Here is a 144,179-nt window from a genome sequence, read left to right as displayed (position 1 = left end):
GGGCTACATTGCTGGTAGGGCACTTAGCCACAACCCAAGACCAGCAGTTCTCACACCAGGGATCTGCAGAGGAATCAGCTTGGGAGCTCTCTTCAGAGACGAAATGGCTGCGCCACCTCCTGGAGATTCTGCGTCAGTGCCTCAGTAGATTTGGAGTGGAGGTATTGGGGCTTGGCTTGTGTGTTTTGAAATAAGCTCCTCAGACTATACTAATAAGCAAACCAAACTTGCTTATGAACCAACACTCTGAGTCTGGCTTAACCTCCTAGGTAACAGGGAAATCGAGGAGAGTAAAAAGTGTCTGCCTGAGGTCACACAGCAGGTCAAAGCACCAGGGCTGGGACAGGAGCCTGGGTCTCTCTATGCCAACCTAGGCTTCCTACTGCTATCTGACTCTGTCTCCTCACCCTCCAGCCCACATCTCACCAAGCCCTGGGTTCTGGCACATCCAACCAAGGCTAGGGCTCAGTGCACCTGATGGGCTGATTCTTCTCATGAGTCATGGGAGTTTCTTCACTAGCCATTAGGACGAGAAGCTCAAGTTTGCTTTTGTCTTTTCTCTGCCTGCTCCCCACCATCCTGGGCTCTGGGCTTCTGAGCACCAGTTCTGACCCCTGGTGGCAAGGACAAGCAATGGTTGGAGAGATCAGTTTTCTCATAAGTTCCTAGAACTCACTAGTGGTGAACCCCTAGGTTTCCAGATGGGGATAAATCTGGGCCCCATTCAGAAAGTCAGACAGTCAGAAATTTTTTAGAGAATAAGCCACTATGGACTTATCTAAGATGAATAAGACACAATCTTGCCCTCAAAGAGCTTGCAATGTAGTCTCAGAAACAGAACACACATTTGTATTATAAAGGGAGGAGCCAGAGGCTGAGAGGCAGCAGATGTACCTAATTGTCTGGCAGGTCAGGACATTTTAGCATCAAATGTGAGTGCCTTGTCACAGTATTGGGATGGAATGGGTTCCTTGGGCCAAGCTGAGGTCCACAAAGAAGGAAACCAAGATGCAGTATTTTGGACCCTGGTGAGGAGACTGACAACTTCCTCACAGAGAAAAGTCCTCAGGAGGAGAGGGACTTGATCTGGCAAGATAAAGAATATCTCATTTAGTCCCTCTCCCTGGCATTTAGAGTATAGCAATCAAAGGATACAGGGGTGAGGGCAAGACTAGCAGGCCTTAGATATACCACATGACCTCCTGTGCCCGTGTCTGTGTGCAGATGTATCTCCATTGGGAAAAGGATGGGGAAGAAGTGGGAGGAGACATGTGAAGTCTCAGGAGCTCCAAGACTTCAGAGACTGCTCACTAATCTCTCATGTTCAATTGTTTTCTCTGCTCAGCAACTCTCCCTCTTCTGATAAATGCTCCATCCTCCATCTATACAATACTAAAAGCCTAAGCAACCTTTACAGCAGAACCACCAGAGTGACCGGAAACTATGATGTGCACTGACCACCAGGGGGCAAACGCTCAATGCAGGAGCTGCCCCCTGGTGGTCAGTGCACTCCCACAGGGGGAGTGCCGCTCAGCCAGAAGCAGGCTCAAGGCTGCCGAGCGCAGTGGTGGTGGCAGGAGCATCTCCCACCTCCATGGCAGCGCTAAGAAGCAGCGAGCTCAGTGGTAAGGAGCAGCAAGCTGAGCAGTAAGGAGCAGCAAGCAGGCGGGCAGTAAGGAGCAAGGGGACCCGGACTGCGAGAGGGATGTCTGCCTGCCGGCTTAGGTCCGCTCTTCGGCAGTTGGACATCCCCCGCCCGGACTGTGAGAGGGTGCAGGCTGGGCTGAGGAACACCGCCCCGCTCCCCCCCCCCCCCCCCCCCCGCTCCATGCATGAATTTCATGTACCAGGCCTCTAGTTTTTAAATAAAATCTGTCATATTCTTAGATACCAAATAATACCACTGCTTTCAAAAACATACTTCCTGACCATAGCTTATAGACTCATAGATGGGTCCAAGGATGGTTGGTTGACCTAAGCCTGGGCCATCAAATTGACTTTTCTAAAGGGATTCAGTCACTGTCTGGTTATACAAGGCACAAAGGTCATGCTATTATGTAAAGAGGGCCAGTCTGCAGTAGGAGTTACTGAAGATGACATGCAAAAAGAAGCTGATTAGTGAGATCCAGCTGGATTCAAGTCCTGGCAGTGTTCAAGGCCTTGGTTCCAGTTGTTCCTGAGGCCCAGCTGTATCCCTGTGTCTCCTGAGGTTTCGTTGTTCAACTCTACACATTACACTTTTTGCCTAAGCTACTTTTAATTAAATTGGGGTTTGGGCTCAATTTCTAACAAAGAGTACTGAAAAGTCTCTACCCTTGGTTTTTTATTCTTACATCATTTATAGCCAGCACTGTCAAAGAGCCCTGAGGGAGAAACCAAGACAACTCACTTTTTAGTCATTTTCTTATTTGACACATCTGCTCCAATTGATTTCTCTTTTTTGAAACACTTTTCTTACGTTGAAGACTCCTCATTCTCCTTATTCTCCCCTTCTGCCTCTAGTTCATCCCTTCCCCTTCTGCTACAGAATGACATCTTTCTCTGATTATTCCCTCACAACTACTTTTCTCTAAAGCTCTACTCTAGTCAAACTCTATACTCCCCAAATGAAATCACTCATTTTCAAGATTTTAGTCACCATTTATGTGTTGATGACTCCCAACTTTTGTTTTCATGCTTCAGAGCCATGTATCCAGTTGCCAATTCAACACCTCTGCCTGAATGTTTACAGACACCTCAAATGCAACACATCCAACATTGAACTCATTTTTTCTTTTTCCTGTACTCCTCACCTTAATGACTAGCACCACACACACACACACACACACACACTCACAGTAACCTAAGCCAGAAACCTAGGAATCCTCCAAGTTTTCTCTTTAGCTCTCATTCTAATATTCAACCACCATGTTTCAACAGTTCTACCTGCTGCTCTCTCTTGGTTTGTCAGTTTTCCCCCTTTACTTGATATTAATGGTAATGGAGTTGTTTGTTATAAATTAGAAATAGTCCAAAATGCCCCTTCTTACTCACAAAATTGTAACAAACAGTTGGTAATTGGCTATGTGAGTTATTATCATGACTGGTCTAGTAAGCATACTACACACACCTAACTCTTGAATCTTCTCAGCCTCTCTCTCTATCCTTTCCATCTTCTGCCTGGGTAAGGCCTTGGTTTCCACCCAGGGGAGGTATTCAAAATTCTCTGTGGAAGTTTGTCATGCCACCATGAGAGAAGAGGGACATCGTCAAAAGCTAGGGCTCTTGACTCCACTACTGCTTCAATCAGAGCAGTGTTAATTGATTCCTTGATTTGTATACTGGGATCCAGGAAAATGTCATTAGAATAAAGGGTTCCTTTTGCCCAAAGAAAGAGAGAGGGAGAAAGAAAAAAAGGTATGAAGGGAGGAAAAAGAAAGAAAAATGAAAACCATTGAATTAAATATTGCAACAGCTTCCTAACTGGTCTCTCTACCTCCAGTTTCTATCCTTCCAATCTGCTTAGCAATGTTGCTATGAATTTTGCTTTATGCATTAATGTTTTTTAAAACAGTTTAAAACATAAATACTATATGCATATGGTTTAGTAGTAAACAGCCCAAACAATAAAGTCTCTGACAGTGCTCTTCCAGCTTCTGCACTAGTGATATTTTGGATTAAATTATTTGCTATGGGAGTTGTCACATGCATTGTAGGATGTTTAGCAACATCCCTGGCCTCTGTCCATTAGTTGTCAGTACTGCTCTGCCAGTTGTGACAACTACAAAACATCTGGATACATTGGGAAATATCCTCTGGAGAGTAAAACCTCCCTCTTTTGAGAACAATTGCTGAAGAGTAAAAAGTGCATGCCCTCTTCACCTCCATCAATCCCACTCCCCTTCTCAGAGATCATTAATATCAGTTTACAACTATCATTCCAGACCTTTTCAGTGTATTCACATACATATGTGTGTGTGTGTGTGTGTGTATATATATATATATATGTATGTATAGCATGGGTGGGGAATATCTGACCCACGAATCATATAAGGCCCAATAAATCATTTGGTCTGGCCCTGCCAAGACATTAGGGGTGTTGATTACATTTTTGACCAAATATAACAGGCTAGTTTTTAAGCTGATAATTTTGTATTGTCCTCGAATGATGTTATAAATATCCAAATGGCCCTTGGCAGAAGAAAGGTTCCCCACCCTTGGTATATAGCAATGTGATTTTTCCAAAATGCATATTTGATTATATCACTCCTCTGATTCAATTTCTTCCAAATAGTCTATAGGATAAAATGCAAAATTCTTAGTCAGGCATATAAGGCTTTCTTAAGTTCTTTTCCTGCTATCCCTTTTTTAGGCTCTTTATGCTGCCAGCCCTTTCTTGCAGTTGAGCCTCTCACTATAGAAGCTGAAAATGCCATATATTCACATTCCCAGCCTCCCTTGCCTTTAGGGCATGGGCAGGGGACTGGAAGGGATGTCTGATGGGGAGCTTCAGGGAAAGAATTTCCTGCCTATCAAAAGAACACATGTGTAATAAAGTGGTCCTCTTGTCCTTCACTGGATGTGGTTGTGTATATACCTTTGACACAATAACTATTTTGCAATCCAGAAGAGAGATTGTTGACAAACTAAGGATAATAGAGCAGTAGGATAAGTAAGCCTCTGGGTCCTTGATGACAACATTGAACCACTGAAGCAGCCTTGAAATCACCTTGCTCTGGGCCTCTTATCATGTGAGATAATAAACTAATCAACATTCATGTGTTCATGATACTTTTACTTGAATATCCAGTTACTTGCAAGTTACATGAACACACTAGTACATTTTTTGTGCCTGCTGGTTTCTCTGTTTGGAATGCATTCTCCACCATATCTGCATGACAAGTACTCATACACTGAGTTCCATCTTATGTGTCATCTTCTTCCCTATGAAGCCTTTCTAACCATCAACCTATACCCAGAAATGACAAACATCCCTACTTCATGAATCTATTTTATCTTGTTCATATTTTATTATAATTGCAATTTACCTATGTGTCTAGTTTCCCATTAGACTGTGATCCACCTTGAGGGATGAGGCTACATATGATTCATTTTTGAATGAATGTGCTCATCACAAGGCTTGACAGACCGAGAGCAAAGACTTAGTAAATGTTTATTGAGTGAATGGGTGGTTAGGTTAGATGGTTAGTGAATGAATGAGGTAGCTGAGGTAGGAGATGGTAAATAGTCCATTTTGTTGAATGTCCTGCTTTAGCCCATGTTGGTTTAGACCTTCAAAACCCAGAAAGGGGGAGTGTTCTATGGATAGTAGAGGTCTTCAATCCATTTCTACTGAAGATTGCCACCACTGCTCTGGCCAGAGTATACCCCTGTACCCTTTTCCTGACTACCAGGATCTGACTTAGAATAGTAGTAGAGAAACCAAACATATAGCCATTAGTCTTGTACCAAGGGAAGCAATCATCTCAGGGAAAAGTATCCTTATGAGGTTATCTAGCAACTTGTTCCTCAAAGTGCCAAGAGCTTATTAGAATGTAAAATCTCAGCCCTCACACCAGACCTTTGAATCAGAATCTGCATTTTAACAAGATCCCCAGGTGATTCCTATGCACACTTAAGTTTGAGGAACAGTCCATCTCTCCATGGAAAAACATGGCATTTGCTCAAGAACAAACAAATGGGGCTGCTATTTACCAAGACCTCTATGGAAAACCATTCCATAACTTATCTTCAGCAACCTTATATGTGTTTTCAAATTGTCTGTTCAAGGTGTTCTTCACCTATGGCCATGTTTGTTATGCTCCAACCTAGCTCTGTTAGGAACCACCTGATAATAGCAGAACCCAAAGGAGCACACAGGCCCAGAAATTGCTCTTTACCTGTATCTGAACAAGCTGTCTTAAAAAGAAACAAGGATTGGCTGAGGCCTAGAAAGGAATGCCTTTCAGTGTTTTGTGTTTGTTTTTTTTTTTCTGAGAGTACTGCCCTTCTAGAAACTCTGGATAATGACAATAATAAACACCAAGGAGTGATACTCAAAATATTTCACAATTGCTGTGGCACAAGCTCTGACCAATCAGAATGGACCTCATACCTGTGTGAACCCACTGATTATCATCAGACTTGACCATACATGATATTCGTAGAACAATGAACACTGTCCTAAGTCCTTTCACATATCTTCTTTCAGTTGATATTTACAACATCCCACAAGGAGATATCCATGTTTTAACAGTAAGTAAAGTAAGGCTCAAAAAGGTTATGTGACTTGCTTTAAATCACCTGGGAAGTGGTGGAGCTGGAATCTGAATCCATCTGTCTGCATTTCAATTCTGCATTTTTCCCACCATGCCATAATTCTTCCTCCCTTCTTTGCCTGGATACATACACACCCCATTATTCTTGGGTACTCCCTCAGCTTCAAGAGTAGGGTATCCAGTGTGGTGCCTAATGTGGGGATCTGGAGGAGGTGGCAGGTGGGCTAGGGGTTTTGCCTCATCTCAGATAACAAATGGAAGAACTGGAAGAGACCTTCAAGGTAATATAGTCCAAAGTTGTAACAAGGAGATTATACTCCTGAGAGGAGAAAGACAGTCTTGGCTGGCATGGTCTGCAGAACCAGAGAGGACTTTAAGAATTAACACCATCTAGGGCTAACCTAGGACTTTAGGTTAGCCCTAGATGGTGTTTCTCAGTGGTTAGAGTGTTGACCGGCACACTGAAGAGTCACAGGTTTGATTCCCAGTCAAGGGCACATATGTGAGTTGCAGGTTCAATCCCCGGCAATGAATTGATGTCTCTCTCACTTTCTTTCTCTCTCTCTCTCTCTCTCTCTCTCTCTCTCTCTCTCTCTCTCTCCCTTTCTGCCTCCCTGCCCCCCGCTCTCCCTTACACTCTCTCTAAAAAGCAATGGAAAAAATATCCTCAGGTGAGAGTTTTTTTTTTTAATGGAATCATTTAGTTTAACATCTTCCCCTGTCACTTTCATTTTTCTCCCATTTAATAAATAAGAAAATGATGGACCAGAGAGTACTGACTGAATAGCAAATAGAATTAATGGCAGAGCAAGGGCTCAAATCCGGGATTCCTTACGTATTCGAGACATGGCTTATTCTATAATCCCATTCTGGTCTTTTAGACGTTCCTCTCATATAACAAAACAGGCGACTCCATCTGTACTGTAAGAAGCAACTTTAAAAGTATTTTCTCCTTGCTCAGCATTAATTAAAAGGGAAGGTTGCTGGAGAGTTCTTCATAGGAGAAAAAGAAAGAGAAACATACTTCACAGAGCCTTTCACTTTCTAATGTTTTGGAATTTTTTACCCATTTGAGCCTGTCTCATTTTTATTCCTCATCTGGAATTTTTCAAAAGGGCACTTCACATTGCAGTCAATTATTTGACATTTAATGTCACCTTGTGTAACAATCAGACCATTCCATTTTGCTTACCCATGGAAGAATGCTGGCTTTTGGACAGTTTGCAGCTTTCGTTCATGATTTGTTTCCCATTCCACCTTTTATATCCTGCTTTCATCCTCGAAGTATAAGAAGCAGAACCAGGGATGATAAAGGGAAAGAGAGGAAAGGAAAAGGGTTACAGATCCAAAGCCCCATCCTCCAGCCAACTCCACAGACCCAAGCCCACAGCTTAAGAATTCTCATATGAAGGCAGTGGCAGGGGCTCACAGGCAACTCCAGAAAAATGTAGGGTATGAATCTCCCTCGGGCTCTGGAGCCTGGAATCAAGTTCAGGTGACCTTGAAGTAATGTCTGAGTGTTCTGCCATTCACATTCACCTCTCTGAGCATCAGTTTCCTCATGTACAAAATAACAGCAAAGACTTCTGATTAAGATGGTGGTGTAGGTAAATGCAGTACTCGCCTCCTCCCACAACCACATCAAAATTAAAACTAAACTACAGAACAACCATCATTTAGAACCACCTAAAATTGAGCTGAATGGAAGTCCTACAACTATGAAACTAAAGAAGAAGCCACATCAAGACTGGTAGTAGGGGTGGAGGCACAGAAGGGCTTGTCCCACGCCCATGTATGGCAAATAAAAATCAGGAGGTATATCTCAGCTGTTTAGGTTCTCTCTGAGGAGTGAGGGTTCACAGCCCCACACCAGGTCCCAAGCTCAGGGTTCCAGTCACAGGAGGAGAAGTCCCCATAACTTTTGGCTGTAAAATCCAGCATGGATTGTGGCTGAGGGAGACTAAAGCTACAGGAGTCCCAGGCAGTTCCTCTTAAAGGGCCTGTGCACAGTCTTAGTCAGACTCACTCCCTCTGAGCTCCAGCACTGGGCCAGCAGCTTGAATGACACCAGAGACATATGAGGGGAACTGAAGTGTCTAGCATCAGGGAAAGAGCTGGAGGGGCAGCTTTCTCCCATACTGAAGTGCTGGCAGAGGCCATTGTTTCTTTGATGAGCCCTTCTCTCAAAGAACCAGCAAATGGGTGCCATATTTGCGACTCAATCAGTCTGGCTCATACTGTTTTCCCCACCATGGTGATTCCCTGAGGCCCTATCCCACCCAACTTTCAGGCCCACGCAAGCTGTTTCCAGTGGCTTTACCATAGGAATGGCCTGTGTGGACTTAGACTTCAGATTTTCCTAAAATCTCTCAAACAAGCAGCATCTGGCCTCAGCAAGTCCCATACCTCTCACTAAGTGGCCCCAGGCCAAGCACTAGCATCAGCTGGCCTTGGTGAACAGCTTAGCCTCCCCTGGCCACCTCCAGGTCCAGCACAAGAAGCATCCATCTGCAGATCACTTTATAGCTTATGCCTTGTGGCGTTAGGCAGAACAGAGGCAGTGGCTGACTTTGGTCTGTACCTCCTGGGAGGCCCCAGAGCCAGTGCACCCAGTGGACAGCTTCAGACCATGTCAAAGTATGGCAACCCAAACACCACCACAAGCAACACACTCTAGGGGTGGACTCAGTGGGTACCAGAGCCCTGTGGAAGTAAGTCTTACTCTGTGTGGTGGGCCCCTGAACAGATGATCCTCCAAGGTGGTCACAGCCAGTCCTTGCAACTGATCAGCCAGAGCAAATCCTTCTCATTGGCGTGCCAATACCAATCAACAGACACAATTACAACAGAATGGTGTACAGCCCACACAGGTGTGGGGGCACACCTAAGTACCCAGCTTGGGTGATTCGGGAAGCTGTATCACTGGACCATACAGGACACCTACAATACCAGGCCATGCTACCAAGCCTAGGAGATGTAGCAGCTGTACCTAATACATAGAAACAAACACAGGGAGGCAGCCAAAATGAGGAGACAAAGAAACCTGGTCCAAATGAAAAAAAAAAACAAAAAACAGAAGAAATCTCCAGGAAAAGAATGAAACAAGATGGAGACAAGCAATCTACAAGATGCAGGGTTCAAAGCACTGGTTATAAGGATGCTCAAGGAACTTGGTGAGGACCTTCACAACATAAAAAGAACCAGTCAGAAATGAAGGTGAAGCTGAGAATCAAATAATTGATTTCTAATATATGGAAGCAAAAAACACCCAGTCAGAAGAGCAAAAAGAAAAAATAATTTTTTTTAAAAAAAAAAGAAAGGATAGGATAGGTATTAAAAATGCCGGCAGAGGAGAAACCAAGATGGCGGCATAGGTAAACACCTGAAATTGCTGCCTCACACAACCACTTCAAAACTACAACTAAAAGACAAAACAAATATCATCCAAAAGCACAGAACGGCTGGCAGAGTGGAAATTCTACAACTAGAAGGAAAGAGAAAAGCACACTGAGACTCAGAGGAGGTGCGGAAGTAAAGCGCAGAGGTACAGAGGTGCACGGAAAGGGTTGGCAAATGAGAACACGTTTGTCTTTTTCAATCAGGAGGGAGACACAAGCTCACAACTGCTCTGAACTCCAATTCCAGGCGAGACTCTGGGGACCCAGACTCATATGGGGAGAAACTGGACTGTTTGATTTTGGGCAGAATTCAAGGGCGGCTTTCTCACAGAAATGCTTGCAGTGATTACTGAGGGACACTGAGACCTAGGGCCACTTAGGGCAGGGCTGAGGATCAGCCATAGTTGTTTGCTTCGCCCTGTTAATTCCCTGAGACCCTGCCCCACCCAAGCTGTGTACAGAGGCTTTTGAATATGAATGGCCTGGCCCTTTGCAATCTAAAATTACCTAACAAACTGCAGCTGGGTCAGAGAGACCCAGAACATCCAAAAGAAGGGCCAAGGCCCCACAGCAGCTTGCATTGCTTCACAGCTGGGCCTCATCTGGGCACCTCCAAACCCCAAACAAAGAAGAGGAATCTGCAGATCTCTCTGTAGCTCCTGCTGGGTGGCCTCAGGCAGAGGCTAAATTAGCACCTCCTTAGAGATCCAAGAGCCAGTGTACCCAGTGGTCAGAGATGGACCATCCAGATTACAACTCCTCAGATCCATAAGGGACACACTCAGGGGCAGACTCAGTGAGCACCAAAGCCCCACTGAAGCAAGTCTTGCCCATAAAGGTGTCTCCAGCACAGAAGTTCTCCCATCATAGACACAGCTGATTCTCATAGCCAATTGGCCTGGAGGCCAATTCCTCCCAGTGATACCAACAACAATCAAGGCTTAACTACAACAAGACTAAGGGGTGCACCAAGAGTGTCCACCTCAGGTAACAGGGGAGGCTGAGCCACTGGGCCCTATAGGACACCTAGCACACAAAGCCACTCTATCAACACAGGGAAGCAGCCAAAATGTGGAGACAAAGAAACATGTCACAAATGACAGAAATGGAGGAAAGCAAACTACTGGATATAGAGTTCAAAACCACGGTTATAAGGTTTTTCAAGAATTTTCTAGAAACTGCAGATAAATTTAGTGAGACCCTTGAGGATATGAAAAAGGACCAACTAGAAATTAAGCATACACTGACTGAAATAAAGAATAATATACAGAGATCCAACAGCAGACTAGAGGATCGCAAGAATCAAGTCAAAGATCTGAAATACAAAGAAGCAAAAAACACCCAACCAGAAAAGAAAAAAGAAAAAAGAATCCAAAAAATATAAAGATAGTGTAAGGAGCCTCTGGGACTATTCAAGCTTACCAACATCTGAATTATTGGGGTGCCAGAAGAAGAGAGAGAGCAAGATACTGAAAACCTATTTGAAGAAATAATGATAGAAAACTTCCCCTACCTGGTGAAAGAAATAGACTTACAAGTACAGAAAGAGCAGAGAACACCAAACAAAAGGAACCCAAAGAGGACCACACCAAGACACATCATAATTAAAATGGCAAGGGGAAAAGACAAAGAGAGAATCTTGAAAGCAGCAAGAGAAAAACAGTTAGTTACCTACTAGGGAGTACCCATATGATTGTCAACTAATTTCTCAACAGAAACTATGCAGGCCAGAAGGGAGTGGCAAGAAATATTCAAAGTGATGAATAGCAAGAACCTACAGCCAAGATTACTTTACCCAGCAAAGCTATCATTCAGAATTGAAGGTCAGATAAAGAGCTTCACAGATAAGAAAAAGCTAAAGGAGTTCATCACTACCAAACCAGTATTATATGAAATGCTGAAAGGTATTCTTTAAGAAGAGGAAGAAGAAGAAAAAGGTAAAGATAAAGATTATGAACAACAAATACATATCTGTCAACAAGTGAACCTAAAAATCAAGTGAATTAAAAATCTGAGGAACAGAATAAACTGGTGAATATATTAGAATCAGGGGCATAGAAAGGGAGTGGACTGACAATTCTGGGGGGGGGAGGGGTGTGGGTGGTGCGGGAAGAGACTGGACAAAAATCGTACACCTATGGATGAGGACAGTGGGGAGGGAGTAAGGGCAGAGGGTGGGGTGGGAACCAGGTGGAGGGGCGCTATGGGGGGAAAAAAGAGGAACAACTGTAATAATATGAACAATAAAGATTTATTTTTTAAAAATGCCGGCAGAGTAAGTGGATGTTACATAGATATGCTCCCAGGACCAAACTGGAATTACAATTAAAATACACACACACAAAAAAATCATGAATAATCAACTGAAGACTAGCTGGAGAGAACCCTGATAACCAAGGACAGAAAGTGGAGACTGCATAGAGACTGGTAGGAAGGGCAGAGGCACAAAAGAGCTGGTCAGGCTCCCACAAAGAGCAGGTTGAGTTCTGGAGAGATATCTAAGCTGTGGGGAGTTGCCACTGAGAACTCTGGGGTCTAATCACCAAGCTCAGCCCCCCCCCCCCACCAGCAGAGAGCACTAGAACTGAGAAAGGTGCCCACATATTATCTGGCTGTGAAAAGCAGCAGGATTGCTGTCTGACAGGGGAAGATGGCTGGAAATGCAGGCACCCCCTTAATGGGCCAATACACAAAATTCCATATGCAGCAACTCACCTTGTGCTCTGGCAGAGGGAGGGCAGAGTGGACTGGAGCTTGTGAGAAAAAGCCAGGGTTGGGGGCTCTAGGGTTAGAGCTAAGAAGGCAGACACTCCAGTTTCCTGTGCTGAGTCATTCCCTCACACTGCAGAGGTCATCTTTCTCAGGGAGACATTTGCTATCCAGCCAGTTTTTCCTGGGGGAATACAGTTGATCCACCCTATTGGAAAACACCTTGCCCCATGGTGTGGAGTTGCTCAGGCCCAGTAAGAGATTGAGAATAACATTTAGCCTCCAGGCAGAAGCAATTCATCCACCCTGTTGAAAAAATATCTTGCCGCTCCCATGGACGATTGCCTGAGGGCTACTCAAGACTGAATCCAATCAGTCTGCAGGCAGAGTTGGTCTCTGGAGGCTTTGAGTCATTGCCTGATCTAATTAGTCAGAAATAGCATTTGACACTGTCCTGAACTAGAGATTGAGAGGTGTAGCAAATCTACTTTATACATAATCACAAACCCAAACAGGCAGCCAAAATGAGGAGACAAAAAACACCCCCCTAATGAAAGAACAAGAGAATTCTCCAGACGAAGAGATAAATGAAATGGAGATAAGAAATTTATCTGATGTAGAATTCAGAATAATGATGGTAAAGATGCTCAACAGCATGAGAAAAGACATAGTAACTATGAAAACAGAAATAAAGAGTGACAAAGCACAAATAAAGAACACTTTGGAAGGAATACACAACAGATTAGGGGAAGGTGAGGATCAGATCAGTGAATTAAAAGACAGGGTAGAAAAAAAATCACTCAACCAGAAAGAAAAAAACAATAACAATTAAATAACAGGAGGACAGCTTAAGGGAGCTGTGGGACAACATGGAATGTAACAATATTCACATAGTAGGTGTGCCAGAAGAGGCAGAAAGGGAGAAAGTGATAGAGAATGTGATTGAAGAAATAATGGCAGGAAACTTCCCTAGCCTGGGGGAAAAAAGTCACACATGTTCAGGAGGCATGGAGAGTCCCAAACAAGAAGAACCCAAACAGACCCCACACCCAGAAACATCATAATTAAAATGCCAAAAATTAGCCTTAGGACAGAAGATGGTGGCATAGGTAAATGCCTGTATTTGCCACCTCCCACAATCACATCAAAATTACAACTAAAATATAGAACAACCATCATTCAGAACCGCTGGAAAGCTTGCAGAATGGAAGTCCTACACCTAGAGATGTAAATAAGAAAGCACACTGAGACTGGTATGAGGTGTGGAGGTGCGAAAAAGGCTGGTCTAACATCCACGTGTGCCACTTTTTTAATTGGGAGAGATATTGTCTTTGCGTAGGATACCCAGAGGATCAAGGGGCCCCAGCCCCACACCAGATCCCCATCCCAGGGTCCCAGAGTTAAGAAGTGAAGTCCCTACAGACAGTAAGAACTACAGGCTGTAAAAATCAGTGCAGTTTGGGACTCAGTGACAGAGGCTGCTGGAGACCTATATTTTCCTCTTAAAAGCTGAGCACCACAAACTGAACTTACAAGGTCCCACTTCCCCTGAGCTCCAGCACCAGGATGAGGCTCTGGGGGACAGAGACATGAAAGAGGAGGACTGAATTGTCTGGCATCAGGGCAGGAACAAGGGGGTGGCTTTCTCCCAGACAGAGGTGCTTGCAGGGATCATTGTTCCTATGCTGGGAACTCCCCGGTGCAGGGCTGACTGGCAGCTATTTCTGTTTGCTCTGCCCAGGTAATTTCTTAAGACCCCACCTCATCCACTTTGGAACCCCACCCAAGCTGTGTGCAGCAGCTTTTGCATACAAATGGCCTATTCTTGCTCAGAGTAAAATTTCTCCAACAAGCTGCAGCTGGGTCAGGGAGCCCAAACCTATCAATAAAAGGCCCAAGACCTGGCACCAGCACCAGCCTGCCTTGCTTCATAGCTGGGCCTCATTTGAGCACTTGCAAACCCAATAAAAAGAGGGGAATTCTGCAGATATCTCTGTAGCTCCTGCTGGATGGCCCCAGGCAGTGGCTGACTTTGCACCTTCCTGGAGACCTGAGAGCCAGTGTACCCAGTAGTCAGTGTCAGACCATACCAGATTACAACTCTACATATCCATAAGCAACACACTTAAGCGGCAGACTCAGTGAGCAGAAAAACCCCACTGAAGGAAGTCCTGCTCCATAGGGGTGTCTCCTGCACAGCAGTTCTCCCACTTTAGTTGCAGCTGGTCCTCACAGCCAATTGGCCTGGAGGTCAATTCCACCCAGTGACACCAACAGCAATCAAGAATCAACCACAACAAGACTGTGCTCACAGTCCACAAAAGGGTGCACCTAGAGCTCCCAGCTCAGGTGACTAGGGAAACTGGACCATTGGGCCCTATAGAACACCTACTACACAGGGCCATTCTATCAACTCAAGGAAACATAGCATCTATACCCAATACATAAAACAAACACAGGGAAGCAGCCAAAATTCAGAGACAAAGAAACATGTCACAAATGAAGAAATGGAAGAAAGCAAACTACTGGATATAGAGTTCAAAACCATGGTTATAAGGTTACACAAGAATCTTCTAGAAACCTGCAAATAATGAAAAAAGGACCAATAATAAATTAAGCATACAATGGTTGAAATAAAGAATAATATACAGGAATTCAACAGTAGAGTACAGGATTCTGAGAATCAAATCAATGATTTGAAATATGACGAAGCAAAAAACACCTAACCAGAAGAGCAAAAAGTAAAAAGAATCCAAAATATAAAGATAGTGTAAGGAACTTCTGGGACAACTTCAAGCATACTAACATTTGCATTATGGGAGTGGCAGAAGAAGAGAGAGAGCAACATATTGAAAACCTATTTGAAGAAATAATGACAGAAAACTTCTCCTACCTGGTAAAAACACACCAGACTTACAAGTCCAGAAAGCACAAAGAGTCCCAAACAAGAGGAACCCAAAGAGGACCACACCAAGACACATCATAATTAAAATGCCAAGGGCTAGAGAAAGATGGCAACCGGCAAAAAGGTAAGGAGGGAGAGGGTGTGTGAGAGTGAGGGAGCGATAGAGGAGTGTGTGAATGTGTGTGGGATGTGTGTGTGTATGATCTAGGGACAGTTAGATCCAGCAGGTCTTCCAAGGGGCTGCCAAACCGGGCAGTCTTAGATGGCAAAACCCCACTGCCACCGCGGACTCTCCGGGGCAGCCAGCACAGGCACAGAGACCTGAAAAACAGAACTGCTTAATACTAGGATCCTAGCCTCTCCACCACCCAATCTGGTCTCAGGTGTAAACTGGGACCCTACAGCCACTAGGGACAAAGACCTGCGACCTCAGCTGCAGTAAAAACAGACACCAAGAATCCAGACATCCTGGCCACAGATTTCTGTGAGTCACAGAGCCCATCCCCCTCCCCGCAATCACTGCAGTGCCATAGGAAATGCTGGACCCACCCTGTGCAAGCAGGCCTCCTGCCCACACAGGGAGGCTCCAGCTCCACTGCCTGAATTTGAGCCTGTGTGTGCGGACACTGGGAATCTCTTTACCCCAGAGTGCAACTGCGTGACCAGACACCACACCCTCACAGGGTGGCTACGGCTCCACTGCCTGAATTTGAGCCTGGGTGCGTGGACACTGGGAATCTGTTTACAGCAGAGTGCATTCTCGCAACCAGACCCCACACCCACACAGGGCAGCAGTGCCACCTGACATTGATTCTGGGAAAGCGCACATGAAAGTCTGTTTTCCGCAGCGCAGGAGTGTACCTCCTGCCGACACAGGGCGGCTGTGCAACCCAGTTCCCCAAGCAGACCAGGGACCCCGATTGTCTGCGTAAAAGGCAGCACTAAGCACCAGTGACTTGACTCTATTTCTCATCACGTGAGCCTGGGATCCCTGACTCCCAGTGCATGTACACTAAGAACCAGTGACTCCAATTCTCGGTGAATATGTACACAGGGACACTGATTCTCAGCGCGAGGCTGCATCAAGCAACAGAGACTCTGATACTCGATTATCGGTGCCGGCAAAGGGGGATTCTGACTCCTGGCATGCTCTAGGGCAGCGATGACGAACCTATGACACGCGTGTCAGCACTGACACGCGTCGCCATTTCTGATGACATGCGGCCGCTGAGGCGGCCGCATGCCGAGGATGAAACATTTGCTGCTCCTGAGGATGAAATATTTGCGAAATAATGTTTTTTCCTCAAAGTGACACACTACCCGAGTTATGCTCAGTTTTTTGGCGAAGTTTGACACACCAAGCTCAAAAGGTTGCCCATCACTGCTCTCGGAGATTCTGATTTTTGGCACACGCCAGTGGGGTCCCTTTTTCAGTGAGGCACAGGTGGGGTTCCTGATACTAGGTGCATTCACAAGGCTGCACTGAGCACTAGTGACTCTGATCCTAGGCAAGCATGGCTCCCACCAACCCACGGTAGCCACACGTCTTGGTGTCAGAGCTCTTCAGTGACACTCGAGTGGTGCAAAGCTCCCACTGCACATGGCCCAGGCCCCCGCAACTTGGCGTTTGAACCTTCTGGTGATAGTTAGAATGGGGAGACAATGAAACAATCCCCAGAGGAAAGAAAAAGAGGAAGCGCCAAGAAAGGAAATAAGAGAAATAGAAGGATGCAACATGACAGAAAAATAATTCAGAGTAATGGTTGTACAGTTCATACACTGGAAGGACAAGAAAATCAACCACCTATGCAAGAATCAGGAAGAAATCAAGTGATATAGCTGCAATCAAAAACACTATGGAATGTTTCAACAGTAGACTAGAAGGAGCAGAGGACCAAATTAGTGAGTTAGAATATAAGGTAGAGAAACAAGCCCAAACTGAACAGCAACTGGAGAAAAAATTAAAAAGCAGGAGGAGAGCTTAAGGGAGCTTTGGGACAACACAAAACAAAGTAACATATGTATAATAGGGCTGCCAGAAGGACAAGAAGAGCAGCAAGGATTAGGAAACCTATATGAAGAAATAATGACAGAAAACTTCCCTGATGTGGGGAAGAAAAAAGTTACACAAGTATAGATGAATCCCAAAAGACCCACACCAAGACACATAATAATTACAATGGCAAATGTTAATGACAAAGAGTGAATCTTAAAGGCTGCAAGAGAGAGACAGGGAGTTACCTACAAAAGATCCCCCATCAGATTAGCAAAAGATTTAGAAACACATCAAGCTAGAAGGGAATAGAAGGAAGTATACAAAGTGATGCAAAGCAAAGAACTGAGTCCAAGAATACTCTATCCAGCAAGACTATCAATCAAAATTAAAGGGGAAATCAGGAGCTTCGCAGACAAAAAAAAAAAAAAAAAGGCTAAGGGAGTTTACCACTACCAAGCAAGCAATGCAAGAAATGCTAAAGGGAATGCTGTAAAAAGAAGAAATAGAAAGGGAGGAAGGAACACAGGCATAAAGTACACAAATGGCTACAAACAAGTACCTACCAATAGTAACATTAAACATAAATGGATTAAATGTTCCAATCAAAAGACATCGAGTGACTGAATGGATAAGAAAAATTGATCCATATATATGCTGCCTACAGGAGACCCACCTCAGAACAAGGGACTCACACAGACTGAAAGTGAAGGGATGGAAAAATGTCTACCAGGCAAATGGAAATGAAAAAAAATGGGGTAGCAATACTTACTCTGACAAAATAAACCTCAAAGTGAAGACCATAACAAGAGACAAGAAAGGTCACTTCATAATTCTAAAAGGATCAATACAACAAGAGGATATAACTCTTGTAAACATATATGCACCCAATGCAGGGGCACCCAAATACATTAAAAAAAAAAAAAACTTCTGGACGATATCAGGGGAGAGATTGACAGCAACACAATCATACGAGGAGACTTTAATACCCCATTAACATCACTGGATAAATCCTCTAGACAAAAAATTAGCAAAGAAACAGCAATCCTAAACGACTCACTAGATCAGATGGACTTAAATGACATCTTTAGAACATTCCACCACAAAACTACAGAATATACATTCTTCTCCAATGCACATGGGAAATTATCAAAGATAGACCACATATTGGGACACAGGCAAAGTCTCTCCAAATTCAAGAGGATTGCAATCATATCAAGCATCTTCTCAGATCACAATGGCATAAAATTAGAAATCAACTACAGAAAAAACAATAACAAAAATTCAAACACTTGGTGGCTGAATAACATACTATTAAGCAATGAGTGGGTTACCAAAGAGATCAAAGAAGAAATAAAAAACATCCTGGAAACAAACGACGATGAAAACACAACAATCCAAAATCTTTGGGACACAGTGAAAGCAATCTTGAGAGGGAAGTTCATAGCTCTACAGGCCTACCTCAAAAAAACAAGAAACAATGGTAATAAACCATCTAACTTTGCAACTTGAAGAATTAGAAAGAGCAACAACAACAACAACAACAACAACAAAAAACAGTCCAGTGTGAGCAGAAGAAAGGAAATAATAAAGATCAGAGAGGTACATAGAGACCAAAAAAACAATACATAAGATCAATGGTAACAAGAGCTGGTTATTTGAAAGGATAAAAAAGATTGATGAACCTCTAGTCAGGCTCACCAAAAAGCAAAGAGAGAGAACCAAAATAAACAAAATCAAAGATGAAAGAGGGGAAATAACAACAGACCCCAGAGAAATATGAAGAATCCTAAAAAAAAAAAAATACTATGAGCAACTCTACTCCAACAAACTGGTCAACCTAGAAGAAATGGACATATTCCTAGAAATATATGACCTTCAAAACTCAACTAGGAGGAATCAAAAAAATCTGAATAGACTGATAACTATGGAGGAAATTGAAGCAGTTATAAAAACCTTCCAACATACAAAAGCCCTGGACCAGATGGCTTCACAGGGGAGTTTTATCAAACATTCAAAGAAGAAATAAAACCGATCTTCCTCAGACTCTTCTACAAAATTCAAGAGGAAGGAGCACTTCTAAACTCTTTCTACGAAGCCAGCATTACCCTAATCCCTAAACCAGAAAAAGACAATACAAACAAAGAAAATTACAGACCAATATCCCTCATGAACACAGATGCCAAAATTATAGCAAATCGAATCCAGCATTACATTAGAAAGATTGTACACAATAACCAAGTGGGATTTCTTCCGGGGATGCAAGGGTGGTACAATACCCGCAAATCAATAAATGTTATACAACACATAAACAAACTCAGAGATAAAAATCACATAATCATATCCATTGATGCAGAAAAAGCATTTGGCAAAATCCAACACCCTTTATTGGTAAAAACTCTCAGCAAGGTGGGAATAGAAGCATCATACCTCAACATAATAAAAGCCATATATGACAAACCCACAGCTAACATCATACTCAATGGGCAAAAACTAAAACCATTTTCTCTAAGAACTGGAACAAGACAGGGATGTCCACTCTCACCACTACTGTTTGACATAGTACCGGAAGTATTAGCCATTGCGATAAGAAAAGAAGAAGAAATAAAAGGCATTCAAATTGAAAAAGAAGTAAAACTGTCCTTTGCAGATGACATGATATTGTACATAGAAAACCCCAAAGACTCCATAAAAAAACTACTAGACTTAATAAATGAATTTGGCAATGTAGCAGGATACAAAATTAGCACCCAGAAGTCTATGGCTTTTCTATACACCAATAATAAACTCCCCAAAAAAAATTTTTTTAAAGCAATCCCATTTACCATTGCAACAAAAAAAATTAAGATACCTAGGAATAAACTTAACCAAGGAGATAACGGACCTGTACTCAGAAAATTTCAGGATGCTAAAAGAAGAGATAGAGGAAGACATGAACAAATGAAAGAATATACCATGTTCATGGATTGGTAGAATCAACATCATTAAAATGTCCATACTACCCAAAGCAATCTACAGATTCAATGCAATCGCCATTAAAATACCAATGGCATACTTCAAAGACCTAGAACAAATCCTCCAAAAATTCATCTGGAATAATAAAAAAAAAAAAAGACCCCGAATAGCTGCAGCAATCTTGAGAAAGAAGAACAATGTTGGAGGGATCACAATACCAGATATCAAGCTATACTACAAAGCCACTGTTCTCAGAACTGCCTGGTACTGGTACAAGAATAGACATATAGACCAGTGGAACAGAACAGAGATCCCAGAAATTGACATAAGGCAGTATGCTTAATTAATATTTGACAAAGGAGGCAAGAGCATACAATGGAGTCAAAACAGTCTCTTCAATAAATGGCGTTGGGAAAACTGGACAGATACTTGCCAAAAAAAAATAAACTAGACCACCAACTTACACCATACACAAAAATAAACTCAAAATGGATAAAGGACTTAAATGTAAGATGGGAAACCATAAAAATCTTGGAAGAAGCCATAGGCAGAATATAGCAGACATTTGTCATAGAAATATCTTTACCAATACAGCTCCTAGGGCAATGGAAACTAAATAGAAAATAAACAAATGGGACTGCATCAAAATAAAAAGCTTCTGCACAGTGAAAGAAACCATCAACAGAACAACAAGAAAGCCCACTGCATGGGAGAACATATTTGCAAATGTTATCTCCAATACGTGTTTAATCTCCAACATTTTCAGGGAACTCATACAACTTAACAAAAGGAAGATAAACAATCCAATCAAAAAATGGGCAAAGGACCTGAATAGACACTTTTCGAAAGAGGACATTCAGAAAGCCAAGAGACATATGAAAACATGCTCAAAGTCACTAATCACCCGAGAGATGCAAGTCAAAATGAACATGCGGTACCATCTCACACCTGTCAGAATGGCTATTATCAACAAATCAACGAACGACTTGTGCTGGAGAGGATGCAGAGAAAAAGGAACCCTCCTTCACTGCTGGTGGGAATGCAGACTGATGCACCCACTGTGGAAAACAGTTTGATGTTTCTGCAAAATTTAAAAATGGAACTGCCGAGACCAAAAAAAAAAAAAAAATGGCGGCAGAATAGACAGACGTGTCCCGAGCCTTCTCCTGGAGCAGAAAGAAAGAACAGCCGAGGGTTGCATGGGGAGTGTTGGTTGGCGAGTTAAGGGACAGCTATACTCGAGGGGAAGGTGGGGGACTGCTGGATGGGGTTCCTCTGACCGGGCGGTCCCCGCTGTTGCTGATTTCCCTCCCAGAGCGACCCGCTCGGACACAGAGACACTGCCATCTTAAAGGAGAAAGTGGATCTTATTGGAAGCCTGAAAATCTACAACTGCGGCAACACCAAACAGCTGCGAACCCCAGAACACTGGTCCCCAATAGGCACAAACACGCAGATTCAGAGGAGCTCTACACTCCACCACTGAAAGGTCAGATTTCACCTGGAATAAGGTGAGGTCTTTGGTCCCAGCAGGTCAGAGAAACGCGCGGACTGCGGGAGCTGGAGGACCAGGGGAAGTCTGCCCCTAGAAAATTCCGTGGCTGTTGGGGCTGGCGTGATCCGTGAACGTGGAAGGGGATCCTCAGAGCTGCTAACAGAGGGGATCTCTAAAAAGCAAACCATTTTGATCTGATGCAAAAAGGACAGCCTAAAAATTTTAAAAGTGTGCCGGCTGCTTAGACCCAAAGGAGAAAGGGGGACTGCACAGACTTATGTGCAGCCCCGTTGTTTGCACACTTGGGCTCTTTCCTCTTCAAATCCCTGCTTCTGATTACTAAGCCAAATACATAGGATCAACCAGTTGGGGACATCCTGGGAGACTGTAGGGGAAAGTTGTTTTTCTGTAACCTGGGGATCAGAGCGGGGAGTGACTGTCGGAGAGCCAGCTCTGGGACAGCCATAAACCAGTATTGAGTGCCACAGGGAAAGCAGGATCTAAGTGTAGGCTAGAGAGGACTTATAGATCAGGAAGTCAACCCAGAAACACTGCCACCCAGGGGCTGAATCACAAATTGACTCTTGTGTAATCACAAATAAAGGAATTAAGACACTGCCTGCTTAAAAATCAGGACTGGCTTACAACACGGAGGAGCAGTGGAACACAGGGAACTGCAATACTGCCCTGACTGGGAAACAGGCATGCCAAACAGAACAATAGAGGAAGTGAATGACCTTCACTACTGCACATTTTATTTTTTTATTTTTTATTTTATTTTTATTTTTTTCATCTTTTATTTAAGAAACTAATTTTTTTCTTTTTTCCTCACTTGATTTTACCTTTTAAATTATTACATTTTTTATTTTCAATCAGTATTATTACTACTACTATTTTACCTTTTTTTTTTAAAAAAAGTGTCATCCTATTTTCTCTTTATTTTACTTTGGGATTAGTGTCCCACATTCTATTTTCATCTTTCCTTTAGCATCGTTTTACTCTATCCTAACTCTACTTTTATGCCATTACTCTCTTCCTAAATTTTCCCCTTTTGGTGTCCTGTTTCTCTTACACTTTTTCTGCTTTAGATTTTCCCTCTGTTGTTTTGATGTTGTTTGCTTGAATGTTGATTATATTGATTTTTTTATGCTTTTTTTGTGAGATTGTTTTGCTTATTCTTTTCTTTTGTTTTTTTTGTTGTTTGTTTGCTTGCTTTGTTTTTGTATGTTTTTTGCTTCAGTTTTCCCTCGCCTCACTTGATATTAGATGTTGTTTGTAGTTTGTATTAATCTCCAGGTACTTGTTCCTGGCATTTGCTGGGATTAGTGGCTGCACTATTGGAGTTTTCTCCCCATATATATAGTTTGTTCCCCTTTTCTTTTTTATTCTCTTTCTTTTCTCTCTTACTTTTTTTTCCCCTTTTACCACTTGTTTTTGGCACTCCTTTTTTCCCCCTCTTCTTCTTTCTTTCCTATCCCCTAATTTACCTTTCTCTGGTGGTCACCTTTATTTGGGCTTATTAATATTGTGAATCCATCTCTGTTCAGTGCCTTGTGTGTTGTACCTGGTTGTGTTGTATTTTGTGCCTTTAAATCAACACAGGAGAGAGAGAACTACATAACCAGACATCCGGAGAAGAAAGGCCATGGGGAGACAAAGAAAGACCCCGCATATGAAAGAAAAGCAGGTATAACCAGAAAAGGAAGTAAACGAAATGGAGGCAAGCAACCTGTCAGAGAAAGAATTCAGAGAAATGGTGATAAGGTGGCTGAAAAGAATGGAAGACAAATTCGACAATATGAGTAATAACCAAGAGGAAATAAAGAAGAACCAAGAAGAAATGAAAAATGACATCACTGCTGTAAAGAACTCAATAGGAAGAATCAAGAGTAGACTAGAAGAAGCAGAGGACCGCATCAGTGAGCTAGAAGACAAGGTGGAAAAAAAATACCCAAGTAGAGAAGCTTCTAGAAAAAAAAATTTAAAGGAAGGAGGAGAGTCTAAGGGAAACTTGGGACAAAAAGAAACAAAATAATATCTGCATAATAGGGGTTCCAGAAGGAGAGGAAACTGAGCAAGGAATAGAAAACCTGTTTTAAGAAATAATGAGAGCCAAAACTGCTATGGCTCAGTGGATAGAGCATCGGTCTGCAGACTGAAAGGTCCCAGGTTCGATTCCGGTCAAGGGCATGTACATTGGTTGTGGGCACATCCCCTATAGGGTGTGCGCAGGAGGCAGCTGGTCAATGTTTCTCTCTCATTGATGTTTCGAGCTCTCTGTCCCTTTCTCTCCCTTCCTCTTTGTAAAAAGTCAATAAAATAAAAAAAAAGAAATAATGACAGAAAGCTTCCCTGATATAGGGAAGAAAAACCCCACACAAATCCAAGAAGCTCACAGAGTTCCAAGCAAAATGAACCCCAAAAGACTGACGCCAAGGCACATTATAATTAAATTGGCAAACAACAACGACGAAGTAAGAATCTAAAAGCGGACAGAGAGAGACAGAAAGTTACATACAAAGGACCCCCCCATCAGACTAGCAACTGATTTCACAACAGAGACTCATCAGGCCAGAAGAGAATGGAATGAAATATACAAAGTCATGCAAAGGAAGGGACAGAATCCAAGAATACTTTACCCAACAAGGCTATTGATCAACATTGAAGGTGAAATCAGGAGCTTCACAGACAAAAAAGGACTAAGGGAATTTATTACCACCAAACCAGCAATGAAAGAAATACTAAAGGGTCTGCTGTAAAAAAAAAAAAAGAAATAGGAAGTGAAGAAGGAACACAGGGGTAAAGAATAAAAATGGTGATAAATAAGTACTTATCAATAATAACTTTAAATGTAAATAGATTAAATGCCCCAATCAAAAGACATAGGGTAACGGATTGGATAAGAAAACACGACCCATATATCTGCTGTCTACAAGAAACCCACCTCACAAAAAAAGACGCACACAGACTGAGGGGGAAGGGATGGAAAAAGGTTGTCCAGGCGAAGGGAAATGAAAAAAAGAGCTAGGGTAGCAATACTTATATCTGACAAATTAGATCTCAAAGTGAAGGACATAACAAGAGATAAGGAAGGCCACTTCATAATACTAAAGGGAGCAATCAAACAAGAAGAAATAATTCTGGTAAACATAATACACACCCAATGCAGGAACACCCAAATACATTTAAAAAAAAAACTCCTAGAGGACATCAAGGGAGAGATTGACAGCAATACAATCATAGTAGGAGACTTTAATATCCCCCTATCACCACTGGACAAATCCTCTAAACAAAAAATCGGCAAAGAAACATCAATCCTAAATGACTCACTAGAACAGATGGAATTAATTGACATCTTCAGAACATTTCACCCCAAAGCCACAGAATATACATTATTCTCAAGTGTACATGGGTCATTTTCAAAGATAGACCATATGTTGGGTCACAGGCAAAGTCTCTTCAAATTCAAGAAGATAGAAATCATATCAAGCATCTTCTCAGATCACAGTGGCATAAAACTGGAAATCAACTACAATAAAAGCAATCCAAAAAAAAAATAAAACACATGGAGACTAAACAGCATGCTATTAAACAATGACTGGGTACCAGAGAGATCAAGGAAGAAATAGAAAACATAATGGCAACAAATGACAATGAAAACACAATAATCCAAAATCTATGGGAAACAGCGAAAGCAGTCTTGAGAGGGAAGTTCATAGCTCTACAAGCCTACTGCAAAAAACAAGAAACAATGGTAATAAATTACCTAACCCTACTACTCAAAGAGTTAGAAAGAGAGCAACAAGAAAAGCCCAGTGTAAGCAGAAGGAAGGAATTAATAAAGATCAGAGCGGAGATAAACGACATAGAGACCAAAGAAACAATACAAATGATCAACAAAACCAAGATCTGGTTCTTTGAAAAGATAAACAAGATTGATGAACCTCTAGCCAGGCTCACCAAGAAGCAAAGAGAGAGGACTAAAATAAACAAAATCAGAAATGAAAAAGGAGAAATAACAACAGACCCCACAGAAATAAAAAGGATTGTTAAAAGATACTATGAACAACTCTATTCCAACAAACAGGACAACCTGGAGGAAATGGACATATTCCTAGGGAAATATAACCTTCCAAAACTCAATCAGGAAGAATCTAAAATCTCAATAGGCCAATAACTATGGAAGAAATTGAAGCAGTCATCAAAAAGCTTCCAGCGAACAAAAGCGCGGGTCCAGACAACTTCACAGGGGAGTTTTACCAAACATTCAAGGAAGAACTAAAACCTATCCTCCTCAGATTATTCCAAATAATTCAAGAGGAAGGAACACTTCCAAGCTCCTTCTATGAAGCCAGCATCACCCTAATACCAAACCAGATAAAGACAACACAATGAAAGAGAATTACAGGCCAATATCCCACATGATCATAGATGCCAAAATCCTCAACAAAATTCTAGCAAATTGGATCCAGCAGTACATCAGAAAGATCATGCACCATGACCAAGTAGGATTTATCCCAGGGATGCAAAGATGGTACAATATCCACAAATCAATAAACGTGATACATCACATAAAAAAATTGAGAGATAAAAATCACATAGTCATATCAATTGATGCAGAAAAAGCATTTGACAAAATCGAACACTCTTTCTTGATAAAAACTCTCAACAAGGTGGGAATAGAAGGATCATACCGCAACATAAAAGCTATATATGATAAACTCACAGCAAACATCATACTCAATGGGCAAATCTAAAACCATTTCCCCTAAGAACAGGAACAAGACAGGGATGCCCACTCTCACCACTCCTGTTCTACACAATACTGGAAGTATTAGCCATTGCAATTAGACAAGAAGAAGAAATAAAAGGCATCCAAATTGGAAAAGAAGAAGTAAAGCTGTCCTTATTTGCAGATGACATGATTTTGTACATAAAAAACCCAAATGACTCCATAAAAAAACTAATAGATTTAATAAATGAATTCAGCAATGTAGCAGGATACAAAATTAATGGCAATAAATCTATGGCATTTCTATACAACAATAGTGAACTTACAGAAGGAGAGACTAAAAAAGCAATCCCATTTACCATCACACAAAAAAAGTTAAGATACCTAGGATTAAACTTAAATAAGGAGGTAAAAGACCTATATGCAGAAAACTACAGGACACTGAAAAAAGAGATAGAGGAAGATGTAGATGTAAACAGATGGAAGAACATACCATGTTCATGGATTGGTAGAATCAACATGACTAAAATGTCCATACTACCCAAAACAATCTATAGATTCAATGCACTCTCCATTAAAATACCAATGGCATATTTCACAGACCTAGAAACAACTCTCCATAAATTCATCTGGAATAAAAAAAGACCCCGAATAGCCACAGCAATCCTGAGAAAGAAGAATAAGATAGGTGGGATCTCAATACCAGATTTCTAACTGTATTACAAAGCCACTGTTCTCAAAACAGCCTGGTACTGACACAAGAACAGATATATAGACCAATGGAATAGAATAGAGAATCCAGATATCGATCCAAACCAATATGCTCAATTAATATTTGACAAAGGAGGCATGAACATACAATGGAGTCAAGACAGTCTCTTTAACAAATGGTGTTGGAAAAATTGGACCGATACATGCCAAAAAAATGAAACTAGACCACCAACTTACACCATACACAAAAATAAACTCAAAATAGATACCGGACTTAAACATAAGATGGGAAACCATAAAAATACTAGAGGAATCCACAGGCAGCAAAATCTCAGACATATGCCAAAAGAACTTCATCACTGATACTGCTCCTAGGGCCGTGGTCAGCAAACTGTGGCTCACGAGCCACATGTGGCTCTTTGGCCCCTTGAGTGTGGCTCTTCCACAAAATACCACAGCCTGGGCAAGTCTATTTTGAAGAAATGGCATTAGAAGAAGTTTAAGTTTAAAAAATTTGGCTCTGGAGGGAGAAAATGGCGGCAGAGTAGGCAGATGTGTTCCCAGCCTGGTCCTGGAGCAGAAAGAGAGAATAGCTGAGGGTTGCACTGGGAGGGTTTGTTAGCAAGCTGAGGGACAGCTGAATGCCAGGAGAAGGTCAGGGACTGCTGGACGGGGTTCCCCTGACAGGACAGCCCCCACGGTGTCTGGGTCCCCTCCTGGAGCTAAGGGCACAGACAGCGAAATCTCGCCATCTTGAAAGGGAAGGTGGACTTTGTCCGAGGCCTGAAAATCAACAACTGCAGCGACCACCCAACAACTGTTTGCCCCAGAGCACAGATCCCAGGAGGTGCGAATGCTTGGACTCAAAGGCACTCTTCACTCCACCAGGGAAAGGTCAGATTTCTCCAGGGATAGGGTGAGTTTCTAGTCCCTGCAGGAGAGAGAAACGCCTGCGTGCGCACTCGTTGGGAGCTGGATGACCAGGGAGGTCTGAGCCGGGAGAGGCTGATGGGACTGGTGTGATCCGTGATGGTGAAAGGGGGCCTCAGAGCTGCTAACAGGGGGGAATCTCTAAAGAGCAACCAGTTTTGATCTGACATGGAGGAATAGACAGGGAGGTTCAGGGGTGTGCAGTTGGCTTGAACTTGCCCACCAGCCTCTGCAAACCGTGAGAGCCATAGAGGAAAAATGGCTAGGGAGGCCCTAGAGTCTTGGAAGTCAACCCAGAAACACTGCCACCCAGAGGCTTAATCACAAATTGACTCTGGTCTAATAAAAAATAAAGGAACACCAGAAATTAAGACACCCCTGCTTAAAAATCAAGACTGAATTACAACACTGAGGAGCAGGGAACTGCAACACTGTCCGGACTGGGAAAGAGGCGTGCCAAACAGAACAACAGAGGAAGTGAATGACCTTAACTACTGCACATTTTTTTAAAATAAATTTTTAATTTTTTTATTTTCATTTTTTGCATCATTTACTTAAGAAACTATTTTTTTCTTTTTTCCTCACTTGATTTTACCTTTTTAATTATTACATTTTTATTTGCAATCAACATTATTACTACTACTATTTTATCCTTTTTATTATATTTATTTTTGGGTCTCTTTTATTATTTTTTTTAAAGTGTCATTTTATTTTCTCTTTATTTTACTTTGGGATTAGTGTTCTACAGTCTATTTTCAACTTTCCTTCACCATCGTTTTAGTCTATCTCAACTCTACCTTTATGCCATCATTCTGCCTAACCTTTCCCCTTTTGGTGTCCTGTTTATCTTAACCCTTTCCTGCTCTAGATTTTCTCTATTCTTCCTGTTTACCCCCAGCTAAAATTTCACCCTACCTATATATCTAATCTCCAATCCCCTGCTCCAAGTCCATACACACCTCTCCACTGTATTAACTAAAAAAAAAATGTTTTTCTCTCTGTCCTTTAGTTGTTGTTTGCTTGAATGTTGATTATATCGAATTTTTATGCTTTTTTGTGAGATTGTTTTGCTTATTCTTTTTTTTTTCTTTGCTGTGTTTTTGTTTGTTTTTTTACTTCTGTTATCCCTTACCTCGCTTGATATTAGTTGGTATTGTAGGTTGTATTAATCACCAGGTACCTGTTGCTGGCATTTGCTGTGATCAGGAGTTGTTCTATTGGAGTTTTCTCCACATATATATATAATTTGTTCCTCTTTTCTCTCTTAGTCTCATTCTAGTCTCTCTTATTCTTTTTTCTCATTTCCCCAATTTCATTTTCGACACTACTTTTTTTTCTTACTTTCTTTTTACTCTTCTTTCTCTCCTATCCCCTAATCTACCTTTCTCTGGTGGTCACTTTTATTGGAGATTATTAATATCGTGAATACATCACTGTTCAGTGCCTTGTGTGTTGTACCTGGTGGTGTTGTATTTTGTGCCTTTAAATCAACGCAGGAGAGAGAGAGCTACAAACCAGACATCTGGAGAAGAGAGAACATAGGGAGACAAAGAAACAGCCCGCATAAGAAAGAAGAGCAGACATCACCAGAAAAGGAAGTAAATGAATTAGAGACCAGCAACCTATCAGAGAAAGAATTCAGAGAAATAGTTATAATGTGGCTGAAAAGAATGGAAGATAAATTTGACAATATGAGTAAGAACCAAGAGGAAATGAAGAAGAACCAAGAAGAAATGAAAAATGACATCGCTGCTGTAAAGAACTCAATAGAAAACATCAAGAGTAGACTAGAATAAGCAGAGGACCACATCAGTGAGCTAGAAGACAAGATGGAAAAAAAAATACCCAAGTAGAGCAGCTTCTAGAAAAGAAAATGAAAAAGCAGGAGGAGAGCCTAAGGCAGTGATGGCGAACCTCTGACACGCGTGTCCGTGCCATTTCTGATGACGTGCGGCCGCTGAGGTGGCTGCATGCTGATGATGAAACATTTATGTTATTTAAACTATAAATATCGTGAAATAATGTTTTTTCCTCAAAGTGACACACTACCCGAGTTATACTCAGTTTTTTGGCGAAGTTTGACACACCAAGCTCAAAAGGTTGCCCATCACTGGCCTAAGGGAAGTTTGGGACAACACAAAACAACATCCGCATAATAGGGGTTTCAGAAGGAAAGGAAACTGAGCAAGGAACAGAAAACCTGTTTGAAGAAATAATGACAGAAAACTTTCCTGATATAGGGATAAAAAACTCACACAAATCCAAGAAGCTCACAGAGTTCCAAGCAAAATGAACCCCAAAAAACCAACGCCAAGGCACATTATAATTAAGTTGGCAAACACCAATGACAAAGTAAGAATCTTAAAAGCGGCCAGAGAGAGACAGAAAGTTACATACAAAGGAACCCCCATCAGACTAGCAATGGATTTCTCAACAGAAACTCGTCAGGCCAGAAGGAAATGGAATGAAATATACAAAGTCATGCAAGGGAAGGGTCTCAATTTAAGAATACTGTACCCAGCAAGGCTATCAATCAAAATTGAAGGTGAAATCAGAAGCTTCACAGATAAAAAATGGCTAAGGGAATTTATCACCACAAAACCAGCAATGTAAGAAATGCTAAAGTTTTCTGTCATTATTTCTTCAAGCTCCTTCTATGAAGCCAGCATCACCCTAATACCAAAACCAGATAAAGACAACACAATGAAAGAGAATTACAGGCCAATATCCCTCATGAACATAGATGCCAAAATCCTCAACAAAATTCTAGCAAATCGGATCCAGCAGTACATCAGAAAGATCATGCACCATGACCAAGTAGGATTTATCCCAGGGATGCAAGGATGGTACAATATCCACAAATCAATAAACGTGATACATTACATAAACAAATAGAGAGATAAAAACGACATAGTCATATCAATTGATGCAGAAAAAGCATTTGACAAAATCGAACACTCTTTCTTGATAAAAACTCTCAACAAGGTGGGAATAGAAGGATCATACCTCAACATAATAAAAGCTATATATAAGCCCACAGCTAAAATCATACTCAATGGGCAAATCTAAAACCATTTCCCCTAAGAACAGGATGCCCACTCTCACCACTCCTGTTCTACACAATACTGGAAGTATTAGCCATTGAAATTAGACAAGAAGAAGAAATAAAAGGCATCCAAATTGGAAAAGAAGAAGTAAAGCTGTCCTTATACTTAGATGACATGATATTGTATATAAAAATCCCGAAGACTCCATCAAAAAACTATTAGACTTAATAAATGAATTAGGCAATGTATCAGGATAAAAATTAACCCCAAGAAATCTATGCCACTTCTATACACCAATAGTGAAATTACAGAAAAAGCGATTAAAAAAGCAATCCCATTTTCCATCTCAAAAAAAAAAATAAGATACCTAGGAATAATCTTAACTAAGGAGGTAAAAGACCTATACACGGAAAACTACAGGACACTGAAAAAAGAGATAGAGGAAGACATAAATAGACGGAAGAACATACCATGTTCATGGATTGGTAGAATCAACATGACTAAAATGTCCATACTACCCAAAACAATCTATAGATTTAATGCACTCCCCATTAAAATATCAAGGGCATATTTCACAGACCTAGAAAAAACTCTCCAAAAATTCATCTGGAATAAAAAAAGACTCCGAATAGCCACAGCAATCCTGAAAAAGAAGAACAAAGTAGGTGGTATCTCAATACCAGATTTCAAGCTGTATTACAAAGCCACTGTTCTAAAAACAGGCTGGTACTGGCAAAAGAATAGGCATATAGACCAATGGAATAGCATAGAGAATCCAGATTTCAACCCAAACTACTATGCTCAATTAATATTTCACAAAGGAGGCATGAACATACAACAGAATCAAGACAGTCTCTTCAATAAATGGTGTTGGGAAAATTGGACAGATACATGCAAAAAAAAACAAAACTAGATCACCAGGAGAAATGAAGATGGCGTCATAGGTAAACACCTAAACTGCTGCCTTGCACAACAATTTAAAAACTACAACAAAAAAGACAAAACGGACATCATCCAGAACCACAGGAAGGCTGGCTGAGTGGAAATTCTACAACTAGAAGGAAAGCGAAAAGCACACTGAGACTCAGAGGACCTGCAGGAGGCAGAGGTACTGAGATGAGTACGTGGTGAGGACTCGCAACTGAGTGCGCGGCTGGCTTTCTCAAGCGGGAGGGAGACAAAAGGCTGCCGACTGCGCTGAATTCCAGTTCTGAGCGAGACTCTGGGGCCCCAGACTCATTCGGGGAGAAACTGGACTGTCTGGCAGCAGGCAGAACTTGAGGGTGGCTTTCTCTCAGAGGTGCTTGCAGCAATTACCATGGGACACTGCAACACAGGGGCCTATTAGGGCAGGGCTGATGGAAAACCAATGCTGTCTGCTCTGCCCTGAGACTCCGCCCCATCCAAGCTGAGAACAGACGCTTTTGAAAGTCTTGTCTCATAAGGGTGTCTCCAGCACAGAAGTTCTCCCAGAGTAGACACAACTGATCCTCACAGCCAATTGGCCTGGAGGTCAATTCCTCCCAGTGATACCAACAACAATCAAGGCTTAACTACAACAAGACTGTGCACACAGCCCACAAACGGGTGCACCAAAAGTGTCCACCTCAGGTAACTGGGGAGTCTGAGCCACTGGGTCCTAAAGGACACCTAGCACACAAAACCACTCTATCAACTCAGGGAAGCAGCCAAAATGCGGAGACAAAGAAACAGATCACAAACGAAAGAAATGGAGGAAAGCAAACGACTGGATATAGAGTTCAAAACCATGGTTATAAGGTTACTCAAGAATCTTCTAGAAATCGCCAATAAATTTAGCGAGACCCTCGAGGATATGAAAAAGGACCAACTAGAAATTAAGCATACACTGACTGAAATAAAAAAAATATTATACAGAGATCTAACAGCAGACTAGAAAATCACAAGAATCAAGTCAAAGATTTGAAATACAAAGAAGCAAAAAACACCCAAACAGAAAAAGCAAAAAGATAAAAGAATCCAAAAATATGAAGATAGTGTAAGGAGCCTCTGGGACAACTTCAAGCGTACCAACATCAGAATTATGGTGGTGCCAGAAGAAGAGAGAGAGCAAGATACTGAAATCCTATTTGAAGAAATAATGACAGAAAACTTCCCCTACCTGGTGAAAGAAATAGACTTACAAGTTCAGGAAGCGCAGAGAACCCCAAATAAAAGTAATCCAAAGAGGACTACACCAAGACACATCATAATTAAAATGCTAAGAGCAAAAAACAAAGAGAGAATATTAAAAGCAGCAAGAGAAAAACAGTTAGTTATCTACAATGGAGCACCCATACAACTGTCAGCTGATTTCTCAACAGAAACTATGCAAGACAGATGGGAGCAGCAAGAAATATTCAAAGTGATGAATAGCAAGAACTTACAACCAAGATTACTCTACCCAGCAAAGCTATCATTCAGAATTGAAGGGCAGATAAAAAGCTTCACAAATAAGAAAAAGCTAAAGAATTTCATCACCACCAAACCAGTATTATATGAAATGCTGAAAGCTATTCTTTAAGAATAGGAAGAAGAAGAAAAAGGTAAAGATAAAAATTATGAACAACAAATACATATCTATCAACAAGTAAATCTAAAAATCAAGTGGATAAAAAAATCTGAGGAACAGAATAAACTGGTGAATATAATAGAATCAGGGGAATAGAAAGGGAGTGGACTGGCAATTCTCGGGGGTAAAGGGGTGTGGGGGGTGTGGGAAGAGACTGGACAAAAATCGTACAGCTATGAATGAGGAATCCACAGGCAGCAAAATCTCATACATATGCCGAAGCAATTTTTTCACTGATACAGCTCCTAGGGCAATGGAAACTAAAGAGAAAATAAACAAATGGGACTACATCAAAATAAAAAGCTTTTGCACAGCAAAAGAAACTATCAACAAAACAACAAGAAAGCCCACTGTATGGGAGAACATAATTGCAAATATTACCACTGATAAAGGTTTAATCTCCAACATTTACAGGGAACTCATACAACTTAATGAAAGGAAGATAAATGATCCAATAAAAAATGGGAAACGGACCTAAATAGATACTTTTAGAAAGAAGACAGAAGGAAAGCCATGACACATATGAAAACATGCTCAAAGTCATTAATTATCCAAGAGATGCAAATCAAAACTGCAATGTGTTACCATCTCACACCTGTCAGAATGGCTATCATCAACAAACGACAAGTGCTGGCAAGGATGAGGAGAAAAAGGAACCCTCATTCACTGCTGGTGGGAATGCAGATTGGTGCAGCCACTGTGGAGAACAGTATGTAGTTTCCGCAAAAAAAACTAAAAATGGAGCTCCCATTTGACCCAGTAATCCCACTTCTAGGAATATATCCCAAGAAACCAGAAACACCAACTAGAAAGGATATATGCACCCCAATGTTCATAGCAGCACAATTTACCATAGCTAAGATTTGGAAGCAGCCTAAATGCCCATCAGCAGATGATTGGATTAGAGAACTATGGTACATCTTCACAATGGAATACTATGCTGCTATAAAAAAGAAGGAATTCTTACCATTTGCAGCAGCATGGATGGAGCTGGAGAGCATTATGCTAAGTGAAATAAGCCAGGCAATGAAAGAAAAATACCATATGACCTCACTCATTTATGGAAAATAAAGAACATTATAACCTCATGAACAAAAAATAGATACAGAGGCAGTAAAGCATCAAACAGACTGTCAAATTACAGTGGGAAGGCTGTAGAGTGTTGGGGAGGGGGGAAATGATATCAACCGAAGGACTTGTATGCATGCATATAAGCACAACCAATGGACACAAGACACTGGGGAGGGGGGTGGGATGAGGGCATGTGACAGGGGCTAGGGGAGGCTGGGGAAAAGTCAATGAGGGGGGGAAGAGATATATGTACTACTATGTGTAATACTTTAAACAGTAAAAAAATAAAAATAAAAACCAGTGGAGACTGTAGCTGAGTGAGTAGGAGGCTGCTGGAGCCCCAGGCAATTTCTCTTAAAGGACTGGTGAACAAACTTAAACGGTCCTGCTTCTTCTAAGCTCCATTGTTGGGCAGCAGAATTGGGGAACCAGAGATATACAGGAGGAACTAGATTATCTAGCACTAGGCATTTTTCTTCCAGACGGGGGTACTCACAGGGGTCATTGTTCCTGTTCTGGGACCTCCTCTGTTGCAGAACTGACTGGCAGCCATATCTGAGTTTCCATCAGCATGGCCCACACTGTTCGTTCTGCCCTGGTGAGTCCCTGAGACCCCTCCCCATCCATTTTTCAGCCCTACCCAAGCTGATTTCAGTGGCTTTTCCATATGAATGGCCTGTCCTGGTTCAGGCTTCAGACTTTTCTAAAATCTCTCAAACAAGCTGCAGCTGAAGTCAGCATGCCCCAAACCTATCAATAAGAGGCCCAAGACCTGGTACTAGCATCAGCCTGCCTTATTTCACAGCTGCGCCCTGCCTGGGCACCTCCAAGCCCAATACAAGTAGCAGCCATCTGCAGATCTCTATGTATCTCCTGCTGGGTGGCCCCAGGCAGTGTCTAACTTTGCACCTCCCAGGAGGCCTCAGGGCCAGTGCCCCCAGTGGACACTTTAGCCCATGATAGATTACAACCGTACACATCCACAAGTGACATACTCAAGAGGCAGGGTCAGTGAGCACCAAAACCCACTGAAGCAAGTCTTGCTCTATAGGGGTGTCTCCTACACAGTCGCTCTTCTAGTTGCAAACTGGTCCTCACAGCCAATATGCCTGGAAGCCAATTTTCCTCCCAGTAATGCAACAATAATCAAGGCTGAACTACAAGACTGCACACAGACCACACATGGGTGTACCTAGAGTGCCCAGGTCAGGCGACTGGGGAGATAGTGCGACTGGGACACCTACTACACAAGGCCATTCTACCAATTCCAGAAAACTTAGCAGTTCTTCCTAATACATAGTAAAAAAAAAACAAAACAAAAAAACCCACAGGGAAGCAGCCAAAATGCAGAGACAAAGAAACATGTCACAAATGAGAGAAATGGAAGCAAGCAAACTACTAAATACAGAGTTCAAAACAATGGTTATAAGGTTACTCAAGGGTCTTAATGAGAACTTCAAGGGGCTTAATGAGAGCTTCAATGGACTTATTGAGAATTTCAAGAATCTTAGTGAGAATTTCAAATACATAAAAAAAAGACCAGTCAGAAATTAAGCATACACTAACTGAAATAAAGAATAATTTACAGAGCTTTAACAGTACAGTAGAGGATTCCACAAATCAAATCAATGATTTGGAATATGAGAAAGCAAAAAACACCCAATCAGAAGAGCAAAAAGAAAAAATAATCCAAAAATATGAAGATATAGTGTAAGGAGCCTATGGGACAACTTCAAGCATACCAACATTTGGGGTGCCAGAAGGAGAAGAGAGAGAGAGCAAGATATTGAAAACCTATTTGAAGAAATAATGACAGAAAACTTCTACTTAGTAAAATAAATAGACTTACAAGTCCAGGAAGCACAGAGAATCCCAAATGAGAGGAACCCAAAGAGGACCACACCAAGACACATCATAATTAAAATGCCAAGGGTTAAAAACAATGAGAGATTCTTAAAATCAGCAAGAGAAATGCAGTTAGTTACCTACAAGAGAACACCCATATGACTCTCAGCTGATTTCTCAACAGAAACATTCCTGGCCAGAAGGGAATGGCAAGAAATATTCAAAGTGATGAATAGCAAGGACCTACAGCCAAGATTACTCTACCTAGGAAAGCTCTAATTTAGAATTTTTTAAATTACTTTATTGATTAAGGCATCACATATTTTTCCTCAATCCACCCCCCATTCCCATCCCAAACCCCTCTACACGCATGCCCCCACCCCCCCTGTTGTCCATGATCACTGGTTAGGCTCATATGCAAGCACACAAGTCCTTTGTTTGATCTTTCTCCCTTATCCCCACCCTCCCTTACCTTCCCTCTGAGGTCTGACAGTCTGATCGATGCTGTTCTTGTTCTTCAGTCTATGTTGTTCATCATTTCCCCTAGATGAATGAGCTCATGTGATACTAGGAATACACTTATAGGAACCGAAAATAAGACAAGCAATAATGGTTATGCTGAGAGGCAAATGAATCAGTCTAGTGAGTTTCTTTCTGGGCCAACAGTTCTTTTGAGTCCCAATTTCTATGTCCAACAGATCTTTATGTGTACATAACAGCAATGATATTTCAGTTCTGGATGGTGGACAAATGGTGGTAATGCAGGTCCGACCCTCTCTGGTTTGGTCCTGGGCAATCTGCAGTGATGCACATCTGCTGACTGCTAGTATGGCAAGGCATTGTCAGCGTCTTCCATCTCTGGACTGTTTCTCTTCTGTCTTCATGGCTGGAGCACTCCTGTCAATTCCTCTCTGTTGCAAGAATCCACATGGTCTCAGAGTTGTTTTCTGAAAATATACAAACATATTCTCGACCAAAAATTAATAAAGGAATCTTTTCTATAGATTTTACTTGCGATCCTTTTTCATTTTTTGCCCAAATGATTTTCCTTTGGCTTGTTTTGACACCATGTATGTTTCACCTGGGTGTCTTGCTGTTAGCATTACAAATGAAAGTTAATTTTCTAAAGTAAAAATTGTCTAGATGTAATTTATTTACAGGATATTTTTCCTTACATGATATTCTTCTAATATCCCCCCTTTTTTGGTTTAAATATTAGGAGGCTTTTGGAAATTTTATGCTGTAATCTTGATAGCTTTTAAATTTTACTTTTTTGCACTAAAATGTGACTGCTTTAGGTTCATTATATGTTACGCAATTTTACCATGAGATGAACTACCAATAAAAATTTTAGTTAACACTTTAGGAACAGCTTTTTTGTCCAGTACAATAGATTTTTCTAGAATATTCATTTATTTTGATTGGCCAATTTAAGTTAGTCTGAAAACTTGACTACTATTTTACTGTCAAATTTTATACTCTAACAACCATCTTATTTTACCCTGTAAATATTAGTGGAGAGGATTATTGGCCTTCTTGAGAAGGCCCTGAGCATTCCTGATGCTAGGGTGGATTTAGATATCAAAGACCCCAGTTCCCCGCATCATGGGTGCAAGACATCTCCATCAAGTCTTGTTGCAGTGAGAGGGCATCTGCTGTCGACCAAGTCTCTGTTACCTGGGTCCCGATTTGAGCTGGACATGGGAAGCAAAGCAGCCACTGGGGCAGGAGATCTCCCTCAGCAGGGGTGAGGGTGAAGGTCCCTGAAAACTTGGGGGGGGGGTGAAGGTCTGTGTCCCACCTCTGTTGACCCCCAAGTTCTCTCCTGATGGCCCCTTTGTGACTGTGTCTGTCTTAGGTTGTTCCTTCCCTGAGGAATCTTTCTAATTTAGAATTGAAGGTCAGATAAAAAGCTTCACAGACAAGAAGAAGCTAAAGGAGTTCATCACCACCAAACGAGTATTACATGAAATGTTGAAAGGTATTCTTTAAGAAGAGAAGAAGAAGAAGAAGGAGGAGGAGGAGGAGGAGGAGGAGGAGGAGGAGGAGGAGGAAGAGGAGGAGGAAGAGGTGGAGGAGGAGGAGGAGGAGGAGGAGGAGGAGAGATAAAAATGTGAACAATAAAATAGTAATAAATACATATCTATCAACAATTGAATCTAAAAATAAACAAACAAGAAATCTAATGAACAAAGACAATTAATAAAATAAAATCAGTGGTGGAGAAACATTGAACAGACATGAATCTCAGAGGGAAGGGGGAAGGGGGGCAGGAAGAGATTAACCAAAGATCTTATATGAATTACCTATGGACACAGACAATAGGGTAGTGAATGCCTGAGACAGGGCTGGAACCGAGTAGAGGGGGGCTATAGTGGGGGGAGGGACATCTGTAATAATCTCAACAATAAAGATTTTAAAAAAAAAGATATACCAAGGTTGGGAAGGATGTAGAATAATGTATCTCTCAAACACTGCTGGTGGGAGTGTAAATTGATACAACCACTTGGGGAAACCATTAGGCAATTTTTAAATAAAATTCAATTTACACTTACCATGTAACTCAACAATTCCCTTCCTAGGTATTTACCCAAGAGAAATGAAAGGGAAGCCCATAGAAATATTTGAACAAGAATGTTCATAGCTGCTTTATTCAAAGTAGCCAAATGCTGGGAATAACCTGTATTAGTCTGAATCCTCTGAGATGCGGGCATCACCGTTGAGTTAAATATGCAAAAAAAAAAAAATGTATGATGAAAAATCTTGTAAGAGAAAATGAGGTGGAAGCTAAGGGAGAATGGGAGACCTATCGGACCATCATGCAGGTCTGAACCTGACTAAATAAGCGAGGGAAGAAGACAGGTTAGGTGGAAGCATCTTTGACTACAGTGCAGTTTTTTTAAATTTTTATTGATTAAGGTATTACAAATGTATCTTTATCCCCCCCCCCCATTGTCCCCTCATCCCCCCAGTCCTGCTGCAGTGCAGTTTTAAGAAAAGTTCCACAAGGCTGTCTGGGAGTCTTTAAACCAAAATCACCCAGCAGGGGAGTCCCCTGTCTTCTAGAAATGGGACTGCTTTAGTATTATCATCACATGTTCATTGCAGGGAAATCTTTGGGAAGTGTCGCTTTAGTGAAGAATTTTAGCACACAGATGAAACGTCCATTAACAGGAGAATAAAATATGTGTTATTTATCAGCAGACGCTTGGGTTAGAAAACTGTGGTACATCTACACAATGGAATTCTATGCTGTTGTAAAAAAAGAAGGAATTCTTACCATTTGCAACAGCATGGATGGAACTGAAGAGCATTATGCTAAGCGAAATAAGCCAGTCAGAGATAGATAAATATCACATGAGCTCACTCATTTGTAGAATATAATGAACAACATAAACTGATGAACAAAAATAGATCCAGCAACAAAGCATTGAACAGATTGTACAACCTATGAGGGAAGGCGGGGGATGAGGGGATAAGAGATCAACCAAAGGACTTGTATGCATGCATATGAGCATAACCAATGGACACAGACAGTAGGGGGTTGAGGGCTTGTGCTGGGGGGGGGGGTGGCCGGGGAGAGGTCATTGGGGGAAAAAGGAGACTCATGTAATACTTTAAACAATAAAGAATTTAAATTTTTTTAAAATGTGGGTTATTTATATAATGTAATACTACTCAGCAATAAGAGGGAACACACTACAGATATGTGCAATAATAAGGATCAATCCACAAAACATGCTGGGTGAAAAATCAAACACAAAAGGCCACATGAAATTCTACAATAGGAAAAACTAAAGTGGCAGAAAGCAGATCACTGATTGTCTGGGATCAGGGATGGGAGGAGATGAATTATAAAGGGACACAAAAGACCTTTTGGAAATGATAAAAATATTCAATATCCTGATTACAATGATGATTATGTGACTGTTTATATTTGTCAACTCAGCAGTCTGTATATTAAAATGAGTACTTTATTATATATAAATTATCTTTAAAATTTACTTAAGCAAAGAATTATAATAGATATTGCTTTGCTGTACTTAATATCCTGTCTCTGTTCTTCAGTAACAATACTCTTATTTGGGGGCAGCAATTCACTGAGCGGAAACACTACATTCCTCAGCCTCCCCTGCAGCTAGATATGCTCATGTGACTAAGCTCCTTAGGAAGCACAAATGCTATGTTGAACTTCTAAGAAGATAGCTTAAAGGAAGCTGACTGGTCTGGGAAAAAACAACCTTTTGTCTTCCATTACTTCTAATTGCAGCCTGGCATCCTATATAATAAAGTGGTAATATGCAAATTGACCATCACTCCAACAAACAAGATGGTCACCCCCATGTGGTCAAAGATGGCCACCACAAGATGGCCAGCAGGGGAGGGCAGTTGGGAGTGACCAGGCTTGCAAGGGAGGGCAGTTGGGATGGACAAGGCCTGCAACGGAGGGCAGTTGGGGGTGACCAGGCCTGCAGGGAAGGGTAGTTGGGAGGGACAAGGACTGCAGGGGAGGGAAGTTAGGGGTGACCAGACAAGCAGGGGAGGGCAGTTAGGGGCAACCAGGCCTGCAGGGGAGGGCAGTTGGGGGGACCAGGCCTGCAGGGGAGGGCAGTTGGGAAGTACAAGGCCTGCAGGGGAGGGCAGTTGGGGGTGACCAGGCCTGCAGGGGAGGGCAGTTAGGGGTGACCAGGCCTGCAGGGGAGGGCAGTTGGGAAGTACAAGGTCTGCAGGAGAGGGCAGTTGGGGGTGACCAGGCCTGCATGGGAGGGCAGTTGGGAGGGACAAGGCCTGCAGGGGAGGGCAGTTGGGGGCGACCAGGCCTGCAGGGGAGGGCAGTTAGGGGTGACCAAGCTGGCAAGGGAGGGCAGTTGGGGGTGACCAGGCCTGCAGGGGAGGGCAGTTGGGGGTGACTGGGCTGGAAGGGGAGGGCAGTTAGGGGTGACCAGGCTGGCAGGGGAGGGCAGTTTGGGGTGACCAGGCCGGCAGGGGAGCAGTTAGGCATTGATCAGGCTGGCAGGGGAGTGGTTAGGGGGTGATCAGGCTGGCAGGCAGAAACGGTTAGGGGCAAGCAGGCAGGCAGGCAGGCGAGCGGTTGGGAGCCAGCATTCCTGGATTGTGAGAGGGGTCCCAGATTGGAGAGTGTGCAGGCTGGGCTGAGGGACACATACCCTGCCCCCGTGCATGAATTTCGTGCACCAGGCCTGTAGTACAGATATAATGGATTGGACTCCAATAGTCATCTTAGAACATGAGGTAACTCTCAGGAAGGAAGCTGATACTGAAGATGGTAGCACTAAGAAATTGAAGCTTAGGTCCCAGACAGTGCCAGGGAATCACCATAGCAGACCTTGACCTCTCACCTTTAGACATTTCTTTTTTAATCCTCACTCAAGGATATGGAGAGAGAGAGAGAGAGAGAGAGAGAGAGAGAGAGAGAGAGAGAGAGATTACTGTGAGAGAGAAACATGGATCGGTTGCCTCTAGTATGCGCCCTGACCGGGGATTGAACCCACAACTGGTTTTAGAGACTCTGTTTTGTTCACTTTAATAAGCACTCAATAACTATTTATTGAAGGAATATTCAGGTGAGAATACCTAAACCAGGTGGGAAAGGGCAGGAAGTAGGAAAGGGGGAGGGCCATTGGTTTCCTGGATGAGCTGAGGCCTGGCTGATTTTTAAAGGCAAAGGCGGGGATGGAGGGCATTGCAGAGGAGACCACGTGAGAAATGGCACTGAGGTGAGAAATAGCACAGCTTGCTTGTGCCTGGGAACAAGTAGTTCATTGTTAGAGCACAGAAGTCAAGGTCAGGAGTCATGTGCAATGAGGTGGAAGAGGAAAACTATGGTCACATCACAGAAGTCCTTGTAGTCCATGTTATAAAGAGCTTCCGTTTTGTCCTAGATGAGATGGGAAGGCAGTGGGGAGATTCAAATTGAGGAGAGATGTGGTCAAATCTATACATAAAGTAGGTCACTCTGGTAACAGTATGGCAACTAGATTTGAGCAGGGAAACATGGAAGCAGGAGATTATTTAGGTGTTATTTGCTATAGTCCAAACAACAAGAGAATATGAGGACCTGAACCAAACTGTGGCAGTGGAAATACAGAGAATGAGATGGAGTTGAGATATGTTTAGTAAGTAAAATTAGCAGGATTGATGACAATAAATAAAGGGAATTGAGGGTGTGTTTACAGTGACTGTTAGAATTTCTAACTTTGGTAACTGTTTATAACAGCGATGCTGCTCCTTAAAATAAGGAACCCAGGAGGAGGAGCAAGCTTTGGGGAACCTGCAAGTCTAGTTGAGACACAAGTTTGAAGAGCACATGGGATTTTCAAGTGACTAACAGGCACTTATTTCATTTTTAAAGATACATTTTTATTGATTTCAGAGAGATAGAAAGAGGGACAGGAATATCAACGATGAAAGAGAATCATTAATTGGCTGCCACCTGCATGCCCCACACTGGGGATCGAGCCCACAAACCAGGTATATGCCCTGACCATGAATCAAACCATGACCTCCTGGTTCATAGGTTGATGCTTAACCAGTGAGTCATGTTGGCTGGGCAGTATTTATTTCTATACTATGCTAGAAATCATTTGACAAAGTTCTGGACTGGCGATTTCAGTTATCAGAATTATTCTAATTTATTGGCTCATCCATCCATGAGTGGAATTTTCTGCATTCAGGCACAGCTGGATTCCGGGTTCAAACCTCATGAAGTTTCCCTGAGCTGTTAGCATTTCTTTATGTGATAGATTTATTATCTTCTGCTGTCTTATTCCAAAATGAACACAGTCTCCCTTACTAACTCTAGCAGAAAATACATGCTAGAGGAGGCCTCTGATTGGATGACTTTGGCTCAGGTACTCATTCTTTAATCAATCACTATATTCAAGAAAAAGAAATGACATGATTGACACAGTCTAGGATGTCCACTCCTGTGGCAGAGCAACATGATTGACATTTTTATCAGGATCATATGGAGTTAAGCGAGGAATTAACCAAAGGAACCAGAAAGAGGATGGAAATGCATGCTGGTCAGGTAAAAACAATAGGATGAACAGCCTGCTTTCAAAGTTGGCATTTTTAGAGTGGGTTTCAGTATATATGGAGTGTTTTTAGATTGAAAAGAGCAGGAGGCAGAGAGAACACGCACTTTTGAGGGGCAAATGGAGAAAAAGGAGCCCATTAAGACCTAGACTATTATGAGGACCAGGAAAATTTGCTGTCATGGACAAGAGAGGAACATGTTTCCTTGAGGAAATGGGTTGATCAATAGTGTCAGTGCAGTACAGTAATATAAGGACTTAGCATTAGGAGTGAGAGCAGTGTCACTAAAGTGTGCATAGAAGCCAGACTGCAGTTGGCTGAGGTGTAAATGTGAGTTTAGACAAGTTTTTTTGGTGGTGTTTTTTTGTTTTGTTTTGTTTTTGTTTTTTTGATAAGTTTGGATGAGAACAGAGTAGTGTTTGGATGATAGCTAGAAGGGAACACATTCCCAGTCTTAGTTCTGAAGCTGTTACTACCCTTGATCAGATGTCTTATGGGACTCTAGATGTCTGCCAGGACTAGATTAGCTAAGTTCTTTTTTTTTTTTTTAAATCACATATGAGCATTTATTCCAGTAATGCCGGCAGTATGGGAAAGCAGCAGGTCAAGCACAAAAATCTGCTCTGCACCACTCCCGCCACATGCAAACTGCTTTTATGGGGTAGAAAGGCAAAGATTACATGAGGAAGTAGGCAAAAGGAATAAGAATGGGTATTACAGGCATTGGGAAGTAGGCAAAAGGAATAAAAATTGGTATAATGGTTACAGATTACAGGCAATGTGGGCTGGGGTGTTACAAAGGGCGGCAACAAGGATGTTCATCTTTCCATGATAATAGGCAGTTCGCAGATGAGATGCATTCCAAGGTTAACTCCAGAGCCCAGGGTGTACAACTCCCAGCCAGATCAGAATATGCTTTTTTAATCAGAGCAAAACAATCATAGTTAGGAAATCATCCTGCAGGAGAGAGCAAGATGGCCGCCGATGGGAAGGCAGGCTGCAAGATAGTGTGTGAGTGAGAGAATGAAAGGAGAGTGTGTGGACATACGGGGAGTGTCTATTTGTGAGTGAGGAACAGCTATATTCCAAGGGACTGTTGGGGACTTCCGGACCGGACTCCCCTGACCAGGCAGCCTCCACTGTTGCTGAAATCTCTCCTGGAGCGAGCACCTCTGCCGCAAGGACCACACCATCTTGAAGGGGAGAGTGGCTGTGATCAGAAGCCTAGCCTTACCTTCAACCGGGAAGAACTCGGATACCTCCTGGGACTATACAACACAACACCCAGGGACCAGCTGCAAATCCATGAACACCAGGTCTCAAGCAGCACAAATATGTGGACTCAGACGAGCTCTGCACCTTCTCATGGAAAGGTCAGATTTCTCCCAGAAAAGGTGAGGTCTGCGATCCAGGCTGGACTGAGAAATGCACGCAGCGGGTTCTAGAGATTCAGAGGAAGTCTGCGCCCCACAAAATCTGCGGCCATTGGGACCAGTGTAGTCCACGAATGTGGAAGGGGGTCCACAGGGCTGCTGGCAGAAGGGAACTCTAGAAATCAACCCATAGCTGGGCTGGGCACAAAAAGGCAGACTGAAGTTTTACCAGTATACTGGCTGCGCTGTGCCACGTGAAAAAGACATGCACAGAGTTGCGCGGAGTGTGGGGGTGAAAAAGTCACAAGTTCACGTGCTTACTCTGGCTATTTTTTCTCTTTAAATCCTTGCATTTGATTACTAAGCTCAGCACATAGGATCTCCCAATTAAAAACACTCTCAGAGACTGCAGGGGAAAGTTGTTTTTGTGGAACCTGGGGATCAGAGCAGGGGAAAAAGTCAGAAAATCAGTTCTGGGGCAGTCCACTACCCCAAACCAGTATTAAGTGTGACAGGGAAAACAAAATCTAAATATTGGGTAGAGAGGACTTATAGTCCCGGATGTCAATCCAGAAACACTGCCACCCAGAGGTTGAATCACAAATTGACTCTTGTGTAAATACAACTACAGGCAGGCTGAGTAACAAAGAAATACTGCCTGCTTGAAGTTACTGGGTAGGACCTAAACTCAAGATTCACAGCTGTCTAACAAATGGGAAGGGAGGGGGTGAGTCAAGCTGCATTTGCCTCCTGGGCTGTGAGCACAAAGGAAAGAAAACATTGAGAGGGAAGTTCATAGCTCTACCAGAGTACCTCAAAAAAATAAAATAAAAAAGAAAGAAACAATGGTAATAACTTCTCTAACCCTACAACTCAGAGTTAGAAAGAGAGCAACAAGAAAAGCCCAGCATGCCGAAACCAGTTTGGCTCAGTGGATAGAGCGTCGGCCTGCGGACTCAAGGGTCCCGGGTTCGATTCCGGTCAGGGCATGTGCCTTGGTTGCGGGCACATCCCCAGTAGGGGGTGTGCAAGAGGCAGCTGATCGATGTTTCTCTCTCATCGATGTTTCTGGCTCTCTATCCCTCTCTCTTCCTCTCTGTAAAAAATCAATAAAATATTTTTTTAAAAAAAAAAGAAAAAGAAAAGCCCAGCATAAGCAGAAGGAAGGAAATAATAAAGATCAGAACAGAAATACATGACATAGAGACCAAAAAAAAAACACAAAAAAACAATACAAAAGATCAACCAAACCAAGAGTTGGTTCTTTGAAAGGATAAACAAGATTGATGAACCTCTAGCCAGGCTCACCAAGAAGCAAAGAGAGAGGACCCAAATAAACAAAATCAGAAATGAAAGAGTTGAAGTAACAACCGATCCTATGAAAATACAAATGATTATGAAAAAATACTATGAACAACTCTATTCCAAAAAAAATGAACAACCTAGATGAAATGGACATATTCTTAGAAAAATACAACCTCCCAAAACTCAACCAAGAAGAGTCAAAAAACCTGAATAGGCGGATAACTACTGAAGACATTGAAACAGCAATCAAAAATCTTCCATCAAACAAAAGCCCTGGTCTGGATGGCTTTACAGGTGAATTCTACCAAACATTCAAAGAAGAACTAAAACCTAGCCTCCTCGGACTATTCCAAAAAATTCAAGAGGAAGGCACACTTCCAAGATCTTTCTATGAAGCCAGCATTACCCGAATCCTAAAACGAGATAAAGACACCACAAAAAATGAGAACTACAGGCCAATATCCTTGATGAACATAGGTGCTAAAATCCTCAACAAAATTCTAGCAAATCGGATTCAGCAATACATTAAAAAGATCATACATCATGACCAAGTGGGATTTATTCCAGGGATGCAAGGATGGTACAATATCCTCAAATCAATAAATGTGATACATTACATAAAAAAAACTGAGAGACAAAAATCACATAATTATATCAATTGATGCAGAAAAGGCACTTGACAAAATCCAACACCCTTTCTTGATAAAACTCTCAACAAAGTGGGAATAGAAGGATCATACCTCAACATAATAAAAGCCCTAAATGACAAACCTATAGCCAACATCATACTCAATGGGCAAAAATGAGACCCATTTCCCCTAAGAACAGGAACAAGACAAGGATGCCCACTTTCACCACTCCTGTTCGACATAGTACTAGAAGTACTAGCCATAGCGATCAGACAAGAAGAAGAAATAAAAGGCATCCCAATTGGAGAAGAAGAAGTAAAACTGTCCTTATTCGCAGATGACACACGATACATAGAAAACCGCAAAGACTCCATAAAAACACTACTAGACCTAATAAATGAATTTGGCAACATAGCAGGATACAAAATTAACACCCATAAATCTATGGCCTTTTTATACACCAATAATGAACTCACAGAAAGAGAAATGAACAAAAACAATCCCATTTACCATTGCAAAAAAAAAAAATTAAGATACCTGGGAATAAACTTCACTAAGGATGTAAAAGTCCTGTACTTGGAAAACTACAGGACATTGAAAAAAGAGATAGAGTAAAATATAAACAAATGGAAGAACATAACATGTTCATGGATTGGTATAATCAACATCATTAAAATGTACATACTACCTAAAGCAATCTATAGATTCAATGCAATACCTATTAAAATACCAATGGCATATTTCAAAGATCTAGAACAAACTCTCCAAAAATTCATCTGGAATAAAAAAGGCCCTGAGTAGCCACAGCTATCCTAAAAAAGAAGAACAAAGTTGGAGGGATCACAATACCAGACATCAAGCTATATTACCAAGCCACGGTTCACAAAACTGCCTGGTACTGGCATAAGAACATACAAATAGACCAATGGAAAAGAATAGAGAACCCAGAAATTGACCCAAGCTAGTATACTAAATTAATATTTGACAAAGGAGGCAAGAGCATACAATGGAGTCAAAACAGTCTCTTTAATAAATTGTGCTGGGAAATTTGGTCAGATACATGCAAAAAAATGAAACTATATCACCAACTTACACCATACACAAAACAAAGTCAAAATGGCCAAAGGACTTGCATTGAAGATGGGAAACCATAAAAATCTTACAAGACTCCATAGGCAGCAAAATTGCAGACATATGTTGTAGCAATCTTTTTACAGACACAGATCCTAGGGCAAGAGAGACTAAGGAGAAAATAAACAAATGGGATTACATCAAAATAAAAAGCTTCTGCACAGCAAAAGAAACCATCAACAAAACAACAAGAAAGCCCACTGCATGGGAGAACATATTTGCCAATTCTATTTCAGATAAGGGTTTAATCTCCAACATTTACAGGGAACTCATACAACTTAACAAAAGGAAGATAAACAATCCAATCAAAAAATGGGCAAAGGACCTAAATAGACACTTTTCAAAAGAGGACATTCAGAAAGCCAAAAGACATATGAAAATATGATCAAAGTCACTAATCACCCGGGAGATGCAAATCAAAACAACACTGTGGTACCATCTCACACCTGTCAGAATGGCTATCATCAACAAATCAACGAACAACAAGTGCTGGAGTGGTGCAGAAAAAAAGGAACCCTTGTGCACTGCTGGTGGGAATGTAGACTGGTGCAGCCAATGTGGAAAACAGTATGGCTGTTCCTCAAAAATTTAAAAATGGAACTGCCATTTGACCCAGTAATCCCACTTCTAAGAATATATCCCAAGAAAACTGAAGCACCAATCAGAAAGGATATATGCACCCCTATGTTCATAGCAGCACAATTCACCATAGCTAAGATTTGGAAACAGCCTAAATGCCCATCAGCAGATGAGTGGATTAGAAAACTACAGTACATCTACACAATGGAATACCATGCTGCTATAAAAAAAGAAGGAATTCTTAACATTTGCAGCAGCATGGATGGAACTGGAGAGCATTATGCTAAGTGAAATAAAGCAGGCAGTGAAAGAAAAATACCACTGGGATCGGGCCTAAAGGGGCAGTCAGACATCCCTCTCACAATCCAGGACTGCTGGCTCCCAACTGCTCGCCTGCCTACCTTCCTGATTGCCCCTAACTGCTTCTGCCTGCCAGCCTGATCACCCCCTAACCACTCCCCTGCCAGCCTGATCGATGCCTAACTGCTCCTCTGCTGGCACGATTGCCCCTAACTGCCCTCCCCTGCTGGCCTGGTCACCCCCAACTTCCCTCCTCTGCAGGCCAGGTCCCCCCCCAACTGCCTTCCCCTGCAAGCCTGGTCATTCCCAACTGCTCTCCCCTGCCAGCCTAGTCACCGTAACTGCCCTCCCCTGCAGGCCTGGTCACCCCGAACTGCCCTCCCCTGCTGGCATCGTCACCCTTAACTGCCCTCCCTTGCTAGCCTGGTTGCCCCTAACTGTCCTCCCCTGTAGGCCTGGTCCCCCCCAACTGCCTTCCCCTGCAGGCCTGGTCATTCCCAACTGCTCTCCCCGGCCAGCCTGGTCGCCCTAACTTCCCTCCTCTGCAGGCCTGGCCTCCCCATACTGTCCTCCCCTGCTGGCCTGGTCACCCTTAACTGCTCTCCCTTGCCAGCCTGGTCACCCCAAACTGCCCTCCCTTGCTGGCCTGGTCACCCTTAACTGCCCTCCCTTGCCAGCCTTGTCACCCCTAACTGTCCTCCCCTGCAGGCCTGGTTGCCAACTTCCCTCCCCTGCTGGTCTGGTCACCCCCAACTGCCCTCCTGTGCAGGCCTGGTCCCCCCCCAACTGCCTTCCCCTGCAGGCCTGGTCATTCCCAACTGCTCTCCCCTGCCAACCTGGTCGCCCCGAACTGCCCTCTCCTGCTGGCCTGGTCACCCTGAACTGCCCTGACTTGCCAGCCTGGTTTCCCCTAACTGCCCTCCCCTACAGGCCTGGTCACCCCCAACTGCCCTCCCCTGCAGGCCTGGTCACCCCTAACTGCCCTCCCCTGCTGGCCTGGTTGTTCCCAACTGCCCTCCCCTGCAGGCCTGGTTGCCCCTAACAGCCCTCCCCTGCCAGCCCAGTCACCCCTAACTGCCCTCCCCTGCCGGTCTGGTCACCCATAACTGCTTTCCCCTGCAGGCCCAGTCCCCTTGAACTGCCCTCCCCTGCTGGCCCGGTCACCCTTGCCTTCCCCTGCTGACCTGGTCGCCCCTAACTGCTTTCCCCTGCAAGCCTGGTCACCCCCAACTGCCCTCCCCTGCCGGCCTGGTCACCCCTAACTGCCCTCCCCTGCAGGCCCGGTCACCCCCAACTGCCCTCCTCTGCCAGCCCGGTCACCCCCAACTGCCCTCCTCTGCAGGTCTGGTCCCCCCCCAACTGCCTTCCCCTGCAGGCCTGGTCATTCCCAACTTCTCTCCCCTGCCAGCCTGGTAGCCCTAACTGCCCTCCCCTGCAGGCCTGGTCACTCAGAACTGCCCTCCCCTGCTGGCCTGGACACCCTTAACTGCCCTCCCTTGACAGCCTGGTCGCCCCTAACTGCCCTCCCCTGCCAGCCCGGTCGCCCCCAACTGCCCTCCCCTACAGGCCTTGTCCCCCCCACAACTGCCCTCCCCTGCAGACCTGGCCACCTCCAACTGCCCTCCCCTGCAGGCCTGGTCACCCCCAACTACCCTCCCCTGCAGGCCTGGTTGTTCCCAACTGCCCTCCCCTGCAGGCCTAGTTGCCCCTAACTGCCCTCCCCTGCCAGCCCAGTCACCCCTAACTGCCCTCCCCTGCCGGCCTAGTCACCCCTAACTGCTTTCCCATGCAGGCCCGGTCCCCTCAAACTGCCCTCCTCTGCCAGCCCTGTCACCCCTAACTGCCTTTCCCTGCAGGCCTGATCGCCCCCAACTGCCCTCCTTTGCAGGCCTGGTCCCTCCCAACTGCCCTCCCCTGCTGGCCATCTTGTGGCGGCCATCTTGTGTCCACATGGGGGCAGCCATCTTTGACCACATGGGGGCGGCCATCTTGTGTGTTGGAGTGACGGTCAATTTGCATATTACCTCTTTATTAGATAGGATAACAAAAATGGTTAAAGCAATACATTCAGTAGGGCTCCACAGGTGGAGATCAACATTGCAGTCCAGTGCCATAGCCATGAAAAGGTCTGTTTTGATTCGGACCTGTGATGTTTCTATGGCATAAAGATAGCCAGTCGTCCTATGGAACAAGGCCCCCTGGTGCTCTTGGAAGGGATATCTGAATAAGCAGTGACCCTACATATCAGAAACCAATCGGCCAGCAGCTTAGTATATCTATTACTATAAAGCAGCTTAGTATGTCTACTAGAGGCCCTTTGCACAAAGATTCGTGCAATAGACCTTCCTTCACCTGGCTACTGGCACCAGTTTTCCTCCAGCACCGGGGACCCAGGCCTTGGCTCTGGCCACGGCCTTCTGCCTTCTTTCAGGGAGGGGGCTTGGACCCCAGTGGCAGTGGCAGCGTGGGGCAGGAGCTGCCGGGCCCCACGCCACCATCCGCAATTGGGGCGCCGCTGCCGCCCAGGTCCCTCAGTGATAGGAGGGACCCAGGCGCTGCCGCTGCTCCGACCGCGATCGCTGAGGGGCGGGACCCGGGCGCTGCCGCTGCTCCGACCGCAATCGCTGAGGGGCAGGACCCAGGTGCTGCTCCAACCGCGATCGCTGATGGGCGGGACCCAGGCGCCGCTCTGACCTCGATCGCTGAGGGGCGGACCCAGGCGCCGCCGTCGCTCTGACCACGATTGCTGAGGAGCGGGACTGAGCACCGCCGGCGCTCTGACCTCGATCGCTGAGGTGCGGGACTGGGTGCCACTGCCGCTCCTACCACGAATCTCGCCGGCCCAATCAGCCACCCCGAGTCCTGCCGCCCGTGCCTCCCGCCAGCCCCATCGGTCCCCCCTCGGCCCCATCAGTCTCCCCTCAGCAGCGGCCAATCGGGCCGTTGAGAGGCATGGGGGGCGGGACTCGCGAGTCCCGCCGCCTGCGCCTCTCAACGGCCGGATAGACCACCCCGAGTCCCGCCCCCCAGCCTCCCGCCGGCCCAATTGTGGGCGTAGCCGAGTGATGGTTAATTTGCATATTACCCTTTTATTAGGTAGGATTACTATAATATTAATTATCAGAACAATTCATATTGTAGTTATTAGGTAGTGAAAGACAATAACGGAACACCTGGTAAAAGTCAGACATTCACCACAGGAAGCTACTATAGCAACATTTAGAGAAAACATCACTGCATCCTTTTCCTGGACAGTAGGTCCCAATGTATAAAGGTCCCCATATATGACTTTCTTCCCAAAATGAACAGAATGTGTAAAATTCTGTATATTAGCAATAGGGGTCCCAACTCCTACTAGTCAAGACATAAAGGTTGTTCTACATAGCTTCCTCCTTGAGGTGTTCCTCTTCATTCTGGTAAGATGGATCCAGGGCTTTACCCCTGTCAGCTTCAGATCAATTGGAGTGGTGAGAAGCACATCCCAGAATCCCATCCATTTTTCCTCGTTTATCATCTGGTCATCCAGTTTTCCACGTTTTGAGTTGAACTCTGTCTCCTGCTTTGTAGGGATGTAGCAGACCTGGCCCATCATCATTGCTCTGCTCATGTCCATCTAACTGCCTATCACATCCCTCCCTCAATGATCTTGGCTCTGAATCCTTTCAGAGAAAAGGAGTGCAGGGTCTCTTCTGTAGCTGCTTCATGCTGAAGAGGGACAAAGTTTTCCTTCAGAGCCAAGAGATCCTTGCATCTACCACTCATTCTTCCCTTCCACCTCGCAAGAGGGTTCTCTACTTTCTCTAAAGCTAAATCTACTGACTATATTCTGAATCACTGTCCTTTTCACCTCCTTTGGAGAGTTGCTCCTTCAATAAACTCTTTTCCTTGACACCTATCACTTTCACATGAGCTCCTTCCTTTTTCATTCTTAAATATGCACATATCCACAGATCAAAAAGAGTATTTTTTTGTTTCGTTTTTTGTTTTTGTTTGTTTGTTGTTGTTTTTTTGCATTAGGTTATAGCCCTTTTAACTTCTCTATGCTCTCATGTTACAGAGCAGTGGATCAGAAATGAAGAAAACTCAGTTTTATCCTGGTTCCTTCCAATAAAGTTGGGTAAGTTACTTAACTCTCTGGGCCTCAGGTTTTCATTGGTAAAATGAGCCATCAATTATCTCAGTAATTCCGTTCATTTCTGATGTACAGTGCCTGATATAACTACAAATAAGGAACCAATACTCAGTGCCTCCATTTCCTATCAAATACCTTTGGAAAATTCTTTTTAAAATGGCCTTTATATCCAGTTACATACTGCTGCTATAATGCTGCATATCAAACCACTAAAAGTTCAGTAGCTTAAAACAATAAGCATTTATTTAGTTCTTGAGTCTGTAGGTTGGCAGCATAGGCTGGGTACAGCTGAGCAGTTCTAGGGTAATTTGTCTGGCAGTCAAGTGGTGGTAGGCTAATCTAGGATGGCTCTGGCTGAGGTGACTGGGCTCTGTTCCTTGTCCAGCAGGCTAACTCAGGCTGTTATAACAGAGATAGCTGAGAAATAAGAGACAAATGTAAACACAAGAAAGCTCAAGTTTCAAGGTCAGAACTGGTACATCATTACTTTTGCCACATTTTATTAGGCAAATGCAACCATAAGGCCCACCTAGAAACAAGGGGTGGGGGAATAGGTTCTGCCTTTTACTGAGAGGAATTCCAGTCACATGGAAAAGAGCAGGGGTTCAGAGAATGGTAAAATATTGGGACCAATAATGCCTTCTAGCCAAATACAGTTTCTCAATCCTTATTTTTCATGGTACTCCCACACTCAGCATATAATACATATTTACTACCCAATTTTCTTTTAACTAATTCAACACATTTCCTGAACACCTACTTTGTGCAAGGCACACAACCTACACTTTCAGAGTATAAAAATTTCTGGATGTGCATAGGCTTTGGGTTTAAGACAGAGCTGAGTTCACGTTCTAGCTCTGCCACTTATTGAATCCAAACTGCTTCCTCCTCTGTAAAAATGAGGGTAGCTACCCTCATAGGGTTAGTGTAAGATGAAGGAAGCATTCAGAAATCCATGGCAAACAATTTTTAGCTTCCTTCCTTCCTTCTCCTCATCTTTTCGGTTCCTTTTCATAGCATTGCCCTCTAGCAACTATGGTTTTCATCAAGAGTGAAACACGCCTGGCCAGATTGGCTCAGTAGATGGAGCATCAGCCTACGGACTGAAAGGTTCCAGGTTTGATCCTGGTCAGGGTTGTGGGCTTGATCCCCAGTGTGGGGCGTGCAGGAGGTGGCCAATCAATGTTTCTCTCTCATCATTGATGTTTCTATCTCTCTCTCCCTCTCCCTTCTTCTCTGAAATCAATAAAAATATTTTTAAAGATTGTTTGAAACACAGTGTTCTCTCAATATGAATCAGATCAGTAAAGCTCAAATTTAGTTTTTTAGCTATAACTTCTACTACTTTCCCGACTTGTATTTCCAGTTGTCTGTAAGATGTGACCACTTTTATAGCCAAAGTCAGCTCCTACACAACCATTATCAGAAACACACTATTCTTCCAGGCCCACCAGTTAGAAATATATTGCCACTCCTTTCTTCCTGCTACCCTCTTCCCAATCCAGTTTCTCAACACATTCTCATTTATTCCTTTGACGTCACTTTCATCAAGATATTCATCTGCTCCAGAACTTTTGAAGACACCCTAAATTCTACCACAATAAGACCTAACTCGCAATTTCCTAGATTTCAACAACTACCCTCAATAATTTGGTCTCATCCAACTAACTATATTTTCCCAATTCAGATGAATTCATGGCAACATATGAGTTATTAGAAAAGGCTTATATCAACACAAAGAACTCCTTTCCAATTGTGTTGAGACTGGTTTTGTAACCCAATGCATATTTACATCACTATTCTAAGCCTATTTTCTTAGTTATAAAGTAAGCTTAGAAACTGTACCTACCTCACAACATCCTCTCTAATAAAATGGTAATATGCAAATTAACCATCACTCCGCTAAATAAGCCACACCCACCAGCCAAGCCACGCCCACCAGCCAATCAGGGCGAGTATGCAAATTAACCCCCTTCCAAGATGGCTACAGCCACAGAGAGCAAGGTTTCCCAGGTAACAGAGGAAGCCAAGCTTTCCATAGCTGTTGCAGGCCTAAGCCTCCACTCAAGCTACAAAGTTTCAATTATAGAAGGTAAACAAATTCAAACAAATGGCGGCAGAATGGAGCTTGAGAGAGCAGGCCAGGGTTGCCGGCGGCAACAGGGGAAGCAAAGCTTTCCGCACACCCTGGCCGGGCCACCCGCTTAAGGCAACGAAGTTTCAATTGTAGAAGGTGAATTAACTGCCACAGAAATGGCTGCTGCCCAGAGGGAGCAGCAGGCTTGGCTCCGCTCCAGGCTACAAAGTTTCAATTGTAGAAGGAAAATAAATTCCAGATACCAAGGCCTCCGCTTGGGTTGCCAGGGGGCGTGGCCGGCCTGCAAACCACCACAGGCTCCTTGCTCAGGCCACCCCACACCCCAAGGGAACCCCACCCTGATCTGGGACACCCTTCAGGGCAAACCAGCTGGCCCCCACCCCTGTACCAGGCCTCTATCCTATCTAATAAAAGAGTAATATGCAGATTTATCATCACTGCAACACACAATATAGCTGCCCCCATGTGGTCAAAGATCCTGCCCCGATGTGGACACAAGATGGCCACTACAAGATGGCCAGCAGGAGAGGGCAGTTGGAAGGCACCCGGCCTGCAAGGGAGGGCAGTTGTGAGGGACCAGGCCTGCAAGGGAGGGCAGTTGGAGGTGATCAACCCTGCAGGAGAGGGCAGTTAGGGCTGACCAGGCCTGCAGGAGAGGGCAGTTAGGGGTGACCAGGCTGGCAGAGGAGGGAAGTTGGGGGCAAACAGGCTGGCAGGGGAGCAGTTAAGCATCAACCAGGCTGGCAACAGAGTGGTTAGGGGGTGATCAGGCTGGCAGGCAGAAGCGGTTAGGGGCAATCAGGAAGGCAGGCAAGTAAGCAGTTGGGAGCCAGCAGTCCTGGATTGTGAGAGGGATGTCCGACTGCCCGTTTAGGCCCGATCCTGGTGGGATCGGGCCTAAACGGGCAGTCGGACATCCCTCCAGGAGTCCCAGATTGGAGAGGGTACAGGCTGGGCTGAGGGACAACCCCCCGCCGTGCACGAATTTCGTGCACCGGGCTTCTAGTGAAATATAAAAAGGCAGCTAGAAAAATGTCACAAAGCATTGTGGTTATGTACAGGACAATATTCCACACTCTCCCACGTGTACACAGAGAGCTTTACAGACTTGTTCATAAGTCTTCTTTGCCACCTGGAGCCCATCCTCCTCTCCTCTTGGATGCAGATCTCCCAGTATTTCAAATACATGCTCCTGCTCTTACTGATCATTCTGATATCTTATGTGGTACCACAAACAAGAACCACGATATATTCCAACTTTTATGTGTGCAGAGAGGTAGGGAATCGGAGTTCTTCAAGTAGATTGTAAACTGAGATCAGGAATAGGTATAGCCCACAGCAGAAGGCTGGAAACCCAGTTTATCACCACGTTCTTAAGCTGCCTTATTGACTTCACTTAGTTCCTTAAAGTGTATAGGTATGATTTTAGTTTGACAAAAAACTGGAATATAGGAAAACGACCATGGAGTCACAAAACCTTATTATGAATTCTGGTTGGACCACTTACTATGTGACTTTGGGCAGTTTATTTAGCCTCCCTGAGTTTCCTGATCCCTCCACTTCAAGAAAATACCACCAACCTCAAAAGGCTTCTGTGATTGAGGTTGTTTATAAAACTGCCAATATAGTGCCTGGCATATATTATTTGCTCAGTAAATATGACTTCCCTAATTTGCTGCCTGTGCAATCCTACTCAGCCGTCAATATTGTCTGACAATACATTACGTATGAAAACAGTAAACACTCAAATTTTTTTAAAGGTTATTATTATTACTACTTTTTAAAAAATCCTCACCTGGGGATATTTTTCCATTGATTTTCAGAGACTGGAAGAGAGAGGGAAAGACAGAGATAAATATTAATGTAGGAGGAGAAACACATCAATTGGTTGCCTCCTGCACGTTCCCCGACCAGGGCCCGGGCAGGGGAGGAGCCTGCAACCGAAGTATGTACCTTTGACCGGAATCGAAACCAGGACCCTTAGGTCTGCAGGCCGATGCTCTATCCACTGAGCCAAACTGGCTAGATCTAAAACCTCAATTTTGCAGATCACGATATAACAGACTTCAGATTTAACGGACAAAATTTCTGGTACGTCATATGTGAAAATTAACACGCTGTTACTTAAAAAATGCTTTTAAACAAGATTTGCTTATAAATTAACAGGCTTGTTATTAATTCACTGTTACTTTAAACATTTAGCAAATAGGCCATATGTTGGGAAAAACACTATAGTAATATTAGATATCTACAACTATAGTCTGCATATTTAAATCCAAGAGTAACTACTCGTAAACAAAGCTCGGCAGATGATTAGTTTGTGATCACACCGCATCTTGAGGTAATTGGTTCTGTTGTCCTGTGACTTTCTGCAGTTTTAACGGGTGCTGGCCAGATGTTCCTGTGTGCTAAGCCAAGCCCCAGCCATGTGCATTTGTTTCCTCGATGTGACTGGTGAATGCATGCATTTACTAGACCTATTTAGTATAAACTTAAAATTACAGTAATACATATAGAAAACCTCTGTGAAATTAAACTTTTCATGCAGAATTTTAATTACACAAACATGTCTATGTAAGTAAAAACAGGTAAACTAATTTTTTTATTTTTTAACATAATGCATTCAGAAAACCTACTTTATTATATAACAGACTTTCGGCTTTAACAGACACCTCCTCACCCAAATAGCTGTTATATAGAGGTTTTACTAATGCTGAAAATATCTTTATGCCTTCCAGCACAAGAATAAGGAAACACAAAGTCTCCTTTTCCAGTGTTTTTTATTTGCATATTTCACATTCACAAATAATTTTACAGATTTATTCTTTTTTTCTTTATTGATTAAGGTATTACATATGTGTCCTTATTTTACAGATTCATTATTTATAGGCAAGATCAGGATTAAAGTGGAGCATTGAGTGGTTCCAAAACATTACCAGCAAGGATGGCACGGAGTACAAAGACTCAGAGAGAACAGAGCAAACAAGAGCAGTGTGTGGCCACTCCCTACCAGGCTGCAGGAACACTGACTTCATTAAGGCAAAACCTTTCCCTCTCCTAGTTTAACTCAATAAAAAAGGCATTCTATTCTCACACTACTGCTCTCTGAGGTTTTAATATAACAGGTACTATAAGCAACCAGATGTATCCTGTGACTATAAAACACCTGAACAGACAAGTGAAATTTTGATGTATTAACCATCCCTCTGGGAGAATTTAAAAAGGGCAGAGTTGTTTTATCCTTAAGACTTTAAAAGAAAAAGGGGAGGGTATATGTGTGTGGTCGTGGTGGAAGTGGAGGGGAGACGAAAGGGGTTCAAGGAGGGGAAAAGGTGGCAAACCTAACACTTCCCATACACAACTTCCCTTGTTTCTCTCAGAGGCTGCTAATATAGTATTCTATCATATTCAGGAAAAAAAGATTGAGAGTTGTCTACCTTCAGTCAGTTGTAGGATGTAATGGCTAGTAACAGAGAACTTACCCTGAGGAAGGAGTATATTCATTTCATGTACATAACAATGCAATTCAAAATTATGCTCAACTATGTTCTCATCTAATCTGTTTTTTTCTGTTTTAAATCAATATAGTTAACCTTTCTGTGCCTCAATTTTCTACTTGTAAAAGGAGAATTGTAGTTCTTTATGTTGAGGATTAGAGATGCATAAAAAGCACTTAAGAATAGTGCCTGGCCAAATCAACAGAGACAGAAAGCAGACTGGTGGTTGCCAGAAACCTGGGAGAAGGGGAACAGGTAGTAACTGGATATGCCTTTTCTTTTGTGGAGTGATGAAAAAGTTCTAAAATGAGAGTGGTGATAGTTGCAATTATATAAATATACTGAAAAAAATCACTGACTTGTACATCACTTTAAAAGGATGAATTTTAGGGTCAAGGGATTTCAATAAAGCTAGAAAATTTTTTAAAAAATAGAATAGTGCCTGGCACACAGTAAGTGCCCAATAAATATTAGCTATTATTAGTAGTAATATTATTGTCATTATTATTTGGCCATCCTATGGCCTAAGTAAATCCCTAAAAATTCTTTATTTTCAATATAAGCCCACAGAATCTAAAAAAGTATTTCTAATTTACATACATGGATTAACATTCACACATTTATTTTTATCTAAATTGCCTCAGAAATTAACAGTATGAGAATCACAATTTCACTATTTGTCTGTAATCAAACAGCTACATGCAACGGACATCTGATCACATTATGATAGGCTTTAAATTCCAATGACTAGATGTTATCCAAAAATTTGAAATGACCAGAGATTTTCATTCATCTGCAGGAGTAAACAGAAAGCCCAATAAATAGAATATATAAAGGACATAATCAAGTCTTCGTACACAGGCTTGCTAGCCTTCTAATCACATTTAGGGGGTACTTTATAAAAAGACAATTGTAGTCAACAGAAAAATGCTTCCAGTCCCATGTCCTGTGGCTCCACCTTGTCCAATAGAAAACCCCTGCCACAATGAAAAGACACAACGCAACCCATGTAATAAGCCTTGTAAGAGGTAAAAGACTTGACAATGACTGACTGACTTTTAAGACTATACTGCATATTCAAATATGTTTGCATCAATTGAGTTTTTATAATCTGGACAGTGATTAAATCCAGTCTTAACCATTCCTATTGCTGAAGAATATAGCAATGAGTCTCTATCTCAGAAGTAGGAGCAAGTGATAAGCCATGATGCAAGTGATAAATCACAACACTATAATTTCCTCTGAAGTATGAAACTTCCCAATTCCTAGAACAGAGTTGCCTTTGTTGGAGTCCCCTTCCCTTCTAGTCCTCCTTTCTATAACTAGCCATGTGCCTTTGCAGCAAATCAGGGAAAGCTGTTGAGGGTTACAACTTCCAGATACTCAGGACTTTTGTCACAGAAAGCAATGCACTTTTTGTGTATAAGAAAATATTTATACCCTCAAACTGACTACTTGTTTTCAGAAAAATAATTAAATTTCCATTTTACCTTCATTTACATCAAGTAAATCCATTTGCTAAGTCACCCAAGAGCAACAGATTAATACACAGAACAAACTGCCTTCACACCTACTATGTATAACCCTTTTCCATATGTACACACACAAATTCCTCACAGAGTTGTGGCCTTAAGAATTTCTCACCAAATATTTAGCCTGAGTAAAATTTGGTAAATACTTAATTTCCTTTTGAGAAGCATGGTTATTTCTTTAATTTTACATTATAATCACTGAGACAGATTATAAAACAACTTTGGAACAGAGATCTTTTTAGTGGCAGTTAGAAAATTTCAGACAATGGATATGGATGGTAATTTAGGACTAATTTCAAAATTAGGTCATTTCAAAATATTGATTTTACCTAACTAAAGCATTGGCTTAGTCCTCGCATAGGATTTATTTTAAAATTTAAAAGGGAATTTGAAATAAATACAAAAACTTTGGCCAAGGCTGGGACAGAGGGGGCCAACTTTGTAATGCTTTTGTAGTTGAATATCATTCTAAGAACCTAACTGTCGAAGTATTGTTCCCCTGGTTAATCTGAGGATGGAGAATATATGTTTTTAAAATCATATGTTAAATGATTTTAAAACTACTCTGGAAACTACTCTGTTTAGGTAGTCTTTAAATACAAAATGAATAAATAAGTTCTATGCTAAAGAAATAATGTGGAATAAGAAATTCCTGCCTTTCTAAGTAATTGTATATTTACAATAAATGTTTTCTGCCTGACACCTAGTCTTTGTCTATTCAGGGTTCTTCAGTGTGCAATTTGTAGAAGGCAGCAGCTCATATTACATTAAAGGAGCCCCATTTATCTTAGAATCAGCCTGCCCCAGACACTCTACTCCCTGAAAAGCCTTCACATTTGTGTGCATAAATAGCTGAGAATACATGTAAGTGCACATGTCTAAGGAGAGCTAATTTGCTTTACAAATAGTCCAGAACCAAGAAAATAAATTGCTATTCCCCAACCCCAAAACCACATCTAATGAAAAGGTGGCAGCTGTAAAGCCAATTCATCCTACATCATGCTTTAATGTAGGCCATACTACACAGAATAATGAAGAATTCCTTATAGCTATGCTGTATTCAAACTTCCTCATTCTACCTTTAGGAGAAGGTGCCCAAATATGCCTTAGGGAACCACCAATCTATATTTCGGAGGTGTTCTACTTGGATAAATTCAAGCATTGGACCACCGAGAGCTTCAGTCAAAGGAACACTACATGTTGCTAACATCTTAGCTTGCATATTCAGAGCTAGGGTGTAAGATTAAAACTAGAGCCAAGCTGGTATTGCTCAGTGGTTAAGCATCAACCTATGAACCAGGAGGTCAAGGTTTGATTCCCGGTCAGGGCACATGCCTGGGTTGTGGGCTCGATCTCCAGTAGGGGGCGTGCAGGAGGCAGCCAATCAATGATTCTCTCTCATCATTGATGTTTCTCTCTCCCTCTCCCTTACTCTCTGAAATTAATAAAAACATATTTTTTAAAAAGATTAAAACTATATTGTCACTGAGGTGCTGTTAAGCAGGGCAGTAAGGTGATGATACAGAAAGATTGAAATAAGCTAATTCTTTAAGCGTCTTTTGCTTTTATTTAAAGCAATTTTCTATGATCAAAATCTGAATACAGGTTAATGCATGTTTTCTTCTCCCACATATATAAACCCCATCTGTCATCATCTGTCATTGTCTTTTTAAACTTGAGAGAAATAAAAGAAAATGGATATAGACTTATTTATTCTAATAAGAGGCATATTCTAATAGTCTTAAGACAATGTGTTTAAGAGCTACACCTAAACTAGTATTCTCAAAATTGAAAATATAGTTACCAAATCTATTCAACTTGCAGGAGGTATCCATGTGCTTTCCAAGTCATTGGTAGTCACCCAAATGGACCACAGTGTCCGCTATCATGCCTTAAGAAAACATTATACTATGTGTACTATGCACATGTATTTTAAAGAAATAGAGAAGAGTAGATAAAAAGAACAGCCTTTCAAACATCAGTTCCTTACATAAGTGGTGACAGTGCTTATGGCTCCCTTGTAATCTCTTCACATAGCCAGTTACAAAACACCTCCAAAATTAGACAAAATAAAGCCAGAGGCAAAGTTCCATGGGGAATTACATTGTTCAGATGAGCTTTCAATTCACTGGTTTTTAATTTCCATTTCCTGATTTACTAAGGAGTAAAGGTGAGAATCATCCAACTGATGACAAAATAGAATAAGAAAACAGGATAAATGGCAAGCGCTTTGCGGTTTGGAGGCTGGCTGTCAGCAAGAAAAGCTGTAGAGGCTGGAGAAAATAAAACAAAACAAAAAAGAATATTGAATACAATGAGATTGTCATAACTACAAACATTTACTAACTTTAATGTGCTCAACATAGTCTGGAATAGAGTTATACTAAAAGTTCACTTATATATTTGCAAATCCGAGAAAAAGGCATTCTACAGCACAGTTTTCCTGACAGCTGAGGGCTGCTTGTTTCAAGTACCAAAGCTTTGAAAGTTTTCAACATTTCAGATGGAAACCCTTCCAAAAGGGGTCTCTTACTGTTTTCTGAGAAATCATTAAACTGTGATGAATAGGCTTACAACAATGTACAAGTTTTTTTGCTACTATGGCAAATGGCCTTATACTGCTGGGTCTTTTGAGTAATTGTTCTTCTTATTAAGTTAGCTCTTTTAGATGCCATCCCTCTTGTCCACCCAGGAAACATCTAATTATCAATGATCACCCTGCTAAGAAATCTTTCCTGAACAATCAGCTGGTATCCTGCCAGCTCAGGTAAAACTGCCCACTTCCCTCCTCTGTGTCCCTTCTGTGCCTACACAGACTTCCATCTCCCACCTGAAACACTTTATTGTCTTTACGTATTTATATGTCTAGCTGATCCACTGGACTGTGAACTCTGAAGATAGAGGTCATGCCTAGCACAGTGCCTAACACATAATTTGTGCTTTATAAATATTTGCTGAATTAAAGAATGAATGCTTCTAAAATTCTACTTTCTGAACTGCTGTGGGCCTGGATACTGGATACCTAAGCTGTTCAGAACTACATGTATGATAAATTACCAGACTCTAAGTGAGGAAATCTGGGACTTTCCCATAGGTAAAGCACTCAAGCTTAATATACAGTCTTTGGAATATCAATTCTGGCACTCTCAAACTTTTTTTTATTACTTCTTGGCTTTTAACTATGTTCTAAGCAAAGAGATATTACTGCACTTAAAATATTAGGCAGTCTGTTTACCTCATTTAATAAGATGCCAGTGAACACTTCTAGTGTAAAGTAGAATTTTAAGATAATTTTAGGAATGCTAAAACAATCAGCACATAGCATTCAATGCCACTGCTATAGATTCTTCCTAATCTTTAGCAGAATTTTCTACTGAAGCAGGAAAGTACTATATAATGATACTTAACAACCTATATTGGGAGGTAGTATAGTAAAGTTCTAAAATGTGATCTGCTTGCGTTTGAAACTTGATTCATCTATTCAGTAGTTATATGTCCTAAGGCAAGTTACTTCACCTCTCGGAGTCTGTTCCTCATCTATAAAAATAGGACTACTAACAATAGTTTTTATTTATTAGGGTCATTGTGAGGGGTAAATGAGATAATACATACAAATCACTTACAATAGTGCTTAATCTATGATTAGCAATATATAAATCTAGCTATTATTTTTATTTTGTCAGGAAAAGACCCAGCATTTCTCAAGTCACCTATGCTTCCTATACACTGAGTGGCCAGATTATTATGATCTCTGAATGCATAATGATCTGGCCACTCAGTGTATATCCTATATAATAAAATGCTAATATGCAAATTGTCCCCTCAACCAGGAGTTCGACCAGCAGGCCAGCCGGCCAACCGCCCATGTCTCCTCCCCCTGGCCAGGCTGGCCAGACCCCACCCATGCACGAATTCATGCACTGGACCTCCTCTAATATATATATACTAGAGGCCCAGTGCATGATTGAATCATGCACGTGTAGGGTCCCCTACACGCTTTCGCTTTTCACGGTGGAGCTGGGTGCCTGTCCGCTGGTGCACCAGGCCTTTCAGAAGCCTCCGGCTCGGCGGAGGCTTCTGAAAGGCCTGGTGCCGGAGCAGACAGGCACCCAGCTCCCCCACTTTTGATGGTCTGCGGCCGCTGAGGGGGGCTACCCTGCTGTTGAGAGGCGCAGGGAGCGGGACTCCCGCCCCCTGCACCTCTCAATGGCCGCTGAGGGGGGCTGCCACAGACACCTGGCTACCCTGCCGTTGAGAGGCGCAGCTGGGTGTCCGCGACAGGCCCCCTCAGCGGCCGCGGATCTGGCCGTTGAGAGGCACAGGGGGCGGGAGTCCCGCCCCCTGCGCCTCTCAACAGCAGGGTAGCCCCCATCAGTGGCAGCGGATCCGTGCCTCTCAATGGCCGGATAGGCCACCCCAAGTCCCGCCCCACAGCCTCCCGCCGCCCAATCGTGGGCGTAGCGGAGTGATGGTAATTTACATGTTACTCTATTATTAGATAGGATATATATATATATATACACACACACACACACACACACACACACACACACACACACACTGAGTGGCCAGATTATACGTGTTCAGAGATCATAATAATCTGGCCACTCAGTGTATATACCAGGACTGAGCTAGGTCTACTGTAATCTCCTTTTCCAACCCTATGCAATATTTAAGGATTAAAAAAAAAAAGTATAACTCCATCCCGCTGGCGTATCTCAGTGGTTGAGCATTGACCTATGAACCAGGAGGTCACAGTTGTATTCCCAGTCAGGGCACATGCCTGGGTTGTGGTCTCGATCCCCAGTAGGGGGCATGCAGGAGGCAATCAATGATTCTCTCTCATCATTGATGTTTCTATCTCTCTCCCTCTCTGAAATCAATAAAAAATATTTAAAAAAAAGTATTACTCCCACATTTTAGAAGTCCAGATACCCAACTCAGATAAGATGGATATCATATTTAAAAATGCCCATTTAGAACAGAGGGTTCTATGGACAACATAGGCAAGAATCATATTACTCACATGTGAGTTAGGAGTTATACTGCTTTTCATTTGGTCTTTATCTCTAACACATACTTTTTTCTGCTCTGCTATTGTAAAGATAAGTACATTTTGACTCCTGTTACATTTTGACTCCTGTAACAGGCAACCAATCAATGTGTCTCTCTCACATTGATGTTTCTCTCTGTTTCTCCCCCTCCCTTCCACTCTCGCTAAAATTCTATGGAAAAGTATCCTCGGGTTAACAAAACAAAACAAAAAAGATAAGTACATTCTTACCTACTATAGACCAGGCAAACATCACGATCACCACAAAAAGCCGGACTATGAAGTTTATTGGTCCTGGCTTGGCCAAAAGTACCAGCCGGCAAACCAGCAATGCCACTGTCAAGGGAAGTATACAATACCCCAGCACACAGAGGCTCTGAAAAAAAGATCTAAAAAACAACACACACCCATAAAAAAATCATAAATATAGTATCATGATAGTTATTACAGACTTCTACATAATACCTATACCCTAACATTGACTTTATGAGGCTAGGCCTCTGCATTAGCATATGCTTTAATTTCTCTCCATCCTCTTCCTTCTCTCCTTTTAAACTCCTTAAGAGTCAACTATCTAGGATATCAGATGATCTACTCTAATTCCTAAAGACCTCTTTCTTCCACTGAACCTCTAAGACAGTTCTTAATCTTTTCAAGTTTATAGACCTATTTGAGAATTTGTTGAAAGCTATGGACCATCTTTTCCCCAAAATGGACATAATCCTCTAACACAAAAATTCTGCCTACGATTTTAGAGCTGGAGAGAGCATCTGAAGCTTATCAAAGGACTCTGGATAATTTAAGATAATTTAACTCAACCAAGTTATCTCTGTTCAGTGGTTTTAAGAGAACATCCTCTTTATCCCTCATTTATTTTGATTTTTCTTTTCAAAAATTACCTAACTAGCCCTGCCAGTGAAGGATAGTAGTTGAGCACCGGCCTATGAACCAGGAGGTCAGAGTTCAATTTCTAATCAATATATATATATACACACATTATATTCCCAGTAGGGGGTATGCAGGAGGCAACCAATCAATGATTCTCTCTCATCACTGATGTTTCTATCTCTCTCTTCCTTTCCCTACCTCTCTGAAATCAATAAAAATAAAAAATATTACCTAACTAGCCAGGCTCCCTTAAAAATTTCAGATATGCTACCTAGAAAATAAGAAAGGATGGATTTTAATAATACTCACATGTTTCCTCCAAGAAGTTTTGAGTTGAGGGTGATGGTAACTGCACCAAACCAGATAATGACAAACACTTCTGCAAACTGGGGCCCTCCATCATTTTCATTATCTGCAGAGCCTCTTTGAAGCATTCTATGACAAAAGAAAAATGGCATGAGAATTGTCTACTCTTTTATTTAAAGCAATAAAGTTAAGACATGGGTTCTCAAAGTTTGAATCAGGGAGCTGCCCTACACCTCACCTGAAGATCTGCAATATGTAGGCTCTGTGAAAGGAAAATTCCAGGATTTGTTAAGCCTCCATTATTTTTTTTAAAATTACTTTATTGATAAAGGTGTTACATATGTGTCCTTATTCCCCCATTACCTCTCCCATCCTCCCAACTCATGCCCTCACCACCCTGTTGTCTGTGTCCATTGGTTAGGCTTATATGCATGCATACAAGTCCTTTGGTTGATCTCTCCCCCTTACCCCCACCTTCCTCTACCTTCCCTCTGAGGTTTGATGGTCTGATTAATGTTTCTCTGTCTCTGGATCTGTTTTTGCTCATCCGATTATGCTGTTCGTTATATTCCATAAATGAGTGAAATCATGTGATATTTATCTTTCTCTCACTGTCTTATTCCACTTAGCATAATGCTCTCCAGTTCCATCCATGCTGTTGCAAATGGTAAGAACTCCTTCTCTTTACCGCAGCGTAGTATTCCATTCTGTAGATGTACCACAGTTTTCTAATCCACTCATCTGTTGATGGGCACTTAGGCTGTTTCCAAATCTTAGCTATGGTGAATTGTGCTGCTATGAACATAGGGGTGCATATATCCTTTCTGATTGGTGTTTCATGGGATATATTCCTAGAAGTGGGATCACTGGCTGAAATGGGAGTTCCATTTTTAGTTTTTTGAGGAAAAACCATACTGTTCTCCACAGTGCCTGCACCAGTCTGCATTCCCACCAGCAGTGCACGAGGGTTCCTTTTTCTCCGCATCCTCGCCAGCACTTGTCGTTTGTTGATTTGTTGATGATAGCCATTCTGACAGGTGTGAGATGGTACCGCATGGTCGTTTTGATGTGCATCTCTCAGGTCATTAGTGACTTTGAGCATGTTTTAATATGCCTCTTAGCCTTCAGTCTTCTTTCGAAAAGTATCTATTTAGGTCCGTTTCCCATTTTTTGATTGGGTTGTTTATCTTCCTTTTGTTAAGTTGTATGAGTTCCCTGAAAATGTTGGAGATTAAACCCTTATCAGTGATAACATTTGCAAATATGTTCTCCCATGCAGTGGGCTTTCTTGTTGTTTTGTTGATGGTTTCTTTTGCTGTGAAAAAGCTTTGTATTTTGATGTAGTCCGATTTGTTTATTTTCTCTTTAGCTTCCATTGCCCTAGGATTAGTATCAGTGAAGAAATTGCTTCAGCATATGTCTGAGATTTTACTGCCTGTGGATTCCTCTAGTATTTTTATGGTTTTCCATTTTATGTTTAAGTCCTTTATCCATTTTGAATTTATTTTTGTGTATGGTGTAAGTTGGTGGTCTAGTTTCATTTTTTGCATGTATCTGTCCAATTTTCCCAACACCATTTATTGAAGAGACTGTCTTAACTCCATTGAATGTTCATGCCTCCTTTGTCGAATATTAATTGAGCATAGTGGCTTAGGTCGATTTCTGGGTTCTCTATTCTATTCCATTGATCTATATGTCTGTTCTTGTGCCCGTACCAGGCTGTTTTGAGAACAGTGGCTTTGTAATTACAGCTTGATATCTGGTATTGAGATTCCACCTACTTTGTCTTTTTTCTCAGGATTGCTGCAGCTATTCGGGGTCTTTTTTTATTTCAGATTAATTTTTGGAAAGTTTGTTATAGGTCTGCGAAATATGCCATTGGTATTTTAATGGGGAGTGCATTGAATCTATAGATTGCTTTGGGTAGTATGGACATTTTAATGATGTTGATTCTACCAATCCATGATCATGGCATGTTCTTCCATCTGTTTATGTCTTCCTCTATCTTTTTTCAATGTCCTGTAGTTTTTTGCGTATAGATCTTTTACCTTCTTAGTTAAGTTTACTCCTAGGTATCTTAATTATTTTGGTGTGATGGTAAATGGGATTGCTATTTTAGGTTACCAAAGAGATCAAAGAAGAAATTAAAAACATGCTGGAAACTAATGACAATAAAAAAACAACAATCCAAAATCTATGGGACACAATGAAAGCAGTCCTGAGAGGGAAGTTTATAGCACTACAGGGCTACCTCAAAAAAAACAAGAAAAAATGGTAATAAATAATCTAACACTACACCTCAAAGAATTAGAAAGAGAGCAACAAGAAATGCTCAGGGTGAGCAGAAGGAAGGAGATAATAAAGATCAGAGCAGAAATAAATGACAGAGACCAAAAAAACAATACAAAAGATCAATGAAACCAAGAGTTGGTATTTTGAAAGGATAAACAAGATTGATGAACCTCTAGGCAGGCTCACCAAGAAGCAAAGAGAGAGGACTCAAATAAACAAAATCAGAAATGAAAGAGGCGAAATAACAACAGACCCCACAGAAATAAAAAGGATTGTTAAAAAATACTATGAATAACTCTATTCTAACGAAGTAGACAACATGGAGGGAATGGACATATTCCTAGAAAAATACAACCTACCAAAAGTCAATCAGGAAGATTCTAAAAATCTCAATAGGCCAATAAATATGGAAGAAATTGAAGCAGTCATCAAAAAGCTTCCAGCAAACAAAAGCCCAGGGCCAGACGGCTTCACAGGGGAGTTTTACCAAATATTCAAGGAACAACTAAAACCTATCCTCCTAAGACTATTCCAAAAAATTCAAGAGGAAGGAACACTTCCAAGCTCCTTCTATGAAGCCAGCATCACCCTAATACCAAAACCAGATAAAGAAAAGACAACACAATGAAAGAGAATTACAGGCCAATATCCCTCATGAACATAGATGCCAAAGTCCTCAACAAAATTCTAGCAAATCGGATCCAGCAGTACATCAGAAAGATCATACACCATGACCAAGTAGGATTTATCCCGGGGATGCAAGGATGGTACAATATCCACAAATCAATAAACGTGATACATCACATAAACAAATTAAGAGATAAAAATCACATAGTCATATCAATTGACACAGAAAAAGCATTTGACAAAATCCAACACACTTTCTTGATAAGAACTCTCAGCAAGGTGGGAATAGAAGGATCATACCTCAACATTATAAAAGCCATATATGACAAACCCACAGCCAACATCATACTCAAAGGGCAGAAACTAAAACCATTTTCCCTAAGAACAGGAACAAAACAGGGATGCCCACTCTCACCACTCCTGTTCGACATAGTACTGGAAGTACTAGCCATTGTGATCAGACAAGACGAAGAAATAATAGGCATCCAAATTGGAAAAGAAGACGTAAAACTGTCCTTATTCGCAGATGACATGATACTGTACATAGAAAACCCTAAAGACTCCATCAAAAAATTATTAGACTTAATAAATGAATTCGGCAATGTAGCAGGATACAAAATAAATGCCAAGAAATCTATGGCATTTCTATACACCAATAATGAACTTACAGAAAGCGAGGCTAAGCCTCCATTCTTTCCAATTCCAAATGCCTCAGGAGTACAAGGAATACTCCATTTGGCTTTGTTGGAATGTTTAAAAGTATCACCAATGACCTTTTTTGGTTAAGCAGAGGTTATAAACTGAAAAATCAAATTGGCTCACAGACGTGCTTGAAATACTTTTAAATTCAAGTTGGCATTATTTTTAAATTGAGTGGTTTCACATAAAAATAATGTATTTCTAGGGTGTTTTTTTTTTATTGATTTGAGAAAGAAAAGAAGGGGGAGGAGGGAAAGAGAGGGAGATTTGTTGTTCCACTTATATGTGTTCATTGATTGATTCTTGTATGTGTCCTGAATGGGGATCGAACCCGCAAGCTTGGAGTATTGGAACAATGCTCTAACCAACCGAGCTATCCAACTAGGGCCTATTTCTGGGTTTTCTTGAAAAATCAGAAGAGTTTCTAACCCGAAGTTGGCATTCTACATGACAACAATCAGGTGCAGGTGGCATAGCAGTAGGTTCCACAAAGGGCTTCCAGTCACCAATTCACAATGCATGCATTCAACTTACTTCTCTAGCCCTTAGACACAATTGAATTTGTAATCCTTGGGTTAAGGTTTCAGTTCTGACATTTAAAAATTAAAAGTCTATAAACCTATTTAGTTGTTGATTTTTTTAAATAAAAATATACAGATTATTACTAAATGACTTTGCTTTCAAATTGAGTAGTTGAACAGTCACTTAAATATCCTTTCTTTGTCTAAGAATTTTACAGATGTAAACTGTCTTGAATTTTGGACTTAGAACACTTGGACTCGGTGTTCATTTTTTCAGAAAAATAGTAACATCAAGTTCATGACCTCTTCTTATTATATGGTATTGAGAAGTCACACAGTAAGGCTTGCCCTGCTATGCTGTTTGCCAGTAAAGGCTTTTATATTCTGTGGTTGTGCATACTCCATTCTGAGTCCTAACAACCTGATGCAAAGAATGCCAACACTCATGATCACATGTTGCCTGAAATCCGTATTGCTTCAGCATGGTATAATGAAAAAAACATGAACTGGCCTGGAAAACAAAAGAGCCAGATACTGATTCTAGTTCTATTACTAGGTATGTAAACTAGAGAACATTACGATGTCTTGGGGGTCCAGTTTTATTCTCTGCAAATAAGGAGTTAAATGACATAATCTCTAAGGTTAATCTTTGAAAACTAAAAAAAAAAGTATATGCTCAGAGCTTCTAATATAAACCCTTCCATCAAGGCACTGAATTATTTCCTTGTTATGGTTATTAAAAACATAAAAAATAGCACTCTATGTTATGACCTAAATTAGCATATGCTTGACACATTAAAAAATGGGTAGAGAAGCCAGTAAGAAACTTGTTGAATTTAGAATCATAAAAGGTTAGGCCATGAAAGGACCCTCAACCATATCCTTTTACAGATAAAATAAGAGAAAACCCAGAGAGGTTAGGTGGGAAGAGATGTGCAATATTCACAGAGGTAGAGAATGGACAGTCGAGGAAACCTAAGGTAAATCCCAAGTTTACCACTGATTATGTGATCTTGGTTCATCCTCACTCTCCATGAACCTAAGTTTTTTGTTGAAAAAGGGAAATCACATTCACCTCTTATTAGAAGAGAAAGCATTTAAACATTTTCTGGGAAAAATCATTATACAAATTTTGGTTACTAATAGCCCAAAGTCACTTTGCTGATAGCAGTCAGGATGAGACTCAAGAACTGAGTCCTAGTACAGTATTTTTTCCATTCTACCCATTGTTATATTCCCATCTTCAATGGAACTTTGCTCTCCTTCTGCCTGAGTCTCCTTTTACATACAATGCATATGGACAGCATCACACTTGGAAATGTGATCTTGCTCTGAACTCTACAACTTCTCTGTAATAAATTCTCATTCATATATTAGTAAGATTTAAAAAGAATTATGTTTACAAATAAACAGTTCTTTAACCTATAGATATTTAATTCACTTAATGATAGGGAAGTGTATACGAGTAAATAAATATTTGTTGAATAGCTAAAACATGCTAAGAAGTCATTGGTAAACAGAGGTAGACATAATTTTTATATCTTTAATTCCATCACTCTTTGAACTGATCTGGAAAGCTACCTAACTTTTTATTTACTAGAGGCCTGGTGCACAAAATTCATGCATGGGGAGTGTGGGGGGTGTCCCCACAACCCAGCCTGCACCCTCTCCAATCCGGGACTGCTGGCTCCTAACTGCTCACCTGCCTGCCTCCCTGATCCCCCCTAACTGCCCCCCCGCCAGCCTGATCACCCCTAACTGACTCCTGCTGGCCTGGTCGCCCCTCATTGCCCCCCCCGGCTGGCCTTGTCGCCCCCAACTGCCCCCCTGCCGGCCTGGTCAGCCCCAACTGCCCCCCTCTGCCGGCCTGATCACCCCTAACTGCCCCCCTGCTGACCTGGTTGCCCCTCATTGCCCCCTGCTGGCCTGGTAGCCCCCAACTGCCCCCCCCCACTGACCTGGTCACCCCCAACTGCCCCCTGCCAGCCTGGTCGCCCCCAACTGCCCCCCTGCCAGCCTGGTTGCCCCCAACTGCCCCCCTACTGGCCTGGCCACCCCTTACTGCCCCCCTGCCAGCCTGGTAGCCCCCAACTGCCCCCCCTGCTGGCCTGGTCCCCCCAACTGCCCCCCCATTGGCCTGGTCGCCCCCATATGCCCCCCCCACTGGCCTGGTCGCCCCACGCAGCCTGTTCAGTTGTTTGGTCGTCCCTCACTAACCCCCCTGCCAGCCTGGTTGCCCCAAGCAGCCTGCTATTCGGTCGTCCGTCTGGTCGTTCAGATCATGATGGCCCCTGGCTTTTTATATATTAGAATTTTTATTTTTTTGCTACCTGACTTTTTAGATTTAAATACATAAGGAGTACAATATGTCATAGAAGTCATAAATAAAATATTCAGATAAAATTCCCCTCAATTTTAAAATTCCACAAAAAAGTTTAGTCTATCTAAAATGACAAAGGAAATATGTGTACTTACAGTGCGAGTGTCACACAAAGGACCAAAGGGCCCCATAAATCCCCTACAAGGCAAGAAAAGACAGAAGACTGTTATGAAACAACCATGCAGTATTTTATATATTTAATCCAATAGCTACCTCTCCCACTCTTGGAATTCAGACATCAATGCTCTGTCTGTCTGCCCAAGACTTCCCTCCTCTATTACCCCTTAACTTGCCCTCCCTGCTCCCCAATTCCGAATGTTCTTCTTTATAGATCCATTAAGTTTTATTTCATATCCCACAAATTACCCCTCTCCCCACCCACTAAGTCACATTCCAACATGCTATAGTTAAAGACCAATGGATGAGGAGTACCCCATCCAGCACCCTCAGAAAGACTAGACTCAAGTAATTTCACCAATCTAAGATTAAATTAGACAAGGCAAGTATAATCAGGCCCATCTCACAAATCCTATCTAATGAAAGAGTAATATGCAAATTAACCATCACTCCGCTACACCCACAAGCCACGCCCACCAGCCAATCAGGAGCGAGTATGCAAATTAACCCAACCAAGGTGGCTGCGGTCACGGAGCGAGCAGGAGGCTTGGGTTTCCCCAGCAATGGAGGAATCCAAGCTTTCCACACACCCTGGCCAGTCCAGGCCTCCACTCAAGGCTACAAAGTTTCAATTACAGAAGATAAATCCCAACAAAAATGGCTGCGGCCTCAGAGCAAGCAGGAGTCTTGGCTCCGCTCAAGACTACAAAGTTTCAATTATAGAAGATAAATAAATCCCAAATAACAGGGCCTCCGCTTGGGTCACCAGGGGGCGTGGCCGGCCTGCAAACCACCACAGGCCCCTCACCCAGGCTGCCCCATGCCGCAAGGGAACCCTCACCCTGATCCGGGACACCCTTCAGGGCAAACCAGCTGGCCCCGACCCATGCACTAGGCCTCTATCCTGTCTAATAAAAGAGTAATATGCAGATTGACCATCACTCCAACACACAAGATGGCTGCCCCCATGTGGTCAAAGATCCTGTCCCCATGTGGACACAAGATGGACACCACAAGATGGCCAGCAGGAGAGGGCAGTTGGGAGGGACCAGGCCTGCAAGGGAGGGCAGTTAGGGGTGAACAGGCCGGCAGAGGAGGGAAGTTGGGGTCAACCAGGCCTGCAGGGAAGGGCAGTTGGGGGGGACCCAGGCCTGCAGGGGAGAGCAGTTGGGAGGGGAATAGGCCTGCAGGGAAGGGCAGTTAGGGGTGACCAGGCCTGCAGGGGAGGGCAGTTAGGGGTGATCAGGCCTGCAAGGGAGGGCAGTTGGGGGTGATCAAGCCTGCAGGGGAGGGCAGTTAGGGGTGAACAGGCCGGCAGAGGAGGGAAGTTGGGGTCAACCAGGCCTGCAGGGAAGGGCAGTTGGGGGGGACCCAGGCCTACAGGGGAGAGCAGTTGGGAGGGGAATAGGCCTGCAGGGAAGGGCAGTTAGGGGTGACCAGGCCTGCAGGGGAGGGCAGTTAGGGGTGATCAGGCCTGCAAGGGAGGGCAGTTGGGGGTGATCAAGCCTGCAGGGGAGGGCAGTTAGGGGTGACCAGGCTGGCAGAGGAGGGAAGTTGGGGGCAACCGGGCCTGCAGGGAAGGGCAGTTGGGGGGGGGGGACCCAGGCCTGCAGGCGAGAGCAGTTGGGGGGGAACAGGCCTGCAGGAGAGGGCAGTTAGGGGTGGCCGGGCTGGCAGAGGAGGGAAGTTGGGGTCAACGGGGCCTGCAGGGAAGGGCAGTTGGGGGGGGGACCCAGGCCTGCAGGAGAGGGCAGTTAGGGGTGGCCGGGCCTGCAGGGGAGGGCAGTTAGTGGCAAACAGGCTGGTAGGGGAGCAGTTAGGCGTCAATCAGGCTGGCAGGGGAGTGGTTAGGGGGTGATCAGGCTGGCAGGCAGAAGCGGTTAGGGGCACTCAGGAAGGCAGGCAGGCAAGCAGTTGGGAGCCAGCAGTCCTGGATTGTGAGAGGGATGTCTGACTGCCCGTTTAGGCCCAATCCTACTGGGATCGGGCCTAAATGGGCAGTCAGACATCCCTTGAGGTGTCCCAGATTGGAGAGGGTGCAGGCTGGGCTGAGGGACCGCCCCCCCCCCGCCCCGTGCACAAATTTCGTGCACCGGGCCTCTAGTATGAAAAATAAAGCTGAGAAGCAAGTCACTTTCCCAAGTTTATATCAACAGTTAGGTATAGAGGTGGGACCAGAACCAAGGTCTTTTGATCCCTACTATGAAGTTCTTTCCACTCTGCCACACTGCTTTTCTTTTATAATAACTACATTGAACTAAAATGGAATTGCTGTTGTTATAGGTGAAAAATCAGCCCAATATTGGTAATTTTATAAGGTTAAACTTGTATTAAAATTTTATTTTTTTACTGATTTTAGAGAGAGAGAAAGAGAGAAACATCGATTTGTTGTTCCACTTACTTATGCATCTATTGGTTAATTCTTGTATGTGCCCTGACAGGGTATCGAACCCTACCTTGGCACATCCAGACAATGCTCCCAACAGCTGGTCTACCCAACCAGAACTATAAGGTTAAACTTTAACAAATAACATGAAAGCTTTTTGAAAAGGTTCTGCCAACATCAGGTCTAACCACAGTGGTTCCCAATCAATAGTGATTGGTGATTAATATTCCAACAATTCAATAATATGCAGCTTAGAGCACAATTACCTTCCTCACATATATAGCTTTACCTAAAAGAATACTACACTTGTCAACTGAAAAACTGATTTCAAGTACAATTGACATTAATAAACTGGCTTTTTAATGCACTGAAAATTTTTGTAATTCGTAAAAAATCTGTAACGGTATTTTTTAAATGTGTTTTTTTACCCCACCTGAGTATGTTTTTACTGATTTTGAGAGAGAGAGAGAGAGAGAGAGAGAGAGAGAGAGAGAGAGAGACATCAATCAGTTGCCTCCTGTGTGCATCCAACTAGAGATCAAACCAGCAACCTGGGTATGTGTCCTGACTGGGAATCGAACCCACAATGTTTCAGTGTACAGGATGATGCTACAACCAACTGAGCCACCTGGTCAGGGCTCTGTAACAGTATTTTAAAACTATTTTCTTGTTGTTGTAATAAATATATATATATATCCACAAAACTCACAACTTTAGTCACTTTTAAGTGTACAGGTATTGAGTACATTAATTGTGCAACAATCACCACCATCTATCTCCAGAACTTTTTCATCTTCCCAAACTGAAACTCCAACCCATTAAATAACTCCCCACTCTCCGCTCAGCCCCTGGCAACTATCACTTTACTTTCTGTCTCTATCAATTTCACTACTCTAGGTACCTCATATGAGTGGAAATCATAGAATATATGTCCTTTTTAATCTGGCATATTTCATATAGCATCATGTCTTTAAGGTTTATCCATGTTGTAGCATGTGTCAAAATTTCACTCCTTTTTAAGGGTGAGTAATATTCTATCCATTTATGATAAATATTATGGTGTATATGCCACATTTTGTCTCTTCATCCATCAACAAATGTCTAAGACAGCGGTCGCCAACTGGTGGTCTGCAGATCACTGGTGGTCCATGAGATCTGAAAGGTTGGCGACCTCTGGTTTAAGGAAACCTTTGGAGCAGCAGTCGCCAACTGGTGGTCCGTGAGGTCCAAAAGGTTGGCGACAGCTAGTCTAAGATGTTTCCCCCTTTCGGCTATTGTGAACAATGCTGCTATGCACATGGGTGTACAAATATCTGTTCATATCCCTGCTTTCAATTCTTTTGGATGTACAACCAGAAGTGGCATTGTTGAATTCTTCTATGGTTAATTTTTTGAGGAACCACCATACTGTTTTCCATAGTGGCTGCACCATTTTACACTTCCACCAGCAACAGCAACATTCAGGGGTTACAATTTCTCCACATCCTCAACAACACTTGTTATTTTCTGTTTCTTTGATTGATAACAGCCATCATAAGGGGTGTGAAGTGGTATCTTATTATGTTGTTGGTTGTGGGTTTTTTTATTGTTTTGTTTACATATATTTTTATTGATTTTTTTACAGAGAGGAAGGGAGAGGGATAGAGAGTTAGAAGCATCGATGAGAGAGAAACATCGATCAGCTGCCTCCTATACACCCCTACTGGGGATTGCCCGCAACCAAGGTACATGACCAGAATCGAACCTGGGACCCTTCAATCCGCAGGCCAATGCTCTATCCACTGAGGCAAACCGGTTAGAGCAGTTGTTGTTTTTTTTAGATTATTTTTTAAGTTGTGAATTTTTTCCTTGTTACTTTGCCAACAGCTATAACAGGATAGGGCAGAAGTGCAAATTCTGGCCATGACTGCTCACCCTTTGTGCCAGCCTATCTATCTATCCCCATGAGGTTTGAGAATGTACCTCAACATATGACATAAGCTAATATTCATAATTAATCAGCAAACTAACACACTGGTTCTGTATTGTGAGAAGCAACCTTGCTTTGAACTGAACCAGAGCAGCATTTAAAAGGATTTTCAAATCTGGGGTTGTAGTGATAGATTGGAAAGGGTGCTGAACTTGAAAATTGGATTCTAATCCTGCCTGTGATTTTTTAAAATTTTATTTATTGATTTTATAGAGAGAGGAAGCAGAGAGAGAGAGAGAGAAACATTGATTGGCTATTCCACTTATTTATGCATTCATTAGTTGTTTCCTGTATGTGTCCTGACTGGAGATTGAATCCACAACCTTGTGGTATCTGGATGATGCTCTAACCAACTGAGTTACCCAGCCAGGGCAATTAATTCTTACAGCCATCTCTATAGATAAAAGCCTAATATGCTAATTGTCCCTCCAACCGTTCAACCATTTGACCAGTTGCTGTGATGCACACTGACCATCAGAGGACAGACACTCTGACTGGTAGGTTAGCTTGCTGCTGGGGTCTGGCCGATCGGGACTGGGTGAGACAGGCCAGATACGCCCTGAAGCCCTCCTGCAGTCCCTCCCTGGCCCAAATCATGCACCAGTAGGGTCCCTCGCCCTGGTCTGCGCCCTCTTGTAATCTGGGACCCCTCAGGGGATGTTGGAGAGAGGTTTCAGCCCGATCTCCACAGGCCAGGCAGAGGGACTCCACTGGTGCATGAATTCATGCATCAGGCCTCCAGTAATCTGATATAATCCAATTTAATCATTAGGATGAGAACAGAAAAATATTTTAGTAAGAAGCAACTGTTTGTTGAGTGCAGTTATTATATTCTCATTGACTATAAAGGACACATGTTATATTCCTAATTAAATAGAAGAGGAAACTGAAGCTCAGAGATATTAAATAATTTGGCCAGTTTAAAAACACCTGCTCTAGGCAGTGACTTCCTCCAAGGTCTAGGAAGACTATAAAAAAAAAGTTCACTAAAAAAAAGGAATATAAGACAGTTTTTTGTGTCTGGGTGGGCCTGGGCACTGGGTGGTGGTGTAGGGGTCTTTTTAAGAATTCAAAATCATGGGCCTGCTGTCATACTGATCTGGGATTCAGTTTTTAATTTATTGCTTACCTGTGTGGGAAACATTGAGCTAAGAAATTAACATAAAGTGGTCCTGCGTTACTAATATTCTAGGATGTCTGCCAGATGCAAATGTGAATTCTCTTTATACAGAAGTCTCTTTTTCCAGGCTGACCAGGAATCCCACAGATGAGTTTGAAATTCAAAAATATAAAATACTAGACTGCCTGTGTGATCTTAACAAGGCACTCAGCTTCTTTGAGACTCATTTTCTTAATCTGTAAAACACAAATAATAACTCCTCCTTCACAAGGTTGTTGTAAGGATTAAAAAAGATAATGTGTGTTGAGGGAACAGAAAGGCACTAGAACAGCGGTTCTCAACCTGTGGGTCGTGACCCCTTTGGGAGTCGAACGACCCTTTCACAGGGGTCACCTAAAACATCCTGCGTATCAGATATTTACATTACCATTCATAACAGTAGCAAAATTACAGTTATGAAGTAGCAACGAAAATAATTTTATGGTTGGGGGTCACCACAACATGAGGAACTGTATTAAATGGTTGCGGCATTAGGAAGGTTGAGAACCACTGCACTAGAATAATAGCTGGCATTTATGGAGTGCTGTGCAAGGAGGTTGATATGCACTACCATCTCTAACCCTTACCAGAAGGTAGATGCTATTATCTCCACTTTAACAGAGGAAGAAACTTCAGCTCAGCAAAGTTAACTGTCTTATCCAAGATCACACAGCTAGTGGAGCTACCACTATTTAAACCAAGATTTTTCCATGTTCTTTCCACTATCAACCAGTGGTAGCAAATCATCTGTCAGCTCCAGCCCACAGTGCACTGTGTTGGAAAAAATTCTGACACTGCATCCAGTGTTCACCCAGAGTGATGGCACATTGCCACGCATTTGACATCCCTAAAATACAGCTGAAGTGCTATAAAAAATACAAGGTACACTCATGTACAACATAATTGTTACTATTCTCAAATTCAAGTTTTCTAACAAAGGATACTAAGAAAACCAAGAATACTTGATAAGAAAATAAAAAGGTCTAACAATTTGAAGAATTCTAAATAACAGCATAATTTATTGCAAACATTGTCGATAGAAATCTTGAACAAAGAAAGCAGTCATCAGATTAAATGATAGTTCTAAAAATAGAAATGTCAATAAAGGTACTATTAATTTGTTAACCCTTAACGGGTATTAGCTATTATTCTAATTTAACAGTTGAACATTTTGCCTTTTCCTTGGGGATTGTTAACTCTTTGGTTGAACAAAGTCCCTATGTGTTCACAGCTTCTAGAAATACTTTTTACAGTGTCAATTATAGCAGGTGAGGATATAGTGTATGTATATTTATTGTTGAGGACAATCTCTGAAATTCCATTCTAAATTTTTAACTTCTTCCAAAAATTTCATTTATATACTTTTTCATATTTCAAAATGATGTCAGTTTTTTTTTTCTACCACAAAGCCTGTGCCTTATAAAGTACTTAGGATAAGATATGATGAGAAAACCTCAAAAACCTCATACTTACAATCTCTCAAGAGAGTATTACTTTTCCTTGGGTACAAAACATGCATGAATTTTTTCCCAACAGCTTTTAGATCACGCATCTGAAAGACATACACAACTATTATATTGTGAGAACCAAGGTTGCCAGGCAGCCCCCTAATTTAATTTGCTAAAATCTCCTTTATTTCAATCTCCTGGGAGGCCTTTGTTGAATTTTAGAGCTAAAATTCTAGTTCAGCCCTTTCACTATACAACCCAGAGGCAGGTTTTTTTTCTATTAACTCCTTAAGCTTACATCTCTTTACCATATCCACCGGTTCTGTTTTGATTTTTAAAATTCTATAAAAGAGAAATATAGCCCTCCTAATACATTACTTATAGAAACTAAAATCTGTTCTGTAAAACATAGCATCTGGCTTTCAGTTTATACATAATGACATCCCAAGGGCCAATTAGCCTGCTCCCTAGCCACCATATTCTCCACAATAGATAAAATAAATTAATTTTCAACATTCCCAATTTAACTGGCAAATAAACCTTAGAAGCCAGATTAACTAATAATCAAGACATTTGAGAAAGGGTATGGTAATATAACCACTCAAAATATAGTTGAGATAACTCCATCCTAAATTTTCACCTAGAAATTTCCTCATATCATTAATAATTCTGTGTAAATATGATTTTTAATGGTTGTTTAGCATTCTACCACATAGGTGTAACATAACTTAACCTGTTCTTCAACTTTCCCCTATTATAAAGAATGCTGTAATGAATATCTTTGCATATTAATATTTCTCAGTATTTTTAAAAAATAGTTTCCTATTTAAAAAACTGTCTTTATACTATATCTGGAGAAGCAGAATGAGCAGCATAAAAATATTTGGAAATTTTAAGATTCTTAATAGACATTATAGCCAAACTGATTTCCAGAAAGCCTGTGCCAAATATTTCTCGAGGAGAGAATCTGAAATTTCAATAAATAAAATATACTGAAGATCAAATGAACTAAACAAAAATATTACAAAGAGCTATTAGCTATTTAGTCCCCTGACATTGAACAGAAATTCTCTTAACTAGTCTAACTTACAATGGTATTCTGAACCGATTCATTTAATGTGGAGCTGTCAAATTCCCGAATGCGAGATCTCATAGGAATGGTGATTTCTCCTTCCACAGGGATGTCTTGTGAGATAGATATTTCTGAAAGGCCTGCAAACTGATAAGAGTTAGAAAAAAAACATTAAAAGCCTGTCATTCCTCCAAGGTGTCACCATTTCTTAGAGAGTAGGGACTATGTCTTTTTGTAGGGTTTTATACAGTTTTTAAAGTAAAAGCTCACCAGACAAACAATATAGTTACCTAAAATCTCAAATGTTTATTCCTTTTAATTCAAAGGAAATGGCATATAATGGAAAAAATTTATAATGCAAATGAAATAGACACTTCTTGCCCTCAAATATTTGGTGCCAGGGTTCTTGTTCTGGCATTAAGAAGGGTTCAGCAATCTCGAGAAAGGCTATGTGTAACTTAAGTAAGAGTCCAGAGACGAAAGATAATTTTGAAAGGCATTGGAGGTCAGATGATCCTGGCTAAAGAAACCAAGTTCTCTTTGTCTCAAGACCCCTTACTTTTTATTAACACAAATTTTCCTACAGCAAGGTGGAGATATACACTTCAAAGGGTAGGGTTTCTATACAGAAGCATTGTCAGATTGGGGAATAGCCTACGGCTGTTCAGGTGTTTGGCCAGTAGGAGGCAATAACATGTAGATTAAGATGCCCTGAGCTGTCTGACAGCAAACAATCATCCTTTTCAAGTTTGGAAAAATGCCTTTAGCCATTCCCAATAGGCAATAGCATATGCGACTCAGCCCTTGTTGAGTCCCCAAGTTCCATCAACCTTTCGATGAAACTCTTGCAATTACGACATACTGGAATTGGCTTCCAGCAATTTGGTTTATTCCAAGCATGAAATCTTCACATGACACAAGCTAGCAAGACCACAGGGCTATTGGTGACCTTTCAGCAATCATATTTTAGCAAAGCCACAATTCTGTTGCACTTCTACTCCTTAGTGGCCTCTGCTAGCTAAAATGGAGCATCATGTGAAGCCAAAGGGTAACTGGGAAGAACAGGGAAATAGCAAAATACATCCTGATCTACACACACACACCCTTTTTTTCTGGGATATTATGTGGTTTTTTTTAAGTTTATCTTTATTGTTGAAAGTATTACAGAGGTCCCCTTTTTATTGCCCACTGACCCACTCCATCCTTATTTTTTTCCAGAGGCATCCACCTTGATCTACACTCTTTTTACCAGGTTACCTGGCAACCACAGATCAAGTAATATTTCCAAAGTGAACTGCAAATTTGCAAACCTTTAAACTCTTACGGTCACCTGCCAAATTTGATTATTGTGACTAAAACTCTGGAATCTACAAATCACTAAGAAAACAGAAGAAGTACCTTCTTATATGGTTTTTGGCCCAACGGGCAGAAAATTTTTCTGGGCAACAGTTGTATGTTTATAAAATACAAGTATACTGAAATTTTAAGAAAAATAAGGGTGTTCAAAGAACTTATAAAAAGCAACTTCTCAATCATACTCTCAAGAAAAATACAAATTAAAACTTCTTGAAATAAAAATCTCCACTTCACCCAGCCGGTGTGGCTTAGTGGTTGAGAGTCAATTTATGAACCAGGAGGTTCAATTCCAGGTCAGGGCACATGCCTGGTTGCAGGCTCAATCCCCAGTAGGGGGCTTGCAGGAGGCAACCAATCAATGATTCTCTCTCATCATTGATGTTTCTATGTCTCGCTCCCTCTCCCTTCCTTTAAATCTCCACCTGTTAGACTGGCAAAAATTCTAAAGTTTCTCAACATACTCTTCAGAGAAAAGAACACTCACACATTTCTGTGGGGATGCAAAATGGTATTATGCTCTATTGAAAATAAATCTGGCAATATCTCACAAGTGTATATGAATCACTTATTAACTCTCCAATGCTACTTTTAGAGGAGTCTAAAGATAAAATGGCAAAAAATACAAACAGACATACACAAGGCTATTCATCACAAAACTATTTGCAAAAGCAAAAAACCTGAGAATAACCAAATGCTCATCAACAGAGAACTAGTTGAATCAAGTATGGTATGTCTACATAATGGAGTACTATGCAGCTGTAGGAAGAAATGAGAATGTCTCTAAAGAACTATTGTGAAGTTTTAAATTAAAAAAAAAACAATGTGGAGAAAAGTTTATATACCATATATGCTACCATTTACCTAAGAAAAAGGAGACACAAATACTTACATATATCTGAATGTTATCTTTTAAATGGAAGAAATGTGTAAGAAACAATCATATGTAATGTAAGAAATAAATTATGATTTTTGTTTTAATGAGGCAGCCTACTGAGAAAAGGAGAAAATAAGGTTGAGGAGACAGGGAGAGAAGTAAAGCTTCTCTGAATACATATTGTTCTGTATATATTAGAGGCCCAGTGCATGAAATTCGTGCACAGGTAGGGTCCCTAGGCCTGGCCAGCGATCAAGGCCGATCAGGGCCTTCTGGCTGCTGGCCGGGGCCTCCCTTCCCCGGCTGCCAGCTGCTGGCTGGGGCCTTCCTTGGTTCCACACCACCCCGAGGTGGTCAGCACACATCATAGCAAGTGATCGAACTCCTGGTCGAACCCTGAGGGGACAATTTGCATATTAGGCTTTTACTTATAGACTAGGAGCCCAGCGCGCGATTCAAAATCGCACAGCGCCGCCTACCCTCGAGTCGCTGGTCCGGCCCTGCCTCATTCCCCGGGCCCCGCAGCAGCCGTGGCCACTGCTGGTCTGGCCCTGCCTCCCTCTCCAGCCCTTGAAGCCATCACAGCCACTGCTGATGAGGCCCTCCCCCAGCACTGGAGTGTGGAGGCCCCTGCCGCCCCGCCCCAGATGCTACACACACAACCTCCTCCTGTCCGGTCAACCCGTTACGGCGTCCTGGTTAATTAGCATATTTCTCTATTATATATATAGATAGAGACTTGAAATCATAAAAATAGTTCACATGAATATGAAAAAATTTAAATTTAAAAGCAGTCCCTTAAAACTGAAAGAAAATTTGAACAAATGAATCTACTGTATGTCAAATTAGTAGAAAGCAATGATTTCAAATGGCTTTACAACACTGTAATTTTCCTTCTGATTAGGATGTAGAAAGCTGGAAAGAGCATCCCTCCCACCAGAACAATGAGAAAAAAGTAGATAAAAGATAAAATTATAACTTTCCTTGAACCCATCAGAGAGCTGATTATAGGGCTACCAAATATCCTAAATGAAATCTAAGGAAAGACAGGTGCTTCCAAGAAGAGATTGGACATGCATACTAGCTCATCTGTAGCAAACCACGAAGACAGCAAAACTCCTGACTAGATTGACTTAACTCCCATAGTAACAATATAGCAGAAAACTTGTATCATTCCCAGGATGTCTCTACTGATCTTTAAATGATGCCCAGTATTCAATAAAAAATTATCCCCACAAACATGCACTCCCATCCACACACACAAAACCCACTGTGACAAAACAAAGCAATCAATAAAACCAGACTGAGATGACCCAAATGTTGTCATTAGCAGAAGAAAATATTTCAATAACTGTAATTAATATGTTAAAAAAGCACTAGTAAAGCTCTGGCCGGTGTGGCTCAGTTGGTTGGGCATCATCCTGTGCACTGAAAATTTGCTGGTTCAATTCCTGGTAAGGCACATGCCCGGGTTAAGGGCTCAAACCCCAATAGGGGGCATGCAGGAGGCAGCCGATCGATGTTTCACTCTCACATTGATGTTTATCTCCTTTCCCTCTCTCTTGCTCTCTCTCTAGAAATCAACAAATTAACATATTAAATTTTTAAAAAGCACTAGTAAAAAGGTGTATGCACAAACTATGATTAACTTCTGCAAAGAGATGGAAACTGTAAAGGTCAAAGGGTAATGATATAAATAAATAAACCCAGTAACAGATGAAGAATGCCTTTAACAGCCTTTATCAGTAGACTCAACAGAGCCAAAGAAAGAAATTAGTGATAGGACAGCCACAATTATCCACACTAAAACAGAAAGAGAAGAGTTTAAAAAGAAAACATAGACAGGACATCGTATATAATAAAGAGCTAATATGCAAATGGTCGTCATACCCTCACACCGTAATGTTGTAACGGCTCAGAAAATCAACACTGGGGAGAGAGGAATGGGGACCAGCCAGGCACAAATGAGCTCATGAGAGAGGAATGCGGACCAGCCAGGCTGAAGCCTTGGAGAGAAACAAGACATCCACCCCACAGTACTGGGCGCCAGCGGCTGCGTCTGCACCTGTGGCCCAGGAGAGGGACAAGCCGCCTACCCCACGGTCCCGGGTGCCAACAGCTGCGCATGCTCCTGCAGCCTGGGAGAGGGACAAGCCACCCACTCCATGGTCCCAGGCATTAGCACATGCGGCTGTGGCCTGAGCAAAGCTGTCCACCTACAGTACCTTGCGGCTGTGGCCGGCCTGGTTCCTGGGTGCCTGCAACCGGCCAAAGGAGGGAATCTGGGTCTTGGGTGCGGGGCGAGGCAGAGGCAGTTAGGGGTGATCAATCCAGCAGGGGAGCAGTTAGGGGCAATCAGGCTGGTAGGAGAGCAGTTTGGGGTGATCAGGCAGGCAGGCAGAGGTGGTTAGGGGAAATCAGGCAGGCAGAGGTGGTTAGGGATGATCAGGCAAGCAGGCAGAAGACTTAGGGGCGATCAGGAAGGCAGGCAGGTGAGCGGTTAGGAACCAGTGGTCCGGAATGCGAGAGGCAGTCAGACATCTCCTGAAGGGTCCTGGATTGGAGAGGGTGCAGGCCAGGCTGAGGGACGCCCCTGCCTCCCGTGCACAAATTTTGTGCACTGGGCCTCTAGTGCAGTGGTCGGCAAACTCATTAGTCAACAGAGCCAAATATCAACAGTACAACGATTGAGATGGCGGCATAGGTAAACACCTAAACTGCTGCCTCACACAATTTCAAAACTACAACTAAAAGACAAAACGGACATCATCCAGAACCACAGGAAGGCTGGCTGAGTGGAAATTCTACAACAAGAAGAAAAGAGAAAAGCACACTGAGACTCAGAGGAGCTGCAGGAGACTCAGAGGAGCTGCAGGAGGTACTGAGACGCGCACGCGGAGAGGACTGGCAACTGAGTGTGCGGCTGCCTTCTCAATCGGGAGGGAGACAAAAGCTCCCAACTTCACTAAACTCCAGTTCTGGGCAAGAATCTAAAGACCCAGACTCATACGGGGAGAAACTGGACTGTCAGGAAAGTAAAAAGCACACTGAGACTCACAGGAACTGCGGAAGGCAGAGGTACCGAGGTGCGTACGCGGAGAGGGCGAGCAACTGAGTACGCAGCTGGCTTTCTCAAGCGGGAGGGAGACAAAAGCTCCGACTGCATTGAACTCCAGTTCCAGGCAAGACTCTGGGGACGCAGGCTCATTTAGGGAGTAACTGGACTGTCTGGCAGCAGGCGGAACTCGAGGGCGACATTCTCTCAGAGGTGCTTGCAGCGGTTACCACGGGACACTGAGACACAGGGGCCTATTAGGAAAGAGCTGACGGGAAACTAATGCTGTCTGCTCTGCCCTGAGACTCCGCCCCATCCAAGCTGAGCACAGAGGCTTTTGAAAGTCTTGTCTCATAAGGGTGTCTCCAGCACAGAAGTTCTCCCAGCGTAGACACAGCTGATCCTCACAGCCAATTGGCCTGGAGGTCAATTCTTCCCAGTGATACCAACAACAATCAAGGCTTAACTACAACAAGAATGTGCACAGCTCACAAAGGGGTGCACCAAGAGTGTCCACCTCAGGTAACTGGGGAGGCTGAGCCACTGGGCCCTGTAGGACACCTAGGACACAAAGCCACTCTATCAACTAAGGGAAGCAGCCAAAATGCAGAGACAAAGAAATAGACCACAAATAAAAGAAATGGAGGAAAGCAAACGACTGGATATAGAGTTCAAAACCATGGTTATAAGGTTACTCAAGAATCTTCTAAAAACTGCCGATAAATTTAGTGAGACCCTCGAGGATATGAATAAGGAACAACTAGAAATTAAGTATACACTGACTGAAATAAAAAATATTATACAGAGATCTAACAGCAGACTAGAGAAACGTAAGAATCAAGTCAAAGATTTGAAATACAAAGAAGCAAAAAACACTCAACCGGAAAAGCAAAAATAAAAAAGAATCCAAAAATATGAAAATATTGTAAGGAGCCTCTGGGACAACTTCAAGCGTACCAACATCAGAATTATGCGGGTGCCAGAAGAGAGAGAGCAAGATATTGAAAACCTATTTGAAGAAATAATGACAAAAAACTTCCCCCACGTGGTGAAAGAAATAGACTTACAAGTCCAGGAAGGGCAGAGAACCCCAAACAAAAGGAATCCAAAGAGGACCACACCAAGACACATCATAATTAAAATGCCAAGAGCAAAAGACAAATAGAGAATATTAAAAGCAGCAAGAGAAAAACAGTTATCTACAAGGGAGCACCCATACGATCGTCAGCTGATTTCTCAACAGAAACTATGCAGGCCAGACGGGAATGGCAAGAAATATTCAAAGTGATGAATAGCAAGAACCTACAACCAAAATTACTCTACCCACCAAAGCTATCATTCAGAATTGAAGATCAGATAAAGAGCTTCACAGATAAGAAAAAGCTAAAGGAGTTCATCACCGCCAAACCAGAATTATATGAAATGCTGAAAGGTATTCTTTAAGAAGAGGAAGAAGAAGAAAAAGATAAAGATAAAAATTATGAACAACAAATACTTATCAACAAGTAAATCTAAAAACCAAGGGAATAAAAAATCTGATGAACAGTATTAACTGGTGAATATAATAGAATCAGGGGCATAGAAAGGGAGTGGACTGACAATTCTTGGAGGAAAAGGGGAGTGTGGGGTTCGGGAAAAGACTGGACAAAAAGCATACACCTATGGGATGAGGACAGTGGGGGGGAAGTAAGGGCAGAGGGTGGGGTAGGAACCTGGTGGAGGGGAGCTATGGGGAAAAAAAGGAACAATTGTAATAATCTGAACAATAAAGATTTATTAAATTAAAAAATATAATAAAAATAAATAAGTAAATAAATAAGTAATGAAGGCAAAATGTAAAAAAAAATAATAATAAATAAGTAAATAAATAAATATTTACTAATGTATCGATGCCCAAGATTTGCTTCAAAGTAATTCAGAAAGCTCCCTGGCTGGTGTGGCTCAATTGGTTGGAGCATTGTCCCATACACCAAAAGGTGGCAGGTAAAATTCCCAGTTAGGGCACATACCTAGGTTATGGGTTTGATCCCGTCAGGGTGCATATGGGAGACAACTGATTGATGTTTCTCTCTCACATCTACATTTCTTTCTCTCTCCCCTCCCCTCCCCTCCCCCACTTTTTCGGCAAAAATCAATTTAAAACATAGTATAGAAGGGAGGTGAATAGGATATAGAAGAAAGAAGATTGCCATAAATTGGTAATTATTGAAGTTATGTACTTGAGGGTCCATTTCACCATTCTACTTTTGTATATGTCTGAAATTTTTCTTAATAAAAAGTTTAAAAACAAACAATCTTAATTTAAGGGCTCATCTAAGTTTTTAAAAAAATTTTTGCCCCACTTCCCCAACCAGAATGAACCTAAATATAATAAAGCCTCTAGATCTTAAGACTTTACAGGAAATATGTGGATAGAGGACTACACTACACATACCACAAGGATACAATGGGCCATATACAGAAAGTGGAGAATTCAACAAGACAAATGACTGAATTTAAACAAATCAATTATTTAAAAGAGAAGAACACACATATTAAAAGAGACTTAAGAGACACTAACCAAATGCAATTTGTTGAACTTGTTTGAATCCTGATTTGGACACACTGTAAAAGCATTTTTGTTTTTTAGAAAATTGAGAGATGAACATAGATTAGATGATATTAAGGAATAATAATTAATAGCCGGGTTTTTGTTTGTTTGTTTGTTTCAATTAGCAATAAGCGCGCCTCATATAAACCTCATTGACTACGATACTGCCAGTGTGCAAAGCTATGGGGTTTTTGTTTTTGTTGTTGTTGCTAATCCTCACTTGAGGATATTTTTCCTATTAATTTTTTTTTAGAGAGAATGAAAGGCAGGGGGAGAGACAGAGAGAGAGAAACATCGAAGTGAGAGAGACACATCGATTGGCTGCCTCCCGCACACGCCCAGACCAGGACTGGGGATCAAGTCTGCAACCCAGGTACGTGTACTTGATCAGAATTGAACCTGCCACCCTTAAGTACAAGGGCCAATGCTCTAATCACTGAGTCAAACCAGCCAGGGCAAGGAATTATTAGTTTTGTTATATGTGATAAGAATGAAAAAGAAAAAAAAGATGAAGAAGAAAAGTCCCTACCTGTTAGAGAAACATACTGAAGTATTTCTAGGTGACGTGTTAAGTCTGGAATTTGTTTTAAAACACTCAGAAATGATCATGAGGGGGATCCAAGATGGCGGCCAACGGGACTGCAGGCTGCAAGATAGTATGTGAGAGAGTGCAAGGAGAGTGTGTGGATGTGCAGGGAGTGTCTCTATTTGTGAGTGAGGGACAGTTATATTAAACAGGACTGTCGGGGACTGGTGGACCAGCTCTGCTGCATGGGCAGCCTCTACTGCTGCTGAAATCTGTCCCGGAGAAGCCAGCTCTGCCGCAGAGACCGTGCCATCTTGAAGGGGAGAGTGGCTGTGGTCAGAAGCCCAGCCTTACCTTCAACCGGGGAGACCTTGGATACCTCCTGGGACCCTACAACCACATCGCCTAGGGACCAGTTGCCTCAGCTGCGAACCCACAAACACAAAGACTCCAGCCTCCCTGCTGTGGGCACCTAAAAAGTATGTCCAGGGGAGAAACAAGGAGGAGGCCAAATAGGTGAACAGGTCTTGCGCCTTCTCAAAGAGCAGATAGAAGGAACAGCTGAATTGAATAACACCCAGAATTGGCAAATTAAACACAGCTGGTGAGGAAATCCGTGAACAGAAAGGTCAGAGATCACCTAGAGCCATGGTCAGCAAACTGCGGCTCTCAAACCACATGCAGCTCTTTGGCCCCTTGAGTGTGGCTCTTCCACCAAATACCACGGCCTGGGCGAGTCTATTTTGAAGAAGTGGCATTAGAAGAAGTTTAAAAAATTTGGCTCTCAAAAGAAATTTCAATCATTGTACTGTTGATATTTGGCTCTGTTGACTAATGAGTTTGCGAACCACTGACCTAGAGAGAGGTGATATCTGGGATCCAGGTTAGAGGGACAAACACGCACAGCGGGGACTAGAGTCTCAGAGGGAGACTGCGCTACACCAAATCCGCGGCCCTTGGGGTCAGTGTAGCCCTCAAATGTGGAAGGGAGTCCACAGGGCTGCTGGCACAGAGGGACTCTAGATTTAAGCCTACAGCTGTGGGAGACTGTGCTGTGCCCAGAAAGGCAGCCTGAAGTTCTATACCTGCTGCCCAGTGCCAGGGGGGGAAAGACACAAGTCAACGCGGTTCCTTTGTCTTTTTTACTTCCTTGCTTTTGCTTGCTAAGCCCAGTATATAGAATCTCCCAATTAAAAACACTCACCAAGACTGCAGGGGGAAGTTGTTTTTATGGAAACTGGGGATAAGAATAAGGAAAGACAAGCAGGAAACCAGCTCTGAGTCAGTCCATCCTTCCTACCCAGTATTAAGTGCAACAGGGAAAGAAGAATCTAAACAATGGGTTGAGGGGCCATTTGATCCCAGAAACTAATACAAAAACACTGCTACCCAGGGGTTGTGTCAGAAATTGACTCTTGTGTAAATACAACTGAAGGCAGGCAGAGAAACAAAGTGAGCAGAGAGATCCCGCCGGCTTGAAAACAAGTTTGTGGCTTATGACCCAGAGGAGCGGTGGATCGCAGGGAACTTCAACACTGTGCTAACTACTTGACAGTAAACAGATGTGCCAGGCAGAACAGTAGACAGAAGTCTTAAACCAGCCCCCATGGATCACTGAAGCTCCACTGAAGTGAATGACCTTCACTACTTCACTTCTTTATTTTTTATCTTTTACTTAAGAAATGAATTTTTTTCACACTTTATTTCATTTTTATATTTTTATTTTTTATTTTTATTATTACTATTATTTTACCTTTTTTCAAAGTTTTATTTTAATTTTCTTTATTTTATTTTACTTTATTTTATTGTTGGATTCGTGTTCTACATTCTATTTATATTTTTGCATTATTTTACTCTACCTCAATTTTTTCCTTTATGCCAACACTCTTCCTCACTTTTCCCCTTTTTTGTCCTATTTCTCTTACACTATTCTGCTTTACTTTTTCTCTATTGTTTCTTTTAACTCCATTAAAAATTGATCTTACTCATATATCTAATTTCCTCTCCCCTGCTCCAAGTCCATGCACACTTTTCTCTTCTCTTTCTTCATTACCCCAATTTTTTTCCTTTTCTTTCCGTTTCTTTCTTTCTGTCTTGTTGTTGTTCGTTTGACTGTTAGTTTGGTTGTTTTTCTGTGTGTTTTTTTCTTGCTGTTTTTACTCTCCTCGCTTGTTCTTGTTTTCTACTAATAGCCTAATAAGTTTCAATCACGAACTCAGGCCTATCTACTCTCTATTCTTTGACCAACATAGATGCATAGATGAATACATAGATAGAATAAAGGGAAAGGAATTTATATCTATCTATCTATCTATCTAGATAGATAGATAGACAGATAGATAGACATATATATATACTGAGTGGCCAGATTATTATGATCTCTGAATGCATAATAATCTGGCCACTCAGTGTATATCCTATATAATAAAATGCTAATATGCAATTGTCACCTCGACCAGGAGTTCAACCAGCAGGCAGCCTGGCCAACCGCCCATGTCCCCTCCCCCTGGCCAGGCTGGCCAGACCCCACCCATGCACTAATTCATGCACTGGGCCTATAATATATATATATATATATATATATATATATATATATATATACACACACACACACACACACACACACATACACACACACACACACACACACACACACACACACACACATTGTACTGAGTAGCCAGATTATTATGCGTTCAGAGATCATAATAATCTGACCACTCAGTGTATATATTTTTCTTTTATATTTTTTTTAACATATATATATTCTTTTCCTTTATTTTCTTTTTTTGTAATTTTTTTTTTTACTTTTCTTCTTATACACTCATTCTCTTTCTACCTCCTCTATACTGAACCATGGCCATTTCTCCATTCATTCAATTCCTTGACCTTACCTTCTAGAAATAAGCTCTGCCTCATCAGATTCATCTGGATGTTTGTTGTTTGGGAGTTTGTTGTTTCCATTTTTTTGATTAGTTGTTTGTTGTTTGCAATTTTTGGATTACTTGTTGGTTTTTTGGAGTTTTCTCCCCATATGCATATTTTTTCCGCATTCTTTTTTCTTTTCTCTCTTACATTTTTTTTCCTTTTCTCAATATCATTTCTTCACTCTTTTCACTCCCCTAATAATTTTTTCTCTGGTGGTCACCTTTATTTGGGGTTACTGGTATCATGAGTACATTTGTGTTTGGTGTCCTGTGTTGTGTCTTCTCATGTCGTATTTTGTGCCTTTAAGTAGACGCAGGAGAGACAGAGTTACAAAACCAGACATCCTGAGAAGAGCGAACAGGGGGAGACAAAGAAACAGCCCCCATACGAAAGAAAAGGAGGAATCACCAGATAAGGAAGTAAACGAACAGAAACCAAGATGTCGGCATAGGTAAACACCTGAAATTGCTGCCTCGCACAACCACATCAAAACTACAACTAAAAGACAAAACGGACATCATCCAGAACCACAGGAAGGCTGGCTGAGTGCAAATTCTACAACTAGAAGGAAAGAGAAAAGCACACTGAGACTCAGAGGAGGTACGGAAGTAAAGTGCAGAGGTACAGAGGCATGCCCGCGGAAAGGGCTGGCAACTGAGTACGTGGTGGTCTTTTTCAATTGGGAGGGAGACAAAAGCTCCCTACTGCTCTGAACTCCAGTTCCGGGCGAGACTCTGTGGACCCAGACTCATATGGCGAGAAACTGGACTGTCTGGCATCGGGTGGAACTCAAGGGTGGCTTTCTCTCAGAGGTGCTTGCAGCGATTACCACGGGACACTGAGACTGGGGCCTCTTAGAGCAGGGCGGAGGATCAGCCATAGCTGTTTGCTCCACCCTGTTGATTCCCTGAGACGCCGCCCCACCCAAGCTGTGTGCAGAGACCTTTGCATATGAATGGCCTGGCCCTTTGCATTCTAAAATTACCTCACAAACTGTGCCTGGGTCAGAGAGACAGAGAACATCCAAAAGAAGGGCCAAGGCCCCACAGCAGCTTGCATTGCTTCACAGCTGGGCCTCATCTGGGCACCTCCAAACACCAAACAAAGAAGAGGAATCTGCAGATCTCTCTGTAGCTCCTGCTGGGTGGCCTCAGGCAGAGGCTAAATTAGCACCTCCTTAGAGATCCAAGAGCCAGTGTACCCAGTGGTCAGAGTGGGACCATCCAGATTACAACGCCTCAGATCCATAAGGGACACACTCAGGGGGCAGACTCAGTGAGCACCAAAGCCCCACTGAAGCAAGTCTTGCCCCATAAGGGTGTCTCCAGCACAGAAGTTCTCCCAGCGTAGACACAGCTGATCCTCACAGCCAATTGGCCTGGAGGTCAATTCCTCCCAGTGATACCAACAACAATCAAGGCTTAACTACAACAAAATGTGCACACAGCCCACAAAGGGGTGCACCAAGAGTGTCCACCTCAGGTAACTGGGAGGCCGACCCACTGGGACACATAGGACACCTAGCACACAAAGCCACTCTGTCAACACAGGGAAGCAGCCAAAATGTGGAGACAAAGAAACAGATCACAAATAAAAGAAATGGAGGAAAGCAAATGATTGGATATAGAGTTCAAAAGGTTTTTCTCAGTTATAAGGTTTTTTGAGAATTTTCTAGAAATCGCTGATAAATTTAGTGAGACCCTTGAGGATATGAAAAAGGACCAACTAGAAATTAAGCAAACACTGACTGAAATAAAGAATAATATACAGAGATCCAACAGCAGACTAGAGAAACGCAAGAATCAAGTCAAAAATCTGAAATATGAAGAAGCAAAAAACATGCAACCGGAAAAGCAAAAAGAAAAAAGAATCCAAAAATATGAAGATAGTGTAAGGAGCCTCTGGGACAACTTCAAGCATACCAACATCTGAATTATTGGGGTGCCAGAAGAAGAGAGAGAGCAAGATACTGAAAATCTATTTAAAGAAATAATGACAGAAAAATTTCACTACCTGGTGAAAGAAATAGACTTACAAGTCCAGGAAGCGCACAGAACCCCAAACAAAAGGAATCCAAAGAGGACCACACCAAAACACATCATAATTAAAATGCCAAGAGCAAAAGACAAACAGAGAATATTAAAAGCAGCAAGAGAAAAACAGTTAGTTACCTACAAGGGAGCACCCATATGACTGTCAACAGAAACTATGCAGGCCAGAAGGGAGTGGCAAGAAATATTCAAAGTGATGAATAGCAAGAACCTACAACCAAGTTTCTTTACCCAGCAAAGCTATCATTCAGAATTGAAGATCAGATAAAGACCTTCAAATATAAGAAAAAGCTAAAGGAGTTCATCACCGCCAATCCAGTATTATATGAAATGCTGAAAGGTATTCTTTAAGAAGAGGAAGAAGAAGAAAAAGGTAAAGATAAAAATTACAAACAACAAATACATATCTGTCAACAAGTGAATCTAAAAATCAAGTGAATAAAAACTCTGAAGAACAGAATAAACTGGTGACTATAATAGAATCAGGGACATAGAAAGGGCGTGGACTGACAATTCTCGGGAGGAAAGGGGTGTGGAGGGTGCGGGAAGAGACTGGACAAAAATCGTACACCTTTGGATGAGGACAGTAGCAGGGGTAAGGGCAGAGAGTGGGGTGGGAACCGGGTGGAGGGGAGCTATGAGGGGGGGGGAGAGGAACAATTGTAATAATCTGAACAATAAAGTTTGTGTTTTTTTTAAAAAATAAGGAAGTAAACAAAATAGAAACAAGCCTTATGTCAGAGAAAGAATTCAGAGCAATGGCCATAAAGATGCTGAAAAGGATGGAAGACAAATTCAACAATATCTGTAAAAATCAAAGGAAATGAAGAAGAACTAAGAAAAATTGAAGAATGATATCGTTGCAATAAAGAACACAATAGAAGGCATCAACAGTAAACTAGAAGAGGCAAAGGACCACATCAGTGAGCTAGAAGACAAGGTAGGAAAAAATACCCAAGCAGAGAAGCAACTGGAAAAAAAAAAACTTAAAAAACAGGAGGAGAGCCTAAGGGACCTTTGGGACCACATGAAATTAAACAACATCCACATAATAGGCGTGCCAGATGGAGAGGAAACTCAGCAAAGAATAGAAAACCTGTTTTTAAAAATGTCAGAAAACTTTCCTGATATTGGGAAGATAAAACTCACACAATCCAAAAAGCTCACAGAGTCCCAAACAAGATGAACCCCAAAAGACCGACACCAAAACACATCATAATTTACTGGCAAACACCAATGACAAAGTAAGAAACTTAGAGGCTGCAGGAGAGAAACAAAGTTAACTACAAGAAATCTCCCATCAGACTATCAACTGATTTCTCAACAGAAACACATCAGGCCAGAAGGGAATGGAATGAAATATACAAAGTCATGCAAAGCAAGGGTCTAAATCCAAGAATACTGTACCCAGCAAGGTTATCAATCAAAGTTGAGGGTGAAATCAGGAGCTTCACAGACAAAAAAAAAAAAAAAAAAAAAGGGCTAAGGGAGTTTATACCCACCAAACCAGCAATGCAAGAAATACTAACAGGTCTCCTGTAAAAAGAAGAAACAGGAAGGATGAAGGAACACAGGCATAAAGAATAAAAATGGCAACAAACAAGTACTATTCCTATCTAATAAAAGAGTAATATGCAAATTAACCATCACTTTGCTACACCCACCAGCCACGCCCACCAGCCAATCAGGAGTGTGTATGCAAAATAACCCCAACCAAGATGGCTGTGGCCATGGAGCAAGCAGGAGGGAGGCTTGGGTTTCCTTGGCGATGGAGGAAGCCAAGTTTTCCACACACCCTGGCAGGCCCAGGCCTCCACTCAAGGCTACAAAGTTTCAATCATAGAAGATAAATAAATCCCAACATAAATGGCGGCAGCCACGGAGCTGGAGAGAGCAGGAGGCTAGGGTTGCCCCCAGCAATGGAGGAAGCCAAGCTTTCCGCCTGCTCTGGCCTGCCTTGGCCTCCACTTAAGGCTACAAAGTTTCAATTATAAAAAATAAATAAATCCCAACAGAAATGGCTGTGGCCACGGAATGAGCAGGAGGCTTGGCTCTGCTCCAGGCTACAAAGTTTCAATTGTAGAAGATAAATCCCAGATACCAGGGCCTCCGTTTGGGTCGTCGGGGGGTGTGGCCGGCCTGCAAAACACCACGAGCCCTTCGCCCAGGCCGCCCCACGCCCCAAGGGAACCCCCACCCTAATCCGGGACATCTTTCGGTGCAAACCAGTTGGCCCCCACCCATGCACCAGGCCTCTATCCTATCTAATAAAAGAGTAATATGCAGATTCACCATCACTCCAACACACAAGATGGCTGCCCCCATGTGGTCAAAGATCCTGCCCCCATGTGGACACAAGATGGCCAACACAAGATGGCCAGCAGGGGAGGGCAGTTGGGAGGGGCCAGGCCTGCAAGGGAGGGTAGTTGGGGGCGATCAGGCCAGCAGGGGAGGGCAGTTGGGAGGGACCAGGCCTGCAAGGGAGGGCAGTTGGGGGCAATCAAGCCTGCAGGGGAGGGCAGTTAGGGGTGACCAGGCCGGCAGAGGAGGGAATTTGGGGGTGACCAGGCCTGCAGGGAAGGGCAGTTGGGAGGGACCCAGGCCTGCAGGGGAGAGCAGTTGGGGGGGGGGGCCAAGCCTGCAGGGGAAGGCAGTTAGGGGTGACCAGGCCTGCAGGGGAGGGCAGTTAGGGGCAAACAGGCTGGCAGGGGAGCAGTTAGGCATCAATCAGGCTGGCAGGGGTGTGGTTAGGGGGTGATCAGGCTGGCAGGCAGAAGCGGTTAGGGGCACTCAGGAAGGCAGGCAGGTGAGCAGCTGGGAGTCAGCAGTCCTGTATTGTGAGAGGGATGTCTGACTGCCCGTTTAGGCCCGATCCCACCAATCCCACCAGGATTGGGCCTAAACGGGCAGTCGGACATCCATCGAGGGTTCCCAGATTGGAGAGGGTGCAGGCTGGGCTGAGGGACACCTCCCCGCAAGCACTAATTTTGTGCACCAGGCCTCTAGTCAATAATAACTTTAAAAGTAAATGGATTAAATGCCCCAATCAAAAGACATAGGGTAGCTGAATGGATAAAAAAAACATGACCCAGACATCTGCTGTCTACAGGAGACCAACCTCAGAACAAAGGACTCACACAGACTGATGGTGAAGGGATGGAAAAAGCTTTTTCAGGCAAATGTAAATGAAAAAAAAGCTGTGGTAGCAATACTTATATCTAACAAATCAGAATTCAAAGTGAAGGCCATAACAAGATATAAGGAAGGCCACTTCATAATACTAAAGGGAGCAATTCAACAAGAAGATATAACTCTGGTAAACATATATGCACCCAATACAGGAGCACCCAAATACATAAAAAAACTTGTGAAAGATATCAAGGGAACGATCAACAGCAATACAGTCATAGGAAGGGACTTTAATTCCCCACTAACACCACTGGATAAATCTTCTAAACAAAAAATCAGCAAAGAAATATCAATCCAAAATAACTCACTAGAATTAATTGACATATTCATAACATTTCACCTCAAAGCCACAGAATATACATTCTTCTCAAGTGCACATGGGTCAAAGATAGACCACATATTGGGGCACAGGCAAAGTCTCTTCAAATTCAAGAAGATAGAAATCATATCAAGCATCTTCTCAGACCACAATGGCATAAAATCAACTACAATAAAAACAATGAAAAAAAATCAAACACCTGGAGCCTAAATAGCATGCTATTAAACAATGATTGGGTTACCAAAGAGATCGAAGAAGAAATAAAAACATCATGGCACGGAACGACAACGAGAACACAACAATCCAAAATCTATGGGCCACAGTGAAAGCAGTCTTGAGAGGGAAGTTCATAGCACTACAGCCTACCTCAAAAAACAAGAAACAATGGTAATAAATGATCTAACCCTATAACTCAGAGTTAGAAAGAGAGCAATAAGAAAAGCCCAGCATAAGCAGAAGGAAGGAAATAATAAAGATAACAGGAGAAATAAACAACATAGAGACCAAAAGAATACAATACAAAAGATCAACAAAACCAAGAGCTGGTTCTTTGAAAGGATAAACAAGATTGATGAACCTCTAGGCAGGCTCACCAAGAAGCAAAGAGAGAGGACCCAAATAAACAAAATCAGAAATGAAAGAGGTGAAGTAACAACTGATTCCACAGAAATACAAAGGATTGTTGAAAAATACTATGAACAACTCTATTCCAACAAAATAGACAACCTAGACGAAATGAACATATTCTTAGAAAAATAAAAGCTACCAAAACTTAATCAGGAAGAATAAAAAAAACACAAACGTGAATAGGCCAATAACCACCAAAGAAATTTAAGCATTGGTCAAAAGTCTTCCAGCAAACAAAAGCCCTGTTCCAGATGGCTTTATGGGGGTGTTCTACCAAGCATTCAAAGAAGATCTACAACCTATCCTCCTCAGATTATTCCAAAAAATTCAAGAGGAGGACACACTCTTTCCAAGCTCTTTCTATGAAGCCAGCATTACCCTGATTCCAAAACCAGATAAAGACGCCACACAAAAAGAGAACTACAGGCCAATATCCTTGATGAACATAGATACGAAAATCCTCAACAAAATTCTAGCAAATCGGATCCAGCTTTACATTAGAAAGATCATACACCACGACAACGTAGGATTTATTCCAGGGATACAAGGATGGTACAATATCCTCAAATCAACAAATGTGATACATCACATAAACAAATAGAGACAAAAATCACAATCATATCAATTGATGCAGAAAACACATATGACAAAATCCAACACCCTTTCTTGATAAAAACAGCAAAGTGGGAATAGAGGGATCATACCTCAACATAATAAAAGCCTTATATGACAAACCTACAGCCAACATCATACTCAATGGGCAAAAACTAAACTCCTTTCCCCTAAGAACGGGACAAAGACAGGGAAACCCACTTTCACCACTCCTGTTCAATATAGTACTGGAAGTGCTAGCCATAGCGATCAGAATAAAAGAAGAAATAAAAGGCATCCAAATTGGAAAAGAAGTAAAACTGTCCTTATTCGCAGATGACATGATACTATACATAGAAAACCCCAAAGACTCCGCCAAAAAACTACTAGACCTAATAAATGAATTCGGCAATGTAGCAAGATATAAAATTAACACCCAGAAATGTATGGCCTTTTTATACACCAATAACAAACTCACAGGAAGAGAAAAGAAAAAAACAATCCCATTTACCACTGCATGAAAAAAATTAAGATACCTAGGAATAAACTTAACAAAGGAGGTAAAAGATCTCTACTCAGAAAACTACAGGACACTGAAAAAAGAGATAGAGGAAGACACAAATGAAAGAACACACCATGCTCATGGATTGGTAGAATCAACATCATTAAAATGTCCATACTACCCAAAGCAATATACAGATCCAATGCAATCCCCATTAAAATCCCAATGGCATATTTCAAAGATCTAGAAAAAAACTCTCCAAAAATTCTTCTTTGGAATAATAATAAAAAAAAGACCCTGAATAACCACAGCAATCCTGAGAAAGAACAAAGTTGGAAGGATCACAATACCAGATATCAAGCTATATTACCAAGCCACGGTTTTCAACACTGCCTGGTACTGGCACAAGAACAGACATACAGACCAATGGAACAGAACAGAGAACCAAGAAATCGACCCAAGCCATTATGCTCAATTAATAGTTCACAAAGGAGGCAAGTGTATACAATGGTGTCACGTCAGTCTCTTCAATAAATGGGTGCAGGGAAATTTGGTCAGATACATGAAAAAAAAAAATGAAACTAGATCACCAACTTACACCATACACAAAAATAAACTCAAAATGGATAAAGGACTTGCATTGAAGATGGGAAACCATAAAAATCCTGCAAGACTCCATAGGCAGCAAAATTGCAGACATATGTCATAGCAATATCTTTACTGACACAGTTCCTAGGGCAATGGAGACTGAGGAGAAAATAAACAAATGGGACTACATCAAAATAAAAACTTCTGCACAGCAAAGTAACCATCAACAAAACAAGAAAGCCCACTGCATGGGAGAACATATTTGCCAATGATATTTCAGAAAAGGGTTTAATCTCCAAAATTTACAGAGAACTCATACAACAAAAGGAAGATAAATGATCCAATTAAAAAATGGGCAAAGGCGCTAAGTAGACACTTTTCGAAAGAGACATACAGAAGGCCGAGAGACATATGAAAACATGTTCAAAGTCACTAATCATCCAAGAGATGCAAATCAAAACAACAATGAGGTACCATCTCACACCTGTCAGAATGGCTATCATCAACAAATCAACAAACGACAAGTGCTGGAGAGGATGTGGAGAAAAAGGAACCCTCGTGCACTGTTGGTGTGAATGCAGACTGGTGCAGCCTCAGTGGAAGACAGTATGGAGTTTCCTGAAAAAGTTAAAAATAGAACTCCCATTTGACCCAGTAATCCCACTTCTAGGACTATATCCCAAGAAACCAGAAACACCAATCAGAAAATGTATATGCACCCCTATGTTCATAGCAGCACAATTTACAATAGCTAAGATTTGGAAACAGCCTAAGTGCCCATCATCAGATGAGTGGATTAGAAAACTGTGGTACATCTACACAATGGAATACTACACCGCTATAAAAAAGAAGGAACTTTTACCATTTGTAACGGCATGGATGGAACTGGAGAGCATTGTGCTAAGTGAAATAAGCCAGTCGGAGAAAGATAAATATCACATGATCTCACTCATATGTGGGATATAATGATCAACATAATTTTATGAACAAAAATAGATCCAGAGACAAATGGCAGGGGAGGTTGGGGGGGTTAGAGAGCAACCAAAGGACTTGTATGCATGCATATTAGCATTACCAATGGACATAGACATTGGGGCAGTGGGGGCTTGCTCAGGGTGGGAATGGCTAGGGGTATGGGGGAGGGTCAATCGGGGAAAAAGGAGACATATGTAAAACTTTAGACGATAATAAAAAAAAATTGCCGAAACCGGTTTGGCTCAGTGGATAGAGCGTCGGCCTGCAGACTGGAAGTTCCCAGGTTCGATTCCGGTCAAGGGCATATACCTTGGTTGCGGGCACATCCCCAGTAGGGGGTGTGCAGGAGGCAGCTGGTCAATGTTTCTCTCTCATCGACGTTTCTAGCTCTCTATCCCTCTCCCTTCCTCCCTGTAAAAACAATAAAATATATTTTAAAAAATTATCATGAAAGATTGAAGAACCATTACAGATTGAAGGAAACTACAGAAGAAAACAACTAAAGCATTGTGAATCTTGGGTAAGATCCTGGAACCCAAAAAGGACATTAGTAGAAAAACTGTAAAATGTGAGTAAGTTCTGGAGTTAATAGTGTTGTACCAATGTTAATTTCTTGGTTTTGATATTGTACTGGGGTTATACACAAAGTTAACATTAGAGGAAGCTGGTAAAGGGTATATAAAACTCTTACATTTTTGTGACTTTTCTGCATGTCCAAAATTAGCTCAAAATAAAAAGCTTAAAACAGTACTACAGAAAAAAATGTGGCAGGGAGATAGATGAAATAAAAATAGTGAATGTTGCCCCACCGGTGTGACTCAGGGATTGAGCGTGGAAGTATGAACCTGGAGATCATGGTTCAATTCAGGGTCAGGGCACATGCCTAGGTTGTAGGCTTGATTCCCAGTAGAGGGCGTGCAGGAGGCAGCCGATTAATGATTCTCTCTCATCATTGATGTTTCTACCTCTCCTTCTCCCTTCCTCTCTGAAATCAATAAATATTTTTTAAAAATAGCCAAATGTTGATAGGTACATGGGCTCATTATACTTCATTTAATTATATTAAAGCTTCAGCAATAAAGTTTAAAAATATATCACTTCCTTATTTCTGCCATTCCTTCAAAGTACTCTCCTTCCTCTCCTCTTCCCAAACTGCTCTTCACTCTCTCACTCACTTAATCTTTTGTAATCTGCCACTGGCTTTTCCACAACTTTAATGACCCTGTTCTCTAATAGTGACCTCATAAACAAGAAATAAGGGATCCTTTCTTAGTTTCACCCTCTTTGAATATTCTGCAGCCCTTAATGGTAAACCACCCCCTTTCTTTCTTTCTTTCTTTTTTTTTTTAAAAAAACCACCCCCTTTCTGAACCCATATTCTTTCTTCACTACTATGATACTACCCTTTCAAGTTCCAGGATTGCTTGTTTTGAGTTTTCTTGATGCCTGCTAATGCTAGGGAGGCAGGGCAGTGCAGAAGGAATGGGCTTTGAAGATAAACAGGGCTCTTCCCTCACCTGGAAACACTGCTATAAGAATTAGATAACACCTGCATAACATCTAGCACATTGTCAATGTTCAACATATTGTATTTGGAGAGTTTTGCTTAAGAGTGCAGGCTCCTGGAGCCAGAAAGTCTGGGTTCAAATCCCAGCTCCATCATTTACTACCTGTGTGACACTGAGATTCCTTAACCTCTCTGTGCCTCAATTTCCTCATTTATAAAACTGAAATAATGATGCCATCATCACAGGGTTGTTGAGACAAAGAAATATATTAATACATGTAAAGCACTCAACAGAATCATAACAGGGGATAGATAAAAGTTGGCTCAAGCTCGAGATTCCCAGGGAGTCATTTCCAGTTCTGTCACTGTTGTATAATAAAAAATTTGGCTAGCTTTTGTCTCCTGTTCCTGGGAGGTAGCCTCTAAACCAGTGGTTCTCAACCTTTCTAATGCCACAACCCTTTAATATAGTTCCTCATGTTGTGGTGACCCCAACCATAAAATTATTTTCGTTGCTACTTCATAACTGTAATTTTGCTACCGTTATGAATCGTAATGTAAATATCTGTGTTTTCTGATGGTCTTAGGCAACCCTGCTAGCCTGTCGTGACCCACAGGTTGAGAACCGCTGCTGTAGAAATAATTTTATGGTTGGGGGTCACCACAACATGAGGAACTGTATTCAAGGGTCACGGCATTAGAAAGGTTGAGAACCACTGCTCTAAACCCTTGGAATTTCCAAAATGATAGTATTTTTGTTATTCATGGTAGGCCCCTAGATACTTTATGCTAATGAAATGACTCAGTATGGGGACTAAGCAGTCCAGAAAGACCAAACACAGGTTTAGAGGGTTGGGGCTTTGAATGTGTCATAAACCTGGTCTCTAGTGAGGAGAGGAGCCAATAATCCAGTCAATCATGCCTACATAATGAAACCCTAATAAAAACTCTAGATACATTGGTGAGCTTCCCTAGTGGGCAACATTCTGCATGTTGTCACACTTTGATGTATCAGCAGGATAACAAGTTCCTGACTGCCCAGGGAGAAGACAAGGAAGCTTTGTGTTAAGGGCCCTCTGAGACCTCACCCTATGCATCTCTCTCTTTTGTTGGTTGAACTGTATCCTTTTGCTAAAATAAAACTGTAATTTAAATATAGTGCTTTCCTGAGTTCTGTGAGTCATTCTAGTGAATTATGGAGCTTGAGGGGATCAAGGGAACCCTGAATTTATAGCCAGTAGGTCAGAAGTGAGGATGGTCCTGGGAACCTCTGAAGCTGTGGCTGGTGTCTAAAGTGAGGACAGTCTTGTGACTACTGGTTTCAGAAGTCACTTCAGTCACTAAAGTGCAATGTGATTCTCACCCTATCCTCCACCCCAACCCTTCCTCAATAACTCTTCCCAAGAGAATTAGTGACATTGTTCATTGAGCTGAGCCAGGATTTGTGGCTGTCCAGTCCCAGATAAGACAAACAGGATTTGCAGGCCCTCAGTTAGTGGATCCTACTCCCTGACCTCCCCTCAGTGGGAATGAAAAGTGGCTTGGACCCCATGTCCTTCCCCTTACCCCTGTGCAGGCAGGCTCATGCACAGTATGTACATGTATGCACAGAAACATACATGATCACTTTGCAGCCTGGCTTGGGCCAGTAAGGATAGCAGGTAGAGGCAGGGCCAAAAACACATAGTAAATGCAGGAACTGAAGCTTTTAGAAAGTGGCTGGGAACAAATGGATTATACTAAGGACTAAAATCCTGGAGAGAGAAAGGAATCAACAAGGATGGGGTGGGGGCAGCATCAAGCAGGAACCAGCTCAGTCCAAGAGGCCTGATTCCAAGAAGTGGGGAGGGAATGGTAAGTGGCATGGTCTCTAGTCAGCCCCTTCACCTAGGACCAGCTTCCTTACAGACCCCAAGCTACAGCCATTATTATAGCTCTTTTTCCTGCTCCCTAAATATACAGGCAAGAGATAGGCATTAACCAAGATTCTATCTTTCCAACTCTATGCAAATGGCTCATAAATTAACATCTCTAGCCCAGAGCTCTTCTTAGTCCTGAAATTCGGATTTGAGAGACCAACTGCCTGCTGGATATTTACTGGATGGCCTGCCAATATCTCAAACATGTATACTAGTAAAAGTGAATTAATCAACTTTTAGGGTCCTCCTCCTCCTCCTATCCTCCCATATGCCCACTGTCTTGCTTTTCAAAATGTTATTGGGAGCGGGAGCAGGAGCAGCAGCAGCACCATCACCTGGGAGCTTTTAGAATGCAGAAACTCAGGCCTCATCCTGGACCTACTGAATCAGAATCCACAATTTAACATGATTCCCCAGATGATTGCTATGCACACTAAAGTTTGCAAAACTGATATATCTAAGACACTCCCTCCCAAGCACTGAAAACCCTCAAGGATTCTGCAACAGTTCTGCTGGTCTCCTAGATTCCAGAAATTCCCCATGGTAACTCTTCCTCTATGTTGTCAAATTCATGATTTTAAACAGTTTCCTCCTCAAAAGCTTCCAATGGCTTCTCACTGCCTATTAAACCTCCCATCTTAGTAGTCAATAATACTTATTGCATACTTATTGTGTGCCAAGCAGTCTAGCAAGTGTTTTACATGTGTTAAATCATTTAATTCACCTAAAACCCCTATTACCTAAGTATTACTGTATCTCCATTTTACAGATGGGAAACTGGGGCATGGAGGGGGTTTGGAAATTTCCCCAATATCCCACAGCTAGTTAAATGACTGAGCTTAGAATCATACCTAGGCAATTTGACCCCAGAGCTCACATTCCTAACCACTGTTCCGTACTGCCTCTCTAATTCAGTAGCCTTATCTTTTAGGGCTTACCTCCTAATACTTGCCTGTGCTTCAGCCAAAGTGATCTTTCTGTTTTTCTAGAAGTACATTAGTTCTTTCCAACCTCTGTACCTTTGCAATAAGAGTTTGTGTAGTACTACTGGAAATCACCTGGGTTTCAGAAGCACCTAGGTCCAAATTTCAGGCCTGACCACTAACTGCTGGTGAGACCCTAGGAAAATTATCAAACCTCTCTGAATCCCATCTCATCTGCAAGTAAAACACAGTTTTAAAAATCATCTAATTGAAATGGTTTCTGTGAAGTTTAGAAAATATGCAGAGGATGTTTAGCACAATCCTGGCATGTAGCGGGTACTCAGTCACTGGTAACTATTATGCTCACCTGGAATTTCAAATCTTACCCATCCTTTGAGGCCCACTCAAATATAACTGCATCGTGTAGCTTGCTTCATCACTCCAACTAGACATGATAGCATCTTCTTTTAAATTTTGTTAATATTTTCTACCTTATTTTAATATTGTACATTTGTCTTATCCCTACAAATTAGAATATAAGCACCAAAAGAGAAGGCCATTTGCAACTAGCACAGTACATTGTAGGAGTTGAATAAACATTACTGAGTATGTTCTAGACCTAATATGTTCAAGTGGATTGGATACTGAGTAATGAGTAACCAGAACCACAATTAATTGTAGAGTAGTTTAAATTAAAGGAACTAAAAACAGCTAGACACCTGTAACTATGTCACCCCAGGCAATATGTGTATATTAGTTTATTTAGTATTCTAATTGTGCAATGAGTTACTATCCCCTTTTTCCAAATAAGGAAATGAGTTCAGAGTGATTTCCTCAAGGTCACAAATGTTTCATGAGAACTTGGGCCTACTCACTCTCTTTCATTGCTGTATTCCCAGTGTCTAAGAGTGCCTGGAACATAATAGATATTCAATAAACATCTGTTGAATGAATGAAGAGATGAACAAATAGAGCTAGTAAGCAGGACTAGAATGAATTTCACCTGACTCCAAGTGCAGTCCTCTACTATGCTGCCAATTTAAAACAAAGGTATTGGGATGTACCATTTATTGAGCAACTGCTATGTAACTAAACACTGTTTTGGAGACAACTGAACCCTATTGAGGATAAGGGACCTAAGGGCAGAATGTTGAGTTAATTACACTCCTCAGTTCATGGCAATGATTGTATTAGACACTTTACATAAATTATGTAATTTCATCTTCCTAAAAATTATTTGAGGTACATATTTTTATCTCCACTTTACAGACGAAGAAATGCTCTCTGTGAAATGACTAGCCCAAATTCACACAAGCAGCAGAGTGGGTGATTCCAGTCGAGTAAGTTTAACTCCAAAAGCTGTGTTATTAAATACCTGTCCCGGCTTTGGGCTTTTACGTGCAATAAAAATACTGTCCACTGTTCAAACAGCCCCAGGAGCAAGAGAGCATCATGAACAGGACTGCACGGAGCTGCGACAGGGAGGGCAGGGATTAAACCAAGACTATTTGGGTCACTGAACAAATCAATAACCAAGTTACCACGCTGCAATCTCTCATTAACTCCAGAATGCTGCTACTCTAACACGGACTAGTGGCAGGTCTTGATAAAATTAGGGGGAGGCAGAAGCAAAGATACTTAAGAAATCAGCTAAAGTTCCGCATTTAACACAATGTAGGTGTCGAGGACAAGCCTTGAGAGTATGAGAAAGGAAAGTGAATGGGAGTTTCACGAGAAGGCTTGGAAAGAACAAGGAGGGCAGGGGGCGAAGCGGTTAGCCCCAAGAACAGGTGCAGTGCTGGGACTGGCAATGGGTACTGGGAGGGCCTGCGGAGAGAAAGGGGTTCCGGCTCTCTCAGGCCATGAGCCCGTCACCCGCCTTCATTGAGGGACACTCTGCCTCACCCTCGGTCCCTTCGGTCGCAGATCCCCAGCTCACCAGGGGCCTGGGCGATGTTGTACGCGGGTCTCCAGGAGACTCTGCCGCCTCCGCCATCTTGGCCCTCCTGCTCCCGGGTCGCTCCCACAGGCCTTTGCGGAACCTAAGACGTGGAAGCCGCAGCTCATCTGCGCGTCGTCGCGCGACAGCCGCGTCACCGAAAGGGCCTGGCACTGGGTGTTGGGAAGAGGTTCCGGTCTCCTCGCTTGCTTCTTTGGGGTCACGGGGCCCGCCAGACAGGTTAACCCTTCCACACTCAAGCCCGATTCTCTGATCGCTCCCTGGTTCTCGGGACCTGGACTGCGTTCCCTCCCCCGGCCCGTGAACCGGCCTCCGCTCTCAGGAGTAGGCTCAGCGCCATCCCCTCAGCGCAGCACCTCACGGAACAAGCTGCCCCGCCCAGCCGCCAAACACACACACACACACACACACACACACACACACACACAAGCCTGCCCCGCCCAGCCGCCAAACACACACACACACACACACACACACACACACACACACACACACACACACACAAAAGGCGTTTCCTGGCTCCTGAACAAAGGGACCAAGCCCTCCCTAACCTACTGCTCCCGTGGCTGTTGTCCCTGCCCTGCCTATTCCCTGCGCTTCTCATCCCGCTCCTCCCACATCCTCGAATTTTATAAACTTGTATACTGGCTCCACACCGACCTCCAAGATTACTTTTCTCCCTTACCCACTTTGAGGAGAGGGGGGAGCTTCTCTATAGACATTGGCCAAAAATTTAACCCCACTACAACTTCTAAAGTTGCTAAGCGATTTAGGGCAAATACTTAATATGTTCAAGGCCTAAAAGAGGGTGATTATTGTAAGAATAACTTTTTAAAACCCTGCACGTCCCAACCTCATCACGGGTTTTTCTAATGTTTATGACTCCAATTCACCTGAACCCCAGGCTAAAATGTGGCAATACATTCGGTGTACTGCCCTTTGGGGATGTGAATACCAGTTTTCAGCTCTTAAAACACAGGGTAGGAGATGGGTGTAAAATGAAGTACTTTATATTTTTGGATCGGCAATGCAGGGAAACCCCCAAGTAGCAAATTTATGGAGAAAGAATCTGGAAAGTGGTTTAGGATGAAGTTCCTAAACTAATGGAATTGTTTTGTTTTGTTCAAATATTATAATTCTCCTTCCAACCAAGAAATTTTCAGTACTTGTGCAAATACTGATGGCAGTGTTTTGAAAGTTTAGACCAGTAATTATGATACCTTTTTAAATTACAATAGAATATTATGTACAATGTCCCAGATTCAGCCTCCCACACGTATTCTACCCCTACCACAGCACCCAGCCCTGAATGTCACACCCACACCCCTCCTGATTTTCACCACTTATCGGATTATCAAGTCCCTTCCCACTTCCTTGGAGCCATTAATAACCTCTTCCATTTCCTTGCCAACCTCCAAAATTAGTTATCTCTTCCTAACTGAAAGCCCCAACTTCTGCCACCTAACCTCATCCCTTGGCCTCTTTGCCACTCTTTTCTAGATGGCCTTGATGCTGAGAGAAGAAAAGAACAGGCCATAAAACAATAGTTGAGGTAGTCATTATTCAGGTTACATAGGCATTGTTTCAGACTAAAAATGCCACTTTTCCTCCTTTAACTAATAGGGTACAGTTTGGTTGTGAGGTAATATGCTATGAAGAAAGATCTCTGGATGGAAGGTTGTGAAGGAAGGAGGTGGCATAGCGCTGAGCTGCTAAAATATGAATTATTTTATGTTTGCAGTTGCAAATATATGTCACAGACTTTCCAGACTAACTCAGTATTCTTCAATACACTTACAGTTATTACCCTCTGTTAGGCTAGGAACGTTTACAGTATAGCAGGACTCTCATGATTTACCCAGAATTACTTAGAAACATTGTAAGTGATGGAATTGGGATTAACATTTAGGCCAATATTTATAGAGAACTTTACTAGTTCTAAATTGTAGGATAATATAATGTACAACTCCATGTTAACAACTGGAAAATATTGACAAAACAAGCAGTTTCCTAGAAAAATAATCAAAATTCATTCAAAAAGGAAGTAGGGAATTTAATTAAGACAATTTTTGAAGAAAAATATTTTAAATATATAAAAAGCAATGTACAGAACAGTTTGTATGGTATGCTATCCATAGGGAAGGGAATATATAGGGGTGGACCCCTGAACCAAGAGGTCACTGGCTGGATTCCCACTCAGGGCACATGCCTGGGTTTCTGGCTTGATCCCCAGTAGGAGGTACATAAGAGGCAGCTGATTGATGTTCTGTCATTGATGTTTCTATCTCTCTATCCCTCTCCCTCTAAAATCAATAAGAACATATTTTTTAATTGCCAAAGATCTATCCTCCCCTCCCATTCCCAAAGGGCTGGATAGTTTCACAGGCTATTTATTCAAGTCTTCAAGGAACAGGTAATTCCTACCCTATATAAATTTTTACAGAGAGAGGAAAAGGGAAAATTTATAAGTCTAGGGACCCGCTGTAAAGATGGTATCAAACCTGACACAGTACTAAAAATTAGAACTATATATCAGTCTTACTTATTAATATAGTTACAAACATCTTAAACTGTTAAATCAAATCTGACAAAATAATAATACCCCATAATCAAGTAGAGTTTTTCCCAGAGATATAAAGCTGGATGTGTAGTGATGATAACTGATCATTTTAACAGGTCAAAGAAAAAAAGACATCATTTCCATACTGAAAATTCAACTCCATTACTGAAAAGAAATACATTAATAAAATAGGAAGAGAAGGATATGTTGGGGCCCAAGACTGGCTCAAATATATCCCAAAATATCCCACAGTGGCATATTGATTACTTTGATTTAAAGTTAGTGGACCACCAGCCAGTGACCCTCCCTTGTATCCTTGAATGAAGGAAATAAATCTCCCCTGTGAAAGGTATCCTTCCTGCACCTAGAAGACACCCCTATTGCTGGAGTTAAACAACTCAGAGCCAAAAAGTCTGTATAATTAACTCTTATTTCCTCGTTTCTAATTTACTTTGTTTAAATTTCTCATTAATGAATACCTAAACCCTGCTTAGATTCCTCTCCAGTGAGCACTAATTTTCTTTGTGCTGTCAATTTTTCACAAATTTATTGTCTCTTTTTCTAAAGAGTATTAAAAGGTGCCTGGTTCTATCATTTCTTTGGGCCTCATTTTATGATCTGAGCATTGTGTTATGATTCTTTAGTGCTCAGGTACTAAGTTGTTGTTTTTTCTCTTGCTAATCTTGTTGTGTGTCAATATTATTGTATTACTAGTCCAGCCATAATAACTAAAGAAGGGTTGGGGTGGGGAGGAAATCTCTGCCTGCCCAGTGGTTTTGGCAGGCCAGCTAGGAGAACATCACTCTTGGATGTTTATCCTGAGACAACTGCAGCTAAGAGGTCCTGGGTGTCTGACAATAGAGCTAGAAGCAGGTAAGCTTTTTTTTTTTTTTTTTTAATCTTACCTTGTCAGCCTCCTAAAACCTGTGAGTCTCATTTAAATAAAAGAAAATTATTTTAAATTTTTCTCTTTCTAAATTTAGATTAGCAGGAGAAAATATTTGTGGAACTAGTTCCTTGGACATAGGAATTTTGGTAAAAACTTAGTTTTAGTATTCTTGTTTCTACTGACCTTTTCCTCCCAGAGATGGTCATTGTTTTCATATGTCTACTTTTCTCTGCCAGCTAGAAGATGCATATGCACCTGGTGGCCAGCCGAATAAGTTTAGAAAATCTAAAACTCAATTCTGTTCAAAGGGGGTAAAATATATGATTTCCTGTGTTTCAGAACTGCTGTTTAAAAAAATAAAAAGACAGGGCCCCTATAATTCTTCGGTTAACTCTAGGAGTAAATTTTCCAGATCTTGTGCTTTGGTGAAGCCATAAAAGGCTTATTGACTTAAATCACTATTGAGATTAATTGGAGAAACTTCTAAATTGAGAAATTTAGAGAGCTCTCATATTGATATAATGGCTAGCCAATAAGACTCCCTTAATAAAATGAAAGGACAGACATTAAAACAAAAATCAAAGTCCACTCAGACCCCTTACTATGTACCTTCAGACATTTGCAGATATAAAATTCAGGACATTAGGAGTACAATTATTTTGTACCTAAAGGAAGGAAATTTGAAACAGCAATTACCTTAAACTCCTAGAAGGGGGGAAAAAACCCTTTCACATTTCCTCTCTCCCTTGACGTTATAAATTTTACCATGTCTTTAAAATGTAAACACCTCAGAAGATAACATCCCACAATTTCCTGAGAATGAACCCAACGAACTCAACCAGGAAAACCTGAACCCACAAAAAATAAAGGGGAAAAAGAAGTATTTAAAGGAAACTACAGCACTGGCCGGATCGCTCAGTTGGTTGGAGTGTCTTCACCATACGCCAAGGTTGAGGTTTTGATCCCTGGTCATGGCACATACAAGAATCAACCCATGAGTGCATGAATGGATAGAACAACATATTGATGTTTCTCTCTCTCTAAAAATCCATTTGTAAAAAAAAGTACAAACTGCTAGAAAGGCTTCATCACCAAGAATCTAGTCCAGTTTCCTTAAAATCTTCCCAGTTCCCTTATTTGTCAGGGACAAATGCAAATCTTAAGTCTCCTCCACAAATAATAAAAAGCCTTAGTTAACCATCAGAGCAGATAAGCTTATTCTAACTATTATTTATAAATTAATTAATTTTGCTAATATTATTGTCTGCCTCCAGAGGATATTTCTAAAGCCGGTTTATAAAGAGCTCTATTTAATTGGCTTAAAGGAATTAGGTGCTTATATAAATTAAGAAATAATAAAAACTAACCCTACTGTTTTTCAAGTTTGCATGATCTAGAAAAATATTTTTTATTGAAGCTAATTTAATTTGTTTTAATTATAACACTTCAATGTTTATTCACATGCTTTGTTTTCTTTCTTAAGAATCAAAGTTGTCCAAACTGAATCTTTCTGCTAATGTTACTACATATGCCTAAAAAAAGAAGAAAGAGGAGGGCTTTAAAAAGCCAGGAAAAGGGAGAAGAAATTAAAAATCATCAAAGTAGTCCTCTTAATTCCAAATGATATTAAATTAAGAACAAAACTGGTTTCTAAGAGGGAACAAACCAAAATCTAAGTATTGCTCTCCCCTCCCTACCCTAGACCCCACCACACACACCAACAACAAATGAGTAACACAGCTAAAGCTCAAATGTGCTGTGTTCTGCTCAAGACCCCAGGCTCCAAGGCCGGCCGCTTCTTCCAGTGGGACACTGCACCAGGGATGCTTTCAGCTATAGTAGGATGCCTCATGGCTGGTGGAAGGTGGGAAGATTTTCAGAATCTTCTTGGGGCTCCTCTCTTTAGTTCATCAGCCATCTTCCCAGCACCTCTCTCCCCGGGGTAGGGGCTCCTGTCTTTCTCTGCTCAGTTCTCTGTCCCACTCTCATCATCTTCATTCTCCCCTTTTTCTCCACTGAACTTGTCATGGTCCCAGGCTCTTTTTTTTAACATTTTTATTATGCTTTTATTATTTTTTTTTTAATCCTCACCGGAGGATATTTTTCCACTGATTTTTAGAGAGAGTGGAAAGGAGGGGGAGAGACAGAGAGAGAGAAACATTGATGTAAGAGAGACACATGGATTGGTTGCCTCCCACACACGCCCTGACCAGGGCCAGGCATTGAGCCTGCAACGGTGATATGTGCCCTTGACCAGAATTGAACCTGGAACCCTTCAGTCTGAAGGATGATGCTCTATCCACTGAGCCAAACTGGCTAAGGCTAAAATTTGATTTCAGATAGGAAGAAGGATAGAGATAGAAACATCAGTGATGAGACTCATTGATTGGCTGCCTCCTGTATGCCCCCTATTGTGTATGGAGCCCACAACCAGGGCATGTGCCCTGACCAGGAATCAAACCAGGATTTCTTGGTTCATAGGTCAACGTTCAAGCACTGAGCTGGCCATAGCTTTTTTGTTGTTGTTATTCCTCACATGAGGATATTATTTTCCTTTTTTAAAAAAAAAAGAAAGAAAGAAAGAGAATGGAAGGGAGGGAAAGATACACACAGAGAGAAACATCGATGTGAGAGAGACAGACCAGGGCGAGGATCAAGCCTGCAACTAAGGTGCATGCCCTTGACTGGAATCAAACCCGAGACCCTTCAGTCCATGGGCCCATGCTCTAACCACAGAGCCAAACCGGCTAGGGCTCATGGTCCCCAGTCCTCATTTGTCAAAGCCCGTGGTACTCTCCTCTCTCACCTCCATTTCTTCAGCGTATTCCTCTACTTTGTAGTAGTGGGATGACTGGGAAGAAGAGAATGATGACCTGGACAGGTCTCCTGCAATTCGGTGCTTTTGCTTCATTGATCCTTTATAGGTTTTCTCAGCCGATCTTTCCCTCGAGTGTCTTGAGTCAGGAGAATCCACTGATTCTTTTGATTTGCCTTGATCTCTCTCCTTATGATTTTTACGATGTTCAATATCAAGGCGGAGATCAACAGGATCATCTTTATATTTTCCCTCAGCCTTGTAGCCGGGTTCCCCAGGACTTATTTCATCATGAGCCAACCCATGTTTTCTGAATGTGTTGGGATAAATGTCTATCCTCCTGTGTACCTATAGGCTTTTCTTGTTCTTAGCTGTCTCCTGCTCAGTTCCTCTCTTTAGGTATTTTGTGAAGCGTTCATGCAATGTCATTCCTGAGGACCCAAAGTGATGCTCTTTAACGTGGTGAACAATGGTTACTATGTACTGAGTAAACAATTCCAAGGGGCTCTGCTGAGACTGAGCTGACTATTTGCTGGAAGATGGAACCAAATTCCTGTTTCTTTTCGTTGCTATGAACTAGATCCTGACAAAGCTTGCATTCCTGAGACAATATGCCACTGGGTCTTGTAAGGCCCTCATCAAAGGAGTACATCTGGACATTAACTCGGGCCTCTCAAGTAATAGAGAAGGAAGACTTCCCCGTGGAAAAGTCTCCTTTGGCTCATAGCTTCTCCCAGCTCTCAGAGGTCTTTCTTGGGGGGTGGGAGGGTGATGAGCTTTTCTTCTGGACTGCTTTGTAAGCAGTCACTCAAATTCTTTTCAGGCACAAACCCTCTGTGCCCACTTTCGGTTCTCTTGAGCCCTCCCCGATCCACCTTTTTTGATCTCTCTGAGAAAGACTCCTCCTCCAGCTCCATGTTTTCCATTGCTTTTCCTTCCCTGGAGGTGCATACACCAGGCCCTGACATTTGTGTGATGTCTCCTCCTGGTCTTTGTTTGCTCCTGCTATGACTTTTGACATAAATTTGGATTCATCATCAAACTCATATTCTTTCCTTCCTTCAGCTCTGTCCGTATCTTTTTCATTTTATTTTTTAATGTATTCTTATTGATTTCAGAGAGGAAGGGAGAGGGAGAGAGAGATAGAAACATCAATGATGAAAAAGAATCATTGATTGGCTGCCTCCTGCATGCCCTCACCATGGATCAAGCCCACAACCCAGGCATGTGCCCTGACTGGGAATCGAACACTGACCTTCTGGTTTATAGGTTGATACTCAACCACTGAGACATGACGGCTGGGCTACACTATTTTATACACTGAGTGGTCAGATTATTATGATCTCTGAACACATAATAATCTGGCCACTCAGTGTATATCCTATATAATAAAAGGCTAATATGCAAATTGACCCCCTCGACCAGGAGTTTGACCAGCAGGCAGCCTGGCCAACCACCTATGTCCCCTCCCCCTGGCCAGGCTTGCAGGACCCCACCCATGCACGAATTCATGCACCGGGCCTACAATATATATATATATATATATATATATATATATATATATATATACACTGAGTGGCAAGATTATTATGCATTCAGAGATCATAATAATCTGGCCACTCAGTGTATAAGACACTTGAGCATATGGATTTTGGCATCTGTGGGGGTTCCTGGAAGCAATCCCTTGTGGATACCAAGAGATGAATGAAGTTAAGTTTGCGGGGAATCAAAAGTTATATGTGGATTTTTGACAGCATGGGATGGGGGTGGGTTGGTGTCCCTAACCCCCACATTGTTTAAAGGTGAACTGTATTTCTAAACATTATGAAATGTATTCATAAATTTACCAGTAAAGGACAGTACCTGATTGTTTACTTCTTAGTTTTCACTAGAAATTAAAGGGTTCTAAAGGTTAAAAATTCTACTATAGGTAATTAAAGGTACTAAAATGATAAGGGAAACAACTTTGTATGATAAGATGGGTTTTTTTTTCTTTAAATACGTTTTTATTGATTTTAGAGAGGGAGGAAGGAAGAGGGAGAGAGAGGGAGAGAAACATTGATTATAGAGAAATATCAATCAGCTGCTTCCTACATGCCTCCTACTGAGGATGGAGCCTGCAATCCAGGCATCTGCCCTGACAGGGATCAAACCAAGACCTTTTAGTGCTCAGGACAATTCCCAACAAACTGAGCCATACAGGCCAGGGCAATAAGATGTGTTTTTAGGCTAAGAAAAGATTTATTAAGCAAAGTGAAAGTGATTTTGTCCTAAATAAAGTTGGTTATTTCTGAATGGGTTTTGAACAAGGGACAAACTAAAATGGACCCAGAAAGTTATAAAATGTTTATTAAAAATGAATCTTGAAAAATAAATTTTATGTATGATTAAGCTGAGTAAGATTGAATAAAGTTGTGTTAGGGTCTTTAAATAAACTTTTATGTCACTAATGTACTTAAATAAAACAAAAACTTAATTCTCTTTCATCTGCTAAAAGGACTATTAGTCCTGATAAAATATTCTGAGAAGTGTTCTGCCTAGAAAGCAAAGATTTTGTGTCTTACTGTGCTTCACACTGTCTTCATCAGGTTTTTGATTGCCTAAAATTGAGACTTCTTACCTCAACTGTGTAACTTTCTCTAATTGCCTGTGAAGTCGTTGTGACCATGATTAAATGGTTAACTATATATACACTGAGTGGCCAGATTATTACGATCTCTGAACGCATAATAATCTGGCCACTCAGTGTGTGTATGTATGTGTGTGTGTGTGTGTGTGTGTGTGTATATATATATATATATATATATATATATATATATAGAGAGAGAGAGAGAGAGAGAGAGAGAGAGAGAGTGTGTAATCTGGCCACTCAGTGTGTGTATGTATGTGTGTGTGTGTGTGTGTGTGTGTGTGTGTATGTATATATATACATACACACACACACACACACACACATACACACACTAGTGGCCTGGTGCATGAAATTCGTGCACGGGCGGGGGGGGGGTGTCCCTCAGCCCGGCCTGCACCCTCGCCAATCTGGGACCCCTTGAAGGATGTCCTACTGCCGGTTTACAGGGATCGGGCCTAAACTGGCAGTCGGACATTCCTTTCGCAATCCGGGACTGCTGGCTCCTAACTGCTCACCTGCCTGCCTGCCTGATTGCCCCTTACCACTCCACCTGCCAGCCTTCTTGCCCCCAACTGTCCCCCGCCGCTGGCCTGTTGGCCCCCAAATGCCCCCCCCACCAGCCTGATCACCCCCAACTGCCCCCCCCACCAGCCTGATCACCCCCAACTGCCCCCCGTGCCAGTGTGCTCGCCCCCAACTGCCCCCCCTGCTGGCCTGATCACCCCCCATCTTCCCTCCCCACTGGCCTGCTTACCCCCAACTGCCCCCCTGCTGGCCTGCTCACCCCAAACTGCCCCCCGCTGTCCTGATCATTCCCAACTGACCCCCACTGATGGCCTGCTCACCCCCAATTCGCCCCCCTGCTGATCTGCTTACCCCCAACTGCCCCCCCACTGGCCTGATCACCCATAACTGCTGTCCCATCCTGGCCTGATCACCCACAATTGCTCTCCCCTCTAGGCCTCTAACCGCCTCTACCTCGGCCCCGCCACCATGGCTTTGTCCAGAAGAACGTCCGGAAGGTCTCCTGGAAGGTCTCCCAGTCTAATTAGCATATTACCCTTTTATTAGTATAGATAGAGGCCTGGTGCACAGGTGGGGGCCTGCTGGTTTGCCCTGAAGGGTGTCCCGGATCAGGGTGGGGGTTCCCTTGGGGTATGGGGCGGCCTGGGCAAGGGGCCTGTGGTGGTTTGCAAGCCATCCACGCCCCCATGGGGTGAGGATCCCCTCACCCCATGGGGTGTGGCCAGCCTGGGTAAGGGGCTGAGGGCCGTTTTCAGGCTGGCCACGCCCCCCCCCCGGTGACCCAGGCCCCCAGCCCCTCCTTGAGTGGAGGCCAGGGCGGGTGGGAAGCTTGGCTTCCTCCATCACCAGGGGCAACCCAAGCCTCCTGCTCACTCCAGCTCCATGGCCACCACAATCTTTGTTGGGTTAATTTGCATACTCAAATAGCGGAGGGATGGTCAGTTTGCATGTTTCTATTTTATTAGTGTAGATTAGAGGCCCAGTGTATGAATTTGTGCATGGGTGGGGTCCGGCCAGCCTGGCCAGGGAGAGGGGACATGGGCGGTCGGCCAGCCTTCCTGCTGGTCGAACTCCTGGTCGAGAGGACAATTTGCATATTAGCCTTTTATTATATAGGATATACACTGAGTAGCCAGATTATTGCGTTCAGAGATCATAATAATCTGGCCACTCAGTGTGTGTGTGTGTGTGTGTGTGTGTGTGTGTGTGTGTGTGTGTTGTTTCATGATAGCCTATAATCCTATTTGACCAAGTGTTTTTAAAACCTTTTAATATTTTTTAGAAACTTCCCAAAATCAGTTTCTAAATGAAGTCCTATTGACCTAAAAATAACTTTGGAGTTTTCCAGAGGGCCCTTAGAACACCTCAAAAATTTATTCTCTCTCCTGAAAAGAGAGATATCTAGCTAATTCAACTTATTTAATATGTTAAACTACATGGGAAGCATTGTCAAAAAAAGAAATAATACGAAGCCTTCTTTATGTTATGTCTGTATAGGTATATAAATGTCCTAAAATTATATAAAATTCCTAAAACTCTGATTTGTCTTGGTATAATGTTATAAGTCATAATTCTAGTCACTATCTTAAAATGTGCATTACAGAAATAACCAAATGTGCATTACAGAAATAACCAAATTTCCTTGTCAATTGCATTGTAATCAGATCCTTAACTATGCCATCTTAAGTCTTTTGTAATTTATAGGCAGTTATTGTTTTATTCTGATGCTTATTTACAAAAGTGCCTCATCTTCAATGAGACTCATAAAAAGAACTCTGAACACAGATTTCTGACAACTTGAAGATCATAAAATTAAACTGGATATAATTTACAGAACTCTAAGGAAAAACTGGACTTATAAAACTGCTGCTATCTAAATATGCTTTAGGAGTCTGTTATACTGTTGGTACAATTTGGAAACCCCACAGATTCTTAACTTCTACAGGTATTCATATTGCTAATGGACATGTAATTGCTGTTCTATTACAAGCTATTCACTTCCCTTGTAAAATTGCCATTGTTCCTCAGCTCACACTAAGGAAACTGATACTCTATCTTAAGGAAATGACAGGTCTGACAAAGCTGCTAAATATGCAGCTCAAAATGGACCTCCCTTATCCTTTCTCTACACAATTTTTAAACCTGCCTTTATTCCTCACTAATATTATGAACTACCAGGCAAATGCCCCACCGTCTAGAAAAGAAAAATGGATACAAAAGGGTACCAATGCTTATCCTAATAAAGAGGGGATATGCAAATTGACCATCACACCATAACAAATTGGCTGCGCCCACAGTGGAGGCAGGGTCTCCATAACACAAGATGGCTGCGCCCGCAGTGGAGGCTGAGTTCCCTTAACAAGCCTTAACGAGCAATCAGCATGGACCTTAGGCCGTGCCCCCACCCCGGTGCCAGGCTGGGGGACCTCAGGCCGCATCCCCCGCCTGGTGGAGCTCGACGGGGGACCTCAGGCCACACCCCCCACCCAGCAGGGCTTGACGGGGTACCTCAGGTTGTGCCCCCCACCAGAGCACCTGGCCATGGGACCTGAGGCCACACCCAATGCCCTAGCACCGGGCAGGGGGACCTGATGCTGCGCCCCCTGGCTTGGGCTAGGCAAACTGAGGCCGTGCCCCCCACTTGGCGGGGCTTGATGGGGGTGGGGCCGGCCAGGTCTGGAACTAGCCCAATGGGGGTGGGGCCAGTCAGGTCTGGGTCTTGCATGATTGCGAGGCACATGAGGGTGGGTGGGGACTTGACTCTGGTTCCTGTGGCATGCCCCAGACTCTGACAGAAGGAAGCTTTTCATATACATTTTACTAATTTTCTTTCTTCTCTGACACTTCTATTATAGAGAAAGAGCAAATAGCAATCCTATCTAATAAAAGAGAAACAAGCAAATTGACCATACCTCCACTATGCCCACAAGTCACGTCCACCAGCCAATCAGGAGCGAGTATGCAAATTAACCCAACAAATATGACAGTGGCCACGGAGCTGGAGTAAGCAGGAGGCTTGGTTTGCCCCCGGCAATGGAGGAAGCCAAGCTTCCTGCCACCGTGGCTGGCCCTGGCCTCTGCTCAAGGCTACAAAGTTTCATATATAGAAGATGAATAAATCCCAACAAAAGTGGTGGCAGCCACGGAGCTGGAGAGAGCAAGAGGCTTGGGTTTCCCCTGGTGATGGAGGAAGCCAAGCTTCCCACCCTCCCTGGCCTCCACTCAAAGCTACAAAGTTTCAATTATAGAAGATAAATGAATCCCAAATACCAGGGCCTCCGCTTGGGTTGCCGGGGGGTATGGCTGGCCTGCAAACCACCACAGGCCCCTTTCCCAGGCTGCCCCACACCCCAAGGGAACCCCCACCCTGATCCGGGACACCCTTCAGGGCAAACTAGCTGCCCCCCACCCATGCACCAGGCCTCTATCCTATATAATAAAAGAGTAATATGCAAATTGACCATCACTCCAACACACAAGATGGCTGCCCCCATGTGGTCAAAGATGGCTGCCCCCATGTGGACACCAGATGGCTGCCACAAGATGGCTAGCAGGGGAGGGAATTTGGGAGGGACCAGGCCTGCAAGGGAGGGCAGTTGGGGGTGATCAAGCCTGCAGGGGAGGGCAGTTAGGGGTGACCAGGCTGGCAGAGGAGGGAAGTTGGGGGTGACCGGGCCTGCAGGGAAGGGCAGTTGGGGGGACCCAGGCCTGCAGGGGAGAGCAGTTGGGGGGGACCAGGCCTGCAGAAGCAGTTAGGGGCAATCAGGAAGGCAGGCAGGCGAGCAGTTTGGAGCCAGCAGTCCTGGATTGTGAGAGGGATGTCCGACTGCCCGTTTAGGCCCAATCCTATGCATCCATCGAGGGGTCCCAGATTGGAGAGAGTGCAGGCTGGGCTGAGGGACACCCCCCCCCATGCACGAATTTTATGCACCTGGCCTCTAGTATTAAAATATTTCCTCTAATTAATTCCCTTTTAATGTGCATAAATTTTGTGCACTGGGTCACTAGTCTATAATAATAAAAATGTAATATGCTAATTAGACCAGACAGCCGAATGACCTTCTGGACGTCCTTCCGGACAAAGCTGCAGTGGCGGGGGCTGAGGCAGAGGCAGTTAGGGGTGATCAGGCAGGCAGGTGAGCAGTTAGGGATGATAATGGCAGGCAGGTGAGTGGTCAGGGGTGATCATGCAGGCAGGCGAGCAGTTAGGTGTGATCAGGCAGAGAGGTCAGGGGCGATCAGGCAGGCAGGCGATCAGTTAGGAGCGATCAGGCAGGCAGGTGAGTGGTTAGGGGTGATCAGGCAAGCAGAGTGGTTAGGGGTGATCAGGCAGGTGAGCAGTTAGGAGTCAGCAGTCCCGGATTGTGAGAGGGAAGTCCGACTGTGGGATCGAGCCCAAACCGGCAGTCAGACATCCCCTGAGGGGTCCTGGATTGCGAGAGGGTGCAGGCCAGTCTGAGGGGAGCCCCTCCCCCTGTGCACAAATTTCATGCACCGGGCCTCTAGTTAGATTATATATTGGGCCAAATGGACTTCCTAGAGCTTCTTTTTCTTTTGACTTTTCGGCTTATACTTATATCCCACCAAATGGGACATAAGTGCAGATGGGGGATAGTTAAGAAACCAAAAGACAATTAGTTGGTTATTATCTGCATGTTTAGTGGGTGGACTGAATGTTACCTGACCAGATATGCTTATGGCACTGCAGTGGTAATGAAACTAATAACTGGGATTATTACGTTTTGGCAATTCCTTCTGGATTAAATCAGACCAAGGAACTCATTTCACAGCAGAGATTAACCATCTACTTGCAAAAACTCTGGGGTAGGCATTAAAATTTCATACTCCATACCATCCTTAATCATCAGGGCAAATGAAAATAAAAAGTCTAGACATAAAAAGGACTTTAGGAAAGATCTCTCAAGAGACCAAACTTAAATGGCCAGAAGCTTTGCCTTTAGCCCTCATAAAGATCCAAAAAACTCCAAATGGGAGACATGGATTAATCCCATTTGAAATAGTATTTGGACACCTAATACCTATGGGCATGTCTAAACCTTCCATTCCTGGATTAAATGAACTTTGTAGAACCTTAAGTGAACAATTTGATGCTATGACTAGCTATGTACCAAAACTAACTGGTATACTTGAAGCATATTGCCAACAGGTAAAAGAGACATGGCCTCCACCAACCAACTTGCCATCCCTTTCAACCATGAGACTGGGTGTACATCAAGGTCTTTAGAAGAAAACATATGCAGTCACCTTACTGGGAAAGCCCTTATGAGGTACTACTAACATCCTACACTGCCATCAAAATAAAAGAATATGCCGGGTACAAACCAGACAATCTTATGCCAGTTTACCAAAGGCTGGCCTTGTTAACTAATCAATCTGATTGTTGGTTATGTCAACATTTCAATAATGCAAAGAAAAAGCCTAAACTAGTCTTTGTTTCTGCCAATGTAAATACCTGGTGGACTAAGTACAGAAGATGGGTGAATGACTAAGTATGGTATCTACGAAAAGGCAGACATTACTGTGCCTCCTCTTCTGGTGTATTATTTAAGCCTGGGAAAACTAGATAGAGGCTGAAGGACTGTCCCTTACCCAGATAAAGCCAATAAATGAAAATGTTTCCATTTACATTAAAAACAAACACGATACTGGACTTTTTCTGGGTGACAAACTGGTTTGATTCCACAGGTGGCCTTTTCAAATCTGCTAAGCAAATTGTGACTCTACCATTAACCTTTTTGGCACAAGTATCTGCCAAATTGCCAAATGTTTTGGATGGCTTGAAAGCCACCCTTGTGCAACTTCTTGCAGCAGATCCACTGATTAAGCTGCCTGATACTATAGATTCTATGTAGTTGGACCAAAAATCTGGACCTACTTTGCCAGGCAACAGAACCAAGCTTTATGACTGCCAAAACCAAACTATATGACTTCTATTAACCTTTTGCACTCGGATGTCGAGTGTGACTCGACATGGTTAGCATCGGTAGCAGCTCGAGAAAAAAGCAAGCGAGTGCAAAGGGTTAACCTATTTTGCAATCTGTTCTGAATCACAGATTGATAGAATCTATGAATACTGACATAAATGCCTGGCCAGCATGGCTCAGTGGTTGAGCATCGACCTATGAATCAGGAGGTCACGGTTCAAATCCCAGTCAGGGCATATGCCCAGGTTGCAGGATTGGTCCACAGTGTGGGGCCTACAGGAGGCAGCCTATCAATGATTCTCTCTCATCATTGATGTTTCTATCTCTCTCTCCCTCTCCCCTTCTCTCTGAAATCAATAAAAATATATTTTAAAAAATACTGGCGTAAATAATGAAATACTGGAAATGACAGATTCCACTTGAACTTAGTCTGTAAACCACACTGGTCTTTTTAATTTATGTGACAACAAACTATATACTTTTCCCAACTAAATGGGAAAGTGAGATGGACTCAGATACTGGATCCTTTTGTCACAAAACACTTCTCCCTAAATGTTAGTCAAATTACAAATTTAGGCTCCCTTGTTCATAAAGCTGTGCGACATAAACATGCCAGTAGAGAAATCAGAAAAAAAAAAACCACACATTTCTGTATCACAGCTCTAAGTTCTTTTCAATATTGAGAGTCTTCCTCAGCTTTGAATATTATGAATTAGAAAAGGCAATCTTAAAGCTCTCCATGCTAATTAAACAAGAGTTCAACACCACTGTACAAACTTTAGGGATTCTATAGTCAGAAGTTAAGAGATTAGCCTCTGTGGTACTTCAAAATTATAGTACCAGAGGAAAAGGGAAGTGGGGGGAGGTAGAAGAGGGTAAAGAAGGGATAAGTGGTGATGGAAGTGTTAGGTCGAGGCAGGGGGGAAGTCCAGAGCCAATGCAAGCATCTGCAAGGTAGATGGTGACAGAGATAACTGGCGCCTTCCTAGACCCCTGGCCAGAGGCAGGAATTCCACACCTCTCATGACCTCCGCCCTCCCCTCACTAAACAGCTGTATAAAAGAAGTACCTATGCCCCCTTTTTGGTGCGAACTTCCCTGGCCCACCCTCAGACCAGCGAGTTTCACCCGGGAGCGCAAGATTAAAACCTCTCCCCTCCCCCTTTTTAATCGCCTGGACTCTGTGTCTTGTTTCCTGCGTCGCAAACCTTTCATCTGGAGCCGAAACCCGGGTGGGGACGAGTGCCCCGCTTGACCTTTCATGGTCTGGGGTTCCCCCATTCTGCTTTCTTTGTGGCTCGGGAACCCTCAGGCTTCTCTCCAGCTTGGCAGCATCAGCGGGTGAGTCCCAGTCCCTATTGATTCCTAGTAGTGTCCTTCCAGCATCTCTGCCCTTAAATTGTGGCTTGTGTCAGAGATTGCCTTCCGGGCATAGCCCTCCCGACCTCTCCAAGGAGGTTCCGAGCCTGGGGAGGTAGTGAAGATGTTCCTGTCCCCCTTGGCTCTCCAGCCTTTTGGCCTCACTCCGGACCCCAGGGGGTGGGGGAGACGTCCCCTGCTGTCCCTCGGATCCCCGTCCATAGCCTTCGCTCAATAATTGGGATGCTGGTCCTTGGGCCTCTGCTACTGACCCTAGGTTTCAAAATGGGCAATCAAAAATCCAAATCTGATCCTAAGACACCTCTAGGGTGTCTCCTCACCAGTCTGGCTAAGCTAGGCCTGTCCCAGGATCTGCGTCCTAAACACCTCATTTACTTCTGTAACATGGCATGGCCTCAGTATGAATTGGACAACAGGTCAAAATGGCCTGAACATGGGACTTTCGATTTTAACATTCTGACCGACCTCAATAATTTCTGCCAACAAGCTTGGAAGTGGCTGGAGGTTCCATATGTCCAGGCCTTTTTCTATCTGCGCTCCCGTACCTCCCTCTGCTCCTCCTATTTCACTGTTCAGGTTCTCCTAGCTTGCGAGAAACTCCCTCTGCCTACCGACACCCCTCCACTTTCCGCCTTATTTGAACCCCCTGAGAATCTTTCCTCCCCTCTGACTCGCCCGCCTCCCTATGACAGGGCTCCTTCTGCCCTGCCTCCTTCTGCCCTGCTGTCCATTCCCTCCCTTCCCCCATCCTCACTCCCCGACCTCCCTCCACCGCCCCCTCCCCCAGAGCCTTCTCCCTTACCTGCTGACCTTCCCCTTCCCCCACTCCCGCCTGCTTCTCCAGTCAGCAGGCATACCCGCTCCTGGGCTCCTCCTCTCCTCTGACCCCTCCGGGAAGTTGCAGGGGCTGAGGGAGTGGTCAGAGTCCATGTTCCCTTCTCTCTGTCGGATCTCTCCCAGATTGAGAAGCAGCTGGGGTCCTTTTCCACCAACCCCACCGTGTTCGTCAAGGAATTCTGATACCTTTCTCAGGCCTATGACCTCACCTGGCATGACATCCATGTCATTCTTTCTTCTACCCTAACATCAGATGAAAGGGAAAGAGTCTTAGGAGCAGTGACGGACCACATGGATCAGATCCACCTTACAGATGCCTCTATGCCGGTGGGGGCCCAGGCCGTTCCTCATCAGGAACCAGGCTGGGAGTACCAACTAGATACCCCTGAAGGGCGAGACAGGCGCCAACATTGCAACCAGATGCTCCAATGCCTAATAGCTGGTCTACAAGCCATCTCCCACAAGGTAGTTAATTTTGACAAGCTGAGGGAAGTTACTCAGGGACCAGATGAGAACCCCACGGTCTTCCTTAACAGGCTGACTGAGGCTCTGACCTTATATACTCATCTGGACCCTGGGTCCCCAGCCAGAGCAACAGTTCTAGCCACTCACTTCATTTCGCAGTCAGCCCCAAATATTAAAAAAAAGTTAAAAAAGGCAGAGGATGGCCCTCAGACTCCTGTCCAGAATCTGGTGAATATGGCATTTAAGGTTTTCAATGCCCATGAGGAGCAGGCAGAATCAGATTGAGAAGCCCGCCTTCGACAAAAGGTGAACCTGCAAACTCAAGCCTTGGTAGCAGCCTTGAAGCTGACGGCAGCCACGCATGGTCCAAGGGGGACTGTGCGTGGTGGGGGTGCAACGAAAGGATGAGCGCCACCTGGAGAATGCTTCAAGTGCGGAAACGAAGGCCACTGGGCTAAACAATGCCCACAACCCTGGGCTCCAACCAAGCCCTGCCTGGCGTGCGGTCAAAGCGGCCACTGGAAAAGTGACTGCCCTTGGAAAACTGATGGGCCCTCTGCCTCTCAAAGTAGAGGGGCCGTCCTTCCAGGTCATGACCCGCCGCTGGCCATGCTGGGAAAGGCTGAAGACTGAAGATGCCTGGACTCGATGACCCCCATCTCCCTCGCCGAGCCCAGGGTAAAGCTCAAGGTAGAGGGTAAGCAAATCTCCTTCTTGATCAATACTGGGGCTACCTTTTCTGTCCTGCCCTCTTTTTTTTTTTTTTTTAGTTTCAACCATTCAAAATTTTTTATCATTAGCACCAATCAAAATGTCCTAAAATCATACAGTGTTGAGTTACAAGTGTTTTTCAAACATAATTCCTAAGCCAGAACCCTACCAAAAATATGAAATTTTGAGATGTTATTTACCAAAACACTCAGGGTAATACTTACAGTTTTTCAGTATCTTAAATAATTAATAGCCTAGGAACTAGAAACACTTTGTATTTGATGTCATTTTTATTGTTTCAGTCGTATGCAATATGAAAGGTAGGATCTATATGGTAATTTGCCTGCTCACTATATCTTTATATTCTCCACATTTGAATTAGATTATATTATGATTTTCACAATCACCCATTTCATTGAATTTTAACAAGTTTCACAACATAATGTCTTCTAGAAAGCATTGTCTTATTTTGTGCTATTTAATAATATCTCAGTTAGGGACAATTATAATTATCAAGACTTTTTGTAAAATTTACACTGTACATAAATACTATCCTTAATGTCTCCAGGCCAAAAACACAAAACAATCCATTCATCCCATATAGCATATAGATGCTGTAGTAATTAAGAGAATATTTCTGACCTCAGAAAGCAGATAGTTTTATAAGGACAATAAAGGAAGTAGAATAGTGCCAAGTAGGGTTTGACAAGTGCCACAGAGATAGTTCGATATCACTCAAGTATTCTTCCTAATGCTTACTTAGGTGTCTGAGTACATAAGACGGTACCAATGACTAAGACTAGGATTTCTCATATAGTCATCTCTCTTTCTTTTTTTTTTTTTAATTTCTTTATTGATTAAGGTATCACATATTTGTCCTCATGCCTCCATTCCCATCCCACACCCCTCCCCACACATGCCCCCACCCCCCTGTTGTCCCCTACCGCTGGTTAGGCGCATATGCTTGCACACAAGTCCTTTGGTTGATCTCTCCCCTTTACCCCCACCCTCCCCTACCCTCCCTCTGAGGCCCGACAGTCTGATCCGTGCCTCCTTGTTTCTGGGTCTGTTCTTGATCATCAGTCTATGTTGTTCATTATTTCCAGTAGATGAGTGAGATCATGTGCTATTAGAAATATACTTACAAGAAGCGAAAATGAGACAAGCAATAATGGTTATGCTGAGAGGCAAATGTATCAGTCTGTAGTGAGTTTCTTTCTGGGCCAACAGTTCTTTTGAGTCCCAATTTCAATGTCAAACAGTTCCTTATGTGTACATGTCAGCACTGACATTTCAGATCTGGATGGTGGACAAATGGTGGTAATGCAGGTCCGACTCTCTCTGGTTTGGTCCTGGGCAACCTGCAGTGATGCACAGCTGCTAACTGCTAGTATGGGAAGACCTAGTCAGCATCTTCCATCTCTGGACTGCTTCTCTTCTGTCTTCATGGCTGGAGTACTCCTGTCCATTCCTCTCTGTTGCTGAAATCCACATGGTCTCAGAGTTGTTTTCTGAAAATATACAATCATATTCTCGACCAAAAGTTAATAAAGGAATATTTTCTATAAATTTGACTTGGGATCCTATTTCATTTTTTGCACAAATGATTTTGCTCTGGCTTGTTTTGACACCTTGTGTGTTTTTCATGGGTGTCTTGCTTTTAGCCTTACAATTAATTTCTAAAGTATTAATTTTCTAGATGTATTTTACTTACAGGATATTTTTTCTTACATGATATTCTTCTACTATCCCCTCCTTTTTTATTTAAATGTTAGGAGGCTTTTGAAAATTTTATAATGTAGTCTTGATGGCTTTTAAATTTAAATTTTTTGCACTATAATATTACTGTTTTAGGTTCATTATATGGTGCACAATTTTATCATGAGATGAAGTACCAATAAAAATTTTAGTTGACACTTTAGGAACACTTTTTGTCCAGTACAATTAATTTTTCTAGAATATTCGCTTGTTTCAACTACCCAATTTAAATTTGCCTGTAAACTTGACTACTATTTTACTGTCAAATTTTTTGCTCTAACAACGATCTTATTTTACCCTGTATATATTAGTTGAAGGGATTATTTGCCTTCTTGAGTAGGTCCTGAGCATTCCTGGTGGTAGGCTGGATTTAGATATCGTAAACCCACTTCCCCACACCATGGGTATAAGACAACTCAAACAATTCTTGTTGGAGTAAGAGGGCAGCTGTTGTCGGCCAAGTCTCTGTCGGTCACCTGGGTCCTGATCTGAGCTGGACATGGGAAGCACGAAGCAGCCATGGGGGCAGGAGACCTCCCTCAGAAGGGGATAGGGTTCAGGCCCCTGCAATGTTGGGGGGGTGAGGGTCTGTGCCCCACCTCTGTTGATCCCCAAATTCTCTCCTGACGGCCCCTCTGCGACTGTGCCTGTCTTAGGTTGTTCCTTCCTTGAGGAATCTTACCCGTCTCTGGCTAACCAGCCATCCTCCGGGGCCAAGCAGGGTGACGTGAGGTTCAGTTTTGTCTCCTTGGTAGCCTATGCCCCCGTGGCCTCCATGCCCAGCACCTGCCTTGGGATCCCCTCGCCTGCTGGCGGGGCCCCAGCACTGATCACATATCTTGTGGAACCCGTGCTTCTTCTCCAGGGAGGGCTCACTTCGCCCTACTGGGTGAGAGACAGATCCATGGCACCAGTCATCACGAGACTTCAACCTCGACATGAACAGAGAGCTCATGCAACAGCTGTGAGCAATTGAATTGTGAGAAGAGGGTCTCTCTTGGCCTAAAGGGTAAGAGGGACCAATATAGAATGCTCAGGTGCCTTCCCAGGAGGCCCTCTACACAATGAAAAGGATTATCCTTACATGTCCTTTTTAACTTGCTGCCAGACATTCAAAGAATTAGTAAGTTTGCTTGGGATAATTGTATATTATGCTGTTGTAATTCTAAAGTATCAAGAGATGTGTTAAGTTTGTCTCCAAGCACCAAACAGATGGTTTTTGTTTTTGTTTTTTTTTATCCTCAAGGGTGCGAGGAACTATTATAAGTACTGAGGGTGATCCAAATCTGGGAAAAATTTTAATGACAGTGTAGAATAATATCATGTAAGGATATTCTTTGTTCTAGTGCATGGCAATTCCCTTTCAAACTGGTTGTTCATTTCTTTTTATATAGACAAGGTCTTAGTTACATTTTCTGCACCTCTACTGGGGGCAAGTAGTGATAGTAGTGACACCCTTTCTTTGGTGTCCACACAAGCCAGAAACCTCTCTTTAATTGTACACACAAAGGGGCATTATTTTGATTTTGTGTCATACAAAAGGGAAGCTGGGTGGAGACCCCTGTGTATTTATACTTTCTTGCCCCACCCATGGGCCTCCTGGATGACCAAGATATTTGGTATTATTGGTAACTACGTTAGTCAGGGGATCAGCCACCGTAAGGGGTCTTACCTATGAAGGGTCAGGAGCCTAAGACCAAAATACTTACCCTCTTGTCCCAGGTAAAATTACCATACATCTGATGATTGCTAGTGTGGCTAGAAAGGCGTTCTTAGGCGTTCTTGGGTTTCTGGTTACCTCACAATTTCTTCCCTGAGGTTTGACGTTCTGATTGATGTTTCTCTGTTTCTGGATCTATTTTTGCCCCATCAGTTTGTGTTGTTCATTATATTCCACAAATGAGTGAGATCATGTGATATTTATCTTTCTCTGCCTGGCTTATTTCACTAAGCATAATGTTCTCCATCTCCATCCATATTGTTGCAAATGGTAGGAGCTCCTTCTTTTTTACCGCAGCGTAGTATTCCATTGTGTAGATGTGCCACAGTTTTTTAATCCACTCATCTGCTGATGGGCACTTAGGCTGTTTCCAAATCTTAGCTATGGTAAATTGTGCTGCTATGAACATGCGGGTGCATATATACTTTGTGATTGATGTTTCCAGTTTCTTGGGATATATTCCTAGAAGTGGGATCGCTGGGTCAAATGGGAGTTCTATTTTTAGATTTTTAAGGAAACTCCATACTGTTCTCCACAGTGGCTGCACCAGTCTGCATTCCCACCAGCAGTGCACCAGGGTTCCTTTTTCTCCACATCCTCGCCAGCACTTGTCATTTGTTGACTTGTTGATAATGGCCATTCTGACAGGTGTGAGATGGTACCGCATTGTTGTTTTGATTTGCATCTCTCTAATGATTAGTGATTTAGAGCAGGTTTTCATATGTTTCTTGGCTTTCCTTCTGTCTTCTTTCGAAAAGTGTCTATTTAGATCAGTTGCCCATTTTTTGATTGGGTTGTTTATCTTCTTTTTGTTAAGCTGCATGAGTTCCCTGTAAATGTTGGAGATTAAAACCTTATCGTTGACATCATTGGCAAATATGTTCTCCCATGTAGTGGGCTTTCTTGTTGTTTTATTGATGGTTTCCTTTGCTGTGTAAAAGCTTTTTATTTTGATGTAGTCCCATTTGTTTATTTTCTCTTTAGCTTCCATTGCCCTAGAAGCAGTATCAGCGAAGAAGTTCTTTTGGCATATATCAGAGATTTTTCTGCCTGTAGATTCCTCTAGTATTTTTATGGTTTCCTGTCTTATGTTTAAGTCCTTGATCCATTTTGAGTTTATTTTTGTGTATGGTCTCAGTTGGTGGTCTAGTTTCATTTTTTTTTCATGTATCTGTCCAATTTTCCCAACACCATTTATTGAAGAGACTGTCTTGACTCCATTGTATGTTCATGCTTCCTTTGTCAAATATTAATTGAGCATAGTGATTTGGATCGATTTCTGGGTTCTCTATTCTATTCCATTGATCTATATGTCTGTTCTTGTGCCAATACCAGGCAGTTTTGAGAACAGTGGCTTTGTAATATAGCTTGAAATCTGGTATTGAGATCCCTCCTACTTTGTTCTTCTTTCTCAGGATTGCTGTAGCTATTCGGGGTCTTTTTTTATTCCAGATGAATTTTTGGAAAGTTCGTTCTAGATCTGTGAAGTATGCCATTGGTATTTTAATGGGAAGTGCATTGAAATTATAGATTGCTTTGGGTAGTATGGACATTTTGATGATGTTGATTCTACCAATCCATGAACATGGTATGTTCTTCCATCTGTTTATGTCTTCCTCTATCTCTTTTTTCAGTGTTGTATAGTTTTTCGCGTATAGGTCTTTTACCTCCTTAGTTATGTTTATTCCTAGGTATCTTAATTTTTTTGGCGTGATGGTAAATGGGATTGCTTTTTTAGTCTCTCTTTCTGTAAGTTCATTATTGGTGTATAGAAATGCCATAGATTTCTTAGCATTTATTTTTGTATCCTGCTACTCTGCCGAATTCATTTATTAAGTCTAATAATTTTTTGATGGAGTCTTTAGGGTTTTCTATGTACAGTATCATGTCATCTGCAAATGAAAACAGTTTTACATCTTCTTTTCCAATTTGGATGCCTTTTATTTCTTCTTCTTGTCTGATTGCAATGGCTAGTATTTCCAACACTATGTTGAACAGGAGTGGTGAGAGTGGGCATCCCTGTCTTGTTCCTGTTCTTAGGGGAAATGGTTTTAGTTTTTGCCCATTGAGTATGATGTTGGCTGTGGGTTTGTCATATATGGCTTTTATTATGTTGAAGTATGATCCTTCTATTCCCAGTTTGCTGAGAGTTTTTATCAAGAAAGGGTGTTGGATTTTGTCAAATGCTTTTTCTGCATCAATTGATATGACTATATGGTTTTTATCTCTTAATTTGTTTATGTGATGTATCACGTTTATTGATTTGCGAATATTGTACCATCCTTGCATCCCAGGGATAAATCCTACTTGGTCGTGGTGTATGATCTTTCTGATGTACTGCTGGATTCGATTTGCTAGAATTTTGTTGAGGACTTTGGCATCTATGTTCATGAGGGATATTGGCCTGTAATTCTCTTTCATTGTGTTATCTTTATCTGGTTTTGGTATTAGGGTGATGCTGGCTTCATAGAAGGAGTTTGGAAGTGTTCCTTCTTCTTGAATTTTCTGGAATAGTCTGAGGAGGATCGGTTTTAGCTCTTCCTTAAATGTTTTGTAAAACTCCCCTGTGAAGCCATCTGGCCCCGGGCTTTTGTTTGCTGGAAGCTTTTTGATGACTGCTTCAATTTCTTCCATAGTTATCAGCCGAATGAGATTTTTAGTCTCTTCCTGAGTAAGTTTTGAAAAATTGTGTTTTTCTAGGAATGTGTCCATTTCCTCCAGGTTGTCTAGTTTGTTAGAATAGAGTTGTTCATAGTATTTTTTGACAATCCTTTGTATTTCTGTGGGGTCTGTTGTTATTTCACCTCTTTCATTTCTGATTTTGTTTATTTGGGTCCTCTCTCTTTGCTTCTTGGTGAGCCTGGCTAGAGGTTCATCAATCTTGTTTATCCTTTCAAAGAACCAGCTCTTGGTTTTGTTGATCTTGTGTATTGTTTTTTTTGGTCTCTATGTCATTCATTTCTGCTCTGATCTTTATTATTTCATTTCTTCTGCTCACTGTGGGCTTTTCTTGTTGCTCCCTTTCTAATTCTTTGAGTTGTTGAGTTAGATCATCTATTACCATTTTTTCTTGTTTTTTGAGGTAGGCCTGTAGAGCTATACACTTCCCTCTCAGGACTGCTTTCATTGTGTCCCATAGGATTTGCAATGTTGTGTTTTTATTGTCATTAGTCTCCTAGGATGTTTTTAATTTCTTCTTTGATCTCATTGATAACCCAATCATTGTTTAGTAGCATGTTATTCAGTTTCCAAGTGTTTGAATTTTTTGGAGTGTTTTTATTGTAGTTTATTTCTAATATTATGCCATTGTGGTTTGAGAAAATGCTTGATATGATTTCAATCTTTTTGAATTTGGGGAGACTTTGCTTGTTACCCAAAATGTGGTCTATTTTTGAGAATGTCCCATGTGCACTTGAGAAGAACTTATATTCCCTGGCTTTGGGGTGAAATACTCTGAAGATGTCAATTAGGTCCATCTGATCTAGTGTGTCATTTAGAATTGCTGTTTCTTTGCTGATTTTTTGTCCAGAGGATTTATCCATGATGTCAGTGGTGTATTAAAGTCCCCTACTATGATTGTATTGATGTTGATCTCTCCCTTGATATCTTCCAGTAGATTTTTTATGTATTTGGGCGCTCCTGCATTGGGTGCATAAACGTTTACCAGAGTTATATCTTCTTGTTGAATTGCTCCCTTTAGTATTATGTAGTGGCCTTCCTTATCTCTTATTATGGCCTTTACTTTGAGGTCTATTTTATCTGATATAAGTATCGCAACCCCAGCTTTTTTCTCATTTCCATTTGCCTGAAAAATGTTTTTCCATCCCTTCACTCTCAGTCTTGTGAATCTTTTGCTCTAAGGTGGGCCTCTTGTAGACAGCAAATATATGGGTCATGTTTTCTTATCCATTCAGCTATCCTTTGTCTTTTGATTGGTGCTTTTAATCCACTTACGTTTAAAGTTATTATTGATAAGTACCTATTTGTTGACATATTTTTCCTTAGTGTTTGTGTTTCTTCTTGCCTTTCTCTTTCTTCTTTTTATAGCAGTCCCTTTAGCATTTCTTGCATTGCTGGCTTGGTAGTGATAAACTCTCTTAGCCCTTTTTTATCTGTGAAGCTTCTGATTCCACCTTCAATTTTGAATGATAGCCTTGCTGGGTATAGTATTCTTGGATTCAGTCCCTTGTTTTGCATCACTTTGTATATTTCATTCCATTCCCTTCTGGCCTAGTGTGTTTCTGTTGAGAAATCAGTTGATATTCTAATAGGAGATCCCTTATATGTTACTTTCTGTCTCTCTCTTGCACCCTTTAAGATTCTAGCTTTGTCGTTGGTGTTCGTCAATTTAATTATGATGTGTCTTGGTGTCAGTCTTTTGGGGTTAAATTTGTTTGGGACTCTGTGTACTTCTTGGACTTGGATAGTTTTTTTTCTTGCCAATATCAGGAAAGTTTTCTGTCATTATTTCTTCAAACAGGTTTTCTATTCCTTGTTTCTCTTCCTCTCCTTCTTTTATCCCTATTATTCGAATGTTGTTTCGTTTTGTGTAGTCACATAGCTCCCTTAGGCTCTCCTCTTGCTTTTTAAGTCTTCTTTCCAATTGCTGCTGTGTTTGTGTGTTTTTTCCTACCTGGTCTTCTAATTCGCTGATGCGGTCCTCAGCCTCTTCTACTCTACTCTTTAGGCCTTCCATTGTGTTCTTTATTGGAGCTATGTCATTCTTCATCTCCTCTTGGTTTCTTTTCATGTTGGTGACATTTTCACTCAGCTCCTTATAGTTCTCATTGAGTTGTGTGTATTTGTCATCCATCCGCTTAAACATCCTTATAACGAATACTCTGAATTCTTTCTCTGTTAGGCTGCTAGCCTCAAGTTCATTTAACTCCCTTTCTGGTGATTCTTCTTTTTCTTTCCTTTGGGGATTTCCTTTTTGTCTCCCCATGTTTTCCTGTAATGTTTTAATTGTAGATCCAGTTGCTTTGCTGCCCAGGTTCTTTTGGGGATGGTGCTACTGGATTAATCTCAGTTTTCCTGGGTTTGTTAATCTAGTGTAGCTCCTACTTGAGCTATTTGTGTTCTCTTGATGTAGGCCTGCGAGCTTGAGAGGCACAACTGCGACGTCTAGATGTCAGCAGCTGTGGAGGGGAGTGTCTCAATTTTTGCTGTCTTGCACCCTTAATTGTAATCACACCTGCCCAGCAGGGACTCACAGTGGCCCCCAGGTACCTTCTGTTGGGGTGTTGGGGCTCAGGGGATCTGGTCTTTGAAAGGCGTTGCTGTGGTGCCCTGAGATCTGTAGTCGTGGGGTGAGCAGACCCAGCTTTTTCTGTTGCACCTGTGGTGGATAGGTTCTTACTCCCAGCGGTGTTTTACAGGAGCACCCTCGGAACTTTTGCCAGTGAGGCACACTGAAGGGCTCTGAAGGGCCCTGGCAGTGTAGCCGGGTAATTGGGGTGCCTATGGGCCGGTATCCACGGTAAATGAGTTCAAAGCTTCTGCTGGAGCGGCATGCGCCCCCTGCTTGTTCAAGATCACACCCAAGGAGAGCTCACAGTGGCTCCCACTAGCGCCCTGTGGTTGGTTGGGCTCAGTGTGTTAGTATCTGTGGAGGCGAGCTCTCTGGTCTCAGGTCTCTGATGCACTCCGAGGGGTCCTGGCACTTCAGTTGAGTAGCTGGGGTTAATGTGGGCAACCCTCCAGGAAGAAGGAATTTCCACTGCGGAGCCGTGGGCCCCCCATCTGCACAGAATCTCACCCTCAGATGCAAACTTGGAGTGAAGTGACCTGGGGATGAGAGCGCGCGAGTGCGTATGCAGTTGGGGTCAATGTCAGCAACCCTCCAGGAAGAAGGAAGAAGGAATTTCCAGTGCGGGGCCGTGGGCCCCGTCTGCACAGAATCTCACCCTCAGATGCAAACTTGGAGTGAAGTGACCTGGGGATGAGAACGCGCAAGTGCGTGCGCAGTTGGGGTTAATGTCAGCAACCCTCCAGGAAGAAGGAAGAAGGAATTTCCGCTGCGGGGCCACGGGCCCCCGTCTGCACAGAATCTCACCCTTGGGTGTACACCCGGAGTGAAGTGTCCTGGGGATGAGACCACACGAGTGCGTGCTAGTGCACGCGGGCAGGAACCAGGGGTTCCGCTGTTGGGGAGGGGGAGTTGCACTTACGGCTGCGGAAAGCTGTGTCTTTGGAGGTGGAGGTCCCAGGTTCCGCGAGTCTGCAGCTGGGATAGCAGGATATTGGTTGGAGTGGGTGCTGGGTCGCGGGGCAGTTCCAAGGCCTGTCTTGTTGGTGGTGTTGATGAGTTTCTACCTAAGGCCGTTCTCCACTCAAGATGGCGTGGGCTCCCTCTGTGCTAGGGTCCCGCCGTCCCGGGAGTGCCCGCAGCAGTGGTAGTCTCTCTTTGTCAAGGAGAGGCTTTCTGTCAGCCCCTGCTGCTCCTGCAAGATTTAACTTTCCCTCACTCACTCTCACACACCCCACGCACAACTACACACTCTCCTTTTATACCCTCACTCACTCACTTCCTCTCTCTCCACTCCATCCTGCCAGCCGCCATCTTCTAGTGTCGTCCTGCCCTCTTTTTCCGGGCCACTGTTCCCTTCCACGATCTCGGTCATGGGTATTGATGGCAAATCCATCTGCCCGCTGGCCACCGGGCCCCTTCCCTGTCTCCTCAACAATAGCCTTATAACCCACTCGTTCCTAGTCATGCCTTCATGCCCCATGCCCCTTTTAGGACGAGCTATCCTCACCAAACTAGGGGCCACTCTGCAGCTCACTCAGAGTCCTTCAGCCTCCCTGCTTCTTCTGCTCCTGGCTCCCTCCCTTCACGGGTACACTGATTCCCCACTGCCTGTGTCCCTTGTCAACCCAAAAGTATGGGACACCTCTATCCCGGTGGTTACTAGACACCATACCCCGGTCAGGATCAGACTTAAGGACCCCACCTCGTTTCCCTCCCATCCCCAGTTTCCTATCTCCCTAACTCATTGCCGAGGCCTCAAATCTCTCATTACTCGGCTTCTGGGGCAGGGCCTCCTCATACCTATGGACTCTCCCTGCAACAACCCCATCCTCCCCGTTAGGAAGGCAGACGGAACCTACCGGCTGGTGCAGGACCTCCGACTAATCAATGAAGCGGTGGTCCCCATCAACCCGGTGGTCCCCAATCCTTACACTCTCCTTTCCTGCATCCCATCTGGTACCACCCACTTTTCCATCCTTTACCTCAAGGATGCCTTCTTTACCATCCCTCTGGATCCAGACTCTTACCATCTGTTTGCATTTACTTGCGAGGACCCAGACGAGCAGGTATCCCACCAACTCACCTGGATGGTTCTGCCGCAGGGGTTCAGAGACAGCACTCATCTGTTTGGCCAGGCCTTAGCCAGAGACCTCCAACAATGCTCATTAGAACCCAGCACTCTTCTCCAGTATGTAGATGATCTCCTTCTCTGCAGCCCCTCTTTAGACATTTTTCAGAGGCAGACAGCTGGCCTCCTCAACTTTCTAGGGGACAAAGGATACTGTGTGTCTCCTGCCAAGGTGCAACTGTTGGCCCCCACCGTCACTTACTTGGGGATCTGTCTCACTCCCAATTCCCGAGGACTGACAGTTGACCAAGCACAGGCAATACGACACCTACAGCCTCCCACTTCTGCAGAACAGATCTTGTCCTTTCTAGGGCTGGTAGGATTCTTCCGCCATTGGATCCCAAATTTTGCTCTCCTAGCTAAGCCTCTATACCAGGCCGCTAAAGAAATACCAATAGGCCCCCTCTCCTCACCCTCCCTCATTCGCCAGGCTTTTTCTGGCATCTCCCCCTCTCTCTCCCGGACATCTCTAAGCCTTTCCAACTATTTACTGATGAGAAACAGGGAATAGCCATGGGGGTCCTCACCCAGCCCCTAGGGCCAGCCGTCACCCCCGTAGCCTACCTGTCCAGACAGCTTGATCCCACGGTTCGGGGATGGCAGCCCTGACTCCAGGCTCTGGCTGCAGCCGCTGCTCTCACCAAGGAGGCCCAGAAGATCTGCCTCCAGCAACCCTTACAGGTCTTCTCCACCCATAGGCTACAGGATCTTCTGTCACACCGATCCTTATCTCTCCTTGCTCCCTCTCGCATGCAGGAACTCCATCTCCTGTTCCTCGAGAGTCCTGACATCTCCCTAATTCAGTCCCCAGCCCTGAACCCAGCCACTCTACTTCCTGCTGCCTCCACCCAACCTGTGGCAACGCACTCCTGCCCAGAGGTCGTCGAGGCCCTCACTCAACCTCGGGCGGGACTCTCAGATCTTCCTCTCTCTAATCCTGACTTAACTCTGTTTGTGGATGGAAGCTCGTGCCTAGACCCCCAGGGATGTCGGAAAGCCTCCAATGCAGTAGTAACACTCGAGCGGATCCTGGAGGCGGCCCAGCTCCCAGAGGGTACCACCTCTCAAAAGGCTGAGCTCATTGCACTGACCAGGGCCCTGCATCTGGCCAAAGGGAGGAGGGTAAGCATATATACAGACTCCAAATATTCCTTTCTGATAGCCCATTGCCACGTGGTTATTTGGAGGGAGATGGGGCTTTCTCTCCACTAAAGGCTCACCTATTATCAACGCTAGACTCATAACCCTCTTACTTGATGCCTTACAGCTTCCCTCCCAGGTAGCCATCATGCACTGCCAAGGCCATCAGACTGACTCCTCGATGGGTACGCGGGGAAACGCCCGAGCAGACGCGGTGGCCAGAGGCTTAACTCAGGGTGAAGGGTCCCCAGCCCCGTCCTGTTCCTTTCCCTTCCTTCCATTACCCCTCAGTATACAGAAGAAGAAGAAAAAAACTCCTACAACAGGGAGGCTCTTCTGGTCCTGAGGGATGGATCTTCATAAATAACAAGATCGCCCTTCCCAAGGCTCAGGTAGGGGCCATTGCCCAACAGGTCCACCAGTCATTGCACATTGGATTGCTGGCACTTTGGAGGTTCCTCGAACCCCTCTTCACTTTGCCCACACTGCGAGAGGCAGTCACGAGTGCCTGCTCCTCCTGCTCCATGTGTGCAGCTGTCTCACTCCAGGGAGGAATGTGCCCCAACTTTCCTACCCATCAAATGAGGGGACACCTCCCAGGGCAGGACTGGCAGGTAGACTTCACCCATATGCCTCCCCACAAGAAGACCAAATATTTGCTTATCATGGTAGACACCCTGACAGGGTGGGTAGAGGCCTTCTCTACCCGCAAGGAAACTTTTGAGGTTGTGGCTGAGACCCTAATAACATACATAATCCCAAGGTTCAGCCTCCCCACCTCCATACAATCAGACAATGGCCCGGCTTTTATATCAAGGGTCGTTCAGCAGGTTAGCACCTCACTTGGCATCTCCTGGAAACTGCACATACCCTACTGCCCATAATCATCAGGTAAGGTCTAAAGGGCCAATGGCCTCCTTAAAGACCATCTAACAAAACTCTCTCTAGAAATTCGCAGCTCCTGGATGGATCTGCTGCCCATGGCCCTGACCAGAATCTGGGCTACACCAAGGAGCCCCACCTTCTTAAGCCCTTTTGAACTCCTATATGGGAGACCCTTCTTGCTCAACCATCATCTCCCTACTGACCCTCCTCTCCTGGCTACTTATCTTCCATACCTGTCTCTACTCAGGCAGCTGCTCCGGGAACACGCTGACAGGTTTCTGCCCAGGCCAGAACCAGCCGACCAAGGCTCTCGAGGACCACCCCTCCAGCCCGGGGACTCAGTTCTCCTTAAGAATCTACATCCCAAGGCCTTGGAACCCAGGTGGACGGGACCTCACACAGGAATCCTCACAACCCCCACCACGGCCAAACTACTTGGTGATCCATCATGGCACCACCTCTCCAGACTCAAGAGGACCCCGGAGCAGCATGACTTCTATAAATGTGAGGTGTTGGGCCCCACTAAGGTCCGCCTTAGCCGCCCTCCCCCTCCTCCTTCTCCTCCCAGCCCTGGGCAACCTACACCCACCCCCACTGCTTATGTGTGGAGGCTCAAGGTCCGTGAAACCTACAACCAAGACAGCACACAAGTAACTCGGCAGGTAGGATCTCAGGACTGCCCTCTGGTCGTATGCCAGGCGGAGATTCTGATTGCTGTCGACCTCTGGTCAGTGTCCAACGGTGGCCGACCATATGCCTGATTTTCTTACGACCTGCGGAACCCAGACAGGTGTAATCGAGACGTTAACACCTATGGGGGTTACCCCTGGTCAAGCTGTGTCATCCATGATGCCTACAATGAGGTCAGGTCTGGTCCCTTTTTCTGGAAGGACAGGACCTTCAACATCAGGGTCCGGGACCCCTGGGACCAGCGATGGGTTGCGGGCATTATGGGAAAACTATATGAGGGTGGTTGGAGCTCGACCCCTTCAGGGACCCTCTACATCTCCCGGGAATATGTCATGGCCCAGGAGGCCCAAATCCAGGTCTCCAACAGCATCCCTACAGGCTGAACATTCCCTTAAAGGGAAGCTGCCTGATTCCCCCCGGGTAGCAGTCCTGTCTTCTTGGCTCCAACTTATCCAACACACTCTACTATTCCTTAACGAGACCCGCACCCTGCCCAATGTCTCGCACTGCTTTTTATGTGTCTCTCTCCAAAGACCTTTGCTGGCTACTGTCCCACTCATGACTCCTCCAGGAACCCAAGGATACGGTGAATGTCAGCCTCCCCTGGCTGGCTTTCCCCTCTGGGAACCCGAAACTCCAGAACCCACCTTGCCCCCGCGGATATGCTACCAGACCAGCAACCCGGTCACTGTAGGACTGGTCACTTGGAACTGTACCCAAAACCACACTGCAGCCAGTCCCACCAAGGCCAGCCCAGGTACCTTCTTTTGGTGCAACGGCACCTTAAGCAACTGCATAAACTCCTCTGACCCCAGGCCTTGCTTCATGGTCACAGTAGTTCCCTAACTAACCTTGTATGGAGAGTCGGAGCTTGCCTGGTTGCTCCCTTCATCCCACCCCTGGGGCCCGCCGGGCTGCCTTCTTCCCTGTCATGTTGGGGGTAAGTATCGCTGCCTCGATAGGCCTAGCTGCCGGGGCGGGGGGGGGGGGGGCTTGGGAACAGCATAATCTCTGCTCAGGATTTCAATGACAAACTTCAGATATCCCTGGAGTCTACTACTACCTCCTTAGCCTCCCTGCAGCGGCAAGTAACATCGGTAGCCCAAATAGCCCTGCAGAACCAAAGGGCCCTAGACCTTCTTACTGCAGAAAGAGGAGGAACCTGCATGTTCCTTCAAGAAGAATGCTTCTACTAGATCAACGAATCCAGAGTGGTGGAACAGAACGTGCAGACCCTGACTAAGCTGAGTGAAGAATTACATGCAAGACCCTCCTGGGACAACTCTCTTTCGGCTGGCTCCAAAGCCCTTTAGCTACCTGGATCCTACCCCTGATAGGGCCCCTAATTCTCATCTGTGTCTTTTTTTCCCTAGCTCCCTGCCTCCTCAAATTCATCCGCTCCCTGATCTTGGAAATGTCTCAGGTGACTGTAAACCAGCTCCTGCTCCATCAGGCTGCCCTTCAACCCGCCTCTGCCTGACCCTGGCCTTTAACATCCCCCTCCCTCTTTGCCCCTGGTCAGCAGGAAGTAGCCAGGACGATTTCAGGGCCCCCTATCACCAAAAGGCCGGGATGTTAGGTCAAGGCAGGGGGGAAGTCCAGAGCCAATGCAAGCATCTGCAAGGTAGATGGTGACAGAGATAACTGGCGCCTTCCTAGACCCCTGGCCCGAGGCAGGAATTCCACACTTCTCATGCCCCCCGCCCTCCCCTCACTAAACAGCTGTATAAAAGAAGTACTTATGCCCCCTTTTTGGCGCGAACTTCCCTGGCCCCCCCTCGGACCAGCGAGTTTCACCCGGGAGCGCAAGATTAAAACCTCCCCGCCCCCTCTTTTAATCGCCTGGACTCTGTGTCTTGTTTCCTGCATCGCAAACCTTTCAGGAAGGAGACTTGACTTGGGGTGGTGAACATACAATATAATATACAGATGATGTATTATAGAATTGTACACCTGAAACCTATATAATTTTATTAACCAAAGTCACCTCAATAAATTCAACAAAAACAGCAAAACAAGCCCTGGCCAGTTATCTCAGTTGGTTAGAGTGTTGTCCTGATACACCAAGGTTATGGGTTTGATCCCCAGTCAGGGCTCATACAAGAATCACCTAGCATGCGGCAGGGGGTAGGGAAGGCTGGGGGAAGGTCAATGGGGGAAAAAAAGGAGATATATGTACTGCTATATGCAATACTTTAAACAATAATAAATAAATAAATAAATAAATAAATAAATAAATAAATAAGAATCACCTAATGAATGTATAAATAAGTGGAACAACAAATCGATGCTTCTCTCTGCCTCTCTCCCTTCTGATCTCTCTCTCTCAAATCAATAAAAAGAAATCATCATGCTTACATACACTGACTTCCCAACAAGAAGAAACTTAAGCAATCATCGTTGAAAAATGTTACTTCTATATAAGCCAAACTGGACAAATAGTACCTAACTTAAAAGAGAGGATTAATATTTTCCATCAGATAAATGAAGGAAAGACATTATATTGTACTGACGTATTCCCGGGAATGGGGGACTGCTTTAACAGGGTGTGGGGAAATGTGCTCTGATTTGTTCTTTTCTGTTTGTTCATCCTCATTCTAATCTATGTTTGTTTTTGTTTTCTTTCTTTGATGATTTCTTACCACTCAGGTTTTAACCCATTTTCTCTCTCCGCAGCTGCCAGCCCAGCTTTTAATATGTGAAATATACAGGGAACTTTCAAAGGATGGAAATGTCAGGCCCAAGACTGGCCACCCCAAAATATCCCACAATGGCATATTGATTATTTTGAATTAAAGTTACTTGACCAGCAGCTAGTACCAGAAGGGCAACCAGACCCTCCTTTGTCTCCTTGAATGCAGAAAATAAATCTCCCCTGTGACGGGTGTTTTTCCCATGCCTAGAAGATAACCCTTTTGCTAGAGTTAAACAACTCAGAGCCAAAAAGTCTGTGTAATCAACTCTTATTTCCTCTTTTCTAATTTACTACTTCATTTAAATTTCTCATTACTGAATACCCAAACCTTGCTTAGATCCCTTTCCAATGAGCACTAACTTTCTTTTTCCTGTCAATTTCTCACAAATTTATTGTTTGCCTAAAAAGTTGCCTGGTTCTACCATTTCTCTGTATCTCCTTTTATGGTCTGAGCATTGTATTGTGAATCTTTAGGACATAGATATTAAATTTGTTTTTCTCCTGTTAATCTAGCATTGTGTCAATTTTATTATTTTATTACTAGTCCAGTCATAAGAACTAAAGAAGGGGGGGCTCCTCCCTTTCCTTGACGGAACAGATTCTTACTTGACATGATAAAGAAATCTGCTTCAGACATTCCCATTAAGAGTTTCTGGTTATGTGGCTTGCTCTCTACCACGTTGACCAAACATCACCAAATACAATGCAACAAGACATGACACAAAAGGAACACAATATGAATGTACTCATGACACCGATAATCCCAATAAAAGTGACCACCAGAGAAAAGAGAGCAAAAATGATATAGAGAAAACAAAAAAAGGTAGGAGAGAAAAGGAAAAAAAAAATATGAGGAGAAAACAAAAAACAAACAAGCAAACCAAAAAATGTAAACAACAAACACCCAGAAAAAGGGGGGGACAGAATCTATAGAGGCAGATTTTATATACAGAAAGTAAGGTTAAGGAATTAGATGAATAGGGGAAGGACCATCGTTCAATATAGAGGAGGTAGAAAAAGAATGAGTGTATAAGAAGAAAAGATAAATAAATAAATAAATAAATAAATAAATAAATAAATAAATTTATCTATTTACTAGAGGCCCAGTACACAAATTCATGTATGGGTGGGGTCCCTTGGGGATCAGGCAGAAACCCACAGTCCAACACTGCCTGCCACTCCTGCCTGCCACTCCTGCTTATCCTGTTCCCACTGCACTTGCCGCAGACTCGCTCCCAATCAGTCGCACTCACCAGTCATGAGCCCTGCCTCTGGTGCCCGTCCTTAGGACCAGGATATGCGATCGGCCCTCTGGGCAGGTGGTGGGATGCTCTTGCCAGCCCGGGATTTGGATCCATCACTCTGACATTCACGCCAGTTGTCGGGAGCCACCTGTTGTCCGCTTTTATATCATTTCTTCCTTGCAGAGCATCTAGGGAGGAGAAGCTGCTGCAGTGCCCGAGGCCAACTTCCAGGAGGCCTGG

The 144,179-nt window shown here is 42.9% G+C and overlaps 1 protein-coding gene across 4 annotated transcripts; it reads right to left on the bottom strand.

Moving 5' to 3' along the window:
* Positions 1–52,079: 52,079 nt before the first annotated feature.
* YIPF6 (Yip1 domain family member 6) lies at positions 52,080–107,824 on the bottom strand. 4 transcript variants are annotated; one of them, XM_079765076.1, is made up of 7 exons: positions 107,650–107,824; positions 81,209–81,337; positions 80,144–80,222; positions 73,135–73,177; positions 66,524–66,649; positions 65,558–65,715; positions 52,080–53,563 (listed from the first exon to the last, which is right to left on the bottom strand). In XM_079765076.1, exons 1-7 carry the CDS (start codon positions 107,704–107,706, stop codon positions 53,541–53,543), a joined length of 615 nt encoding a protein of 204 aa, XP_079621202.1. In that variant the 5' UTR covers positions 107,707–107,824; the 3' UTR covers positions 52,080–53,540. The 4 variants fall into 4 exon arrangements, with proteins under 4 accessions (XP_079621202.1, XP_079621203.1, XP_079621201.1 ...); XM_079765077.1 differs by lacking the exon at positions 52,080–53,563 and adding an exon at positions 56,208–59,534 and having other exon boundaries at positions 107,650–107,823; XM_079765075.1 differs by lacking the exon at positions 52,080–53,563 and adding an exon at positions 56,216–62,546 and having other exon boundaries at positions 107,650–107,811.
* Between the last annotated feature and the right edge of the window lie 36,355 nt (positions 107,825–144,179).

This window comes from Cnephaeus nilssonii, assembly GCF_951640355.1.
Source record: "Cnephaeus nilssonii genome assembly, chromosome: X".
NCBI lineage: Eukaryota > Metazoa > Chordata > Mammalia > Chiroptera > Vespertilionidae > Cnephaeus > Cnephaeus nilssonii.
This window is presented reverse-complemented; position numbering and strand designations above follow the sequence as displayed.

Excerpts from the sequence above, each read along its gene's own strand:
- YIPF6 (XM_079765075.1), bottom strand. The coding sequence starts at position 107,706 with ATGGCGGAGGCGGCAGAGTCTCCTGGAGACCCGCGTACAACATCGCCC. Across the intron at positions 73,178-80,143 it reads TAATACTCTCTTGAGAGATT|GGGATTTATGGGGCCCTTTG; the intron begins GTAAGTATGAGG and ends CTTGCCTTGTAG. Across the intron at positions 65,716-66,523 it reads AAACTTCTTGGAGGAAACAT|ATCTTTTTTTCAGAGCCTCT; the intron begins GTGAGTATTATT and ends GTTGTTTTTTAG.